The sequence below is a fragment of the Zootoca vivipara genome, chromosome 6 (genome assembly GCF_965207765.1).
Source record: "Zootoca vivipara chromosome 6, rZooViv2.hap1.1, whole genome shotgun sequence".
NCBI lineage: Eukaryota > Metazoa > Chordata > Lepidosauria > Squamata > Lacertidae > Zootoca > Zootoca vivipara.
In genome coordinates, this window is record NC_142589.1 from 59,427,330 (window position 1) to 59,569,833 (window position 142,504).

Consider the following 142,504-nt stretch of genomic DNA (forward strand, 5'->3'; position numbering starts at 1 on the left):
TTGTTTGCCTCTCGCTCCTTCTGCACAGGCGGCAGCTTCCAGCCAGCTGGTGAGGATTTTTTCTCTGGCTTCTCCCTGCTCCTGCTGCCCCCCTGTGCTTGCCGCTCACTCTGCACAGCAGCGGCAAAGGCTTCTCTTCAGCTGGCATCTTGGGAACAGAGAGAGGCGGCAGAGGCCCCTATGCTGGCCCTGCAGTCCCCTTCAAGGTGCCAACCTGAGGCAGTTGCCTCAGGTTGCTTCACTGCAGGGCCAGCCCTGCTCAGCAGCTTTAATGAACTACGTTTCCCAGGATTCTTAGTGGGGAGCCATTACTTTTTAAAGTCATACGATGCTGTTTTAGATTTATAGTGCAGCTGAGGCCTCAGTCAATGGGTGGGCAAACTAAGGCCCTGTGTGTGTGTGTGTGTGTGTGTGGATCTGGCCCAATCGCCTTCTAAATCCGGCCCGCGGACAGTCCGGGAATAAGCAAGTTTTTACATGAGTAGAATGTGTCCTTTTATTTAAAATTCATCTCTGGGTTATTTGTGGGGCCTGCCCGGTGTTTTTACATGAGTAGAATGTGTGCATTTAAAATGCATCTCTGGGTTGCTTGTGGGGCATAGGAATTTGTTCACCCCCCCCAAAAATAATAGTCCAGCCCCCCCACAAGGTCTGAGGAACAGTGGACTATATAGGATTATAGCATCTAGATCAGGGGTCAGCAAACTTTTCCCGCAGGGGGCCGGTCCACTGTCCCTCAGACCTTGTGGGGGGCCGGGCTATATTTTGGAAAAAAATATGAACGAATTCCTATGCCCCACAAATAACCCAGAGATGCATTTTTAATAAAAGGACACATTCAACTCATGTAAAAACACCAGGCAGGCCCCACAAATAACCCAGAGATGCATTCTAAATAAAAGGACACATTCTACTCCTGTAAAAACATGCTGATTCCCGGACTGTCTGCGGGCTGGATTGAGAAGGCGATTGGGCCGCATCTGGCCCCCGGGCTTTAGTTGGGGGAACGCTGACTAGATCAAGGGAAGTAATAGTACCACTGTATTCTGCTCTGGTCAGACCTCACCTGGAGTATTGTGTCCAGTTCTGGGCACCACAGTTCAAGAAGGATACTGACAAGCTGAAACGTGTCCAGAAGAGGGCAACCAAAATGGTCAAAGGCTTGGAAACAATGCCTTATGAGGAACAGCTTAGGGAGCTGGGTATGTTTAGCCTGGAGAATAGAAGATTAAGGGGTGATATGATAGCCATGTTCAAATATATAAAAGGATGTCATATAGAGGAGGGAGAAAGGTTGTTTTCTGCTGCTCCAGAGAAGCAGACACGGAGCAATGGATTCAAACTACAAGAAAGAAGATTCCACCTAAACATTAGGAAGAACTTCCTGACAGTAAGAGCTGTTCGGCAGTGGCATTTGCTACCAAGGAGTGTGGTGGAGTCTCCTTCTTTGGAGGTCTTTAAGCAGAAGCTTGACAGGCATATGTCAAGAATGCTTTGATGGTTTTTACTGCTTGGCAGGGGGTTGGACTGGATGGCCCTTGTGGTTTCTTCCAACTCTATGATTCTATGATTCTAAGACAGCTACTTTGAGATCTTGTATAGAATGTCCTGGGAGATCGAAGTGTTCTCCTACTGGTTTCTCATTCTTGTGATTTCTGATGTCAGATTTATGGCCATTTATCCTTTGGCGTAGGGTTTGGCCTGTTTGTCAAAGAAAGTGGAAGCAAAGAAGCGAGAGGAAGAGCGGAAGAAAGTTTTGAGGGAAGATAGAGGCAGGCTAGTAGGATGAATAGAAAGACAGTGACACCTACTGGACAAAGCTGGAAACATTTTTTAAATATTTATTTTCTGTTGCATGAGATTTTTCAACTGTTCTTATACTGTATGTTCTTTCAATGCTGATTTCATATCTGAAGTCGGTTTTCTTCTGTAAGATCTAGTTTTTTTGCAATTAATGTTTTTCACTTTTCACCATAAGATTAAAATTACTTCGACTTCCTAAGCATCTAGGTATGCTTGCCTAAAGAAGAATGCTTTTAGCAGGTGCCCCAAAAGAGTCTAGCAAAGGCACGTGCTTTATTGCAATATGCGGGGAGTTCCAAAGTGCAGGTGCTGTCACAGTAAACAATGCAGTACAGATATTATGTGGGTTATTAGTTATTAGTTACAGACTAATCTGTAGTTGGAAAATTTCAGGAGATGAATGGAACTATGTATGGGAGGAATGAAATGATAAAACTGAGTCTTGATGAGGCTTCATTACTTGTATCAGAAAGGATTCAAAATTCTTCAGACAAATCCTGGGAATGTTGATTCCAAAAAATTCTGCTGGAAAATGGTTATGTCCATGTGGAGATGGCAGCATTGAATCAGTATTTCATGTGCTTCTAGCTTGCACTCTTTGTAAAAATTTGAGGAGTGAGGTTATTACCCCTCTATTGTGCCCTTTCTTCTAGCAGATCAAGATAAGCAGGTGACAGCAAAAACCACTAAAATTTTAGGAGAGGCAATTAGAATAAGATCTATTATTTGATTATCGATGTAAAACTCCAGGATTTATTTTGCATAGTTAAGTTTTTACCGCTATCTTCAGTACATTTTATTTTATTGCTATGGCTAGTAGCTGATGTTCTTCTTCTTCTTCTTCTTCTTCTTCTTCTTCTTCTTCTTCTTCTTCTTCTTCTTCTTCTTCTTCTTCTTCTTCTTCTTCTTCTTCTTCTTCTTCTTCTTCTGTACTTGTATGAGAAAGGATTCAAAATTCTTCAGGCAAATCCTGGGACTGTGAAAGAGGGAAAAGGCGGTAGTGAAGAGGGGTGTGTGTGCTGTGGTTCTGGAAGAAAACTAAAGCCCAGGCAACACCAAGTAAAAATAATCCATTCTGCATCTGCAGTCAGGGCAGGTGTTGTAAAAGATCATTAAAACATTTTTGGGGTTGGGTGAGGCTTTGTCACCCAAAAGTGGTGACATTTTGGTGAGTGATATTTTTCATCATTAACTTTCAGGAGGCGTTTTAAAATATTCCTGCCTAGCCATACATTTGATGACTGAAAAATACTGCTCCTGGTAACCTTGACATTACTAGCTTTCAGAGCATGTGACTGTTTTATTTTATTTTATTAAGTTTTTGGGTGTTTATGATGTTTTCATGTTATTTATAACTGTGTTATGGACAAAAGGTCCAATTCTGGGGTGACCTGAGCCATTTATCACACAAGAACTGAAAAGGAAGAGATTGATTCAGATAGCAGGAAGAAAGTATGGGGAAATTGGGTTCTAAATCCTGTACACCATTTATGGCATGCTCACACAATATTATATGTAAAAAAATTCCTTCCAGCAGCACCTTAAAGACCAACTAAGTTTTTATTTTGGTATGAGCTTTTGTGTGCATGCACACTTCTTCAGATACCTGAAGAAGTATCTGAAGAAGGTATCAGAAGAAGTGTGCATGCACACGAAAGCTCATACCAAAATAAAAACTTAGTTGGTCTTTAAGGTGCTGCTGGAAGGATTTTTTTCATTTTGTTTCGACTATGTCAGACCAACACGGCTACCTACCTGTAATATTATATGTAGTAATACTTACTATGATTCTATTGGCTATCAGCATTGGCATAAGCAATCCCAAACTACTTCTTTTTTTGTCTTATTTTGCGCAGCCAGCAGTGTACTCAGAAGTAAAAAAAAGTGGATTTGTTGCACTAGGGGAAGATAGTTGTTTAAATGCATAGACCTTAGGTTCCAGTTTGTGTTGGAATCACTCACATAAAATACTGACCACCTGGAAGAACCCTAAGTCTCCTATTTGTCATTCCCAGTGGTGTTCAAATTTTGTCTGGTGTTTCCATTTAACATTGTTGCTTTTAAGTAGCACATACCCCAAGTTCAAAAGTTCTCCAAACAGTTTGTGGTAAGTGCTGAAAGACCGCCCTTGAATGCTTAACAGGCAGGCCTGTCCCATGCTTGTTCCCAGTATAGTCTGCTCAATGTTCCAAATAACTATTGTGATTAATAGTCATCAACAGCCCTTGGTGTCATAGAACAAGGGAGAGCTGGAAGGGACCCTGAGGATCATCTAGCTCAACCCCTGCAATGCAGGAATATGCAACTGTCCCATATCTGCCATCCATCTGATCCCATGTCCCATCAAAGCTACCGACCATCACAACTTTGCAAAGGAGTGTTTTCCTCTATTGGTTCTGAGTCTACTGCGAATTCAGAGCTCTGTTACTGGGGGGCCTCAGTACAGGTCTGGACTCCAATCAGAATGGGATTCTCAACTAAGAACCTCATAATTGTGTAAAGAGGGGAAATTGAGTTTTCCCCAGAGGCAGCACAACACAAGTCAAAAGCCTAAGGAAAACATGGATCTTTTCCTCATGGGACAGCAAGTATTTTACATGTGTGTTGTGTGATGCCACCAATCAGCTTTCTTGCTAACACACTTCTTGTTGTTTAATTCTCAAAGCTTTATTGGTTGTTGCACATTTTGGCAAGTAGGAATAATGTAGCATTGATTAAAATCACATTTTGCTTAAGGTAAGTCAAGTGAGTTATGCTGTTGACGGCAAAGCATAATCTTCCAAGTACTGCTTTTCCAAGTAGATATTGCCTCTGTGTATGTGTGTTTTCTTCTTAAAGGACGATGGCAGACAGCAGTGCTCCACCAGCTGTCACTGCAGCTGTGGTAGAAGCAGACAGTCCAGCAGCACCTAGAAGATGATTAAGGCACACAGTTATTGTGATGAAGATCTCAAGATTGGCTCTGCCAATCATGTGGTTCTTGTGCTGAGAGCAGCAGACATACCGACTGACTGAAGCGCGGCAACAATGCTCCCAGCTGCTACTCCTCCACCACTGGCGATGGCCGCTGCTGACATCATTTTTGCAGCCACAGTGCCAGCTACAATCCCAGCTCCAGTGAAGCCTGCTGCTCCCAATGCAACAGGGACTCCAATCGTGGTCACTGCTGCAAGAACACAGAATTAGGTATAGGTTACTCGATAGAAGCCTTAAATCTAAATTGGCTAGACCACAGTGCTTAACTGTATTTGCTGTGGGTCCTAGGACTCTTAATTTCTGACTCTAATTTCAAAAGCTAAGGCGGCTGAACAGACTCTTGGGCTGGGGTATTTAGAGCAGTGGTTTCCAAATGGGGTGGTGGGGTGGTGGTCTGTGGCACCCCCCTGAGAGAACTCACTTATCTTGCTAATTGGGGAGTAAAAGGCCTCTGTGGATCATTGAGCCTCCATGCACTCTCAGGGGAAGTTGCTGGATGGCAAGAGAGTAGGGATTGGGGGGAAAACTCTGACATCATTTTACGGCTTTTGCAATTGGTACAAGGAGAGAGTGAGAATGCGAGTTCATGGAGCCCTGCTAGGATGTGAGGGGAAGCACCTCCTGGTTGCTTATCATCTAAAACAGGCTTCCTCAAACTCGGCCCTCCAGATGTTTTGAGAGTACATTTCCCATCATCCCTGACCACTGGTCCTGTCAGCTAGGGATCATGGGAGTTGTAGGCCAAAAGCATCTGGAGGGCCGAGTTTGAGAAAGCGTGATCTAAAACAATTAAACTAGGAGCGCCTAATTCAGACGACTTGGTGTGTAAACCTCTCCACCTATCGTCATCGTCAATCCATCTTTTACCCTAAGGTCCCAAAGCAGGTTACAACAATTAAAACACAACATTTAAAGGCAATAGAAAACAATTTAATGCCATAAGAATAAGGTGGATTCTAAAAATATGCCCAATCAAGCAAATGCATAATTTTGCGTCCAGACCTCATTGATTTTGGGAGGGGGAGGCAACCAGGCGCCTAGAAACGTGGGCTTGGGGAGAATTTGATTCAAGTCCCTTTTTCGCTTTAAGAATTCAGAGTAGCCCTAGACCAGTCACTGTTTCTGAGACCAGTGGAGTGAGGGGGGAAACAAACCTTTTCACCAGCACTAGCATCTGCTCACAACAACTTGCCATAACTTAAGCTGTGTTTCTGACAGTCGTGGCAGTTTGTTTCTCTCCTTCATTCACCCACCCCTGCCATCCTTCCTGCTTTGGCTATCCCTGCTACCAGTGCATTTTTTCTTGAAAAAAGTGTGGGGGAACTGACTACGATATATAGATATTTGCTTAATGCGGAAAGGGCACCCAAATTTTGTTAAATTCAATGCTATTGGCTATCCCTTCAGTTATTCTGTTTTGATATGCCAGGTGTTCTGTCAAAGCCATTTCACAGATCTCATCAAGGCAGATTTTAATTGTGAACTCCACCATTTCCAATGACTGGCAAGCTTCATTCACGCTGCTGCAAGCAAGATAATCACCAAAACCTGCCCAACTGCAAATCCATATTACTAAAGACTTACCAAAGGTGGCCACACCCCCCAAAACTGCAGTTACTGAAAGAGAAACTTGTTTTAATAAGTCATAATGGATCTCAAGTACATATAAAATGCAAAAAAGCATCAGGTGAGCTACAACTATGATGGGCATATTTGTCAGTTTCAGTTCCTTTCTGTTCCTCGCGTTTTATAATCTCAGGTTCAGTTCTCCACATTTCCATTTCAGCTTGATTTAAAAGCAAATACAAACAAATTCTCATGAAAATTTATCAACATTTTAATGCTAATTTCTCGTAATATATACATTTGTATGCAATATTCCCTAGTGCACACTTTTTTTTGCAAAGCAATTTCTCTAAAACAATACATTTTTAAAAATGTTATTTTTACTAATTTTTCCACATTTTTAAGGACAGTGCGTCCCTTTTTGTACACATTGCTTGGCTGAAGAACTGCATTGCAAAATTCTGAGAAGTGCGTATTTCAAAGGGTTGTTGTTTTGGTTCTTGTACTGCTTCTGAAAGTGCAAATTAGGGAGGTTCACCTTTAAATTTGAACGGAAATGAGTTTCTCCTCCATCCCTACCTATGACAGAGGGAAGTGGAAGCTTTCAATTGGCACTGTGCCCAGAAATGAACTGTTATCCAGTGCAAATCTTTTAATGCTGGGCAAGATGTATTTCAAACTGGCAATTTCCAACGTAATGGCACAGGGGGATTTTCTTAAGCAGCTTCAGTTTCCATGCTGTTTTCCAAAGCTGCCCAAGTTGTGGCCTGTTACATTAATCTAAGATGTTACAAGAGCATGTAACTGCCCATGCAGAGCTGGAAGAAAAGTATTTCAGATTTGTTCAATTCTTTCATCCAGTCTTGGTCACTATGTATACAGTTGTACAATATTTTGAAATACTTGCATTCATACCGACAAGAGACCTCCAGTTTCAGGAACAGGGAAGATCTAATTGAAGTGTGGGGCAACACACAGATTTAACCAAGTACTGCCTACTAGTGTGCATGAACATTAAGGTAGATTTTGGCAACATAAAATTAAAAGCACTCCTATGTGGATGAAGGCACACAAATACATGCACAGAAACAGTGATCTGTGTACTGGGATGTGGGTGGCGCTGTGTTCTAAATCTCTGAGCTTCTTGGGCTTGCCGGTGGTTCAAATCCTTTGAGGGGATGAGCTCCTGTTGCTCTGTCCCAGCTTCTGCCAATCTAGCAGTTCAAAAGCACACCAGTGCAAGTAGATTAATAGATACCACTGCGGCGGGAAGGTAAACAGTGTTTCCGTGCACTCTCGTTTCCGTCACAGTGTTTCGTTGTGCCAGAAGTGGTTTAGTCATGCTGGCCACATGATCCGGAAAGCTGTCTGTGGAGAAATGTCAGCTACCTTGGCCTGAAAGCGAGATGAGTGCTGCAACCCCATAGTCACCTTTGATTGGACTTAAACATCCAGGGGTCCTTTACCCTTTTACCTTACCTGTGTACACATTAATGCCATAGTGTCAACAGATCCTAACAGTGAAGAATGCTACCAATTTTAATCTGCGCTGAGTGGGGGTGGAGGTGAGGAGAGTTTGTGTCACTGACTGAGAGTTTGAGACAACTGCTTTGGACTATAAGGTTACAGTTACCCAATCCCCAAGAAAGTAAACAGGCTCTCTTACCTGGGTCAATCATGCTGACTTCTTGAAGACCTGAATAGAGGTGCCATAAACTCTTGTTAGGATAATGCAGTGTACAATTGTGTAAAATAAAAAAATTCCTTCAGTAGCACCTTAAAGACCAACTAAGTTTTTATTTTGGTATGAGCTTTCGTGTGCATGCACACTTCTTCAGATACACTGGAAACAGAAGTGTCAGACCCTTATATATATATACAGAGGGTGGTGGGGGTAGGTGGGAATGGGTGATGGGCTGATGGGAGTGGTAAACCTGTGGATGGCTGTTAACGGCTGCTGATGTGCATGCACACGAAAGCTCATACCAAAATAAAAACTTAGTTGGTCTTTAAGGTGCTACTGAAGGATTTTTTTTATTTTGCTTCGACTCAGACCAACACGGCTACCTACCTGTAACTGTACAATTGTGTGTTAAACTATGGAACCTTATCCCACAGGAGGCAGTGACGGCCACCAATTTTGGGTGGCTTTAAAAGAGGACTGGACAAATTCATGGAGGACATGGCAATCAGTGGCTACAAGCCATGATGGCTGTGCTCTGCTTCCAGTTCAGAGGCCACAATGCTTCTGAATGCCAGTTGCTGGAAACCACTGGAGTTGCGATTGAGGGTTTTCCAGATGCATCTGGATTGTGAAAACAGGATTCTAGACTACCGGTAGATGGACCATTGGCTTGATCCAGCAAGATCTTATGTTCTTAACTAACAACCACTCAGACTCCCACTGTGTCCAGAACCCACTCCCACATTATGCCACCACACTGTTAAAATGATTTGCTTAAAACAATTCCCGGGGGCGGGGGGCGAGGCGGACTGCTGTGTTAACTCTGTGTTGCAGCAAAAGCAACCAAGAGTCTCATGGTAACATAATGACTAGCAAATTATATCCTGTAGAAATTGCAGTTCTTCGTGAAGTCCAGAAATAAAAGGTAAATTGCAAGAACTCGGGCCAAGAGGAAGATGAATTTCAAGTAAATCTTCAAAAGGTTTTATTTATGTAATGCTGAATTCAAATGGGAATCAATTCCAGTCAGGGTGGATAAAAATCAATGCTTTAAAAAATAATAATAATAAAAATCGGATTTTTTAAATTTAAATTGGATTTTTAAAAATAAAATGCTTTTTTAGGAAAATATATTACCATCCAAAGGTTGTTCCATCATGAAATAAAGATTAGTTTTTTTAATTATGTAGAATAAGGTTGTATATGTTTAATTTTTTTGGTAAATAAATTCCATTAATCCATTCACAATGTCATGCTCTTCCAGAGGTTTTTGTAAGATTATTGGGCAGTTTCTCTGCCTACAAGATATTATCAAAGATGCTTGGTTTACTTTTGCAGTTCTCAAAACTGAATTTGACTCAGCAGAGATCACATGCCTCTTCTTCACAGCAAAAATGTTATAACATGAACAGAGTTGAGAAAAAGACCTTAATCCTATTGTTCTACAAACCTATGAATACAGAATCAACCCCCTCAGTGCTAAGTTTCAAGAAGTTCAGTGAATAGAATAGAAACAATATTTTTCTGATTGTTTGGAGTGGACAGTATTTAAGTTTTTCATGTGTAGGCTGGGCTGACAGTCTAAGTTTCTTAAAATATATATATTTTGTTTTTGTTTAGCCAAATTAGTTAACAAACATGGATGTTTGTTTAAGCAAATAACATATGCTGTAATGTTATGGTTTCAGTTGAATAAATCTATTTAAATTGTTATTATTAAGGTAATGATTATTTTTCTCCTGATTAACCTATTAAACTGGGGATAAAAAAACTAATATGAAAAGTTGTTATTCTAAAAATCTTCATCTACTAGCATATTAAAGTTATACCAGCAAGAATTAGTCTTTATGTAGAAAATTATGATTTAAAACAAGCCTTACTGACTAGTGATTTAAATCGTGATTTAAATCGTGATTTAAATAAGTTTGATTTAAATCAAATCCACCCTGATTCCAGTATAATAGGCAAATAAAAATAAATTCCAGTGAAAAAATCCCAGGACAAGGCCCTGTTTCGACAATTCTTCATCAGCTGGAATGTTGAAAAATTGAACATTAGAAATAAATCTTAGAGTAATTATCCTTATAACAAAAATATGTTCGGATTTCTAAACACAAAGTTTGTAAAAGAAAGAGATAACTATGTTTAAATGAACATTGAAGGTATATCAAAGAATAACTATCCTTACACCAAAATTACATTCTGTTTTCTAAATACAGAGTTAAATCGCTTATAATAGACAGAGGTAGCTTGTCTATGTTTTAAATGATAAAACATCTTAAAGTAATTGTCCTTACATAAAAAATACATGTTTTCTAAATACAAAGTTCTATCGCTTATAATAGACAGAGGTAGCTTACCAATGTTTTAATGGTCAGAGTGTACCAAGTATGTTTGCCTTGCTAGCTCAGACTGTTTGCAGGATTTAAATAAAACAGAAGGTGTGGTTTGCTGCAAAGTTAAAGGAACAGTGTTACATCTAAGAATACTGTTGTTGTTTAGTCGTTTAGTCGTGTCCGACTCTTCGTGACCCCATGGACCATAGCACGCCAGGCACTCCTGTCTTGCACTGCCTCCCGCAGTTTGGTCAAACTCATGTTCGTAGCTTCGAGAACACTGTCCAACCATCTCGTCCTCTGTCGTCCCCTTCTCCTAGTGCCCTCAATCTTTCCCAACATCAGGGTCTTTTCCAAGGATTCTTCTCTTCTCATGAGGTGGCCAAAGTATTGGAGCCTCAGCTTCACGACTAAGAATACTAGAATGTGCTAAGATATTTTAAAGGCACAGGAACATGGATGAACTCAATGTGGTATCAAGATCCAAAGATAATTATAAAAATGCTGTAAAGTCAAGACTGTTGTTCAAGCCCCATGGATGTAATGCGTTAAAGAGATGAATAAATTTGGATTCTTGTTGAAGAAGGAGTCTGTCGTTATTCTTGCGGTGAAAGCGGGTTATGTTGCTATTTGATGAGAAGCAAACTTGACATGACAAATTTGTGGTTGTATCCAACTGAGTTTTATGTGGAGTAAAGCCACATTCTGAGCTTAATAGGCCTAGAGCAGGGGTCCCCAGACTTACCGGCGTTTGGGCCGGTTCCCACATTTCTTCCACATTTGAAGTGGCCACAGGGAAGATCTTCTCTTATTGTGGTTTTCGGAAGTATATCTGATTTTACCAAAAAATCTTTGAAGGATTGTGTTTTTCTAAGTCCGAAACAACCAGGAATATTGGAGAGTAAATGCCAGTGTTTGTAAACAATGGCTTTAATAATAGATGTACGAGATGTATATTGTAAAGTGGAAGTGATGCGAGTATTATTCATCTTGTCCAGGTGTGATTTAAATAGATCTTGTCTATTTATCTTTTCCATTCTCCTTAGCGCTTCACTTAGTGTTCTGCGAGTATCCGCGTTGGACAAGGGAAGCAGTCATCTTCCTAGCAGAGATGTTGAAATCCTGGTGTAATGAAGAGTTTCTCTTTAATCATAAATATTGGTCAAAAGGAAGATTTCTAAGTAAATGAGGCAGATGGAATGAAAGTGCATCTGGCAGCGGCGGAGTTCTTGCAATTTACTGTTTATTTCTAGCAAATTATATCCAGCATAAGCTTCCATGAGCTAAAAAAGGACTCTGGTTCATGGGTGTAGCCAAGGGGAGGCGGGGGGGGAAGCAGCTCCCCCCCCTAGATCAAGTTGTTGTTGTTTAGTCCGACTCTTTGTGACCCCATGGACCAGAGCACACCAGGCACTCCTGTCTTCCACTGCCTCCTGCAGTTTGGTCAAACTCATGTTCGTAGCTTCGAGAACACTGTCCAACCATCTCGTCCCCTTCTCCTAGTGCCCTCAATCTTTCCCAACATCAGGGTCTTTTCCAGGGAAGTAAAACAATATAAATACTTAACTAACTGACCAGTCATGTTGGTTCTGCCCCACTAACCAAATCCTGTGTGTGTGTGTGTCCCACAACAAAGATCCTGGCTACGCCCATGTGCTGGTTGACAGTATTACACCACTTTAAATGGTCATCATGGCTTCCCTCAAAGAATACTGGGAACTATAGTTTGTTGAGGGTGCTGAGAGTTGTTAGGAGATCCCTGTTCCTGTTTGAGAGCAACAAGTATCAAAGTGGTTTAACAATCAGTCCCTAAATAGTTACAGTGACAATTATCATCCTCTGCTGGTTTCTGTTTCGGGAAGTTTTTACTGTGTGGCATTTTATTGTTTTTATATTTTGCTGGAAGCGGCCCAGAGTGGCTGGGTATTTATGCCCAGAAGAGCAGGGTATTATTATTATTATTTCCCTTTACACAATTACCAACTGCCTGGGCTTTTTTTTGCATTTTGTTTCCCTCCTGACCTCTCCATTGTTGGGAGATTCATTCCCCGTCTGCAGTCATAGGTTTATTGTATATCATATGACTGTGTGTGTTTTCATTCCACAGAGCGGAAGTGATGAAGACAGGATGTTTGTCTTACGTGTTCCTGAAGTGGGACTGTTGTTTCCTTTGTTCTTTCTCTGTTGTTTCCTTTGTTTCTTTCTTTGTGATGCCAGAGAGAGGGAGCCATAATGTCGAGTTCCCAGTTTGTTTATGTGTAAATAAAGCAGTTAAGCCTTATTTACCCTCTGCTTCCCAAGCATTCGGGTACATCATGGGTAGGCAAACAAAGGCCCAGGGGCCGGATCTGGCCCAAGCATCTTCTAAATCCGGCCCACGGACGGTCCAGGAATCAGTGTGTTTTTACATGGGTAGAATGTGTGCTTTTATTTAAAATGCATCTCTGGGTTATTTGTGGGGCATAGGAATTTGCTCAACCCCCCCCCCCCCTCTATAGTCCAACTCCCCACAAGGTCTGAGGGACAGTAGACTGCCCCCCTGCTGAAAGAGTTTGCTGACCTCTGGTGTACATCACTTGGCCAATTTAGGATAATTCTTTGCATCTGATAAAGTGGTTTAGCAACCAATCCCTCTTCTCAGGGAACTCATGCAGATAAACAAAGTGCTGGGAAGAGGGTTCCTCACTCTGTCATCTGCCTGGCGGGAAAATTTTCAGAGATATAATAATTTCAGCAGGCCAGGCTGCTGCTAAAAGGCATAGAAGAGCCAGTAAGAAAGGCATTGGTGGAAAAAGTTAGTTGGGGGTGGGGGGGGGTAGCCACATTTTTTGCTGCATATGAAGCCTCCAGAGGGGGTGTCATTTTTACTTTATTTTAATAATAATTTTTATTAATTTTCAATTATAATCCAACAATAGCCTCATTATAACAATACCAAATTATAATACAATATCAATCATTAATATGTAGCTACATATTGGAAAAAAACAACAAGAGGCCCCGAGTATTAAGGAGTGGCAGGATAAATTATTTAGTTATTGAGGTATGTTCAGATTAACGGAATTAATTAGAGGAAGTAGCAATCAGAAATTTTGCCAAAGTTGGGAAAAATTTGGTGATTATATGAAAAAACAATGCCCCACATTAAAGTCTTGGCTCTATTTCTAATACCCCGGATTGATAAAATAAATATTAAAATAAAGATGATCTATAAATCTATAATGCCTAAATTATAGTAAGGCAAAGCAGTAATGGAAGGATCTAATTTATTAGCCTGAGAGGACAATAAGTGGAAGTTGGAGATGAGGGAAGATTGATTGAATGTAGGTTTATTTGCATAGTTCTTGATTTATCTGTGTTTTTCTGTTAGAATAATAGGTTATTTAGGATAGGTTTGTTTTTAAAAATTGTTTTGTTGGCTTGTATTTTTTCTGATTTGTTTTTAGTTATGTGTGTTTTGGTTTTCATTTGTATGTTTTGATAAAAATTTCAATAAAGATTATTAAAAATAAATAATAATAATAATAATAATAATAATAATAATATCAATCATTAAGATACCAAATTATATAATTTAGATAAGGTGGGCCCCCACGTGCTATAATTGATGAATTGATGATTTTCTTTATTTTTGTGTTCCAAAATCTTATTGATTTCAATTACATTCCAGTCATATGATATAAGTTACCTTGGATATTCTGTTGTGTAAATTATGCTGGGGGGATTTTTTTTTTAAAGCAAAACTTTGTATTCAAATAATATTTTGTCTACTTGTTACGAACAAATGTGTTGAGATGTGTTTGTGTACGCAAATGCCTATGGTGTGTGTGTGTCTTTGACCTCGGTGCAAGAAAGCATAGTTTCACCCCCGAATACTGCACTGTGCTTTTAATATAACTAAATGTAAATTTAAAATGTGCAAACTTGTATGATTAAAAATCCATAGTACCATGAAAACAACCAACAGCCACCAGGTTATACTAAGGAGAAGTAAAGTGTGAGTGTCTGGAGGCGGTTGGAGGATGGATGGCGGCGAACAGATTGAGGTTGAATCCTGACAAGACAGAAGTATTGTTTCTGGGGGACAGGAGGTGGGCCGGTGTGGAGGACTCCCTGGTCCTGAATGGGGTAACTGTGCCCCTGAAGGACCAGGTGCACAGCCCGGGAGTCATTTTGGACTCACAGCTGTCCATGGAGGCGCAAGTTAATTCTGTATCCAGGGTAGCTGTCTACCAGCTCCATCTGGTACGCAGGCTGAGACCATACCTCCCCGCAGACTGTCTCGCCAGAGTGGTGCATGCTCTTAATTATCTCTCGCTTGGATTACTGCAATGCGCTCTACGTGGGGCATTTGAAGGTGACCCGGAAACTACAATTAATCCAGAATGCAGCAACTAGACTGGTGACTGGGAGCGGCCGCCGAGACCACATAACACCGGTCTTGAAAGACCTACATTGGCTCTCAGTACGTTTCTGAACACAATTCAAAGTGTTGGTGCTGACCTTTAAAGCCCTAAATGGCCTCGGTCCAGTATACCTGAAGGGGAGTCTCCACCCCTATCATTCTGCCCGGATACTGAGGTCCAGTGCTGAGGGCCTTCTGGCGGTTCCCTCACTACGAGAAGCCAAGTTACAGGGAACCAGCAGAGGGCCTTCTCGGTAGTGGTACCCACCCTGTGGAACGCCCTACCACCAGATGTCAAAGAGAAAAACAGCTACCAGACTTTTAGATAACAGTGTTACATCTAAGAATACTAGAAGGCAGCCCAGTTTAGGGAAGCTTTTAATGTTTAATAGACTATTGCATTTTAATGTTCTGCTGGAAGCCACCCAGAGTGGCTGGGGAAACTCAGCCAGATGGGCGGGGTTTAAATAATAAATTTATTATTATTATTATTATTATTATTATTATTATTATTATTATTATTAATGTCCTCACAGCCAAAGAGTTAATTTTTAAAATTTCCTACCTAACATTTCCATATTACTTTAATCCAGAAATTTAACAAGCAGCTGCCAATTACCGTATATGAGGAGTCGGCTTGTTTCAATCTATCCTATATATGTTGTATTAAGTTAACAAATTGCTAACAATATGAACAATTGTACTGTATTAAGTTACCTCTCACCAGATTTTCTTTTCTTAAATGAAGGTATTGTTGCTTTTATTGTTGCTTATTTTGGGTAACCCTGCGAGAAGTTCCTACTCACCCACTCCTCTTCTTGTGTATCTGCAGCCACTGCCCCCTCTTGTTTATATCCTTCTCTGTAGTGAGAAGAATAATGCGAGATGAGCGCCGCGGGCGCAACCCCAGAGTCGGTCACGACTGGACCTAATGGTCAGGGGTCCCTCCTTTTATAGTGAGGAGAGGCTACTGATTGACAGGATGCTCCACCAATGTAAACAGAATCTGGACTCTAGTTCCATGCTGCAGCCCTGCCTCAGTTACTAAGTAACGTCCAGGGACCAACCCACAAATCTTTAGGTTTCTGTTTCCCAGTCCTCTGAGGAGAACGAGAGAAATGAAAGTGATACACAAATATTTGAAACAAACAAACAAACAAAAAACCTTTCCAGGAGCACCTTAGAGACCAACTAAGTTTGTCATTGGTATGAGTTTTCGTGTGTATGCACACTTCTTCAGATACACTGAAACACATTATAAGTGTAGTTTTCTCTGCCATTTGCGGAGTTGGGTTGGGGGAATCCAGATTGGGAGGGTTTGGAATAGGTAGGTTAGTTTTGGGAGGGTGATCATTTTGATCATGGCTATTTTGTCTGAGAAAGTGAAGTTTATGTTGTTCCATCTCTTTAGGTCTTTGTTAATTTGTCACCACAGGGGCTTGTAGTTATGGAGGTATAATTTATTGAGCTTTCTGGTTATTTGAACCCCCTAGGTATCTGAAATTGGTGTGGCAAAGTTTTATCTTGGTGGTGTTAATGAGTTCCTTCTGGGTGTGAGGAACGGTGTTGAAGCACATAGCTTCCAACTGCAAAATTTACCTGTAGGTCCGATACGTTGTAAATGTGTTGAGTTCTCTGATTAGGGATGTTACTGTGCTTATGGGGTCTGGTGTTGCGACCATTAGGTCGTCTGCAAAGAGCCCCAATTTATAGGTTCTGCCTTTTATTTGCACTCCCTTGATGTCTGTGGCTGCTCGGATTTGGATTGCTAAAGGTTCCAGGGCCAGGATGAATAAGAGATGTTGGAGACACTGGGTGTCCTGAGATAAATCCTGTAAGGCCAATATGGGGTTGTCTCCGTATCAATGGTTGGTTGAGTTTCTGAGGTTGTTCCATACCTCTTCTTTCTTTTTGTAGCGTGTGAAGCACACAATGATGTCTCTTGGGGGGGCACTGGGTTTCGGCATAGGTTTTAGGGCTCTGTGAGCCCTCCCCAGGTCATCTACCTCAAGTGTCAAGTTTGGGGTTGTATTTTTCAGCCAGCGTACAATTAGATCCGCTGGGCTTTACTCCTCCACTTTTTCAGGAAAGTTGCGGAAGTGGATGTTGCAGCATCTACTACAGTCTTCGAGGTCCACCTGTTTGATTTTAATGACTGTTTCTATTATTTCCAGGTAGCTTTCCAGTTCAGCCAATTTATTATTCACATGTGTGTTTTCTTCTCGGTACTTCTCTATTATTCTTTCTTGTATTTGGTTCTTGTTTTCTAGAGTTAGGTCACTGAATGCCTTCAGTAGTTTTAGTTACAGGTAGGGAGCCGTGTTGGTCTAACGTAGTTGAAACAAATTAAATAGTATCTGAAGAAGTGTGCATGCACATGAAAGCTCATACCAATGACAAACTGAGTTGGTATCTAAGGTGCTACTGGAAGGAATTTTTTTATTTTGCCCCACCCCTCCTGCCTCTACCGACACCAGCACTGATGCCAGAGGGAAACCGGGGGCGCCCGTAGGGGCAGAGGAAGCCACTCTGGCACCCAGGGCGGCACCGGGGGTGTGCACCTGGGGGCAGGGCATCACCCCGCAGCACGCATGACCAGACATGTGCAGAAGCGATTTCCAGTGCCCCAGACATTGGCAGCACGGCACCGCAAATTGCTTCTGCACATGCCCGGACATGCACAGAAGTGATTTTCAGCGCCCAGACATGGACACAGGCAGCGTGGCACTGGAAATTGCTTCTGTGCATGCACAGATGGGATTTTCAGCACCACTCAGCGAGTCCCCACACCGCGCTGCACCGGTTTAGTGCAGTGTGGCGCGGGGACTTGCTGAGCGGGTGGCTCAGTGATCGGGCAGCTCATGGGCTGCGCCGTTTATCCGGCCCATGGGCCAGAGGTTGCCGACATATGGCTTACCTGCTGGGCGTGCTTTGCTTATTCCTGCGCCTGGGGAAGATTTTATCAAGATTTGTCTGGCAGGGGAGAAAACCTAGAATAAAACATAAGATTTTGGTAGATAAGAAAGAAAGAGGTGGATTCGCCCTGCCAGACTTGAGACTTTATTACGAAGCGTCCTGTATCTGTTGGATAAAAGAATGGATAACTCTAGAGAATACGGACTTGTTAGATTTGGAAGGTTTTAACAATAGATTTGGATGGCATGCATATTTATGTTATGACAAAAAGAAATCACATACCGGGTTTACGAATCATGTGATAAGAAGATCTCTGTACGAGGTGTGGGAAAGAAATAAAAGGCTGTTAGAGACTAAAACACCCTGGTGGGTCTCACCAGCAGAGGTATTAACAGTTAAGAAAGTAAATATGGAAAAGAGGCGGGCCACGTATGAGGAAATCTTGACGAAAACTGAAAAAGGATGGAGTTTAAAACCTTTTGAGGACATTAAAGGAGTGTTAACAGGATGGATAGAATACCATCAAATAAATGATGTGCTTAAAGAAGATAGAAAAATAGGTTTTGAGGATAAAAGATCCAAATTTCAAATAGAAGTGCTAGAAGGCAAAACAAAGCTTTTGACAAAGATGTATGATCTGTTGTTGGAGTGGTATACAAAAGATGAGTTGACAAAAGAAGTGATGATTAAATGGGCAAAAGATTTGGGGCATAATATTGAATATGATGCGTGGTTGAAACTATGGAATCAAACTTTAAGATTTACAGCATGTACTGCCTTGAAAGAAAATGTATATAAGATGATGTACAGATGGTATTTAACTCCAGTTAAGTTAGCTAAAATGTATAGAATGAGTGATAAAAGTTGCTGGAAATGTAAAGAGAAAGATGGTGAATTTTATCATATGTGGTGGACATGCGAAAAAGTTAAAAGATTTTGGGAAAGTTTATATAATGAATTGAAAAAGATGTTTAGATATACCTTCCCAAAAAAACCAGAAGCATTTTTGTTAGGAATAATAGGAGGAGAGATTAGAAAAGAAGATCAAACACTGTTTATGTATGCAACAACCGCGGCTAGGACTTTGTTAGCCCAAAAATGGAAACTACAGGAATTACCTACAATTGTGGAGTGGCAGATAAAAATGATGGACTATGCTGAACTTGCTAGATTGACATGCAAGATTCGTGACCAGGGGGAGACAAGGTTTCAAAAGGACTGGAGTAAATATGTGGACTATATGGAGAAAAACTGTAGATCATTAAAAACTCTCGCAGGATTAAAATAAACCTTACGAATTGACCAATATGTTAAAAAAGGAACTGCAAAAAAGGGAATTAACAAGAAAACCGCATGAAGGGAGGGGGGGAAGTCATAGCTCGGCGGAGCAAGGTAAAAGATGTGAATATAAGATTTTGTATAAAAGATTGGTTTTGTTAATTTGTTGAATTTGGAAAATCGGAATAAAATGTATTTAAAAAAAAAAAAAAATATTCCTGCGCCTGGGGGCCGAGGAGTCTTTGCCCCCCACCCCATAAAATGTTGATGGGCATTGCCATTCAAATTGTTGCAAGGCAAATCTGCTATCTCACTTGTACTATTAATTACTCATGAGTCGGGTTGAAGAAAGAATTCAGAAAGTTAATTTACTGCAGTAAAGTGTTACAGTGGGATAACTTCACAAAGGCTGGAACCCCGCCCAGTGGTCTGTGCAGTGGTATTTATAAAATTTCAAACAAAGCATTTCAATTTCCATCAATCATATACATAGAATAGAATAGAATAGAATAAATCTTTATTGTCATTGTCCCCTTGCAGGAACAACAAAATTTCTCGGTTGCTGTATCAACCTCATTTAAGTTGGTAGACCAATCATAGGCATAAAAGTATTTCTCATTACCTCATTTTGTACTTGCGCAAAAGCCTTGGCTATTTTTGCTGATTAAGCTCTGATTCCCCCTGCGTTCTGCTATGACCTTGCATGAATACATTGTGTTAGTGTGCATGTTGGCAACCTGTGTTACGTGTAGCCATTTGCATCATGTAGCAACTTATGTTCCAGTTTTGTGCTGTATCTTTGTGATTTACATATTATAACTGTAATTCTGCCCCAATTTTTTTGAGGGGGCGGCAACTTGCAAAACCAGCAGTTTCTTAAAGCGACAGGCTACCATAAATTTTCTATTAGCAGCACACTCAAGGATTTACAGGGGTACACATTCACATTTATGGTGGCCCTTTGGCCACTCCCACAAAATGGCATGCATACATTGTGTCATGTGATCAATTATGTGAGGTCAGGCTCCCCCCCCCAATATTTTGTTCAAGTTGGCACCCCTGAATTCAAGTTGGTTCCTTTTTCCCATTGATGGGACATGCCCACACCTTTTTGTGTTCTGGTCTCTTTTTCTACTGTTTTAGATGTGGCAGCCACTTTGCCTTAGCCCACGCTCCCCACAGCAGCCATTTCATGTGACGTCACACATGCCCTGAACCACCGATGTCAATACCAGCATGTGTCTATGCTGGAGTGAGCATTGTTATCCTATTCTAGTCACTCTTAGAGAGCTATTACGCGAATGTACCAAGCATAGCTGCCAAGTTTTCGCTTTTCTCGCGAGGAAGCCTATTCAGCATAAGGGAAAATCCCTGTAAAAAAGGGATAACTTGGCAGCTATGGTACCAAGGCCCTCTAGCTGAGGATTTATAGTAACAGTGTTCCTAGATCTTCTTTCATCTCAGCTGCTGCAGGTCTATAATTAATTGGCACAGCTTTATCGGCAGCTATAGGGGCACTATTGGGAATCTTATATTAGGGCTTTGCATGAAAGAGGCAAAAGGCAGGAGATGATGTCCTTTGCAAGAGAAGAGGCACTTGATGCTTAACAATGCATCGTTGCTATTTGATGAGAAGCAAACTTGACATGACAAATTTGTGGTTGTATCCAACTGAGTTTTATGTGGAGTAAAGCCATTGAAATGAATGGGTCTAAGTTAGTCACGCCCATTAATTTCAGTGGATCTACACTGAGTAGGACTAGCGTTGGCAGCAAGCCATGGTCATTCCATTCCATTTGGTGACACTGGAGTTCTTTTCGTCCCAAAGCTTTTCTTGGAATCTTTTCAAAACTAAAATCCTCTCAATTTCAGCAACGTCCCTTTACATTTCCTTTAGCATTGCTAAACTTAAGAAGAACCTTACTGCTGAAACACACCAATGGCCCATCTAGTCCAGCGTCCTGTTCCCTTTACCCTCCATAAATGAAAGGAAACATTATCAGTGATGGACAGTGCACTTTATTCCCCAAATATAAAAAGTCTGCTACAAAACTGGGTTGCCTTCTGCATCTTTAAACCTTCCGGCTTCGTCTGGTGAATGTTGCTGAGCCAGATGTGATGGTCTGTGGGAGATAAATTGGAAAAGGTTTCTCTAAATTGCCCTGTAACTAGCCAATGTAAAACTTACAGTACCTAAGCAACGCTTAGGTAGACCAGAACGTGTTCCAAAGCACTGCAGATAACCAGATAATTGAGGCAATCGTTGAAGCCAGGAGACCAATTAAAAGTAGATCCCTTGGTAAATTAATTGATGCTTACAATCTAACTTCAAAAACATTCCAATGAAACTATTCTGTTTTGAGTGAGTTGTTCGAGCCATGGCTATTGTTGGAGCATATGCCTGCTGAGATCCAGTTTGCTGTAGTCTTGGGCTGGGGATAGGGTGGTGATGTTCAAAATGCTCTTGGTTGTATTATCAACTACACCTGCTTCAATTATTGCTTCCACATTTGCAATAGTTAAAGGAGCAGGTGCCCTTGGAGCATGTGCAGAGTGCCTTTCTCTATATGGCCTGTGGTTTTTTTTTGCAGAACCATGTGGCATGATGCAAAATGTCAAAATAAAAGTGAGCAAAATGCTTGCATTTTTGACCAATACTTCCCACATATCTGGGATTGGGAGAACAGGAGCTTGCAAAGGCAGAGGACACAGACATTCTCCCAGCCCCTATTTTGGAGAAAGTGACCCTTCTGCAACTGTTCATCTTAAAATATCAGCATTTACTCACCTCCACCATTTCATTGCCTACTACTTGGTGCTCATGGATGAATTTATCTGATTTGGCTATTAGTTTCCCATTTTCCAGGATTACTGTGCACTGTTTAAAAAAGAAGAAGAAAAACCATTACAGTGGTGCCTCGTTAGACAAAATTAATTCGTTCCAGGACTCAATTCGTCCTACGAAAATTTCGTCTAGCGAGGCACTGTTTCCCATAGGAATGCATTAAAAGTCAATTAATGCGTTCCTATGGGCTCCGGGGGAACTGGTGGTGGCGGCGACGCTTGCTCTCTTGGCTCGGGGAAGGCAGGCAGGCGCTTCCCCGAGCCAAGAGAGCAAGCGCTGCTGCTGCCAACGACAGAGCCGGATCAGACGAAGCTTCAGAAGCTTCGTCGGATCCGGCTCTGTCGGGCAGGGTGGGGGAAAGGCGAAGGAACGATCCTGCGCCTTTTCCCCATTGCCGTCAAGCCAGTGCCAGAGCCGAAGTGCGGCGCTGCGGCCGGGGGCTTTTCGCAGTTTGCCTCCCCCTTGGCTCGGGGAAGGCAAATGGCGAAAAGCCCCCGCAGCGCTGCACTTTGGCTCCGGGGGGCGCTCTGTTGGGCGGTGGGGTGGGGAGTGGAGGATCCTTCGCTTTCCCACACACACACTGCCTTTCCCCCACCGCCACCAAGCCACATGCCGGCTTTTCGCGGCGAGAAGCAGTGGCGGGGGAAGACCTTTTCCCCCCGCCGCCTCCCGCCTGCCTCCCCCGACATGGAGCGCAACTTTGGAGACGTCCGAAGTTGCGCTCCGTACCGGGGGAACACCTTCTCCCCCCGCCGCCTCCCGCCTGCCTCCCCCGACACGGAGCGCAACTTCGGAGACGTCCGAAGTTGCGCTCTGTGTTGGTGGTGCGGGGCGAGAGGCCCGACCGCTTGCCTTCACCGAGAAGGCGCCCGGCTTTCTCAGGGAACGCAAGCGGGCGGGCAAGGTGTTCCCCGCTTGCGTTCCCTGAGAAGGCGCCCTGCTTTCTCAGCGAAGGCAAGCGGGCGGACACCTAGTTCCTCCTCCCCCGCTAGTTCCTCTTTGTGTTCCGCTGGTCTCTGCTGGGGCAGAGACCAGCGGAACACAAAGGGGAACCAGCTGCAGCGGGGAAAGAAGGCAAAGGGGAAGATCAGCTAAGAGGCGCTGACAGCTCTCAGCTTATCTTCCTTTGCCTTCTTCCCTTGCTACAGCTGGTTCCCCTTTCTTTCGCTAGATGAATGCCCTGATTTTCTGATCGGAGGTTTTTATGGCCACGCTCGCAAGACCATAAATTGGAACAAACAGCAATCCGAGGAAAACCTGATGGCCATTTATTCCAATTCAGTGCTAAACCACAGGTTTCCCTGGGGGAAAGCAGCAGAGCAAACAGAAGAAGTGTGGATGACAACAGCAGCCAGGTGAGGCAGCTGCACCAGGTAGCAGCTGCATCGTATGCCTCTGAGGATGGCAGAGTAAAAACAGCTAGGGCAGATTTGAGTCAGGAGGCACAGTCCTATGGGATTTTCTTTTGCTCAAGCCCTAGTGAAATGAGCAGCAACTGCAGCTTAGTGTCGCAGGAGATTGTGAACCCTGTTAGATTCATGCAGTGTGAGGAGCGGTCGGTTTTCTACATTATGCACCAAAATATCTTGGACTGGTCCTTTTCTGTACATTGCAAACAAGACGGTTTTAAATAAGTGTGGTTATAATGCCTTTCTAGCAAAGAGCTTTGGGAACTGTAGTTCTGGCAAGACACCTGGGAATCTTCACCAGCTACAGTTTTCCAGCAGCTCTTACATTGGAGCCAACTCTGCTCTAGTCTGTGATGCAGATGTGCCTGAGCAATCGATCGGCAGCGTCAAGAGCCACCTGCTAATGCTGTTAACTCTCAAAGCCATTAGTTACCTTCACTTTCTTGCCATCCATAGTGGTCATTTCTGCTTCTTTCCCCAGAGTAAATGAATTTGTGACGGATTTGTTGGGGGTTTTGGATGTGATGACAAAGCTGTTCCCGGTTTGCTGGATTTCAGTGATGGGCTTAATGTCTTTAGCCACTTTGATGATATCGTCTGACAAAGCTGGGGAGGTGGAGAGAGACAGAGAGAGAGAGAGATGTGGTGTTCATAAATGGAGAACATGAAAGATCCTGACTGGATCAGATCAAAGAACTACTTATTGGAGCACCCTACTTCCCCCTTCCCCCAAGATACCTCTGGGGACGCCTTCAAGTAGGAGCACAGTCTCCCCCCACTATTGCTCTCTTGCAACCATTGTTCACAGGCAATGGAAGTTCGATTTTGCTATCATTACTTCTATTTCCCAGGCTTATAACCGATCCTTTATGTAGCCAAAACAGTACCACCTCAACATGACTGGGAGATATATCTACAGGCTTGTGGGGGACTCCAAATTAAAGCATGCTCATTTGGACCCCAAACTGAGCATGCTCATTGACTGCAGAATGACTGTATGAAGGGGGAGAGGAGAAGCCAGAGGGAAGGTGGGGTTGGAATCCTGAACAGCAGCCCTAGAAAGGGCAACATTTGGTTGCAGGTGCCAACTGTGAATGGCTAATAGTCATTGCTAAGCCTCTCTTCCTCCATGTATGTGTCTCACTTGTTTTTAGAAACACAGGAAGCTGCCTTGTACTCAGTCAGACCCACTGATTCATCTACTCCATAACAACTAGCAGCAGCTCTCCAAGGTTTCAGGCAGGGGACTGTCTTCCAGCCCTCCCTGGAGACCCTGGAGATTGAACCAGTATCTTCTGCATCCATATCAGATGCTCTGCCATTGAGCTATGGCCCTTCCTTTTAGATTTAATACCTTCTTAAGCAGTGACCACCACCCCATTCTATGGTGGGGAATCCTATGCATGCTTTCTGTCTGAAGGATTGCTTCCTCTTGCCTGGAAACAAGGAGCATTATATTCTCAGTAAAAGAGCAATTCTGAAGTTGAAAAGGTTTCAGGAAGATGTCTAAATTGGGGTGATTGTGAATGTATGGCTGGGTGAGGAATGATGTAGCATTGGAAGGGACCACCAGGGTCATCTAGTCCTACTCCCAGCAATGCAGGAATATTTTGCCTAGCATGGGGCTTGAACCCATGACCCTGAGATTATGTGTCTTAATTGCCAACTGAGCTATCCTTGGCCTCCAAAACTGGAGGGAAACAATCACAGAATTGTAGCAAAGAAGGGCTTTCTAATTGCAGCGAAAGATTGATTCTGTAGCAGAAGATGCTGCTCACCTTGATCTAGCAAAAGAGGTCTGCATGGTTCCTACCCCTGCCCTTTGCTTCTCTGCCCAGAAGACTTTACAAATTCTGTTAGTCCTCAAAGCAGAGAGAGCAGGTCTCCCATGAGACCCCTGATTATACTCCAGCGAACTTGTCTCTTCCAGAAAAAGCAAGGAGCTGCTTACCAATAGCTTTCAGGAACTCTTCATATTTCTCTTGGCTGTAGACCTGCCACGTGCCATTGAATGCCATTTTGGAAACCAGGAATGACGAATTGACAGGCTACTGGTGCAGGGCAAAAGCAGTTGGTGTCCCCAACTTACCTGGGTGCCATTTATAAAGATGTGAATCCTGCATCCTCTCCAGATTCAAGCTGCAAATGATTATACTAGGAACTATCAATAATTAATCCTAAATTTTGGCTTTGTGGAAATAACCTTCCGGTCATTGCGTTAGTGCAAGCCTTGACTGATTCCTCACAGGAACAGGCATTGGCAAATCACACATTATTTCAAGATCCAGGGTTTATGTAACAATGAAGGCAGGAAGCCTCAATGTATTTAGGGTGGGTGAATCCAATGCAAAGGTGGTTGAACCTGTCAATTTCAGTTTCTCACTTTCCTACACTTAAATTCATTTACTACATTTCCACATCACTTGGTGATATATATATATATATATATATATATATATATATATATATATATATATTAAAAAGTCCTCATGAAAATGCAATTTTCAATAATTAGGCATTTTTTTGTGTATACTTCACCCTGGTATATCATATATCTCCTTCACCCTCAGTTCAGATTTTTACCACAGAACATTAGGGATGGATAATTTTGATTTTAGTTTCTCATTTTCCCAGTTTAAAGTTAAGACCTGCAGTTTGCATTTTTTAAAGTCCTTATGAAAATTTGCCAACATTTTGGTGCACATTTCTCCTAATACACACACTTCTGTATGCAATTTTGACTAATATGCACATTTTTGCAAGCAATTTCTCTCAATATATTTTGTGTTATTTTCATTCATGTGTGCATTTTTATGCATGCTTCCCCTAATATAAGCATTTCTGAACAAATTTATTTGGTTGGAGAACCACTTGCAAAATCTGGAAAATGTGAATTTTGAAAGATACTTGGAAGTATCTTAGACAACGGCTGCCAGTCAGTGTAGACAATACTGAAGTAGATGGACCAATGGCCTGACTTGGTGTAAGGCAGCTTCCTTTGTTCCTAGCATAGGCTAAAAAGCAAAAGCAAAAACAACAAACTACCTTCCATCTTCCGCCTTGTGAAAGTTTTGATTCCTGATTGCCTAGAATCACCTCAGGCAGCCAGGTGAATGAATGTATATTGAAAATGTGGCTTATCAGGAGTGAGGATAGAATGCTTGATGATCGGTCCTTCAGAGCTGAGATTGCTAGGAAATCAAGTGGATCACATAGGACACTAGCATGGTGTCAACCTTCTATTGTACATCTTGGGCAAATTCAGAAGGTCACAGTCCGTTTATGATAGTCACAGCCATACCCCAGTTACAGACAGCCACACCCTCTTATAATATTAGATTATACAATAATAATAATTAGGGGTTAATTGCAACAATCAATGCAGATCTCCCTGTGTTGCTTTTCAGTGAGAGCTATTATTTTATGTGCGTACGTAGGCAAATGATTTGGAGTGCTCCAATACCTTCCTTTGCAGTGACTCAAGTTGTGTTTTCCTTGAAGTTCCGTTGTGCATAACAGAACTTGCACACCATTCTCTTGAAAACGGAGGCACCTATGCATTTTCAGTGTTCCTAAATGCTTAGTTTTGGAGCATTGGGGTTCTTCCCATGTGCCTTCTCCAGGGTGACCCTAGGAGCCAATCGTCAGTGGCCAACTCCCCTCCTTTCACTCCGATTGGCTCCAATCAGCACAAATAGTAAGAAGACTTCTTCTCAGTGGCTACGAAGCTCCCCTTTCATGCTGATTGGATGGCTCTAGGATGCTGGAGACAGGGACCCTGCTGCAGAAATAGTAATGGGTCTTTGACCCCCCCCCAGGCCTCCAGGCCTCTACACCTTTTGGGCACAGGGCCAAAGAACAGAGATGAATAATCACTCCAGGACAATGGCTTGTTAACTTTGGCAGGCTTTACACTGCAGTGTAACCTTAAGGTATATGCCATGAGATTGCTTAATTGAAGTAGTATTTGTGTGCTACCAGGTCTGACCTACCTAGATCACCATTTCTAGTCCTGCATACTACACAATGCACTCCTACCCCTTCTGATAGCAGAATGGAAGAATAATACTTCCCCTCTTTTTTTTTCGTATGCAACTTGTTTTCCACCCCTTCATCTTAATACCCCTGCACCATACTTTGAGAAACATGAGTCCTGGTTTGGAGCAGCTTTGCGCTTGCAAAGTACTGTTGAATTGATTTGCTCCTGGTGGTGAAAGGCTTGGTGACTCCAGGCTCTCACTAAAAACTCCTTGTTAGCAACAGCACCAGGGGCTACTGGTCTGTTTCCAGGCATAAATCAGTGCTGGTTTTGACCTGCTAAACCTTATATGACTTTGGTCCAGGCACTTTTGGTGAGGTCACAAGAGAGGGATTTATCGGTGGCTGCTCCCAGATGGTAGAACTCCCTTCCATGGGAGGCTAGGCTGGTCCCCTCTCTGCTCTCCTCTCGTCAGCAGACAGAGAGCTTTTTGTTCAGACAGGCCTTTGGCTGTTACGGCAGTCTTCTGAGGGTGGGTCACAATTAGTGATCCTGCAGAGGTAGGACATAAAAGTCTTACCAGCAGGGTCCTGGAGCAACTGGCAGATGTACAGGGAAGGGCTGTAGCTCAGTGGTAGAACATTGACCTTGCATGTAGAAAGTTCCATCTTCAATCCTGGACATCTCCATGTAGGTCTGGGAAAGACTGCTGGCTGAAACCCCAGACCAAAAGGCTGACTAAGTTTAAGGCAGCTTCATATATTTGTATGTTCCTTCTTTTATAGCCTAGGTATTTATTGAGTAGAGGCCCCACCAACTAAATGCTGTATCTGGTCAGTTGATGGGCTGATGCCTTCTGTGGCCATTGGCTTCTGCTAGGCCCTGGGGTTTCAAGCTGTGGGAATATCTCCTCAAGGCTCTCCTCAGCATCCAAGGAATCTGTTCTGGGGAGATGTGGACTCTGGTACACAGAGCCCTACATGGGATGGACCAGGGAGTAGAGCCCTCTTCTCCTCAGAGAATCTCCAAGGGTTCCTAGACTAGGACCAATAGCAACTGAATCATGCAGACCATGCATAGGAACACATTTTCAGAGCTAGCTTTGAAGCAGAAAAACATACGTATGTATGAGATGGAGATTAGGGCTCTCTCAGACAGGCTGGCCATGTCTTACTTTACAGAGGAAAGTCTGAATGGCTGTCTGGTTCCAGCCTAGTTTAAAAAGAAATGACCTAGGAAGAGAGAGCAGGAGGGGCCTTGAAGAAGCTGCCCACCAACACTTAGCACCTTGACAGCAGACCTGGAGAGAGTAGGTACACAGGTCAGTTGAGCAGTCTTTCCCACAGCAGTGAGAAGTATTGCATTTCTATTTAAATCATTGTAATTATTTCTGAATTTGCATCTTTACATACCGTATAAGTTAGCATATGCCAATTTCTTCTTCTTCTTCTTCTTCTTCTTCTTCTTCTTCTTCTTCTTCTTCTTCTTCTTCTTCTTCTTCTTCTTCTTTACTTTCTTTTCTTTTTGTTTTTTTAAATAAATCTTTATTGAACAGATTAAACATATTTCACAAAAATATACAACAACATACCATCTCACAATCCATATCTCGTCCTATATAACAAAAAGATTAAAAAAGAATACAAAATTTTTTAAAAAGACCCAAAGTAGACTTCAAATGTTCTAAAAAAAGAGGCTAAATTACACTTGTTATATTTTACACAGTGTCATATTGTTACATTTACAGGTAGGTAGCCGTGTTGGTCTGAGTCGAAGCAAAATAAAAAAATTCCTTCAGTAGCACCTTAAAGACCAACTAAGTTTATATTTTGGTATGAGCTTTCGTGTGCATGCACACTTCTTCAGAAATAATTGTTATATTATTTTCATAAAGCTTTTTGAAAAAGAAAAAAGAAAAGAAAAAAGAAAAATTTAATAGAAACATTAAATTTACATATATTATTTGTACATTGCAAGACTCATTCAAGATCTGCCAGGAGGTTTTTGCTATCACAGTAATTTTTCAGACAATCCTTAAATATAATCCATTCTTGATTTATTTTTTGCATCGAATACCCTCTTACCCTCCCTGTCATTTTTGTCATTTGCAGATATTCTAATAGTTTAACTTGCCATTCTGTTTTTGTAGGTGTAGTTTCATTTTTCCAGTACGTTGCATAAAATTCTGGCAGTGGATGTTGCATACATAAAGAGAGGCATTACTTCCTTTTTTATTTCAGTTGACATTATCCCTAATAAGGCGGCTTCTGGTTGTTTTGTGAATAGGATCTTTAACATCTTTTTTAGTTTGTTATATAGAACGTCCCAAAACTTCCTAATTTTTCCACATTCCCATCACATAAAGGTAAAGGTAAAGGGACCCCTGACCTTTAGGTCCAGTCGTGACCGACCATGGGCTTGCAGCGCTCATCTCGCATTATTGGCCAAGGGAGCCGGCGTACAGCTTCCGGGTCATGTGGCCAGCATGACAAAGCCGCTTCTGGCGAACCACAGCAGCACACGGAAACACCATTTACCTTCCCGCCAGAGTGGTACCTATTTATCTACTTGCACTTTGACATGCTTTCAAACTGCTAGGTTGGCAGGAGGTGGGACTGAGCAATGGGAGCTCACCCCGTGGTGGGAATTTGAACTGCCGACCTTCTGATCGGGAAGCCCTAGGCTTTGTGGTTTAACCCACAGTGCCACCCGCGTTCCACCACATAGCATATGCCAATTTCTTCAAATCTGCCTCCTCTTTTGGGTTATGCAGTTCCTCTTCTCTTGCTCCCTAACGGTATCAGAATTGTCCTTTTGTGCCTGAAGGCGTTTAGTTCATGACAGGACACATTCAGCTGGAACCCTGGAAAAGTTCATTATCTCTTAAGCAATCCCGCTCAGCTCTGCCAATTACCTCTTTTGACTTCTGCTGACCCTGGGGAGCTAAATTTTAAGCTGCTGTGTCAAAGGGACTGTGGCATTAGCTAACCAGCCCTAGCCACTAGAGAGGGTGAGGACATGACAAATGGCCACAAATGCTTTTATGAGCATTTATAACACAAAATAGTGTGGTAGATTTTGGCCACGTCTTCAAATTATATTTAAGGATAATGACTTTCTCCAAAGAACCCTAGGAACTGTAGTTTATCCTCCTAAAGTTACAATTCCCAACACCGTTAACAAACTATAATTCCCACATGCTTTAAATGTATCACGTGAATGTGACCAAACTATGGTCCAACGGGCCACTGTTAGAGAAAAAGTATAGAAACGAAAGAATTAAAGGAAGTTGAAAACCAGTAGAAGCTAGTAGAAGGAAGTACAGCCATATATGGAGATAACGGCCCCTTTGCTTTCCTTTGCTTGTACATGTACAAATGCTTGTGTTTCTTTCATATTTGGTGTGCCAGCCTCTCAACTACTTGCTGGTTGAGGTTGCCGCACTGGCCTTGCAACGCTTAAATAAACACCCTTCATGACTGACAATTGATGTCTGGATTTTATTGGCCATCTAGGCTGAACTCATAGGGTCTTGGGTATTGAACCCCAATATTTCCCCAACACCACCAGCGGTCTGTGTGCTTCTTTCAAGTGGTCTGAAGTGTGTCTGCATTAAATATTCACCTATATTTGGCCCACGGGGGGGCGGGGGGGGAGTTGGGCAACCCCTGTTAGCCCTTTTCATAACAAAGGAAGACAGACCTTCAAACGTCTTTAGATCTAGGTAGCACACAGGCGAGCAGACATGAATTCAGGTTTTTGGCTTCTAGTTTATTAATGCATGCTTCATCATCAAGCATCATCATTTTCTCTAGTCTTGTCACATTTATCTGTTTTCTTTAACATGAATATTAAAAGCATAGCATGAACCACAAAACAGCTCACTACAGAGTCTTAGAATCATAGAATCATAGAATCATAGAGTTGGAAGAGACCACAAGGGCCATCCAGTCCAACCCCCTGCCAAGCAGGAAACACCATCAAAGCATTCCTGACAGATGGCTGTCAAGCCTCTGCTTAAAGACCTCCAAAGAAGGAGACTCCACCACACTCCTTGGCAGCAAATTCCACTGCCGAACAGCTCTTACTGTCAGGAAGTTCTTCCTAATGTTTAGGTGGAATTTTCTTTCTTGTAGTTTGAATCCGTTGCTCCGTGTCCGCTTCTCTGGAGCAGCAGAAAACAACCGTTCTCCCTCCTCTATATGACATCCTTTTATATATTTGAACATGGTTATCATATCACCCCTTAACCTTCTCTTCTCCAGGCTAAACATACCCAGCTCCCTAAGCCGTTCCTCATAAGGCATCGTTTCCAGGCCTTTGACCATTTTGGTTGCCCTCTTCTGGACACGTTCCAGCTTATCAGTATCCTTCTTGAACTGTGGTGCCCAGAACTGGACACAATACTCCAGGTGAGGTCTGACCAGAGCAGAATACAGTGGTACTATTACTTCCCTTGATCTAGATGCTATACTCCTATTGATGCAGCCCAGAATTGCATTGGCTTTTTTAGCTGCTGCATCACACTGCTGACTCATGTCAAGTTTGTGGTCAACCAAAACTCCTAGATCCTTTTCACATGTACTGCTCTCAAGCCAGGTGTCTCCCATCCTGTATTTGTGCCTTTCATTTTGTCTGCCCAAGTGTAGTACTTTACATTTCTCCTTGTTAAAATTCATCTTGTTTGCTTTGGCCCAGTTGTCAAATCTGTTAAGGTCATTCTGAAGTGTGATCCTGTCCTCTGGGGTGTTAGCCACCCCTCCCAATTTGGTGTCATCTGCAAACTTGCTCAGGTGTCTTGTTATTGTCTTGATCAATAACACCTAGGAATAAATGCATCAGAAGTCCACTCCAGCCTTCTTTCTGAAAAAGTGTCACCTGGACTCTACATCCAGAATAGAGCCACTGCTATTAGCATCAGCAGGAAGGTCTCTGACTTCGGACATATCCAACTATTCAGTTAAAGCATACTTAAATCAAAGCACATGACTTCACCCAATGAATCCTGGAAGTATACCCCTCAAAGAGCTACAATTCCCAGCACTCTAAACTATAGTTCGCAGGATTATTATTTTTGGGGGGTGGGGGTGGGGAACCATGTGCTTTAAATGAATGTTGTGGATGTGACCCTAGTATGTAGTGCTGTAGACTGAGACCTCAACCATCAAACTCACTAGATGACCCTGAGCCACACGCCAACTCTGCCACTAGCCTACCTTTCAGGGTTGTTACTGTGAGAATAGAATTAGGGGGACGGGAATAATGTATACTGCCCTGAGCTCCTTATAAGGTGGGATGATCATGATCATAATAATAATAATAATAATTCAGGTAATAATAATAATGCTGTTGCTGCTATAGACGTTTGATTTCAGGTTTGTTTTTTGTGAAAAACAAATCCAGCACCTCTTCTGTACTCTAGTTCAGGCCATATTTGTCCTGTAAAGAGATACAGCTTTAGGCCTGTCACTCTTTCCAAGCACCCACTTTCCCCATTCTCTAAAGTACACTTTCTTTTCTCTCTGCCTGCCAGGGCTGAGTCATGCATGCTTGCTCGTCACTGGGCAACCACAATATAATGTTATAATTTGTGAATGAGCCACTGTAGACCTAACATCACTCTTAGACCTGGCTGACATACCATCCAAGTCCGAAAACTTTCCAATAGAGCTTGATTGACAAGTCCTTTTTTGATATGGTGAACCCAGATTTTTAAAATTGTGATTTCATAATGGGCAGGGTATAAATAATAACATGATGATGATGATGATGATGATGATGACGATACTATCGGGGATGTCATATTTGCACCTACAAAACTTGGGGTGGTCACACTACTTCATTTCCAATCAGTTCACATCCTGTGACTTCTTGCTGAAATTCCTTGTCTTTTCATGCTACAAATGTTCTGGATTTGTCTTTCTCTCTGTGTGTCCCACTTTTGTTCTGCTGCAGCCTTTCCAGACATCAATAACGAGGTAGCATTGGGGAAGCATCAGAGAACTAATGAGAAGAATAAAACTACCACTAAAACATAATTATTGCCATAGCACCCACAATAAAGCACCAGTCTGGAGGGGCCCTTAGCTTGCAGTCAACATTTTCTGAGTGGGATTTTCATGCACAGTACTGTTCCTATGGATGCTCTGATGCAAGTCCCCGTAGCTGTGTTCTGAAATACTTTCAAAAAGTGGGCTACCAAGGGATGTGGTGGTGGTTGGCACTTTCACAAGCTCAGAGCACTAGGACAAAATCAACTAAAAAGAGTCAGAAATTGTATGCTACAGAATACCAGCTACTGGATGTGTGTGTTTAGGTGGAAGCACAATGTGGGGAGAGCTATTACCATCCTGCCCTGCTTCTGTCTGGAAAGATGCTTGACTAAAGATGGACCCTCATGTCCATTCATTGCAGCAATTGTCCTTCAGAGGGGCTCAGTAGAATGGGGAAGTCCATTGCACATTCCTTTTACTTGTGTAGTTCCTGGGTGCCCACAAGAAAACCAGGCTTATTTTCCAGCCTCCTACCTTGACTGCCAAGTGTTGCCTCCAGCCTCTAGCCATTTCATTGGAACTGTCCTTTGGCACCAGCTGTTCTAGGTTTATGAAGGAGGCAGTGCAAACTGTGCATGCCCACTAGTTAGGATAGATTTAAAAAACAGCAGGGTGGATCCAGATTAAGGTTGACACCCCAAACAAATTTACTGGGTGAACATATGAGGAATTTTGCTGGCTGAATTCAAGTTTTATTTATTTCAATGCAAGTTAAGTCATGACTTCCCCAATCCATTGATTTCCATGGGACCTACATTCACTTAGCTTACCTTGGATCCAACCCAATGACACTGTACATCACAGATTCCATTTACCATGTAAAAACAGATGGGTCTCCACTGGTTTTTGATTCTCCCTAGGTATTTATTTCCTTCCCATGTATCTATCTAAGTGTGCATGCATGCTGTGTTAGGAAATACTGTCAGGATATTAATCAACACAAGAGTAGGGGCTGGGGAATTATTTCTCTCTAGTGTTTAATTTCTAAAAGGAGAGGAGTTGCAGCTTCAGGCAGTCATAAGAACACAAGAAAAACCCTGCTGGATCAGGCCGCTAAAGGCCCTTCTAGCTGAGCCTCCTTTTCTCACAGTGGTGAACCAGATGCCTATGAAAAGCTCAAAAGAGGAACTGAGTGCAACAGAGCTCTCACCCTTTGTGATTCCCAGCAGCTGCTATCCTGAGCCATACTGCCTCCGACAGTGGAGGTAGAACATAGCCAGCATAGCTGGTAGTCTGTCCTGGAAGCACCAATCCAGGTATACTGGTGGCAGTTATTTGGCAGTGAGAGAAATGCTTTGCAAATGGGGAAGGAAAATAAATCTCTTCTATCTGATTATTTTATGTGAGCTCTGGAGTTGAAACAAGGCACTGGGCTAAGGCATAGCTCAGATCAAGGGCCGCTCATCTCTTAGCTCCTTAGGCTCTTCTCCATGCTTGTACACACTGACAGTAACCCTGCCAGTTTCAGAGCCCCACTTGTTCTTGACAAAGATGCTGAATTTCCCAGAGTCCTCGCTGCTGACATTCTCAATGGTGATGGTGATAACGGTCCCTTTCACGTCCATCTTGTACCGATCTTTAAATGTAATGACCTGCTCGTTTTTGTACCAAGTGATCTCCGGATAAGGATCTCCAGATATGATGCATGTCAAGCAGAGAGTCTGTTTAACAAACAAACAAACAAACAAACAAACAAACAAACAAACAAACAAACATAGCATTAGCGATAGAAATTCAGGCTTTACAAAAGAAAAGCAATACAGATAAGAAAGGTCTCTGAGTGGGAGAGTATATTTAATTTATGACCTTATAAAATGGATGCAGCACCAATTCAGTTGTTATGTGTAAGCCTTAGTGAGCATTAGGTTTACATACTCCACCTCTGTTGCATGCAGAGGAGGTTATTTTAAGCTTCCAGACTCAGTTGGTAACAAACCATAGTTTACCATTTTCTCTGAATATGGGAAACTGCGGTTTGCTACTAATCACAATCAGGAGCTTTAAATGCGCCCTCCCCTTGTGTGTCTTTTCCCTGCCTCATACATACACAGAGAAATGTAAATATGAGAAAAAGATTTAGACCATGGTCCTGTTAATGAATTAGGGTGTGGAAAGGGGACATTATTGTATCCATGGTGTTATAAATTGTAAGGGCTCTCAAACAGTTTAGGGCACCCAGAGGAAGAAGTTGTTCCCCTACTATTAGGGCTAGAGTTAACCTGTCCATAACATTAGAATTACCTTGTTCTCCATTATGGTGGCAACATCTGGAAGGCCCCGAACAACTTTTGCTCGGCCTGGCAAAAGATCAAATATCATTATTATTTATCAGCGAAGGGCCATGAACACTGTCAATACATTTATTTTAAGACACACATAATTGATATAATAATAATAATAATAATAATAATAATAATAATAATAATAATAATAATAATTTATTATTTATACCCCTCCCATCTGGCTAGGTTTCCCCAGCCACTCTGGGTGGATTCCAACAGAAAAATAAAACACAGTAATCTATTAAACATTAAAAGCCTCCCTGAGCAGGGCTGCCTTCAGATGTCTTCTAAAAATCTGGTAGTCGTTTTCCTCTTTGACATCTTTTGGGAGGGCGTACCACAGGGCAGGCACCACCACCGAGAAGGCCCTCTGCCTAGTTCCCTGCAACTTGGCTTCTCGCAACGAGGGAACCGCCAGAAGGCCCTCGGTGCTGGACCTCAGTATGAAAATTGTTGCATAGTATTTAGGCAGGCCTGGCTCTAGGTGTAGTCCCGGTGGCGTGGGGCGGCGGGCCAGTAGGCGGGGCGTTGCAAGGGCGGGGGCGCCGGAGCGATCTCCGTGCCTCAGCGCCAGGGCGCCCGACCTGCTTGAGACGGCCCTGTATTTAGGATTCAAATACACAGCACATTGTATAGAGGGGCTTGAAGTGCGACAAAGTAAGGGGCCATAAGCACGTAGCTTGCCACAAGTGGGAATTGTAGTCCGAAACATCTGGAGGGCCGAAGTTTGGGGATGCCTGAGCTAAGCTCACAGGACCAGATAAGAAGATAAGAAGGGAGAAGGGAGTATGGCAGTTTGGATTTCTGGAATGTATGTGCTTAAGTTTTGGGTTTCTGTAGTTAAGTTTCGAATTCCTATGTAAGTTGTAAGTTTCGGATTCCTGGAAATCATGTGATTTCGGGGAAATCACGTGCCTAGGCTAAATACGGTAGCAGTAAGTTTTGGATTCCTGGAAATCATGTGATTTCGGGGAAATCACGTGCCTAGGCTAAATACGGTAGCAGTAAGTTTTGGATTCCTGGAAATCGTATGTTTTCGGGGAGATCAGGTGATGCTTGTTTGTAACTGTGTATAAAAGGATCGTGCACCCACCAGTGGGTGTGCAGGTTGCGAGCTTATTGCACTGCACCTTTGCTTAGCATATGCTGAACCAATAAATCCTGTTGTATCCTGCCTGGCATGTTGCCTCTTTGTGTTGGTTCCATTGCTCCTATCATCACCTCACCTTTTCCCACCAAAAGAGGAATGTCTACTAAGCTTATATATTAATAATGTTATGACTGCTGCTTGATTGTTCCTTGGTTAGGCTACTGACTGTTTGACCAGGACAATCAGCTGATGCTTCACAGCTGAGAGCTAAGGCCAGAAAATGACCTTGTGATAGCTGGGAATCTCTCTTGATAGCTTTTAGAATGCAATGCACATCAAAGCTTGGAGAAGGTGATACTCCTCCAGCTGCAAAGAGGGGGCAGATAGACAGCAAAAAAGCAGCTTGCAGTTTGAACTTAAGAGAGGTTTCCACCTGGAGTTAACTGAAATGGGAGGAGCAGCCTTTATGGCAGGGGTGGGGTTGATGCTGCTGCAGACGATCATCCCTTTGGACCTGCTGAAAGAGTGTCTGCTTGCTTCTTATATGCAACTTGTATATTTGCGAGGATAGCTCATATTAGAAAGATTGTGTCCAGTTCTGGGTGGCACAATTTAAGAAGGATGTTGACAAGCTGGAAGGTGGGCGGGGGAGGGTGACCCAGATGACCAAGGGTGTGGGAACCCTGGCAGGGGAGGTCAAGGGCAGGGGGTGGCAGGCACAGTCCGTCAGGGGAGGCGCATCAATTGCCTGTGCTCTGCCTAGGACAGCAATTGCATCTGTCTTCATGGGATGGAGGGAGGAGGCAGAAGCTCAGCCACAGCACATCCTGCTCTCTGGGGATCTGTGTGTGTGAGGCAGACCTGTTGGGGAGCGGGGGCTTCATCAAGAGGGTCCAGACACAAGCAGGAGCAGGGTAACCCCCCCCCTCACAACTTGGCAGGGGGTTTGACTGGATGGCCCTTGTGGTCTCTTCCAACTCTATGATTCTATGACATCTTTAACTCTCCAATACTTTTGGATCCATAGGAAACTCAACCCACTGGTACTGCCCCTAGACCCCCCTCTCCACGACCAAGGGAAATGGAAGTGTGTCACCAGTGGGGTCGCAAGAGGGCTGGGGGGTGGTGCTCCCTGGGTGCCATGTCTGGTGTATGTGTGACAAGAAGGCACCCCACGGGGTGCTCGCCCTGCGCCCCCGGGTGCGACGGCACGAGCAGCCGTCTCGCCACCGCAGCCACATGTGGAGGATCCTCTGTTCACAGCTGCAGCTGCGAGCAGAGGATTCCACCGCTGTCCATATGGTGTTTGAGCGGTGCTGGCGGCAAACCGTTACGTACAATGCATGCATGGTTTTGCACGCATGCACTGTACGTAGCAACGCTGCACATGCATTGTACATAGCAGTTTGCCGCCGGCGCCACTCGAGCGCTGTACGGGTGGCGGTGGGATCCCTCCATTGCCACTGCAGCTGTGAGCAGAGGATCCCGCCACCATCCGTACGGTGCTTAGGCGGTGCCAGCGGCAAACCACTACGTACAATGCATGCATGGTGTTGCATGCATGCACTGTACGTAGCGACGCTGCACATGTGCCCTACATAGCAACACCACGCATGCATTGTATGTAGCGATGCCACACGTGTGCAGATGGCGGTTTGCCCCGCCCGGGTGTCGGTTAGCTTTCGTTCGCCCCTGTGTGTCACAGTACAATATACAATACAAACAAGTGCCTTGTGAGGAGTAACAAGTAACCAAAGGGTTAACTGTGTACTGTGTAGCACCTGACCACTGAGGAAGATATCATGTTACAGAATGTACAGAATGTACTGGAAGTGTTTCTGTGTGTAACAGTTGGTTTCATTTTTGCCTGGGAGACGGTCGCAAGATGTCTGCGAGCTCACCAGGTCGTTTGCTGTTTTCTCTCTAAAATAAACTTCAGTAGTTATTAGAACACCTTGGACTCTGTGTGTTCTTAAGAGGCTTTTTATCCAACGGCTATACAAGTTTCCGCTGTGTGTGAGAAGAAGAAGACTCTGCTGTTTGTTTTCATTGCCAGCCCGGGTCTACGGAGCAGAGGCGCTAGAGAAAGCGTGCCGGGCGGTAATTAGTGGCTCCTAATTGAGTCATAAATAACTCAAAGGAGTCCTATACTCGTCACATGCCTTTGATGCATTTTGGTTCAGTCAACAAAGATTGCACTTTTGTATACTCACGCTCTTCCACAACAGCTGCTTCCCTAAAATGAAAAATGATATTATGAAATCAGCATAGGGTTCTTCTTATTAAATGAGTATCTAATACTCATAAAGAGATTTCCTTCCTGAATCTCTGCTTTCCCCTATTCCAAGCAGCCGACCCATTTAAGCTGCATAATAACCCCGTGATGTAGGTTGGAAGGAGGGGCAGATGAATGTGCCAATTTCAGTTTCTCTCGGTTTCTCATCCCCCCCCCCAGTGTTAAACTCGGTTCTCCACATTTACACACCAAGTTGCAATTTTTAAAAGTCCAAATATATACAATTCCGAATGCAATGTTGCCTAATATGTACATTTTTGCAAAGCAATTTTTCCTTAATGTAATGCAATTTTGCATATCCCCCCACTATATTCCTATTGAGTGCACAGTTTATTGCAATATATGCATTTTCGTACCCCTTACTTGGCTGGAGAACTGCACTGAAAATTTGAAAAAGTGCAAATTTGGAAAATGGCTTATGTTTTGGTTTTCATACGTATGGGTTTCAGAAAGTGCGAATTAGGCAGACTTTAAATGTGACCTGAATGGAATTTCTCTCCCTCCCAGTGACTCTAGCTGGGAGAGTGTGTGTGTGACATCCAAGGCCCATCCAGTTGGCTTCATGGCTGATCAGGCATTTGAACCCAGGTCTAAGTTCAATGCTCTAGCCACTACACCATGTACTGGCTTATTACATAAGATTAGAAAGTTCCACCAAAAATATCCAAAGCCTCCCCATCCTTAATTAAAATTAAAACACTAACAAAGACACCACTACCCCAACTGTAGGGCAAATAAAAACCCCTCACATCGCACAAGTAATATGGCTACTCTCCTAGCTGGCATTTCAAACTTGCATGTCTACCCCACCCCACTTTCTGGTTTTTTGTTTTGATTTTTGAAAACAAAGCTTGCCACCAGTGCTTTTTGGACAAGATCTAGTTTGGCAGCTGTTAGAAGAACAAATTACACCACCCTTTGTTTAATGGTAGTGCAGACCACTTTGCTCCAAAGGGCAGGTGGCTCTTGAAAAAAATGTGGCTGCAAAGGATCACTAAGAGGGTGAGCAGGCTGGTGTGGATGCCATACTAACTGCTTCCTATCTCAGGATGCACATTTTGTCATGAAGTACACAGTTAGGGCATCAGCTTCACACCCAGATGATTGGAGCATGCTCAGAAAGGAAGCAAAACCTTTCTCTGCATTGAGTCTTGGTTAAGTAATAAGTAGAGATTTTCTGTTGAAAAGGAAAGAGTTTGGAGCAAAAACTTACTTGAGCCTTTGATGTTCAGCCAGCGCATCATCGAAAGCTGTAAAAAGAGAGAGGTTTTGACTGAATGAATCATGTTTTTCTTTACTGTTGAAATATGAAAAAAATACCAGGTTCTTGCCCTCTATTTGTCTCCTACGCATAGATTTGCCATTCATCTCCAGTGAAGTGCCCAAACTCTTTCCCCCTTCTTTATATATATATATTTACTAAGCTTTAAGGCAAATACAAAAGCAGCCAATGAAAAGGAAAGATTGTCAGCGGTAAAATGTTTTCTATTATCCCAAAATCCTATGCTCATAAATCTGGATGGAAAATGCGCAGTTGCCCTCTCTACCACAGTGAATTAGTCTCCATTAGTGAAAACAGAGCCTTGTTCATTGGGAGAGGAGAAGGGAAGGTACTTCTAGAAACTGGAGGGGAAAATGTAGAGCTTAAATGACAGGGAATTCTAAATTTCCAGCAACACCTCAGGAAGGAATGATAAGTAGGAACCAAAGTATTATTGGAGTAAGTACATGGAGGGAAACAGTTCGGTGGAACACCAACAAGTAACTAAAACTTACAGCATAAGCCTATGAATGCCATTTAACTCAGCAGGACTTACTCCCAGTGCATACAGGATTGCAGATGCAGGGTTGTAGTAGCCATTTTGAATTTGGTTGTTGTAAGAGTTGCAGTCTATTAAGTAAACTTTGTTCCTTAGCTCAGTCTCCTGCCACTCAGTGACATCACATTGCTCTTTTGCAATAGCAAAAATTACATATCCCTCAAAATCAAATATCAGTAGAAAAATCTATAAATATTTGAAATTCAGAAAGTCAAATCTGACATCAGAAATGTTGTTGAATCTGTGGGAAATTGTCTTCCAACTCTAATCCTGCAGGAAGGAGTGTTAAACGAGAGTCTCCTCTAAGATGGAGCTAAGTGAGCTAAGGCAGGAACTTAGCAAAGTCACAGAATGTTAATTTTCTAGGACAGGGAGACTCATCTTTGTGGGGTGAGGAAGCAGGACTTTAGTCAGCAGGTCTTCCTTAGCTTCAAATGGCTGGAAATGCAATGGCAGGGGTCATTCAGTTTGCAATGTAAGGGTTAAGTTTGCCAGTGTTAGAGAGAGGAAAACCAAAGGCCAGGCGGAGTGCTGTGTGTTGAGATGGAGGCAAAGATGACCCTTGGGGTACCTTCCGACTCTACAATTCTATGATTCTTTTTTTTAAAAAAAAAGCTGTTGGCTTGCTGCTTACCTTTGCCAGACAGGTCAGTCGACAGCTTGCGTGATTTTTCTCCATCAAACAACTCCAAAGTATATTTGCCTTTGTCCGACTCCTTGGGATCCAGGATGTGGAGCCAAACCTGCTCCATGGTTGTTCCTGTTTTCCGTCGGTCTCCTCCTTCCACGCGCTTGTCGCTGAATAAACAGGATAACATTGGATTACCATGATGTAAAAAAACACCTCTATTTAACTATGTCAGAGCAATGGTTCTGGGGCCAGATGTCTTAGTGCTGGTGCCAACCAGCCTCTTCTCTGGGGAATGTGATTGATGGATTACTGCCACAGTTAAGAAGCTAGGGGTTAAGTTATGGAAAAAATCTAAAATTGGGGCGTATGGCCTTTTGCTGCACTCAGAGGTTCCAATGTTCCTTTGTTCCTCCCTCCCTCCCTCCCTGATTCAAAAATAGGGGGTTGACCTTTGTTTCACTCCTCCTGAAGCAGACTAGTCCACTCCATCAGTTTCATAGACAAAGAACTACCAGTACAAATGCTGAACCAAACCCCATGCCTTGGAGTTAAGGCAGAAGAGAGCAGCAATTCCCCCTCTCATTTTACCAAAACATTTGTCCCACATTTTCAGGTGTGGAGGCAATGACTTCTGACAAGTTGTGTAAAGGTTTCCCCCCCTCCATCTTTAAAATAAAGCTCAATTGCTGAGAAGAGGTTAGAGAAGTGGTGGCATGCAGGCAAAAGGCTCGTGCATATATTGACTTAAGAAACCAAGATACGATTGCGCAAACCATGTGGGCATGCCATTTTTGAACACTTCCCCACCCCATGAGTACACATACCTCTTAGGCTAATAACTTCCAAAAATGCTAGATTTGAATGTGAAATACCGGTATTAGTTTTGAATGTAATTTTGTTTTGAGAATCCTTTGCAAGCTCCTCAGCAACGCTTGGAGCTACAAAGTGGAGGTATAAACATTCTAATTCAATTAAGCAGTAATAAATAAACACGTACTTGTGGTCCCAGGTTGCTTTCATGGCATCTGTGTAGTATTTCACCTCGCTGTAGATCTTAATGCCTTCTACAGTAGGCTGGACTTTCAAAGGCGATGCAGAAAGAACTAAATAGAGAATTGTGGGGAGGGAGGGGTTGTGGGGATGGAAATGCAGTTGAGAAAGATGATCAGGCCTCCTATTTTTTGCTTTTCTTTTAACCCACATTTGTTTATTTTCTTTCTGCCTTTCTTCCATGAAGATAGCAATGGCAGGTATGTATACATGTCATTCCCAGAGGTCACTGACCCAGGCACTGACCAAACCCAGACCTGTTTAGCTTCAGCAAGGCGGCAGCCTTGTATCTATTGTACATCTTTAATGTAATGTTATTGATACCACAAGGATGTGGGTTTAGAAGTAAACCACTTACCGCTGATCCTGGCAAGTTCCTTGAGGATGTCATCAAACGCTGTAAAACACATTTTTAAAAATCCTTTTAAGTAGATAAAAACAAACAAGCAATACATAGAAAACATATTAGAATGGCAATATTTTCAAACTATGTTCTGGATAACCGTGGGATTATTTGGAAGAGAATTAGGGGTTATTCAATTAGAATTTCACTTAGATCTCGCCCTTCCTCCAAGGAGCTCAGAAGAATGTGCACCAATCTTCTTCAGCCTGGTACCCTCCTGATGTTTGGGTCTACAGTTGCCATCATCCCCAGCCAGCACATCTGTTGGCAAAGTGCTGGCCACACAAGCCTTTCTTCCTCTTATCCACACAACAAATCCCGCTTAGGTAGATTAGGCCAAGAGAAAATGAGAGGTCAAAGTCACCCAGGGAGATTTATGCTGAGTGGGAATTTGAACCCTACCTGGTACCTCCCAAATGTTTGGGGCTACTTATAAATAAAACAAATCTTTTTAAAAACGCTATTACTTCCCAACACCAATATTATTATTATTATTATTATTATTATTATTATTATTATTATTATTATTATTATTATTATTATTTCCAGGGCATGTGGATGAAAAAACCCATATTTGTACTTCTTGTATAATTTTCATTTTCATTTGGTTCTGCTGCTTTTGTTTTTTTGTTCTTGTTATTGAAGTGCATACTCTTGTTTAAATAAATGAAAAGATTTTTTAAAAAAACACCAGACTGTGTTGCTTGATACACTCTGGATTTGTGTTGATAAAGGGCAGGTTATAAATATTTTTTAATGAACAGACAGCAATATATCTCCTGCTCAATGAATAAAGAGAAACATACCTTCTTTAAAGAGATCAAGCTGAGTTGTATCTTCCCCTCGGTCATCAGAAACCACAGCTTTGTATATTCCCTTATCCGCTTTGGTAATCTAGCAAAATACAGACAAACATACAGATACAGTATACAGGCATATATTTATCTATCAAGAAATGAAAAAAGCATTGAGCATCATTGATGTGTAGGGTGATCAGATGCAACGAAGGTCCACATTCCTCTGCACCATGATTACCTGGGCAGTCTTTCATCCCCCCCCTCCCCATTTTAGCATGTAGTGTCTATAAATCCATTTTAATTCCACCCTATACATTACTGACCCAATTGGCTATTGTACACCCTTTACCTTCTTAATCCGCAGAACTCCAGCACCTGTCTTTGGGTCATACTGACCATCTGAACGTGGTTTGTTATCAAAGAACCATTTGAAGGTGCTCTCCTTCTTCATGTTTGCTGCCTGTTGAAAGGAAATGGGTAGGAGAGTGGAGGCTTACTTGAAATCTGGTTAGAGGAAGCAATGTAGAAACTCTTCCTTTCCACTGCTATAGCATCCCCATGGGCAGCCCTGCCAGGGAATCCCATTTCTGGCACAATTAATGTCACAAATTGTTTAACTCTCAGCAGTAGTAGCGTGGAAGGAGAGTGCAAGGGAGCACAGCTCAAGGATATTTTACAGGGCCTGAGCAATGACAATACCTGCTGGGAGTATAAGGGAATTGACAAATTCTACTTGCTCCGTCTGGGACAGAGAAGCATAGACGAAGTCAGAGAAAAAATAATTAAATAGAGGCTAGGTACTGCTTTGCTTTTATTGGATGGGATGACTGCTTCATGCTAGTGTTTTAAATGGTAACTTATTGCAGCTTCCTTGCAAGATTGATTGCATTTCTGTTGTTGCATTTCAGTTGGCTAACGATCTTTTGTTAAAGCTCAGCGTCTTATACAATATGACGACGCTATGCAGTCAGAAGAGAGTACCAATGAATTCAATGAAACTGACTTTCTGTAAGTTTACTCCCAGCAGGATTACAGTCCTTCTGGTCCTAATAAATTGAGTATCGTGGTATGTACTGCTGCTCTTTGATGAGTGTGTATAATATAGAGTGGATCAATAACAGCTGATTGCATTGTTGGACTCTCCTTGAGTTCACAGTTACAAAGACTAATGATCTATTGCATTAAAAAAATCTACCACTATACCACTGACCCACTAGCCTCTGGTAAAATGGGAACAAGGCTGAGATTGTGGGGATAGTTTTATTTTGTTAACTGAGACCAGGAGACAGAACATTTTGCATCTTTGTTATGCCAAAACAATAGGCTTCAATCCCAACCCCACTTACCTGGGAGTAAGCCCCATTGAATTCAATAGGACCAGGCATAGATAGGATTGCACTCTTAACTGCCTATTAATTGTGGATATTGTTTCTCCACTTTTCTTTTCAATAATAATAATAATAATAATAATAATAATAATAATAATAATAATGCCAGTCTCCGGGGTTGTGCTAATTACCTTGCAGGTCAACAGGACTTCACAGTCTTCAGTGACCTTCCACTGTAGCTGTTCAATAAAATGTGGACCTGTTAAATGGAAAGAAACAATCTAGGTCAGGCATCCCCACACTGTGGCCCTCCAGATGTTTTGGCCTACAACTCCCTTGATCCCTAGCTAATAGGACCAGTAGTCAGGGATGACGGAAATTGTAGTCCAAAACATCTGGAGGGTCGAAGTTTGGGGATGCCTGATCTAGGTCACCTGCTGTGCTCAGAGTCATTGTAGATTTGAAGAAGGGGTTGGTTTCTAGGCATAAAGGTAAAGGGAACCCTGACCTTTAAGTCCAGTCGTGGACAACTCTGGAGTTGTGGCACTCATCTCGCTTTACTGGCTGAGGGAGCCAGCGTTTGTCCGCAGACAGCTTCTGGGTCATGTGGCCAGCATGACTAAGCCGCTTCTGGCGAACGATGGAAACACCGCTTACCTTCCTGCCAGAGCGGTACCTATTTATCTACTTGCACTTTGATGTGCTTTCGAACTGCTTGGTTGGCAGGAGCTGGGACCAAACAACAGGAGCTCACCCCGTCGCAGGGAATTGAACCGCTGACCTTCTGATCAGCAAGCCCTAGGCTCAGTGGTTTAACCCACAGCGCCACCTGCATCCCATAGCTATGCTAGGCATAGCTAAGCATAATTTTCTTTTAAAAAACAATCAAGGGAATTTTGGCCAGGCAGAACTAGGCAGGTGAAGAGATGGGTGGAATTTTGAGCACTATCACTTTGGGAACAGGATTGATTCCTTCTTCTTTTGCTTGTTGAAATGAGGCATTTTCCAATTTTAAACAATTTTAAATGGAAAATATCAGAAATCAAAGACCCTGGTTTTGAAAAATTCTTAGATGAGAACAAATCAGGCATCCAAGTGGGGAGGTGCATCCGCTGGCCCCAAACTGGCTCAATGTCCCTACAGCAGAAGCCATTGGCGATTCATTGTTCCCCTTCACCATCCACACCACTGTACAAGTCTGTGTCCAGCTTTGGGACTGTCTCTAAAGTACAACACACTACTCAAAACTCTTGCTGACTTTTCAGCTCCTCTACCTGTAACCTTGACCTACTTTGCCCCATGTCAACAAATGCCATTTGGTATCACAGCTTTGCTCCCCCACCTCCCCATCGCAGGTGCATTTTTTGGGTAACCTCTTTTGCCGCAAATGCAGCTTCTCAAGCCAGGCATATAGCCACTGACTGCAAGGATATCTTACCATGCTTTCTCTTCCATTCTCTCTTCTTGGCATCAGCCTCTGCTTTAAGTTTATCAAAATCTGGAAGAATAAATACACCATCGGATCAGCGTGTGATGGCAAGCCAAGATTATTGATTCATGAAGGATAGTGTTGAATGTTTAACACTGTGCTAAGACGAGTAACTTCCCCAGATGTGTTGATTTACTAGGTTTTCCAGTAGCCATTCATGCCATTCCAGGGCATGAATACAGAGCGAAGGTGGGAGACTGACTGTGAGACAAGAGAAGGCAATGACACTTGCCCATGGGTGGTAGGGATGGAAGAATCTTTCCATTTCAGTTTGTCTCAATTTCTAATTTTTCCGGTCTTAAGTGTGATTCACCACATCTCCATAACTTTGTGATTTTTTTAAAAACCAAACTATTTAAGAGCTGTTCTCTAAACACTGCATCAAGTTCAGACACTTCCTAAACATTTAAAAGCAGCCTTCCCTAACCTGGTGTCCTCCAACTGTTTTGAACCACAGTTCTAATCAGTCTCACCGACTTCTGGCTTGGGCTGGCTGGGGCTGATGGGAAGGGATCAGGTTGGGGAAGGCTGCCTAAAAGTTACACTGGACCCACAGCCACAAGAGACATTTGCAGCTGCCTCCTTTTGCTTCCTGACCCTACACATACCGTCCCCGACCAGAGCCAAAGTAAACTGGTTTTCAGCTTTGCCGTCTTTCAGCTTGGCAGTGTATGTCCCCTTGTCGTCCTCAGAGAAGTCTTGGATGATCAGTTCCACAAGGCCTTTTGCTTTGTCAAAATTGATCTTATGCGTCTAAATGTAAACAACGGCAACAGCAACACAAGCAAAAATAAGTTGTTAGCAAAGGAGAACATGGCTAGTGAGGAACTGAACAATGCATTTTAAAATCACAGCTAAAGACAAACACGAGAATAAGAAGGAACCATTTATTTATATCGGCTCACGACTTCAAAATTGAAAAATGGGGTTTGTAGCATCCAGAAAGCAAGAAGGGAGCAAGCAGGAAGGGATTCTTAGGAGCAGAATTGCCCCAAGACATTTTGCGGCCTGAGAAGTACAAGATGGCGCCCTCTCCATTTTTCATACAGAAGGTGGCTGGACTGCTAGCATCTTCCACTGGAACCACCTCTTCCATTGCATCTGAGGGAAACTCATCAGCAGATGAGCGGGTGGGTGGGTATTTCTGCTGAATTGTCTGCAGACACCAATTCCCCACAAGGAAATGCCTTACACAGCAAAACTGAGCAGGATTTAACAGCCCTCTCAGCTAATAAGCTGGGGTATGTGTGTTAAATTATGGTTTATTGGATGCTTGCCCCAGTTTCTTGATGCACACCCAACACAGACCTGAACCTCACTCCTCTGCCCATCAGCTGACATCACCAAGTGACATCAGTTGAGTGACAGGTTTGGGGGAAATGGCATCATGGGCCAAACTGAAGCCCAGATTGGCCTGCAGGGCAGCGGTTCCTCACCCTTGTCGTAAAGCAAATGACGGGAAACTCACTGGAGTGCTTGAAAGCTCCTTTCCGTTGAAAATCAAGTGCAGCTCTGCCTCTGGGGAGAGCTTCTCAACCTCCAGCCACAGCCGCACCTCCCCTTTCTCCAGGACATCGATGTTCCATCCGGATATCAGGTCAATTACTGAAAGGAATAGAAGAAGATGTGCCAGGTTATTGGAATCCGAGGATGAAGAGTGAAGCTCAACTTGAACTAGCAACATTTGATGGATTATGGCTTATTGCTGAACTCCTTGGGAGGCTTGCAAAATGTAATAAAAAAACCCCATAATTATTTGGTCTGATTTTCCTTTAACACTATGCCAATCCATGGCAAAACCAATGCCCATGGGTGTGAATACTCATAGTAAAACACTTTTGACTTAGCATTGTGTTCATCTCCTCCAGACAAACCATGAGTAGTAAGTCAAGAACAAACCTTGGTTACAGCTTGTGGTTTGGAGCAAAACCAACTGTGATTCTGGGTTTGGTCACAATGCTAAACTAAACCATGGCTTGGTTCCAGATAGGGCGGAAGAGGAGGAAAGTGGCCACAAAGTACATGCCTGTATGCATTCACCCTTAGCCCTGGCCTGGCTTGGATTTCTGTGCAAACTGGGCCTACACAACACACCTAAAACAAGCTTGCCTGGTTGCTGAAGGCTGATATAAAATATACAAAGAGAAAATATACACAAATATACACAAAAACCACTAGGAGTTATTTATTATTATCTATTTTAAATTTTAATTCGTTCTGGAGGTCCGCTCTTAACCTGAAACCGTTCTTAACCTGAAGTACCGCTTTAGCTAATGGGGCCTCCCCCTGCCGCTGCACCACCAGCGTACGATTTCTGTTCTCATCCTGAGGTAAAGTTCTTAACCCGAGGTACTACTTCTGGGTTAGTGTAGTCTGTAACCCAAAGTGTTTGTAACCCGAGGTGTTTCTAACCCAAGGTACCACCGTATTTTTACCCTTGTGTTTATTAATCCCCTTGGTCACTGTTTGTAGCTTCAAAGTCACATATCATTTTTTAAAAACAACAACTTACAGGGGTTGCGGATCTCCTGGCTGATCTTCCGCAGCTTGTCCAGTTCTGAAAAAAATGCAATGAACAGAACTAGGCCTTAGACTTAAGAAAAGGAGCCATGCACATCCCAACCCTTTCCCCATTGGGTGCTGGTGCTTTGGTTCACTTGCCAAATTTCTACTGCACTGAATAAATGAGTGGTAGAACTTTTGAGACAGCTTTGGGAGGGAGCCGATTCAGTAACTAATAGAAAACACTCAAGGGTGGCACACAGCAATGGGTGGTCTAGGACAGTGGTCCTCAACCTTGGGCCTCCAGATGATTTTGGCATACAACTCCCATGATCCCTAGCTAGCAGGACCAATGGTCAGGGATCATGGGAATTGTAGTCTCAAAACATCTGGAGGCCCAAGGTTGAGGACCACTGGTCTAGGAGATGGCCCTGGCCAGGCCAGGCCAGAGTCCCCAAGGGATAGGCACATAGCTGTCAAGTTCCCCTTTTCTCGTGAGGAAGCCTATTCAGCATAAGGGAATTTCCCTTAAAAAAAGGGAGAACTTAACAGCTATGGATAGGCAAACAGGAGAGCCTCATTCAGATCATGCGCTAATGGTTCTGTCCACCTAGTCTGGGGTGCTTGAGTGCAATGCTCCCACAATGACATTGGTTCCCTCTGATTGCATTGCCTTAGACTGTGTAACCTGGAACCCACCAAGTCACGTAAAGTTTGCCTGCCACATACAGTGGCCTGTTGGGTGTCAGGAGGCAAAGGACCGCCCCCCTTTTGTGGGCTGCCTTTCATGGCTGCTTAGCTTAGTTTGGGTTGGTGGGTCATAAGTTGTGCAAGGTTCCTCTTAGAGGATGATGTGAATGAAACCAAAGTAACCATGCGGTGGAGACTTGATTGGATTTTGCCTGAGGAGACATCTTTGTGGAGGTAGAGGATGTAAGAAGGCAGCAATTTCTCTTCTGACCTATATTCCTCTCAATCAGCGCTGTTTCTCTTTTGCTGCAGCTGAGTTTCCGTCAGATACTACAGTATTTGTCTCACTGTCCGGTATATAACATATGTTACATAACTAGTTAAGTTACTTATATACTTTATCTTCATTCCAGTGTTTAAAAACCCCTCATGGCATACTGCTTGAGGACTTAAAAGAACAACGTTGTGAATGAATACTGGTTGTATTCACTTGACTGATTCCATTTGTGACCATAGAAGAGCACATGCTATTTCTGTTCCCTTTTCCATTTTTGTCAGAATTCTCCAACATTCCAAGGTGCAGGAAGAAAACATTCACCAATCTACACTGAGACCTCTTGTCCTTGTGAAAAAGGAAAGTCTTGCAGAACAGAACCTGCGCACCCCAAACCCTTTCAGGCACATTTGAGGACGGAGCACAGAGGACGCACAATTTCAAACCTAGCAACTTGGGAGGAACGTATATATGAGCCTCCAATCATGCAGAATTAGCTAGATTCTTTTTTTTTAAAACTCTGTAAGGATTGATTATTTACCTTCCTGGGTTAAAAGATGACTGGCAGAGATGTCTTCATCAGTGTCTGTTACTTCTACCGAGTATGTCCCCAGATCTCTTTCAGTGGCATATTTCAAAATGAGTTTAGATCTTAAAAGAAAAGAAAATGCAAACACACAAATTAAGGCATATTTATGTAGCTGTAGTTGTTCTCAGCGCCCTGTACTTTGGGTGGCTTTTAATGGCACAAAAGCACACCTAATTAAAAACTGGCAACACTGCAAGCTTACTTATCATCTTTGTTTGCAACCTCGACCCTGTCAGGGTTTGGAGACCCTTCGTAATCCTTAGACCAGATCAACTCTGAGGTGTCAACCATTTCTGGAGCCTCAAAGGCCATATAGATGAATCCTTCTTCATCCACCCCAACTTCAATTTCTTTTGTGCCTGCAAATTAAAAGAAAAATAATAATTTAATTTTTCAACACATCAACTTTTCCAATCACAACTTTTATCACCTTTTCGCCTTGCCTAATGCCATTACATAAGAATATAAGAGGAGCCTGCTGGATCAGGTCAATGGCCCATCTACTGTAGTTCAACATCCTGTTCCTCCACTGGCCAACCAGATGCCTAAGGGAAGCCGGCAAGATGGACAGGAGCGATGCTCAACTGCGATTCCTAGCAACTGGCATTCAGAGGCATACTGCCTTTGACACTGGAGGAATAGCACCGCCATCATGGCTAGTAGCCACTGGCAAACTTGTCTTCCATGAATTCGTCCAGTCCTCTTTTAAAGCCATCCAAGTTGCTGGCCATCACTGCCTCCTTTGGGAGCAAGTTCCAATAGTTTGACTATGTGCTGCATGAAGAAATACTTTATTTGCCTTCCAACATTTAGCTTCACTGGATGTCCATGCGTTCTAGTGCTGTGTGGGAGAAAAACCTTTATCTGTCCACTTTCTGCATAAAGTTCTACCATGTCACCACTTACTCAGCTGTTCTCTAAACAAAAAGGTCCCAAAAACTGCAGCCTTGCCTCGTAAGGGAGTCATTCCATCCCTTTGATCATTTGGTTGCTCTTCCTTTTTCCAACTCTACAATATCCTTTTTGAGGTGAGGCGACCAGAAGGGTACACAGTATACCAAATGCTGTCACACTCTACATTTGTATAATGGCATTAAGATTTCCAATGAAAGGTCTACCTTCCCTGGCCTGGGACCCTCCTGAGGTTTTGGACTACAGTTCCCATCATCCCCAGCCTACTGACTTAATCTTTCTCCAAGGGAATGCAGACTTTTGTGAAGAAATGTGGAAATAATAAAAAATGTTGAGAGAGGAAAGGGAGAGTAAGTGGAGGGCAGAGGCAGAAGCTTTGTACCTGGTTTGGTTTTTACTACCACAGGATCTGATGGCAAGGATGGTGGGCCAACTCCTGCCTTATTCAGGGCCCGCACTCGAAAAATATAGCACTTTCCTGTCTCCAGATCAGAAAGCTATCAAGAAAAATATAAGAAAAAGAGCAGGTAACAATCAGAGGTAACATGTCAGAGGTGCAACAACTCCAGTACTTGCTTTCATTTCCCCTCCCTGTTCTTTTTTCCTTTGGTAACAGAGGTAACATGTCAGAGGAGGGCATAGAGGTGTGTGTGTGTGTGTGTGTGTGTGTGTGTGTGTGTGTGCGCGCACACACACACACACACACACACACACAGGCAGAGAGTGTTTTCCTCCTAAAATAGGAAGAGATATTTCTCTTCTCTTATCTCTATGCTGCTCTGGCGTGGAAAAACAGTAGTTTCCCTCCACCGGCTCAGCACTGCCATGAGGTAGAAAAACCAGGAGAAAAAGGCCTTCTCCCTTTAGCACAGCACCACTGGAATAAGTTTTTAGAGTGTGTTTCTGAAATCTCTAAGAGTTATTGTAATGGGGCCATCAGAACCGGCCCAGCCATTAGGCAGGGTGAGGCCACTGCCTCAGGCAGCAGAAGCCCGAGGCAGCACCTCCATGGGTGCCCTGCCACCTCCGCCAGTGGCAGATAAGCGCCGCCACCATTGTCATTGATTTCAGACAAGATGGTATCCAGTTTGGGTGAGATCTCACCTGAAATCGTGTGAGAACTTGCAGAACGCACAATATCTCACACAATTTCGGGTTGATATCTCGCCCAAATTTGGTGCAAACTGCCAGCGGTGGATGCAGCAGGCCGTGCGGTAGAGGCCAAGTGGGTGGTGTAAGTTGTGGCAACAGCAGCAGGTGTGGTGGTGGCAGGAGTGGCGGCAGTGGCAGGACAGCACTTCCTGTTTCACCTCAAGTGGTCAGGAAGAAGAGATCTTTTTTTACAAGGTAAGAAGAGAGCTTTACTCTCTGGTTCCCAATTTTGGCAAGAGGGCTGGTGGTACACTAGAACAGACTTAATGGGCTGGATTCAACCTGCAGGCTCCAGTGGACCTTGGCGTCAGAGGCACAATGGCAGCTGTAATGCAAATGTAAAAGGCACAGGAAATACAAGAAAAAGACCTTCATGTGTGTGCTGGATATTGGCTGCTTGTTCAGTTGTTCCCACGTGTCTGATCCCTCCTCACAGGCATCCACGTAATAGCCAGTGACAGGGCCTGCTCCAGTGTACACAGGCGGCTCCCAGTGAAGCATCAGAGATGTGTCTCTCACTTCCATACATCTGACATCATAGGGAGGTCCTGTTTCAAGGGCAGATGAAATTTCAAAGCATGTGCAAATGAGAAGGTGGGAAAACAAGGACTCGGGGCATACATGCCCCTTAATTTCATAGAATCATAGAACCATAGAATTGTAAAGTTGAATCCATGGACATACACCCTCCCCCACCTGCCAGGAGGGGGCAGAGTTAGACCACTGTTCCATCTGCTTGGGACTCATCTGCTGTGTGTTTGGTTCCTGAACAACCTCACAATTGCCCTAAAGCCCAGAAGGGCATTCTTCTCCCGCTGTTTTAAATTCCAAGGTGAGACTGGGCAAGATGCTTTTACCTGATGGTACAGCTTTGGGACTCTTAATTGGTGTGAAGCTGGTTTGAGGCATAACCGTTCAGATAGGAGTTGTAGCAAAGTACTGTACAGGGTGTGTACGTATTTGGGATCACATTGTGAGACCACAGATTTTAAAACTCAGCACTGGAAATGCAGAGAGTGCACAGTAAATGGGTGTGTGAACATAGCAATCAGTCCAAGCCTCAAGGCCTGGCATTGACTTTTACCTGGCTCTGGCATTGTCCACTCCTCACACTTGAATATGTCACTGGGTTCTGACACCTTCCCAACACCAACCACGTTCATTGCATAACCACGGAACTCATAGAAGTGCCCTTCATCCAGGCTGGTGACCTATAGAATCGAAAGAGAGTGAAACTCTTGCTTAAAAGGGATAGTAATTTATTTACTTATTTCTTCAGGGGCAAACTATGGCACAAACACCGATACCGTGTAAACACGCTGAGCGATTGGCTTAATGTTGATCTCATGCCAGTCAATCTGTGACACATCGTGTTGATCCAGGAAATAGCCCAGGATTGTTGTGCCACCTTTGCGTTTGGGAGGCTTCCAAGCAATGGTCATGTTGTCTTTCCCGCAACTCAGCAAGGCAAAGGCCCGTGGGGCTGATGGACAAGCTATGCAGGAAATAAAGTAAAAGAGAACAAAGGTTTAGAATCTGATCAGCATGCAGCTTCTTTCTCAAGTTGTGGTTGTTTCAGGGGATAATGTGTACACCATAACTAAGAGAAATTTGATTTGGTTTCCCTGTTAAGAAGAAAGGACCTAGTTCATGCTTCTCAAACCAATTCATGAACTAAAACACAACTATCCTTCAAAATATGCACTTCCCCTAATTTTGCAAAGCAGTTCTCCAACCAAACAATATGCACAAAGATGGCTGAAACGTGAAATATCAGGCTGAGATGTGCATAAAAACACATATATTAGTGAAAATAACACACACATACAAGCATTGTATTAGGGGAAACTGCTTGCAAAAGATGTTTATATTAGTCAAAGCTGCATACAAAATAAATTCACACTAAATGCCAATGAATTTTCAGAGGAATTTTCTTTTCTTTTCTTTCTTTCTTTCTTTTTTAAAATGCAAGTTCCTGCAGAAATGCGGAGAACTGAGTTTATATTAGGAAAAATGAGAAAACTAGAGGACAAAAGTGAATAGATCTGTCCACCCCAAACACAATACTTACAGATAGCCTGCCTCACAATGATGGCATCTGATTCAGGGGAGCTGTCACCCACGCCAGCTTCATTGACACATTTCACACAGAAGACGTACTCTTTGCCTGTTTTGAGCCCTGGAACAGTGAACCTGGTAAAGAAATGAAATCCGCCCTGCATGGTCATTTATTAGCACCTTACAAGTCACCCTCCAAACTCAGAATGTAAAAGTGCTTGCAGTGTTCAGCCTATTTATTTATTTACATTTGCAGACACAAACAATATTGAAAGCAGACCCACCATGAATACAAGTAGCCTTGATTACACAATAAAAAGGGTTCCTGGAGCAGCTCCTAGTGAATTCAAAATGACTAGCCGATTGGAGAAGTGTGGGCCCAAGCTAACAAAATGAAGTCAAATAGGGATAAATGTAAGGTTCTGCACTTAGGCAGGAAGAACCACCTGGCACAACTATAAGATGGGGGACTGGCTTACTAGTAGTACATGTGAAAATGATCTAGGGGTCAGCAGTGTAGCTATGGGGGCAGGGGCAGGGGTGCCACTTACCCAGGGGGCAGCATTTACCATGGGGCCTGCAGTGTGAGTGGGAGTGAGTGCAGTGTGAGTGGGAGTGATGTGGTGGCTCGAATGTCTGCAGGCACCACGTCGCCCTGCAGCTGAGGGGAAGGCGGTGGGTGGACTCCTGCAGTCACTGCACTGCTTTTACATGGAAGATGGAGCAAGCTTGTTTTCTCCTGCTCTGGAGGGTAGGACTTGAACTAAGGGCTTCAAGTTACAAGAAAGGAGATTCCAACTAAACACCAGAAAAAAACTTTCTGACTGCAAGAGCTGTTTGGCAGTGGAATGGACTCCCTCGGGAGGTTGTGGACTCTCCATCTTTGGAGGTTTTAAAGCAGAGGTTGGATGGCCATCTGTCATGGATGCTTTAGCTGAGTTTCCTACATTGCAGGGGGTTGGACTAGATGACCCTTCCAACTCTACAACTCCATGATTCTAGGATTCCATGAATCACAGGGTCTTGAACATCTCCTATTGAACATACAGTAGTGAAACTTACTTCTGAGTAGGCATGCACAGGATTGCCCTGTACATTAGTTACTGTTAGATCCCATTGAGATAAATGGGACTTCCAAATACGTCATCATTCACCTTTCATTATTGATTTCAGTGGGACCTCAGTTTAGCTAACTTACCTGCCTGTATCCAACCAAGTAACGTCATAAAATAGTACAAACAAATGGAATTTCCCTCTCCCTTGTTTCAAATCTCAGAGCTGGGTGATAGGATTCAGCCCATGCCCTTACCTCAAAGAAGGTCAGAGAGGAGATGCAGAGAGGAACAGCAAATTGCTTCGCCAACTTACTCATTACATGTGACGGGTTTATTGTTGACCGTTTGCCATTCATCTGTCCCAACCTCCCGGCAATATATATAATAGCCAAGTGGTTCTTGGCCCTCCTTTGGCTTGCTCCACTTCACGATAACAGAAGTGTTTGTGTCTCTGAAGGTCAGCACCTGGGATGGAGGTGGGAGGGGAGCTGAAGAAGAAAAAAGAAGAGGGATGGAACCACCAAAGAACAGCAGCTATTGGGAGCCTATTATAGCTCCTTCCAGGTTCAAGTTGGGTGTTATTGCTATCAACCACGGGTAGGGGTGGGGAAGAAATTGGGTTTGGTTCACATTTTAATGCAAGCCCACCTAATTTGCGTTTCCCGAAGCAAACTGATATACAACTAACCTTTGAAATTCACCCTTCTCCAAATTATGCAGTGAAGTTCTCCAACCAACGTGTGCAAGGAAGTGTATATTAGAGGAAAGTGTTGTAAAGATGCATATACTAGTGAAAATAATATACCAAAATGTTTTCTGTTGGGGGAAATTGCTTGTAAAATGTGTGCAAGCAAAACTGCATACAAGGTACATCAGGAGAAATGTATGCTGAAATGATTCCATTAATAAAAAGATTACCTATTTTTTCTCCAGAAGAGATAGGCTCACTGGGCAAGGAAGGCTCGCTCACTCCATACTTGTTCACAGACCGCACTCGGAAGCAATAGGACTTCCCTTTGTCCATATCAAAGACAGTGAATGTTGTGGAATTCACTGGGGTGTCCAAATTAGCCATCTGCCAGCTGTCGCTGCCTGCTATCGACTGAGAAGATAGGAAGGGTGATTTATCAGTGGCTAATTGCTATAAACTAGAGACAGTAGCACTACAAGGATAAAGGATTATTGTTAATGTTGTTTATTTGATTTATATATGACTCTTCCTCCCGAATGAGCCCAGGGCAGCAGACACCATAATGATAAAACATTTGAAACATTCTAAAAACAGCTAAAAACATTGACTCAACCAGTGACCTCGGGGTTGCCAGGAACTGTGCATTTCTGCCATCCGCTGCCTGGGCAAGCAGGAAGGTTTTCAGATTTCTCCTGAAAGTCAATAGTGAGTGTCACAGTGGCCGGAGTGGGCTACTTCAGAGTAACGACGCTACGCAGCTCTGCATTTTATTCTTTTATTGGTGCTGCGTATTTACAGTGCTGAAGTCATTGCTATTTACACGGAGTGATGTGGTCAGTCGGTTTCAGAACCTCCGAATGGCTTTTGGCGCGTCTTTCTCCAACACAAAAGCTTTGGCAGACCCATCCTCTTTCCCCTCCTCTTTCTGCGTAATTCCGGAGTTGGGGGGATGGGTCTCCCCCCCTTATTCGCCCCTTCCTGTCCCACCTGGGACCCTGGCTCCTCTACCTTGCCTGAGCCTCGGCCCCGACTTCCTGCTTCCCCACTGGCATCGGAACTCTCTCTGCTTTCCCCTGTGCTCGGGGATGGGCTTGAACTCAGGAGGGGAGGGACTTCGCGATATCCCCTGTCCCTCACATCCACCCCCCTCCCAAGCTCTCCTTCACCCCTCCCCAGGTCCCCCCCAGGTGTCGGTGACGACTGGAAGCCTAAGAACTCAGTACCTTCCGAGCCCGTTGGTGTGAACACCTCCCCCCAGTCCTGCGAGCCCCCCCCTTCCGCCTGGGAGGACGGGAATCCCAAAAAGTCCGTGGCGTCAGAGCTGGTAGGGGTAAAAATGTTCTGCCAATCTGCTCCTTCCTCTGACTGGGTGGATCTCGGTGACACCCATACCTCGTTCTCTGGTTCCTCAAACTCCGCTTCCCAGCGCCATGGTGAACTGCTCTCCCGTGCTTCCTCCCCCTCCCCCTCCCTTTCCATGTGCCAGGGCTTGGGTCTATGGGGAAAGAGGGCGTGAAATTCTTCTACCAGGAATTCCTCCTGTATCTGAGTGGCTGGGACCCATTCATTCTGCGACGGTGGAGCATCCTCCCATGCCATGAGGTACTCCAGGCCCCCCACCCCCCACCTTGAGTCCAGGATGGCCGTGGCCTCATTGAGTTGCTCCCTGCCTTCCCTCTCCCCCCCTCCCTCAGGGGTTTGTTCGCTGCCTCGGAGCCTGCTACTTTCCCTGTACGGCGACAGCAGCGATCTATGAAACACTGGGTGCACCCTCATGTCCTCTGGCAGTGCCAGCCTGTATGCCACCGGGTTGACCTGTTGCGTGACCGTGAAGGGGCCCAACCTTCTGGGCGCCAGCTTTTTGCACCTCCCTCTGATGGGAAGGCCCTCCGAGGACAACCAAACTTTGTCCCCCACCCTAATGACCTCCCCCGGTCGCCTGTGGCGATCTGCCCCCTTCTTGTACGCTTCCTTGGCTCTCTCCAAGTGTTCTCTGAGCTGCTGGTGCACCGTCTCCAGTTCCTCTGCCCAATCCTCAGCCTGTGGGCCCTCCTCCTCCTCCTCCCCCTCCCTCTCTGGGAAAGATCTGAGGTCGCGCCCGTAATTGGCCTTAAAGGGCGACACCCCTGTGGAGACGTGCACTGCATTGTTGTAGGCAAATTCTGCCAGTGGCAGGCGATCCACCCAGTCCGTTTGCCGTTGGCTGACGTAGCATCTCAGGTACTGCTGCAGAATGGCGTTGACCCTCTCCGCCTGTCCATTGGTCTGCGGGTGTCTGGCCGTCGACAAGCTGACCTCCACCTGCAGGAGGTTCATGAGCCGCCGCCAGAACCTGGAAACAAATTGGCGGCCACGATCCGAAATAACCCTTAAAGGTAATCCATGCAGTCGGAATACGTGGTCAACAAACAGTTTGGCTGTCTCTTCTGCAGAGACCGCCCTGGCACACGGTATAAAGTGGCACATTTTGGACATGAGGTCCACCACCACCAACACTGCGGTCTTGCCCCTGGAAGAAGGCAGATCTGTGATGAAGTCCATGGACACCACTTCCCACGGCCTGTGTGGTGTGGCTAAGGGCTCCAGCAATCCTGCTGGCGGTGCTCTGACCACCTTTGCCCGCTGGCAGGTGTCACAGCCCCGTACATAGTCTCGAACATCTTCCCGCACCCCTGGCCACCAGAAGTGTCGCATGACTAGGTGAGCGGTTTTGTCCCTCCCAAAATGACCCGCCGTTGGGTTGTCGTGCATCTGCTTGAGGACCGTACGTCTAAGCTGGGTGGTGGGCAGGTACAGTGCACCCTTGTAGAAAAGCAGCCCCCTGCGTGCTGCAAAGTCTTTTGCCTGCTCCCCCCCCCTCTCAGTTCTCTGAAGATGCGGTTGGCAAATTCATCCGCTGCCGTCAGTGCTGTGAGTTCTGCCTCGCTCACCACTGCTGCTCCGCAGGACCATGCTGACGGGGGGAAAATGTGCCTGGGTGCCGGTGGCGCCTCCTCCTCCATGTACTCCGGTTTGCGGGAGAGGGCATCCGCCCTGACGTTTTGCTCCCCCGGTATGTAGTGGATGGAGAAGTTGAAGTTCGCGAAGAACTCTGCCCACCGTATCTGCCGCTGGTTGAGCACCCTGGCAGTTCTCCAGAACTCCAGGTTTTTGTGGTCCGTGCACACCTGGATGGGGTGCTTGGCGCCCACCAGGAAGTGTCTCCAGTGCTGGAACGCAGCGTGGATCGCAAGAAGTTCCCGATCAAACACCGTGTAGTTTCGCTCTGGCTGGGTCAACTTCCTGGAGAAGAAGGCACAGGGTCTCCACTCTCTGTTGGCGTCCAGTTGCAACAAAATGGCGCCCACAGCTTTATCAGAAGCATCTGTCTCCACGCGTAGGGGCGCGTCCTGAACCACGTGGAACAGGTTCTGGTCTGAGGCGAACACCCTCTTGAGGCTTTCGAACGCTGCTTGCGCCTCTGGTGTCCACCTGAACTTCTGCTTGCCTCTCAGGCAGTCAGTGATGGGAGCCGTAACGCGAGAGAAGTTCTTGATGAACTTCCTGTAGAAGTTGGCGAAGCCTAGTGGGCATCTTTGCGCGTCCTGGGGCTGTGCCAGTCCAGGATGGCCTGCACCTTGTCCTTGTCCATCGCCAGCCCCTTGTCTGACAGCTTGTAGCCCAGGAAGTCCACCTCCTTGGTGTGAAACTTGCACTTCTCCAGCTTCACATACAGGTGGTTCTCCTTCAGGCGCTGCAACACCTCCCTGACATCTTTCACATGCTGCACTGGGTCATCGGAATAGATAAGGATGTCATCCAGGAAGACCAAGCATTTCCTGAAGAGGAGGGACCCCAGGACGTGGTGCATGAAGGCCTGGAAGCATGCTGAGCCCCCTTGCAACCCGAAGGGCATCACCAGATATTCAAAAGAGCCCAGAGGCGTGAACATCGTGGTTTTCCATTCATCGCCTTCCCGGATCCTGATCAAGTTGTACGCCCCCCTCAGGTCTAGCTTGGTGAAAATCTTGCCCCTGCGTGCCGCTGTCAGGAGATCATCCACCCTGGGCATGGGGAACGCCACTGGCTCTGTCACTGAATTCAGCCGTCTAAAATCCACCACAAGACGGCGCTGTTGCGTGTCTTTCTTGTCCACCCAGAAGACCGGGCTGCCCCCTGCTGCCTTGCTTTCTCTGATGAACCCCCGCTTGAGGTTCTTGTCGATGAAAGCGCGCAGATCCTCCAGTTCCTGGTCTGACATGGCGTACAGCTTGGCTGGGGGTATAGTTGCCCCTGGCACCAGGTTGATCTGGCAGTCAAAAGGCCTGTGCGGGGGTAGGTGGTCGGACTCCGCTTCGCTGAAGACCTCCTGCAGGTCCCAGTACGGCTTGGGTATCGCCTCACCCCCTTTGACGTGCATGGTGGCCACCGTGGCTATTGGAGGCCCCTCCCCTGGTTGGTGCTGCATGCAATGTTCCAGACAAAAGTCCGACCCAAACGTGATGCATCTCTGGTGCCAACTGATGGAGGGGTCGTGGCGCGCCAGCCAGCTCATGCCCAAGACGATGGGGGGGTCTGAGATGGTGGTGACGTTGAATGTCAGTGTCTCTGAGTGCCTTCCCACCGTCATTCTCATGGGGGGGGGGTTTGATGAGTGATGGCCCCTCCCAGCAGCTCTCTGCCGTCAATGGTTGCCACGTGCAGAGGAAAATCCAGCTGCAGAAGCTGGATCTGGTGCTCTTCTGCAAAGTTTCTCGAGAAGAAGTTCGCTGACGCCCCACTGTCAATTAGGGCGAGGACCGTCAGGGGATAGCCATTTGGGAGCGTGAGCGTCACTTCTAGAACCACTCCTGCTCTGGGAGGGGTGGGCTGGCTCTGCTTCTCTCTGTGCGGGTGGGTGGGCTGGGGCTGTTGTCTGCTGACTGTGCCTGGCTGCTGCCCCTTGTCTCCTGCAGCCAGGCTTTCCCGTTTCCCTGCTGTGGTACTGCGTCAGTGGGGGAGGGCACAACCGTTCCCGCCTTTCCTTGCCACTCCCTGCGATGTGGGCAGTCTCTGACGAGATGCTGGGGGGAGTTGCAGAGAAAGCAATTCCCACCCCTTCCCTCCTTGCGTCTTGGCGCCGCTGGGGTTTGAAAAGCCCCCCCGCGCGCGCTATCAATCTGCATGGGTTCCTGGTCCTGGCTGGCCCCAGGCGTGGCTTGAAAGGGTTGTTGGGGGAGTGGCTTCTCCTGCGACCGTGGGAACCAAGCCCGCTTTGCGCGCGTTGCTTGCTTGTCGCTCCACCGGGATTCCTGTCTCACCCCCACCGCCAGAGCCGCTTTGCTCAGCTGATCCATATTACTGGGCTTTGGACCTCTCGAGAGCTCATCCTTCACCTCCTCATGCAACCCCAAGTAGAACGCCGCTTGCATTGGGGGTGACTCTAGTTCCCACCCCAATCTGTGCACCAGCATGGTGAATTTCGCCCAATACGCGCGAACTGTCATATTTCCTTGGCGTAAATTATGAAGTTCCTCCTTAGTCTGGTCCATATGACTATCGGACGAATACATCGTTTTCAAACCTTCTAGAAAAAGTTTGACATTCTTCATGCAAGGATTCTTTGTTGCGATTAACGGTCTTAGCCACTCCCTGGCTGCCCCGGTAAGGTGCTCCACAATAAACGCTACCCGGTGCTCATCATCAGGGAACTCATCGTGGTGCAGCTCAAGAGCATACACAATCTCAGTCTCAAAGCCCTGATATTCCCTCGGGTCTCCATTGAACTTGCTTACTAGGGTCCCGGCTCTCCTTCCTGGCAGCACTTGGACTTGGGGTGCCCCTCCCGCCTTGTTTTTCTCTGCATCCAGCTTGTTTTGGAGGTCTACCGCCACCGCCCTTAATTCCTGCTCTCTTTCCTGTAGCGCTCTCACCTGTTCCGCAAGTTGTAGCCGGTCGTCCTGGACCTTCTTAGTCTCTTCTTTAGCTGCCTTCAATTCCCCCTGCGCCTGCAGCGACAGCTGCTGCAGTTCTTGCTGGGCTTGCTCCGCGATCTGCCGCCATCTCTCCGCCTCTGACACGCTCATCCCGGCAACTCCAAAGTAGCCCAAAAAAGGATTCGGAGGTTGCTGTCACAGTGGCCGGAGTGGGCTACTTCAGAGTAACGACGCTACGCAGCTCTGCATTTTATTCTTTTATTGGTGCTGCGTATTTACAGTGCTGAAGTCATTGCTATTTACACGGAGTGATGTGGTCAGTCGGTTTCAGAACCTCCGAATGGCTTTTGGCGCGTCTTTCTCCAACACAAAAGCTTTGGCAGACCCATCCTCTTTCCCCTCCTCTTTCTGCGTAATTCCGGAGTTGGGGGGGATGGGTCTCCCCCCCTTATTCGCCCCTTCCTGTCCCACCTGGGACCCTGGCTCCTCTACCTTGCCTGAGCCTCGGCCCCGACTTCCTGCTTCCCCACTGGCATCGGAACTCTCTCTGCTTTCCCCTGTGCTCGGGGATGGGCTTGAACTCAGGAGGGGAGGGACTTCGCGATATCCCCTGTCCCTCACAGTGAGGGAGGCCATTCTGCAAATGGGGAGCCACCACTGAAAAGGACCCATCAGGGAGATACAGAATTACACAACTTTTAGAAGACATCTGAAGGCAGCCCTCTAATGCTTGATGTTTTTATTATGTTTTCAGATATGCTGTAAGTGACCCAGAGTGGCTGGGGAAACCCAGCCAGATGGGCGGGGCGTTATTATTATTATTATTATTATTATTATTATTATTATTAAATGTCAACAGGGCAGCCTCCAGTAGTGGGACCACTAACAAAGCCTCTCCTGCTGATCGTAGGTGGCTGATACTGGGGAAGGTGCTCTTTTAGGTACTTGGGTCCCAATACATTTAGGGGTTTATGTGCTAGTACTAATACCTTTTGTTTGACCGAGTAGCTCACTGGCAGCCAATGCAGTGCTTTTGGACCAGGGACCAGTGACCAGTGGCAGAGCTTCATGCTCCCGCACCGGGGACGGAGAGTAGGTGGGGGCGGGGCTGGTGCGCGTCCCGGGGGTGGGGCGCGCCACCCTGAGGGGCGTGGTGCGTGTTCTGGGGCGGGGCAGCCAGTGTGGAGAGGGAGGCAGCCACGATGGCACCCTACCGGGATCGCGCTGCCGGGGCGGCAGGCTCCCATGGCCCCCCTCTTCCTACGCCCCTGCCAGTGACACATGGTACCTTCAGGCTGCCCCATTCAACCTCCTACCAACTGCCTTCTTTGCTAGCTGCAGCCTTCAGAGTGTCTTCAAGGGCAGCCACACACAGAGAGCATTGCAAATAGCCTGGATGGGAGGCAACTAACAGGAATGTAGGATGGCACTGACTTCAGTTCTGTCCCGTATTTGCCAGATGCAACACCGTTTCCATTCTGCTGCAGTTCAGTCTCCAACAAAAATGACATATTGCTGTCCACTGTGGTGAAATGTTATTCAATTAATTAATTAATTAATTAATCATTTTGCCATTATATTATTGCACATCATTCACATACAGTGCAAAGGAAATGCAATAATCCTTGTGGGTGGGTGGGTGGACAGGGGAGTCATAAATAATGTATTGTTAGGTATTTTTTGAGGCTGGAAAATGCAAGAGCAGTGCTACTTATTGCATTCGTTCCAGACATGGGATGAATTAGGGAACATCGGCAATTTCTACTCCCATTTCCAATGGACTTCTCCAGCATCCTTAGCAACTAACAGATGATGCTTCTTGTATGTTCTCTGTGCCCTTTCCTTACCTTTTCAACATAGTAACTCAGTGGCTCTTTGCCTCTAGGGTCTGGTTCATCCCAAGAGAGGACCACATACTCTTCCCTGGTCTCACTGGCATGAACGTTGGTGGGTGGCAAAGGGACTTTGATCTTGGCTGTGGGAGAAAAACAACAAGCCAACGTTTCAGCAATTTAATTTGGAATAGAAAAGGGTTTGCTAGGAAGACCAATTAACAGCCAGATGGATAAAAGCTGCCAGATGGAGCAGCCCCCAAAATAGCTGATGAGAAGTACAAATAGAAATTCATGTTTGAAGCCAAATTTATCAAATTTGCACTTCTGAAACATTACGAGAACTGAAACACAGCCAGATTTTTTTATTTAAAAAAAACCACTTATCTGAACTTTGCAATGGAATTCTCCAACCAAATATTTGCAAAATGCATATATTGGGGGGAAGTGTGTAAAAGAATTGGTGAAAATGCATTATATGAGAAGTTGCTTGCAAAAGTGTGCACATCAGTCAAAACTGCAGATAGGAGAAATTTAAAACTAAAATCCTGGAGATTTTTCAGGAAAACCTGCAAATTTTTTTTTTAAAAAAACAATAACTCCTGGCAATTGCTGCAGAAACTTATGGAACTGAATTGAAGAAAAATGAGAGAGTTGCAGAAATGAAATCAACAGATCCTTCCACCCCTAGCCACCACTGATCAGGCCCCATGGATATAATTTTCATTCTGCTCCAACACCCAATATTTTTCAAAGGAGACAGCAGCAATGGTACCTCAACTTTGCTGCCAGCATTGCTGCTAGACATGGAAGGGATAGGGCAGTGGTTAAAGTCCAATCGCTGCATCCAAGGCCAGCCCAGGAGGTTTTACCTCTCAAGGCAAAACAGAAAATGCCACCTCCCAGTAGAACCTCCTCCTCCTTCTCTGCAGCCACCATCTCCTTCTCTGCGCCCCTCCTCAGGCACCTGGAGGTGGCCCAGGGCAGCCCCAGTGTGCTGAATTTGGTGAGGGAGTAAAAGAAGGCAGTGGTGGTAGGTGGTGGAGGTGGCAGGAGACAGTGAGCGGCCCACTTCTTAAAGCCTGAATCTCCTGCCTGAGGCAGCTGTCTCACTGCTCCTCATGCATGGGCCGGCCCTAAGTGCATTCACGCAGCCCCCTCACCCCCCTCCAGCACCATCCAGTTAAGCAACAGTGATGGTGGTGTTGGGAGGGCAGCTCTGCAGTGTCACCCGACCACACACCCCACTTCTAGGAACTAGGGCTCCTCAGGTATTTAAAGTACAAAGAAATCAAGGGAAGTAAATGTTTTTCGGAGAACCTTTAGCAGAAATGCCCATTCAGAGCCACTTCCATTTTGAGCAATATATAGTTATTTAGGCATTTCTAGTCTGCTAAACTCCTAAGTGATTATTAGTTATATAAAGAATTTCTCAGGCACAACACTAATCATTGGTGGGGAAAAGGACAAAGGTCACATGTGAACTTACGTTCCAGTTCATCTTTGGAAACTGTGATTGTCCTCATTCCATCATCATAAGGGATATCTAGACAGGGAGCAGAGAGAGAAAGAGAAAGAGATGGGGACAAGTGGGGAAATCATGAAAAGAATTACAAATTGAGTTTGGGGGCGGGGAATGGTCAGGATGCTACCTGGCTTGACTAGGGGCTGTGGCTGGGACCTGAAGTTGAGAGAAGTCCTCCCCTTTCCTTACTGTCACCATTTTGAACTACAGGGGACTCTTGTATGCAAAGTGTTGCAGTTGCTAGTCTTTTTGTTCTTCTTGTTTTAGGCTGGGCCAGAATAATCAGCCTAGATTTTTTTCCTAGTCACTTTTGGGGTATGGCAATAATCTTAGGGAGTTGTTTAAAATGTGTTAATTTTTGTCAGGGGGGCTTACAAATAAGACGAGGTGGAAAATAAGTAGAAGAGGATTTTGCCTGCCCTCTCTGTTTCATAAACAAGAGAAAAATAAAACTATGTTGCTGAGCTGCTTTCAAAGCAGACCAGTGACATTCCCATATGTCTTCCAGAATGGATCACTGGGAATGATGCTCTGTTGTGACATAGTGCCATTGCCTGGGGCATTCTTGGGGGGGAAGATGACTACCCCCACCAGCCACTTTTGATAGGACATGTGACATTACTCTGAGTGGTCCCGCACAGATCTATTGCTCTTGTAGTCTGCTGACACAGGGTAATTGTTCTGTGTTTCCAACATTAATATTGTTTTATTTGGGATTACTGGTGGATTTTATGATCTTGGAGGCTGCCTTGGATGTTACGAAAATAGCAATTGTCTTGGAGCAACTAAGTACTTAGGACTCTTTTGCTGTCATTTGGGTCTATCATTGTCACTGGGTCGCTGGCCTTCGATGGGTTACTGATGCCTGCACGGTTGACGGCCTTCACTCGGAACTGGTATGTCTTCCCTTCAGTGAGACCTAAAACAGGAGATCTGCAGGCTTTCACGAGTTTTTCGTTGCATAATACCCATTCGTCTGTGCCTGCTTCACACCTGGAAAAAGAAGGACCTTACAGTTTAGGTGCAACATGGTCTGGGAAAGAAAGAGATCTTTGCAAGATCTGTAGCTTCTGAGGACAGACCTTTCAATGTAATAGCCGATGACAGGACTTCCACCATTATCACTGGGAGTAATCCAGGAAAGTATGAGACTGTTTCTATTCACATCATGGCATTGCACGCTAAGGGGTGACCCAGGAGCTCCAGCAGTTTCAGCTTCAGCATCTAAAGATAAGGAAAAGCCATGCTTAGATGGTTTCCTGTAGGTCTCGTTGGCCCACAAGCTGGAATGGCTCCCAGGTTTTATCTTCTGGCCCTTGAAAGCACGGTCATGTTTTAGAGAAGGCACTGTACAAAATTCATCTACAGCAGGTATGTGGAACTGAATCCGACCAGTGAGCTGGATCCTTATTTCCTCCCACTCACCCACAGGCCCAGCTTGAAAAGTAGGCGGGACCATTCACTCGATCTCACAATGACAACCGGTGACTCGTTTTTGCACAACGCTCTGTAAACCCTGTCAATTAGTTGGTTGTCGGGATTTGCATAGCGCTGTGCATGGAAGCCCTGGCAATCAGCTGATCAGGAGGGCTCTCAAAGCACTATGCACAGAGTTTTGGAAGCCCTGACAATCAGCTGATTGTTGGCACTCACTAAGGACGATGCAAGGAGCTGTGAAGGTGCCACTGATCAGCTGATGGCTGGCACTTGCGAACCCTCTTTCAGCCCAGATGCATCTTTACCTGCCCTGCACTTGGCATCCTAAATGACACCAGGTGTAGGGCTGGTGCATGTGGCTTTGCCCAAACAGCCTCATGGGCGAAATGGGAAGACCTGGTGGACCTAAGCCTGTAGGCAAGAGGTTCCTCACCACTGACCTGTGGTTTTGCTTTCGCTTTTTCCCTAAAGACTGTAAGGCTCTAAGCAGGACCTATGTTCTTTTTAATTCCATACAGACCATTGACATTTTAGGGCCTTTGTAAATTACAATTATACAACAATGCCGTCACCAAACAGCAGCAAACAAGTGCACCTACCCCTAACAAACACATAAGCTCTTTGCTCGTTGTACCCAAGGTGTGTCGGTATGCGGATGCTGTAAAACCCTTCATCTTCTTTGTAAGCACAAGAGACTGTCAGGGAAGCCTCCTGGGCCTCACACTTTATTTGCCGGCGATCAGAATCTCTCAGCAACTCACCTGAGTGCAAGAGAAAGATGGTAACTGAAGACTTACCTAGTTGGTGGCTTCCTAGCAGAGCTAACACGTAGCAAAATTTCAGAATGTGAAATAATTCCAGCCTATTTGGGAATGTTAATGGAAAATTAAATGCAGAGGGTATTCTTGCATAAACTCTCAATCTTGGATAATTTTCTTAAGAATTTTGTCCCCAAATTAATTTAATCCCTTCTTCTAGCATTAATTTGGGAGAAGCCAAGTGCTTTTCCTCCCTTGCCCCCAAGAGAAATCTTCCTGTAATTAGTACCAGGTATGTAGCATCAGGAGCCATGTGGCCCCCCCAAAGTTCCCTGTAAAGGAATGTGGCCCTCAGGCTGAAAAAGGTACTCCAATCCAGGTCTGAAGTGTTGGCTGTATTGGGGCCCCACTCCAGACAACAAAATGTCTTGGGCCAGTATTTTCTTAATACTTGTCAAATGGCAATAGTCGTGGATGGTGTTGTTGTTTTTTTGGGGTGGTGGTGGGTTTTACAAATACAGACCATCTCTGAACCAGCGGATGTCTCGTTGGTATTCCTGCAAGTCTGATGTAAAAGTGCAGCGAAGTGTAAATGGCTCCTTCTCTCTAGAAAAGACAGGTCTCAAAGTGCTAGCAAAGTCAGCTTCCAGGTCCCTGAGTGACTCTAAAAAGAGAAGATGAGGTTGGGTAATAGGATCTGGCCTTGGCAGATGTAAGGAGATAGCAATTTCCATCCAGTGCATCTGGCTGTTAACCAAAAGGTTGGCGGTTTGAGCCCACCCAGGGACAGCTGTAGGCATCATTCCTGCATTGCAGGGGGTTGGATTAGATCAGGCATCGGCAACCTCTGGCCCATGGAGGCCGTTTATCCGGCCCATGGGCTGCCGGTGAACCGAGCCGCCCGCTCGGCAAGCCCCCCCCGCACTGCGGTAAACCGGCGTGGCGCGGGGACTTGCCAAGTGGCGCCGAAAATCGCGTCTATGCAGCCGCAGAAGCGATTTCTGGCGCTGCGGACATTTTGGAAATGGGCAGCCAGCACCGGAAATCGCTTCTGCGCAGCCGCGACATGTGCAGAAGCCATTTCCAGTGTTTGGGACATGGGCAGCGCAGCACCAGAAATCCCTTCTGCTCCTGTGCGGCCCATCTCCGGCCCACGGATGATAGTCTGTGGGAATCCTCCAGCCCACGGGCAGAAAACGTTGCCGACGCCTGGATCAGATGATCCTTGGTGTCCCTTCCAACTCTACAATTCTATGATTCGATGATCTGTTCATCACAATCAGTGCTATTTCCATTCAGCTACAGTTCAGCTTCTGCTAAAACCTAACTTTGGTCATCCCGCTATCTCCTATGGCCAAAACTAAGGTGATTAATGATGCAATTAATTAATTTAAATGCATTTGAGAGGAAGGGAAATGTAAAACACATGGAGAAAACAACTAATTATTTACATAGTGTTTGCAGATCAAAAAACCCAACCATTTCCATTCCTGACTTCTAATGAACATGTGAATTGTAACACTTTCTGCTCTGGTTTTCCATTTCTGTTGGAAATCTCTGACATCTGCTGCTTTCAGTTGCCACAAACAGCCAAGCTCACAAGCAGAAGACAGTGCATGGAGCTATTCTCTGCTCTTTGCATCCAGTTTAAGGAAAGTGTGGAACTGCTGTGATTGACTCATTCATTATTTTTATTGGGCATCCATAAAAAACCCTCCTCCAATCACAGCTATGCTTTTTTAAAAACCCACTTTAGGGTTCCTCCAGACAACTTGTTTATTGAGCACTTATCCTGATTTGCTTGCAAAAACACTTACTTGGAGGTTATACAGTGCGCAGTCTTTATTGAACATTCATTCTGGTATGTTTGCAGGGAGGTTATGTAGCTTCTGGCATTCATCCTGATTTGCTTGCACCTACCCTCCTTGTTCCATTCGGAACAAGTACAAAGAGGTTCTCTCCGTGGGCAAATGTGTTGTGCCACAAATCCTGTGGCAGCCATTTTGCGACTGGTGCTCACAACACACTCTCAAAAATCCCAAAGGCGCCCACAGGCCCTAAAAGGTTGGCAACTCCTGGAGTAAGGCTTATTTGGAACAGGATCCTTTCTCTCTCTCTCCACAGAATAGACATAGACCTGCTTCCCAGTCACCATTTAGACATCCTTCCAGTGGCATAGCAAGCCCTGCCAGCGCCTGGGGCGGACCAAAGATGTTGAGCTTTTTTGGGGAAACCGAAGTTGTTGAGCCCCCTGAGGAACCACAGTGGCACCCGCAAACTCCCCTGACGCACAGCAGCCAACATAAAACACTGCAGACCTCCACCCCTGGCTACCTGCGCTACTGCTTTCTCCCCAGCATTCCCACCTCATCATCTGGGCAACAAAATGGCCCCAAACTGTACTATGACGTCACATGCCAGGCTAAACCAATAAAGGGAAAACCACAAAATAACTACAGTTTTGTACTTACTTTTATATATCTCTGAGTCAAATCCAGACTCCTTTCCATAATATTCTACAAAAAAAGAAAAAGTGAGATAGGCATTATATATACTTACAGCTGGGATGAACAATCTGTGGCCCTTCAGAAGTTGTTGGTCATCCTTAGTGAGCACAACCAACAGTAAGGGATGACTGGAGTTGGAATCCAGCAACAACTGGAGGGCCATTGGTTCCCAGTTCCTGGTTTATAGAATTGTATTTCAGTTCTCAGAGTCTAAATGCTAATGCCCAGGAGCTGATCAGCAGATCCTTCAAAGTAGTGTTCACGTTCCCCATTCTCCCAAGGTCATAGCTCAGTAGTTTTGCATGCAAAAGGGCTGGGTTCAATTCTCTGGTTTCTCCAGGTAGGGCTGGGAAAGACCAGTCTCTGTCTGAAACCTTGGAGAGCTGCAGCAACAATCCTGAGCTAGATGGATCCATAGGCTGACTTGGAATAAGGCAGCTTCCTATGCTAGAAGAATTCCAGAAGCAGTTCTGGTGGGTTTCCTTTGGGTGAGAGGGTGCTAAAGCCTTGGAGGATTCTGCATTGTTTGGTTTATTTTGAAGTATACAGGCAGAGCGTAAGTGAAGGCAGACACTCTTGGAAGGTAGCAGGCCTGCTAACTCACATTAGATATCTAGAGCAACTTTCCCCTTCAATTTCGTTGTTCCCACAAGGGGACAATGACAATAAAGATATATTCTATTCTATTCTATTCTATTCTATTCTATTCTGTTCTGTTCTATTCAAATTCTTTGGACTACAACTCCCATCAGCTCCAGATAGCATGGGCAATGCCCAGGGATCATGGGAGCTGTAGTCCAGAACATCTGGACAGCACCAGAAGGCTGCCCTAGAAAGAGGCCCTATGTATCCACAATGTGCTTAGAGGTAACTCACAGATCTTACTGTCTCGGCCTCATAGCTGCAGAGGAAAATCTCCTCTATACCACCATAGGAAAATCCCAGTGGGTTACAGGGATCCATAATGGAAGAGATGGGGCCTGAACCAAAATAAACATGGGAAACAATCTGGTAAACATTGTGGATGATGAAATTATACGTTGCTTCTGCTACAATGGGTCGTTGCTATAACAGCAGATTAAGGTAATTTTGCATCACATGGTAATGCAAAGGTAATTTTTCATTTTTACTGCAAGGAACTTCTTCAGGCTCCTGAACAAATATTTTGTTTTATAATTATGATGATGGTTTATTAATTTATATACTGCTTACTTGCCAAGGTGGCTTCTAAGTCGGAGAATTTAGAACAAAAATTAAATTATCAATGAAACAAGGTCAAAATAAAAATTTCTCTGAAACACAAACATCAGCAAAACTTTTAAAAACAAATATGCATAACTCAATTATATTGCCTAGGTAAAAAAGGTAAAGGTACCCCTGACTGTTAGGTCCAGCTGCGAACGACTCTGGGTTTGCATTATGTACAAACACCAACCATTTTGCAATGAGGAAGCTGCAAGTAAGATTCCTGAGAGAGTCCTAAAGCATTTTAGAGAGAAAAGAAAATCACTTCCCCTTGCCCCCGTCCACTTACTCCTGACGAGCACTGTGGCAAATGAGTAGGCTTCGCCATAAGCATTTTTCACTTCTACACTGTATTCGGCAGAATCGTCCAAGGAGCACCTGAAAGAAAGAGCGGAAGCTAAAAGCACCTGGCCCTGAGGGGCCCCCAAGAGGCCACAACAGCAATGAGTGCCAGACCAGAGTCCAAGGGCAGGAATGGGGCGCCTTTTTCAGCCAGAGGGCTGCAATCTCTTGAGGGGAACTTTCTGTGACCCACATCCAAGTGGTGGGTGGGGCCAGAGGCAAAGGTGGGCGGAGCAATTGACGTGATTCTAGCTGCACAAAAGTGAAAAGTACACCTATACACATACACACACCTTCATCCTTCAACCAGGAAATAAGAGACATCATTGTACTTCAAGGACCCATTCCAGCTAGGCAAAAGCACTTGTGTAGGATGAAGAGGAGGGTCAGGGAGGGGGTGGGATTGGGGCTTGGGGCATGGCCTAGGGAGAGTCTCAAGGGATAATAGACAAAGAGGCTGGGAGGGTCGCAGTCTCTTGAAAGTGTTGGGGTGCCACACAGCTTTCAGTCCGGAAGCCCCGATTCCTAATATACAAGTGTGTGCTTATTTTTAATACCTGTGGTTGGACTATTAAGACATTCTGCAGAGAGCTCGGAGGAGAAATGGCACCTGATGTTTCAATAAAGATAAATCACAATCTGGCTTTTCCTTGCTTTCATGCCAATCCGTTACCTGCTGATGTCCAAAGTCAGCATTCCAAACTCATTCTTCATCGTATATTTCCCCGCTGGAGCCAGACGAGGGTCAATCCGAACTCCATTTTTATACCTAGTCAGGTGCAAATAAACACATACATGAAAAGAAGCAGCAAGGCCAGATTGCAGGAAAGGATGTGTGAATCTGTAAATTTTGGTTATCTAAGTTTCTCGTTTTGCCAATCTTAAATTCAGTGCTCCATGTTTCCCCAACAATTTGTGATTTTCTAAGAAACGGAAAGAAGTCCTCATGATAATTTGACAGCATTTTAGTGCCAATTTCCTCTAAGAAACATATTTCTGTATGCAGTTTTTTTAAATAAACATTTTTTGCAAGCCATCTCTCCTAATATAATGCACTTTGTGTTATTTTCAATAATAAATGCATTTGTATCCACACTTTAACCAAGTAGATACATCTTCATACACTTTACTTGGCTGGAGAACTTCATTTCAATTTTCAGAGAAGTGTGAATGTCAAAAGGATGGCTGTGTTTCCCTTTGATATTGCTTCAAAAGGGGGGGGGGGAGTTAGCAGGGTCACCTTTCAACGCAGTCTGAATCAAATTTCCCACCCGCAGCCCTAATTGCAGGGGGTTCTTGAAACTGAATTCTTCCATCACTGCCCACTCACCAAGTCACCTCTGGCAGAGGAGAGGCCAGAACTGTACATTCCAGTTTGACGCTCATTCTTTCCCAGACTGCGTGAGCCCGGAGAGGGATCCAGAACATGGGTGGTCGGCAAGAAAGCAGCTCCATGACCTCCTTTTCTAACTTTGCCTTTGCTTCAGCCTAGGACAAGGACCACAAACAGCTTAAAAACCTTTTATCTTAGTGTTCTATAAATACACTTGCAGGAATGGAGCAGGCAACTCTTAACACCCTTCTGTTTTCTGCTACAGAATGATCAGGCAGGCTCTTTCTGGAACATTGGAAGCTGCCTTATATGGAGTCAGACTATTAGACCACCTAGCTCAGTATTGTGTACACTGACTGGCAGCAGCTCTCAAAGGTTTCAGACAGAGAGTCAAGCCTGTGAAGGCGCAGTATCTCATAGAACAGCTCTCCCAGGAAGCTTAAGTTTGCCTCCAGACTGTCAGCCTTTCGTGGGAGGCATTCGGGAGCATACTGTAAATTTTAAGTTTGTGTAGGTAAGATGGGTTTAAATGTTCTGCCGCCTTGGTGCACTAAATCCAAATATATATACCTTTGTAGCTAGGAAAGTGTCGGGAAAATCCATTGAAAAGTGTGGGATATGAACAAAGGATTTACAGGAAGATGTTTGACATGCAGCTTACCTGTCACAGTATTTCTATTTAAATCATATAAATTAGCATCTATACTTACAAATCCGTATATGTAAATACGTGTCCTCCTGGGTTGGATCCAACTAACTTTTACTCAGAGTTGACCTATTGAAATTAATGGTCATTGCTAATTTGGGTCCATTAATTTCAGTGGATCTACTCCAAGTAAATGTTAGTGGAGAGCAACCCCCTCCTTTTTGGAGATGTATAAGTGGCCACTGTATGGAAGTAGCATGTCCACAATTTTGGAAATCCAACACGTTTCTTTATCTTATAACGTACTGTTTCACAGAGGTACAATGGTTGGAATGGTTTAACAGTAAATTCATCTTCTCTGGTGGCTCTGTGTGGGGTAATGGTGGTCCCCTAACAACTCTCAGCACCCTTAAACTACAGTTCCCAATATTCTTTGGGGAAAGCCATGATTGTTTAAAGTCAGATGAAACTGCTATAAATGTATAGTGCATATGGGGCTTGTCAGGGAACATGGTATGGGAATTGTAGTATGGACAACTCTGAATCCTTGGTTGAAGCAATGTAAGCTGGGAGAGACAGTAAGGCAGTCTGTGTCTTTAACAACCCTGGCCGTGTCTCTCTCTGCACCCCAGTTAGCTGTTTGCAAAGGAATGTGTTAATTGCCTTTGGCGGAAGAAGACCCAGGTGATATCTATTTCCTTGTGGCATGTGAAGGGAGGGTGGATGAAAGGCCAATTAGAGAATCCCTTCCACCTGAGGTCGACTCGCCCTCTATTGAATTGAGAAGGAATGAGGGAAATGTCTTTACCACCTGCCAATATACAATTAGGGAATAAAGTTAAGACAGTTGAGAATAAATGGGTTCTATCTAAGGCAATTGGTAAAAGTTACTTGATGCGATGTTCTCATTGGTGGGATCACGCAACCCCACCTGGTACCTTTCGGGGATAAAGATGGAAGCCTAAGGTTAGAGCTTCACACTTTGCTATCTTGCAATTCTGCCAGAGCTTCTGCCAGTATGAAGCTGTAAGAGGGGAAGGGGGGCCCATGGGCTCTGCCTTCTGACTGCTTTGCAAAAATATGATCTATACTGCCATGTACGTATGTATTCTTAGTTAGAGCAACTTGTATGCTTAGTTTTATTATTTTCTATATCTGTAACCTTATAAGAAATGTGCACCGCTATTTTAAGTTGTATGTTTTACACCTTTTAAATAAATCCTTGAAAAGGAATATTGTTTGGATCTGGAGTGCTTGTCCAGGGTGGGGCAACTAGTCCAGTACCTTAACCAATTAGTCACATACTGAATGTTAGGCTGCACCAGTGAGTGTGCCTGGGTTTGAGTAAAGAAACCAAACCAGTTGGATTTCTGCCTGCTTCATGAGGAGTAGCCAGTGGCTTGCACCCTAGTAACAAGGTGGAGAGCTATCCCTTTTAGACTCTCTGGCCAGGTGTGAGCAAGAAAGGGTGGTGGTAGCGAACTACCGGTACTGAGATTGTTTTGACTACTCTTCACAAGAGACATGCAGAGTTGTGTGTTTCCCACCATCTGCCCAAGTCAGGAGATAGGCTGGGAGGAGCAAAGTAGTAGCCGCCGTTTATTACAGGGCTGAAGGGGCTTCAAGACTCGGAACTAACCAGGAGATGTCGAAGAACACTGAGATTCTTTACTGGCTTGGTTATTTTACCCGCTGGTTGTTAACCCACTTGCTATAACAACAGAGTATCTACATGCAACAGTCAGACTCTCTTTTTGCAAACTATGCAGCTCTGTCCCTCCTCTTATCCCATCTAACACATACATAACTTTAATCTGTTGCTCTGGCAGAAATCACTGCCAGAAGTATCCACATGTGCGCAGAGCCAGACATTCCTCCTCCACAAAGCTGCAGCCTTGAGGCTATTCTTGGTGGTGCAATTTGCAAGCTTCCAGACTGGCCCCAAGCTGGTGGATGGATGTGAGTTGCAATGCTACATGGCAGTTTCACTGAAAGTTTGTATCTGCCCAATGAACTTTGCCTCTGCTGATGCTGCTGACTCCGACTCTCAAACAACTCCCTTGAAGCAAGCTGAACAGGCGCCTGGGGTCGGGGTCGGCCATCCACAGGACAAGGCCAGCTGGGGCAGGATGCTTGGCGGGGCCTCCGAGGAGTCTGCCTGCCTCCTGCCACTCAGCCGCCCTACAGCTGAGGGGGAAGCAGTGGGCGGACTGTTTGGGGCAGTGCGGAGCCTGCAGGTGCCCAAGCCATCATGTCACTTCTAGGAGAGACGTGTTGCTCGGGCGCATTGCAGGCCCCACGGTGAGTGCCGCCCGACATTTTGTCGCCCCCTCAGTGGTGACACCTGGGGCGGCCCGCCCCTGCCGCACCCCTTCCTCCGCCCCTGCCGTGAAGCTTCTCCTCCCCTTACCTTCCTCCGCAGGGCTTTCTTGTCAGCTCTCACACGCAAGGCCCGGCAGTTCCAAATGACCGTTTTCTCCAGTTTCTCCATTTCGTTCCCAAAACGAACTCTCTTCTGTCCTCTTTTCTCTAGCTCCAAAACAGTAGCCTTCTGCCTCATTTTCGTTTCCCTGGGGACAAAGCATAAAATATATAGCACCCAGATTTCCATGTCCTCTTGCAGGGTTCGGGTTTTGCCCAAGCTAGCAATATCTATCCTTTTGCATTCTCTCTGTCTCTACAATCAGAGGCAATAATGCTTCCAAATACCAGTTGCTGGAAGCCACAGGAGCGGAGATGGTTCTTGTCCTCATGTTCTGCTTGCCAGTTTACCAGAAGCATTTGGTTAGCTGCTGTGAGAACAGGAGGCTTGACTAAATGGGCCATTGGCCTGATCCAGTAGGCTCTTATGTTCTTAACCTATGAGAAGGGCTCTAGATGGCGGGCAGCCAGTATGGTGCCCTCCAGATACTTTTGGACTCTCAATGCACATTAGGCGGCTAACAGATTGAGATTGAATCCTGACAAGACAGAAGTACTGTTTGTGGGGGACAGGAGGCGGGCAGGACTCCCTGGTCCTAAACGGGGTAACTGTACCCCTGAAAGACCAGGTGCACAGCCTGGGAGTCATTTTGGACTCTCAGCTGTCCATGGAGGCGCAGGTTAATTCTGTGTCCAGAGCAGCTGTCTATCAGCTCCATCTGGTACGCAGGCTGAGACCCTACCTGCCTGCGGACTGTCTCACCAGAGTAGTGCATGCTCTAGTTATCTCCCGCTTGTATTACTGCAATGCGCTCTATGTGGGGCTACCTTTGAAGGTGACCCGGAAACTACAACTAATCCAGAATGCGGCAGCTAGACTGGTGACTGGGAGCAGCCGTCGAGACCACATAACACCGTTTCTAAGAGACCTACATTGGCTCCCAGTACGTTTCCGAGCACAATTCAAAGTGTTGGTGCTGACCTTTAAAGCCCTAAACGGCCTCGGTCCAGTATACCTGAAGGAGCATCTCCACCCCCATCGTTCTGCCCGGACACTGAGGTCCAGCGCCGAGGGCCTTCTGGCGGTTCCCTCACTGCGAGAAGCAAAGCTACAGGGAACCAGGCAGAGGACCTTCTCGGTAGTGGCACCCGCCCTGTGGAACACCCTCCCATCAGAGGTCAGAGAGATAAACAACTACCTGACATTTAGAAAATACCTAAAGGCAGTCCTGTTTAGGGAAGTTTTTAATCTGTGATATTTGATGTATTTTAATGTTTGTTGGAAGCCGCCCAGAGTGGCAGGGGAAGCCCAGCCAGATGGGCGGGTATAAATAATATATTATTATTATTATTATTATTATTATTATTATTGACAGCATAGCCAATAACTAGGGAGTTTTGGAGCTGAACAACATCTGGAGGGCATCACATGACTATCTTCTTATGCACATAGGTCTGGCTCCAGAAAATTAACATGTCCAAAGGTTTGCTGGTGGTATCAGTTCACATTCACACAGCAGACAGACTTTATGAAAAAGTTTGCTCTAGTAAGCCACTGGACCTACCATGATTCTTCCGATGTCAATGCAAGTGCGGATGCTATGGACCAATCCAAACGTGTGAAGCCCTCTTCTTCTTCACTGTTGCCCCAAGGTTAAGAAAGCCGATAGAAATGAAAGATTTCATGAATACCAAAGAAAGTACTACAAGGTCCAGCGAGGGAGATATACAGTATAACGGGACAAGTTCAAAAACAAAATGTTTCACATGGACTAGAGGTACCCAAAAAACCCCAGCCTGTTTCTAAATACAACACTATACTCAAATACAGCACTATACTCAGTTAGGGATGAGTGAATCATGTCAATTTCAGGTTCTCTCAGTTTCCCATTTGTCCAATTTTAAATCCAGAATCCTGGCATTACAAATTGCAACTCTGCTCATATGATATGCTGAATATCCAAACTTTAGTGACATTCTCACGGGAATGCTAGCAATCCCTAATTAATTTTGTGAATCTTCCAAAGCTTCACTCTTGGTTTTCGTGAATTCACAAAATTTATCACAAACAGTTTACATTATCTAAAATTGTGGCATTCACTGTTAGCACGTGCGCGCACGCGCACACACACACACACAATGAAAAAACACTCTTCGGAGCACTGGGTTTTGTGATTTCATTCATCCCTTGGCTAACCTGGTCCTGAACTTTGCCTTCCTTGTTCTAGAGCTCATTTGTAGATTTCTGTGGCTCTCCTCCTTTTGCTCCTCTTCCCTGTGGTGGGAAAAGCTTCGGATTTCCATTATGGACACTTCTGGGGGGGGGGGGGGGAAATTTCCTGTCAGAAACAGTAAAATCAAACGTTCATGAAAATAACAGACAAAAATGCACCTTATTTAAATATTAGGCAAAATTGCATTGAGACATTTGTATGTATGGAAAAATTCAGACTAAAATGCTGGTGTATTTTTATGAGAACATTAGAAAATAAAATGGAAAATGATGTGGAAAATGTGAAGCACTTGCTTAGAAAAAAATGAGAAACCGAGAGAACTGAAAATTGACGAATTCATCTCTGTTGAAGAAGACATACACTAATTCATTCATTCATTCAGTTAATTAGTTATTTGCTTTATCTTGCCCAGGATAACCCAAAGCAATTTACAACCAAACAGACAATAAGCCCCACCTAGATATGCTAAAACCAAGATAAATTATTCAGGTGAATTATCTCAGAAATCACTCAAAATACTTGTTAGACAACACAGTCTCCAAATCTGCAAAAATGAAACTCCCATTTAACTCACTGGATTTAAATAGGTTTTTTTGTGTGTTTGGCATGATGGTTTTATTGTGTGTCTCAAGTTCTGTTTGGAAGATGCATTTTCTGTTTTAATTAGAACATCTGAGGCTAATACTTTTAATAAATTGTTTACGCTTGAATGCAAGTAACGGGTTTTAAAATAGCCCATGTGTTAAACTGTTGCAGTGAACACAAAACACTCAGACTTAACTGTGCATGTGTTCCCATCACTCTTGCATAAACAGAGCTCAGGCAAGAGGAAGTATCAGAACTGCAGCAAGTGGAAAGGCAATTGTCTTAAATTCGGGATGAAAATAACACTTAGCAGCTGTGAAATGGATATAAATAAATTAGTATTCTTTAGTATTACATTATAGACTTTATTTAGATTTCATTAAGATATTATTTAGACTTTACATTATAAAAAATGAGGTTATTGCTTCTTTAGCCCAGAATCCCAGGTGTGTAACCTGATATCTGTAACACCTAGCACTGGGGCCACCAACCCAGTGCCCTTGAAGGGTTATATTGGAGCTGCTGGGCAAGTTCCCCAGACTCTGAGCTTTCATTTTTTTAAAAAAGACATCAGTCTCTAGCCCTCCTAGAAATAAAGTTATGGGGTAAAATGTGCAGGTATCTTCAAAATAACTTCTGCGAAAAGGGAGTGCAATGTGGGGACACACACACACACACACACCTACCTGTTGTTATTATATAGCAATAGCAAAAGTGTATGCATTAACTGTTAAACCACCCTGAGAATTATAGCTTTGTGAGGAGACCAGGGGTCGTCTCATAAATCTTGCCATGCTTAATCCCAGAGTCACCTGTGAGAACAGGATGCTAGACTAGGTAGGCCATTGGACTGATCCACTTAGGTGCTGTTTGCGTTCTTATGTTAATAAACTATAGTGGCCAGAATTCTTTGGGGGAAATCACAAAGGTTTAAAGTGATATGATGCAGCTTTAAATATATAGTACTAAGGAGCTATTGCGGGCTCCACAAAATTCATGTTCACTAAAGAAAGAATGTTGCCGCCCACGAAACAGGCAATCACCTATATACCCACCAAAACAAAACACAGACCAAAGAAGCAGGCAAAAGACACCCGCCTCCCCGCCCCATATCAGGCACTTCCCTAAACAGCCACCAGTAAAGAGTCAACAATTTTAAAAACTGGAAGGGGAGAGGCTGTTGCCAGGCACCAAGTGGGAGGGCATTCGATGATGCCATTTCTGGGACTCCAGCAATATACTCATGAGCAAGTCCTCTTGACGTACTCAAAAACAAATGCCTTCATCTTGAAGGATTTGCTGTACTCTGGTATACATTGCTAGATGATTTAACAAGAACAAGAAGTTCAGAAGCTGAGAACATGCAGTATGCTCCACTGATTTGTAACAAGAGTCACCCCGTAAATACCTACCTCCCTACCTACATGCATGCATACATACAGGAGAGGCTAATTCTGTGTGGAGAGGGATGACGAGGGTCTGACAATTTTTGTTTCTTCCCCCTCCTCCCAGTCTTAAGTTCAGTCCTTCACGTTTCTTCAACAGTATGCAATCTTTCTTTTAGAAGTCACCATGAAAAGTCATCAGCATTTTAGTGCAAATTTCTCCTAATATTAAAATTTGCCTAATATATATATACATTTTTGCAAAGCATTTCCCCACTAACGGAACCTTTTATGCATCATATTTTCACCAATTTATGCATTTCTGTCAGGGCCTGCCCAGCCATTAGGACGGGCGAGGCCACCATCTCAAGCAATGGAAACCCCCAAGGTGGCAGCGGCAGTGGCAGTGTGGCACTTTCCAATTGGCCACAAGCAGTGCAATGGGATGTGCTGCTCCTGATTTCTATGCACACCTTACCCAAGTACTTACATTTTTGTACACATCACTTGGTTGGAGAACTGCACTGGAAAATTTGGAGAAGGAATGGCTGTGTTTTATTTCCCCTATTATTTCAGAAAGGGCATATTCATTAAGTTTTCTTTTAAATGCCTCCCTTGTCTGTATTGGCACACAATGCTAAGCCAAATCATGGCTTAGCGCATACTATGCAATTGTCCCATTTTAAGCAGGACATCCTGGATTAACAGAAGCCTTCCTGACTTCTGATACCAATCTTGGATGTCCCATTTGGGACAAAAAGACGTGTAGTTTTTGGTTCCGCGCTGTGGTGCGAGTCAGTTGGCTCACATCAGAGTGCAGCACCAAAAAAACAGAGCTGAAATATATTCTCTTACTTTTGCCTCCATTAGATTTTTTTTAAAGCCCCCTACACCTTCTTTAGCACCACAACTCTCCTTTTGCGTCGCCAATGGCAGAAGCTGGTGCTCAGTCAGAGCAAACTCCTCTTTTCATTGGCTAGCAGTACAGTAGGTGGGTGTTGCTGACCTTAGCTGTGGCCACTTGAAACATTGCTGTTGCCGTTGAGTTAGAGGCATTAAAGACGAAACAGTGTGGTGCAGCAACTCTGAAGGTGCTTACATGCTGTGGACCATTGTTCATACATTGTACTGTCATACTGACAAATAAAGGAGAACACTGGGTCCTGGCTGAGGTTTTGGAGCAATGAGAGGTGGGCGGGTGATGGGGGGGGGAGAGAAGCAGCATGAAGATCGGGCAGGTGGGGGCCAGGAAGAGTGCAAAGATCAGGTGGGAGAAGGAGCATGGAGATTGGACGGATGGGGAGGAGCAGGAAGATTGGGTGGGAGGAAAGGTAGGGCATATGTCTCGCTTTGCCCTCCTGAAATGTTGGAGGGTATGAGAGCAAGCAAACAGATGTGCAGACCCTGAAGTGGAAATTGTAGCTGCTTCGCTCCTCCTCCAGTCATTCCTTTTCGATAAATACTTTGGCTATACACTCAAATTGGGGGTTTGCTATCCTTGGAGGCAAGTGAGGAGAGACAAGGTGGGGAAGTTAATAAATTTAGTGGGTTTTGAGATGGAAGCACCAATGGAAACACTCTTTGTCCATGACACTTGTTGCAGCCTCTGGGAAGCCGCAGAGGTGGTTCAGCCATTTTGGGCAGCCATGGTTTAGTATCTTGCGACTGAGTAGTCTTGGGGTGCGATTCAATGCCCTGCTAATATGGTCTTTCCATCAGCTCAAGCACTTCTCCTCCCCACGTACTGTTTTGGTGGTTCTTACCACCCAGAGCAGATTTGGGGTGGGGGAAGCAGAGCGGGAGGAGAGCCCCATTCTTCTAGCAGGGGTCCTTGTCCTAGCTTTTGTTAGTGCACCACGTTGGCTGAATCTGGTGCTGAATCTGGTGCACAATTGTCCCCATTGCTCCTGCCCTCTCTTGCCAATCAAGACATCCAGTTCCATAGTGTGCCCTTTCATCTGATCAGCAAATTAGAGTTGGCACATGCGCTGCAAACTGGGATTGTAAAACTAGGATTGGTGATGCTGCCCTATGATCCACAACACTCCGTTGCTTCACAGGGTGGTTTCGGTGTAAGATGTGTGAAGTATGACAGAAATGATAAATCACAATAATCAAAGAGATCTGAGCTAAATAAAAGAGCAGAGCATTCTTTTTAGTTCAAAAATGGAGGAACCACATTTCCCTTCCATGCTAAATTAAACTTATATTAAATTTAAAACGGAGCAGAAGAATTCTTGTGAAACAAGATATAAGAATAGCAGCAACAATGAAAATCAGCTAGTCTTTCATACGACAAGAATCACAAGCAATCTTTAAAGCAAGATACAAGTTTGGGGCAGCCAGCAGGAATCACATACCTTCCCTGAAGTGGGGGGAATCTTCTAAATCTTGACTTTGCTATCCCAGTGTAGAGAAAAATCAGAGAGCAGGTTGGCAAGGGTCCTAGTCTTGAAGAAGAGAGATAAAGGACAAAGGAAGGATGCCTTCCCCCGCTTGATGGCATTAAGAATGACTGTCCTGGGAAGAATGTGTCCAAGGGTAAACTGCCCACCCTTGCAGCCTTAAATATAGCATTATCTCATGTCATTTCAATGACAATGGAGAGAACTATCTAGGATTTATGATCCTCAAACAGCTCTCTGCACGGGTAAAGCAAGATCACTTTTCTAGGTCAGAAGTATTCATGGCCATTGTCAAAGCAGAACAAGGAAGAAAAGCTGCAGGCTGATTTTCCAGGCCCAGAATTTACGGATTTCTTCTGTTTGGGCTCCCAGAAAGACTTATTTGCACAAATTTTAGCCAATGAACAAATCTGTGGATTCGTGCTCTGTGTGTTAGAGGCGAATCAAGGCGGGGGGGGGAGAGAGCAGGGCTCCTCCAGATTACCTGTTTATTGAACATTCATCCTGATTGCTTGCACAATGCTTATGTGCAAAGCAGGGTTTTATTGACCGTTGGACACAGTATGCCTCTGAATACCAGGTGCTGGGGAGAATGTTCTTGTGCTTGAATCCTACTTGCAGGCTTCCCGCAGGCACCTGGCTGATCACTGTGAGCAGGGCCAGGCCAGGACATTTTTCTGCCTCCTTCTCCCCCTTGGCTGCAGTTGATAACTGTGGACACACCCACGATGGGGGCATGGTGTTCACGGGGTGAACTTGTGGCAGGAAGAGTGGCCATGGTGTTCGCGGGGCATGCCTGTGGCAGAGGAGGCAGTGGGGGGAGGGCACCAGCCACAGTGGAAGCTGGAACAAGGGTGTGGCATTGGCAGCGAGTGGCATGCTCCTTGGGCTCAGATCTGTTGCCTGAAGTGACTACTACATATCGCCTCATGGGATGGCTTGCCCTGACTCTGAGAACAGGGCATTTATTTTTAAATGTTTTAAACGGTTTTCATTGATAATTTCAATGTTTTACTACAATCAGGTGGCATATACGTTTTGTTAAATAAATAAATAAATTGTGCTGGACCTCCTTCTATCTGGGGGGAGTCAGGAGTTGTCCTTCTTTAAATACCTGAATGAATGGACCTGCCCTGGAAGGTTGTGGACTCATTAGAGGTTTTTTTTAAAGAGGAGTCTGGATTGCCAACCATGAGGTTGGACTGGCTGCCCTTCCAGGATCTTTTTCAACTGTATGATTACTGTATATGATTCTAAGAGAAGGGCTGATGGGAGTTGTAGTCCATAACATCTTTGGGGGGGGGCAAAGACTCCTTATCACTACTCTAAGCCTTCCATGACACGGTATCAGCTGTTGCGTTTCAAGGCCCGCAAATTTATAAGAAAACAAAGAAAAAAGGACAGCCACGCCTGAACCAGAAGCCTTCGCCTTTCGTAATTCTGGAGGGTGGCCTGGGTTGAAACAAACAAACAAACAAACAAACAAACAGTTTGCTGGAGTCCCTGATAATACCTAATTCAAAGGTGGGCCCACAGGTGAACTTTCCATTTTGTATCACTCCTTCAAATGGAAGGCCTCCCCCCCCCCAGTGGCCTTCCATTGGTGGTTCTGTGCGTGAGGTTTCCTTTTTAAAAAGTGAGAAGGAACAGGCTCCGCCGTGGCATTTAATCACTGGCTGAGTGGCATCACCTGGCATGCTGCTGACATGGGATCCCCCGGGCTATTGCTCAGAAAAGCATCCCGCATCAAGAGCTTGGAACGCGGCCCCTGGCAGGGCAGCCTGCACCCTTTAAAGCCCCGTCCTTCCATGGAAAGCAACAGGTGGCCGGCTGGGCTGTCAGCAACATCTGCAGCTGCTTGCCCAGGGTCAGGGAAGGAGGAAATGGACTGATGATGATCCCACTAAACGTTTCCCCAAGCTTCAGACAGCGGAGCATGCCCCTTCCTTTAGGGTCGCAACCACTCAGCCTATCTCTTGACAAGGGATGTGTGGATTTCAGTTTCTCCCACTTATTCATTTTTCCAGGCCGGTTCTCTACATTTTCGCATGTTTGTGGTTTTTGTTTTAAAGAGTCCTCGTGGAAATTCATCAACCTTTTTGCGCAAATTTATTCAAATAAGCACATTTTTGTGTGTAGCTTTGACCAGTGCTTACATTTGTGCAAGCAATTTCCCCCTATGTAATGTGTTTTGGTATGTTACTTTCACTGATATATGCATTTATATGCCCATTGGGGCTGAGCCATACCCATATATCTAAAGTGCACTTAGAACACTTTTAAAGCACACGACTCGAAAGAAAGATTTGTGGGGAAGCTATGTGCATTAAATGTGCTGGAAATATAAGTTGCGGCTGTGACCTGCTGCTATTTACTAGATATCTATGTAGCAAAGATTATATATTTTCATATACAGTACTGTTTTAGGTCATAAGTTGCCAACAGAGGCCTTCTCTGCAGGATCCTGTTCCCCACCCTCCCTAGCTGAAATTAGGCTTGGAAGAAGTCTTCTACTTTGGTTAAGGCTTGTTTCAAATATAATTGCAGCTTGTGTTCCTCCACTTTGCAAACATACCCATGGGCCCCAAACATTTGGCATCCCCTGCTTTAAGGCATATGTTAGTTTTTTCACTTGGTGCAATATCTGACTCATACTTAATGGGGCATGTTTTATAACCTCTAGGACGGTTCCTATCTTTGTATCTCGTAGATGCTAAAGCATGCTCCAGCAAGCTGAGAAGGCCTTCCCGCCTACTGAAGAGACTTTTTCAGCCACTTCCAGAATGTTCATTTTCATAGCTCTCCCTAACTCACGGGGAAACTGTACATAAATATTGATTTATTCTATGTTTATTGTTAATTTTGGACCCCTCCTTTCAACCAAAGAGTGTTCAAGGCAGCTACCAACAGTAAGATAAGGGAAATGCAAAACAATAATGAAAAAGGAACAAAAATGGCAGATGAAACATGTGGCTAAAATCAATAAAAACAGCAGCCAGATGAACTAATTACAACATACCAGCCACAGACAAATCAACTTATCAGGGCAAAGTTCTGTCTGAATAAAAACCCATTTGCCTGATGCCAGAAGGTCACCATATGGACTTCCTAGCAAAGAGTTCCAGTTCTCTTGAACAGGAGTGGATGAACTTGGCTATTTCGGTTTCTCATTTGTCCAATTTTAGTTCAGTTACTCACATTTTTCACTTGAGAGTGTGTTGTTGTGGTTGTTGTTGTTTTTTAGTCCTCCTGAAAATTCACCTGCATTTTAGTGCAAATTCCCCCTAATATAATGCATTTTTCTATGTCATTTCTATGGGTTTATATGCATATTTTACCCTAGTAAAAATTCCTACAAATTACTTGGCTGGAGAACAGCACTGAAAACGAAGGGGAGCACAAGCAGCGAAGAGCTTATTGGGCGCTGCAGGAGGTGTCACAACTATAACATCCCATGGAAGGTGAGAGGGTGGGGGAGGGAGCGCCGTGTTTTGGTGTCTCACAAGGCTTCAGTGAAATTTTACAGTCTGCCACTGCTGCAAAATTTCAAAGGATGTTGGCATTTTTCTTCCTATGCAGTGGTGCCTCAGGTTACAAACACCTCGGGTTATAAACACTTCAGGTTACAGACTCCACTAACCCAGAAGTAGTACCCCAGGTTAAGAACTTTACCTCAGGATGAGAACAGAAATTGTGTGCCAGCGGTGCGGCAGCAGCAGGAGGCCCCATTAGCTAACGTGGTATCTCAGGTTAAGAACGGTTTCAGGTTAAGAACGAACCTCTGGAACGAATTAAGTGTGTAACCAGAGGTACCATGCAAATTGGGATTAAGATTTAAATGTGAATGGTAGCAATTCTCTCCCCCTGCCGCTACTTTTGAGTTCCCGCCAAATATGCTTTAGATGTTGACAGGATAAGGGTGTTGCGAAGGTTGCATGCTACCCCACCCCCAATCTCTGCTGAGCAGCAACAAGATTCCAGGGGGTTCCAGGTGCTCACCCGGGGTTGTGTTTTGTTGGGGAAATCAAAGGATGGTGAAACAGAAAGGCAGTTTTACCACTTTATTCTATACAGTGGAACCTTGAGTTTTTGAACGTAATCCGTTCCGGAAGACCGTTCGACTTCTGAAACATTCGAAAACCGAAAACTGAAAGCAGAAGCCTCAATACAATAGGGAAACTCAAGACGGAAGCCGCATGGCATGTTCAGCTTTCGAAAAATCATTCAAAAATCAAAGCAGTTACTTCTGGGTTTTCGGCATTCGGAAGCCGAAACATTCGTCAATGGAGACATTCGAAAAACTGAGGTTCCACTGTACCAGTGCCAGATTTAGAGCTGTGCGGCCAGTTCCCCTGCAGAGGGCGCCAAGCCGAGGGGGTTCAAAATAATAATAGTAATAATAATAATATTTTTAAACCTATACAGTATTTATATGGATATCTCCTGAGAAGATTCATTAAAAAGCAACTGTACTGAAAGGAATTATTGTGAAAATAATGAATATTGGGGTGGGGTGGGGATTTTGTCCTTGCTCAGGGCACCATACCACCAAAGCCAGCCACTGCCTACACCCTACATGGCTTGAGGTTGAAGTGAGGATGGAAGAACTCTCTTGCATTGCTTTGTCTGTTTGCTAGTTAAAACAAAAGTGGAGTGGTGTGCTTTGTGTGTGTGTGTGTGCACATTTTATTCTCCCTTGGAAACATGAGAGGTAAAAGGGAAGGGAAGATTTAGGCAAACTCTGAAGCCTACATCCAAATCCTCTCCCTGTTTCTGAAATGGGGGCATTTGGAGCCCTAGTGACATTGCAGCTCTGACGACAGATGCTTGAGAATACTCCCACAATGACAAAGAGGATCTTCCTCTCTGACATCAGAGCAGTGTCAGAAAAGTAGATCCATTCCATCCCATGACAATGTTGATGCATTTTATTTACTTATTATTTCTTTATTTCATAAAATTGTAAAAATAAAATTCTCACAGTGGTTTACAAAAGATAGAACAATAAGATCAAGAAATATTTACAACCCCATTTTAAAACATACAAAAGTTAAAATACTAAAGTAGCTTAAAATTACCTTGTGCTACATCTATTGTTAGCAATACTTGGAGTAGAACCATTAAAATTAATGGACATGGCTAATTTAGGTTGAGAGATTTAAATGGGCCTGCCCTGAGTAGAACTTTGTTGGTATTAAAGGGTTAAGTTATACTAGTCGCTCTAAACACTGAGCAGCTGAACCTAATTAAGCATCCGGGAATGTAAGACAGCCTGTATAAATAGTCAGTTCCTTGATGTGTTCTCTCTCTTAGGAGCGTTTTTTCTCTCAGTAGTGTTATCTCTTAGTTTTGGTTGCTGTGTGTAGGAGTGATGCCTGAAGTTTGTACACTGAGGCACAGTTTTGTTTAAGTTTTTACTTGGCCAGAGATGAAGAATGTCTGCCTTATCTCCTGGCTACGTTTTGTAAATAAAGCCTTTTGAGTTTGCAACATGCTCCAGAGTTCCTGAATTAACTCTTGCTGACTCACCTTACTCTTTGCCGCTGTGCTACAAAGCTCTGCTGAAAGGGAAGATTTACGTCTGGAAGCGTGACTGGACCGGTAAATTTCTTTACTTAAACACAAGCTAATTAAAGCTTATGGACAGGTTATGGTCAGTGCGTGAAAAGAGATAAGGTTTGAAGTCCAGAGTGATTTATGAAAGGACTGGAGCGAAGCCAAGAAGAGGCTGCCAGCAAAGGGGAAAGCAAAAGAAAGCAGCTTGAGTCCTGCAATGTGCTGAAAGTTTTAAAGAGGCACTGCGCAGTTTTGAACTCGCTGGAAGAGGCCTGCAGGAGCCACCTCATTAGCTGGGAAGCAAGCAAGCAGTCTACAAGTGTGTGAGTATTTTTTCCTAAACCCCAGGGAGGATGGCACAGCCCCAGGAAAGTTTTATAGTCCCCTTTGCAAGGCTGAATGGGAAAAATTGGCAGGACTGGAAGGCCAGGGTGAGGGTCTGGCTGCAAGCTAAAGAGTTATGGGACTGTACACAGGCATCTCCTGTGGAGGCTGCAGAAGACGCTTCAGCAGCAGACAGGGCGATAGCTGCAGCTGCAAAGAGACGTGATCGTAAAGCTCAAGGTCTTTTAACGTTAGCAGTGGGCGAGGAACAAATGCCTTATGTAGCTGAGTTACAATCTACGCATGAGGTCTGGACGACCCTGGAGCGGTTAAATTCCAGAAACACTGCTGGGGCCAAGATCCATGCCACGAGGACTCTGTTTGAGTTACGTCTGCAGCCGGGAGCATGTGTGAAAGAGCACATTGCCAAGGTGGTCTCTGTCTTTAACCAATTAAGACAGCTGAACATTCCTTTTACACAGGAGCAGCAGTCATATATTTTGTTGTCCTCTCTTGATAAAAGTTACCAGACTCTTGCTCTGACTCTGGAATGCATGAAAGCCAGTGACTTAACGCTGGACTATATTTCATCTAGACTTGCAGATGAACAGGATAAGAGACAAAGAGAAAAAGGCTTGTCGGAAAGGGGAGGCTGTGCTATGCCCAGGAGTGGGGGTGCAGAGCCTGAGAACACAGTGAATGCCTTTGCAGTTAGACGCTGCTACCACTGTGGTTCTCCCTCCCACTTAATTAGGAATTGTCCACGTGATGCAGGCCAGGACAACTTCAAAGCCATTGCCCCAAGTTACCAGATAAGGAGTTCCAGAGGACGGCAGAGACGAGGAGGAGGGCGTGGCCAAGCCCACAGCTCACAGCACATGGCTTCAGCTATGGCTTTAAGGGGAGCTAGTGACTGCAAGAGTGATCAACGGTGGATTATTGACAGTGGTGCATCCCATCACCTGGTGGCGCCATCTAGTGTTCGTTTGAAAAATTGCAGGCAACTTCAAACTCCAAAAATTGTCAAGATGGCTGATTCATCCACACGTTCTCTAGGATCCGTAGGCACAGTGTTCCTGAGCTGTTTGAACACAGAAATTGATGCCTATGTGCTAGAGGGGATGAAAGGGTGTATTTTGTCTGTATCAACACTTGACAGAGATGGGTTTAAAACTGTGTTTGAAAGTGGGTTTTGCACTATTTCCAAGGATGGTGTGTCTCTTTTACAGGTGGAGTGCAAGAATGGACTATACAGCTTTGAGACTAATTCTGATGCAGTTGAACAGGTCCAAGCTGGCTGTATAAACTCTCCCACTCATGATTATTGCGTTCATTTTTGGCATAGGCGTCTCGGACACATTAACTTCCAATACGTTAAGAGACAGCCTGAATTATCTGAAGGGTGTAAGCTAAACAAATGTACAAAGTTTTTGGATTGCACTGCTTGTAAAAGTTCAAAAATTCACAGGTGCAGCTATCCCAGGTCAGATAGGAAATCTGACAAAGCGTTTCAGCTTGTGCATATGGACTTATGTGGTCCGATGCCTACCGCTAGCTTCGGAGGTTCGAGGTTTGCGCTTTGTCTCTCAGATGACAAGACAAAGGTCACATGGTGTTTTCCAATTAAGACAAAAGGGGATGCTGCTGAAACAGTTAAAAATTGGGTTCAAGCAGTAGAACTTGAATTTGGTACTAGAGTCCTTGCTTTTCAGTCGGACCGCGGTACGGAATTCACCGGGTCTGTGCTGCAAAATTTCTTTAAGAAAAAGGGAATTAAGCATCGTCTGTCCACCCCTTACTCACCCCAAGAAGGGGGCGTAGCCGAACGCAAAAACAGAGTTTTGCAAGAGTTGGCAAACTCTATGCTGTACGATGCGCAGCTACCTCAGAGTTATTGGGCGGAAGCTTGGACGACGGCCACTCATGTTTTGAACCGCGTTTATAATTCTGTTATAGACACCACGCCATATTTTGCTTTATATGGCAAGAAACCCAAAGTGAATTACTTTAGGGTGTTTGGATCTCCAGCCTATGTTCTCATTCCAAAAGCGTTAAGGAGAAAGGGAGGTCCAAGAGCAAAGAAACTCATTTTCTGTGGGTACGAACCGTGCTCTAAAGCTTGGAGGTTCGTGAATCCAGATGGGGATACTACCAAAGTGGTCATCAGCAGGAGCGCTGAATTTTGTGAGCAGTCCGGTTGGACTCGCTTGCATGGTAACCCCGATATTTTGAGGGATGATTTAGGAATTCACACTGGAGAGGAAAATCCAGAGGTTGGTGAACCAGAACAAGATGATGGTGCACAGGGTTCAGATGTAGACTCTGACCATGCACAAGGAACATCTCCTAAGGCAGAGAAGCCTGAGTCTAGGAGTGCTCCGACATCGCCCACAGGTAGACCTAGCAGGCAGAAAAAGCGCAGCAGGTCGCCAACAACGCCAAGCCCAAGGGAATTATCTAAACGAAGGTCTTTATCCCTAGAGGCGCATCCAGATTTAAAGTCTGAGAAAGGTTCTGACAGCCAACAGTCAGAGGGGGAACAAGAGGTGGAATTGCGTAGGTCCAAACGCACCACAAAGGGCAAACCACCAGAGAGGTTTAAAGTGACAAGTGTATATGTGAATTTAGCCCAATGTGAGCCAGAAAGCTACACAGAGGTACAACAGCTTTCATGCTCAGAAGCTGCAAAGTGGCAGGAAGCGATGGAGAAAGAGATGGCTTCAATGAAGTCTCTCGGTGTGTTTACATCCACTGAACTTCTAAAAGGCCAACAAGCAGTGGGATGTCGATGGGTATATCGTTTAAAGCCCACAACCACTGGTGAGCTGCAATACAAAGCCCGACTAGTTGCCAAAGGGTTTTCGCAGCGCAAAGGCATACACTATTCCCAAATCTATGCCCCTACTGCGAGGTCAGAGACATTAAGAATGCTTTTAACTTCTTCAGCTAAGAAGGGAAACAAGCTATTTCATTTTGATGTCAATGTGGCTTATTTGAATGCAGATTTACAGGAGGAAGTGTATATGATGCCACCGCCAGGTTTTGAGGGAGACAAGCCAAACCAGGTCTGGCGTCTACACAAATCCATCTATGGGCTGAAACAATCTGCCCGCAACTGGAATGTCTGTTTATCTGATGCTCTAGAGAGCATGGGGTTCAAGAAGAGCATGGCAGACGCATGTCTGTACTTAAAAAGTGCTGGTTGTGAGCAAGAAGCGGTTCTGATATTTGTTGATGATCTATTGTACTGTGGAAAGGATGATAAATGTGCACAAAAGTTTGCCACAACACTTGGGAAAAGGTTTAAGCTAAAATCTCTAGGCACTGTATCCGTGTATCTAGGAGTTAAAATACAGCAAGATGAAAAAGGAAGTTATTGGCTCAGCCAAGAGGCTAAAATCCAACAATTACTAGAAAGATTTAAAATGGATAAATGTGCTGGTGTAAAAACCCCAATGGAACTAAGTTATGTAAAAGATGCTCAAGCCGAGCAACAAGCAGAGTTCAGTAACCCCGAGGTTTACCAGTCAGCAATAGGCAGTCTACTCCACATTGCACAGTGGACTCGGCCTGACATTACGTACGCTGTGAATATGTTATGTAGACAAGCTGAAAAACCATCCATTCAAGGAGTAAAAAGAGTGTTGCGATATCTCCAAACTACCAAAAGTCTTTGCCTAAAACTGTCAGCAGAGGGCAGCACAGAACTTGAATGCTGGGCTGATAGCAGTTGGGCAGATGCTGGACAAGATAGAAAATCAGTTTCAGGAATGGCTATAAAATTTGGAGATGCATTAATTGGTTGGAGATCGCGAAAGCAATCACTCTTAGCTTTAAGTTCCACTGAATCGGAATTCACTGCAGTGTCTGATGTTTGCAGAGAACTTGAGTTCTATAAACAACTGGTTCAGGAATTGTTTGGGGAATGTCCTCTACCCATCAGAATATGGGAAGATAATCAACCTTGCATTAGATTAGCTGAATCAGGACAATTCAAGGCACATACGAAACATCTTGACATCCGTTATCAAAACGTTTATCAAAGTGTAAAACAAGGTTTGGTAAAGCTACAGTACTGCCCGAGTAAAGATAATCTCGCAGATGGTTTTACAAAAGCATTAAGTTTGCAATCACATCAAGATTTCTGTTCAGGTCTGAATTTGAATTAAGTTTGTTACAGCTCAGTGTCACGAGCGAGAGGGGGTGTTGGTATTAAAGGGTTAAGTTATACTAGTCGCTCTAAACACTGAGCAGCTGAACCTAATTAAGCATCCGGGAATGTAAGACAGCCTGTATAAATAGTCAGTTCCTTGATGTGTTCTCTCTCTTAGGAGCGTTTTTTCTCTCAGTAGTGTTATCTCTTAGTTTTGGTTGCTGTGTGTAGGAGTGATGCCTGAAGTTTGTACACTGAGGCACAGTTTTGTTTAAGTTTTTACTTGGCCAGAGATGAAGAATGTCTGCCTTATCTCCTGGCTACGTTTTGTAAATAAAGCCTTTTGAGTTTGCAACATGCTCCAGAGTTCCTGAATTAACTCTTGCTGACTCACCTTACTCTTTGCCGCTGTGCTACAAAGCTCTGCTGAAAGGGAAGATTTACGTCTGGAAGCGTGACTGGACCGGTAAATTTCTTTACTTAAACACAAGCTAATTAAAGCTTATGGACAAACTTAGTTGGCTGTAATTCTGAAATATACTCAGAGTCCTGTAGTGACTCTTTATTGCAGTTTGTAAAACAGTGATAGAAATGCCCCCCCCAAAAAAAAAACCTCAGGCTTTTATATACATTATTTACACAATGAGTCCCGTCTGATTGGCTGATTCTGCTTCCCTCCTGGAGCCTGATTGGTCTTTTCCTGCAGGCCAATCAGTTGTTGCATTCAAGGATCCTACTTGCCTATTGTTCTAGGATCCAAGCTTAGTACATAACAAATTCTTCCTTCCTTTAAGAGCTCTTTCAATGTTTTTATACTTGTTCCAGAAAATTAATCATCTGAGTGTATACACCCTTCCATGGAATTATGGAATCATTGCCTCAGGCAATTTATTAATAACACTTTCCTTACATTACATTGTGTTTGGACCTGGTTGTTTGGTTCAGTGCATTTTGCAGGATCAAGTTAGCTGTGAAGTTTGGAACACAGACAACTCCTCAAAGGGTATAGGCTATTTTGAACTATAAATACAATTCTTAGCTCTCTGTAGACTGAAAATAAGTCAGGCTAATAATAAAAATATTTATTAGTGAAGTACAAAGATAGTACATACTTCTCCCGCGCCCCCCGTGTAATACAGAACTGGGGAGGCGTCACCAATGTCTCTGCTCCTTCTGTTCCTGTCCCTTTAACTCAGGAGCGAAACAGACACCAGTCAGAAAATGGCTGCCGTGGGTATGTGACACGCCACAAAATGGCTGCCACCTAAAAGAGCAGAAAAAGAGATGGGTCCACAAAATGTTGGAGGCATTAGTCTCTTGCTTGCACTTTGGATTTGTTTGGTGGAACTCTACTGAGACCTTTCATGGGCACCATAGGAGGAACTCGCGGCCACCCTGGTGCCCATGGGTGCCACACTGGTGTTTCCTGCTCAACAGCAGCAGCTTCTTCTGCTGACATGAGCAGTCGGTCGTTCTTATCGCCATGCCATGTAAAGTGTCGCCTCCCGACTTGCAGGCAAAACTGCAATTAAAACAAAGGCAGGCTAATCTGTGTGTTTCCTCCCACGCCCCACTCAAGTTGGAGGTATCTGCCACAAGATAGGACCAGCACTGTCAGGATTCCTTGTGCAAGCTAACCAGCTATGTGTGAGGGACAGAATCACCTGGGAATAACCATGCCAACAGTACCCACCCAGTTGGCAGGGTACCTATCAATCACATTTAGTTTTCCTTTAATGGGCTGAAGTGTGGTTCACCCAGAGGATTCAGGAACAGCTGGGAAAAGACATTTCCTTTCAACTCTATTTTGGAGGGAGACATTTCCACGTCCCTTGTGTTACCGCCTCCCCTCGCTCCATTCCTCAGTTGCTGGATGTGTTAACCACTATTGAGCGTCTGCATTTTCCTCAGGTGCTTGATCCCACTGCACCTTCAGCTCCAAGTCTCTGAACATGCTTGTGAAGAGCCCATTGCTGTGGGCAGAGTCTAAAGTATCTGGGCTTGTACCAAGAGACCCAGGCTTGTTTTCCAACCCATTGCTCACTTGAGTTATGCAGTCCGATACAGGGAACCCCAAAGGCTGATGCTGGGGATTCGTCCAGGCTGGCAAATCCCAGGCCACCCACTGCCCAGGGTTCTGATCTTGAATGAGGCTGCTGCAGGTGCGATGTGAAAACAAGGATGGTGGCATGCTTGACAGAAGATTGCCATCTGAGATGGCATTTTGGTTGAATTCCACCGCAGACAGTTGCAGTTCTGCAGGCTGCTTTCTGTAGCTCCCTGTCTCTTCGCCTGTTGTGGCAGGTACTCTCTCTTCCAGAAGGGGTGGAAGCAGCTGTGGCATATCTTGCATGTCTTCCTGAAGCAGCAGACATTGAATTCGCTCTGCATCTCCCAACACAGGCATGGGCATCTGTGGGGGCTTGTTTCCCCACAATTCTCTTTTGATCTGTTCTGGCATCTGTGCTTTATAACGCTCGCTGCTCAAGGAGCCCTCAGCTAAAGAACCGAGCTTCCTTGCTTGATTTGCTGAAGAATTTGCTTTGGTGGAGCTGGTGCCTTCAAAACACACTCCATATGTTAAAGGTGAAGGACCTTGTGTGCATGGTGGGTTCTTGGCCATTTGTGGCGTATAACCTACAGGCCGAGCAATGGTCTGGAACAGTGGTGCATTGGCCTGTTTCTGGTAAGCTGTTTCTGGCAGGCTGAATACTCCCTGGTCCTCCAGTGCCCCCAGTTGGGTGATCTGTGTTGGGTCTTTCTCTATAGTAAGTTGGACAGGCTTGCACGAATCATAGGGGTTCAGAATTTGTTCTACCCTCAGCACGAGAGGTTGGGAGCGTAAAATATCCTTGAAATCCTATAAGGGAAAAGATTAAATTTAGTTGCCAGAAATAAGCATAGGCATAAATGTAGGCAGCTAGAGAGATAAAGAAGCAGAGTGGCGGAGAGACCGAGTGGTGAAGCAGGAAGTCCCCAGCATTAAGCAATCAAGTTCACTCTCTGCCGTGGGGCCAGCAGGGAACACAGGAAGTTGCCAAGTCAGACCATTGGTTCATCTAGGTCAGTATTGACTACAGCAGGGATAAGGGGAACCTCTATCAGCCTGAGGACCACATTCTGTTCTGGGCAGAAATTCTGTTCAGGGTGAGAATCAACTTTGCCCTCAGGGAACCTTCCATGAATTTAGGGGAGGGGAGAGAGAGTGTTCTTATCCCCTTTCATAATGGGCTTCTATTTTATCCAAAGCCCACTGCAAAATGATCCTGTCTCTCCTCCTGAGTTCTCTGTGTAAGCCAAAGAGCTTGAGGGGTTTAGAGAAATTAATGGCAACCACAAAAATTACAGATGGCTACTAAGCCAAGCCAAAATATGAGAACTCCTGGTTAGTAAACACCAAGAACTGCCATGTTTTGTTCACAAGAGTAACCATTCCACCAAGTCTCTCTCTCTTGCAAAGAAATTCCTAAAAGAGAAATCAAACTACACTCATACCTTGGGTTACAGACGCTTCAGGTTGTGCATTTTCAGGTTGCGCACCGTGCCGAACCCAGAAGTACCGGAACGGGTTACATCTGGATTTCAGCGCTTGCACATGCACAGAAGCGCTAAATCACACTTTGTGCATTTGCAGAAGCGCCGAATCGCGACCCACACCTGTGCAGACGTGGCGCTGCAGGTTGCGAATGCTGCGGGTTGCGAACGTGCCTCCCACACGGATCACGTTCGCAACTCGAGCGTGTATTAGGAACCCGGGCAGTGCAGCAATTTCTCCAGCATTCCTGGGTGGGGGCTACAGCCTTCTCCTTGCCCTTCAGGCGCTACTCTTTTATGTATGAACAATGCCCAGCAATTAAAAGCCCAGGGGCTCATTAATAAAAAATCCAACAACCTTCCATAAGGGTGTGTGTGGGTGTGTTACAGTACATACCAAAGACGTGGGTTGCTGTGCGGTGTGCTGTTTAATATACTTGTAAATGAAGTAATATATTGTTCCAAAGATCAATACTGCCGCAATCAGAGCTACTGCGAACAAATAGAACAAATATGCAAACCAGGTGGTGTCTGGAGAGAGAAAACAAACCGTTAAAGATAGCAAGACCAGGAGAGTTGAGAGGGCAGGAACAGATGGCATACATGAGCTTTCGTGTGCATGCACACTTCTTGTGCATGCACACGAAAGCTCACACCTATGACAAACTTAGTTGGTCTCTAAGGTGCTACTGGAAGGATTTTTTTTTTTTTACTGCATCAGACCAACACGGCTACCTACCAGTAACATCGTCTAGTCATTCTGGCTCAAGAGTTCATAGAACTGGTCTGAGCTTTTATAAAGGATCATCATCTTTCCAGCCGAAGTAAAGGGAAGTGATGAATGTCCATAGGGACAAAGGAAGCTGCCTTAGTAAGAACATTGGTCCATCTATCTTAGAATTGTCTACACTGGCTGGTAGCGCCTCTCCAGAGCTTCGGACTGGGGTCTTTCACAGCCTTACTAGGAGATGCTGGGGGTGAAACATGAGACCTTCTGCATTCAAAGAAGGTGCTCTACCACTGAGCTATGTGGCCCTTTACTTTTTGAACCAGCAAAATGCCCTTACTTTGGAGAGCAGAAAGAAAGGCCATGAATGGCAAAGGTACCCAGAGGGAGGGCAGTGTACCTCTGTACACACTCAAAGAACCTGGAGCACCAGGGGCAGGAATGGAGGGGGAGCAGTTTTATAGTCGTGTCCACAAGGGTAACACTTTCCCACAGGAATGAAGGATAACTCTTTATTTATATGAGGGCAGGTAACAGGTCTCAACATTTGTGAGACGGAACCTGCTCCCTGCTCCTGGTGTCCCCAGTATGTTGTGGTGGAACAAGGGTTGTCTCCTGCAGGATTTCAGCCCGGTGTAATTTAATCACCCTGCTGTGAACCACGCCTCTTGGTTAATGCCTCTTGGTTAGCCCTTGCGACATCCCCAACCCATTCCAAATCCCTCAAGCAGTGTTTCATTGTTTGCAAAATATTTGTGGCTTTCTTGTTGTTATGATAAGGGCTTGACTCACACCCATGGAAAGGTATATGTACCTGTGTAAAATAAATAAATACACTGAGATGGGGGGGAAAGACAAAGAGCCCCATAGACTCATTTGTGGCAGGCAAGACTGGGGATTGGTACATTCATTTGTGAGGGAAGTTGTACCACTAGGTTCACAATGGGAAAATTGCCTGTGGTGACTGCTTCGTGTCTAATGTTTTAAGTATCTAAGATCTGGCAGCATTTCATAACAATGTCTCACCTGATAATGTTTTTGCCCAAAAAACATAAGGCTTGCTGGTTTTGTCTGAATATCTTATGTGTATTGTTCCATTGTATTCGGTGTTGGGATACAAGTCAGAGATTTCAAATTCATTGTTGTTGTTAACTTTGACCCACTAGAGAGAGAGAGAGATTTTATTTTAAGGAGGGAAAGTGGTACTTTATGTTATCTACTTTCAAAGCTCGACCAAGAGCCAAACTGTATGTTATGCTTAATGTGCAGTATATAGTTGCGTCTTCTGTTTTCCCATAATTAACGAGAGTTGCAGTGGGCCCTGATTGGTACCCAACTATGACATACCAGATCAGAACCCTACATGGCTACAATCCCCTGATTTCCACTCCTGGTGGCAGCTGGGGATAAACCTGCCCTCTCCAGACCATCAGGGATCCTTGCACCTCTGATTCACTCGGGAAAAACAGAAGATGTAGCTGCATGCTGTGAACTAGCATAACATGAAACTTAGTCCTGACACTTCATAAAACAAGGGTGTTTCCACGTGAATATGTATAGCAACACACACACACACACAGAGCTAAAGACTGAAGCTGAAACTTTTGATTACCCTCAGTTTCTCATTTCTCCAATCTGAAGTTCAGTTCTCCATGTTTCCACATGTTTGCAATTCTTAAAAAAATGCCCTTGTGAAAATTCATGAATGTTTTAGTACAAATTACTCCTAATCCACACATTTTTATGCGTTTTGCCTAATCCACACATTTTGGCAAAACAATTTCCCCTTTCAACGGTTGTTCCCCCTCCATTTAGAACGCTGTCTAGCTCCGCCTCCCAGGGAACACCTGCCTATCATGGGAGTGAATCATCATCAGGCACTATTCCGCCACAGAGGGAACCCTACACAAATCCAGAGTGGAGTCCCTAAGACAGTCGGATGGTGCCTTGTACACCTCCTTCCAGCAACTCCTGCAGACGAGCTGGTGCCAGACATATTGCTCTGCTTTCCTTTGGACCACATCAGTAATGCAGAGAGAGGGGTCTTGTCATCTGGGCCCACTGTCCAGGCTTGTACCTTGGGGAGGTCACTTCAGTGTTGCTAATGCAGCAGATTGACTTCACCCCCAGAAGTGCATTCCATTGTCTCTTGAGACTGACAACAATGGTCAAAAAGAAATAAGAATTGGGTTCCTTCCCCCAAGTGATGCGGGTGGTGCTGTGGGTTAAACCACAGAGCCTAGGCCTTGCCGATCAGAAGGTCGGCAGATCAAATCCCTGCGACGGGGTTCGGTGGTTCGAATCCTCGCAATGGGGTGAGCTCCCGTTGCTCAGTCCCAGCTCCTGCCAACCTAGTGTTGGGGGGCGTGCATTACATCATCATGTGGAGTCTCCCCCCCCCCGAATTAATTCAATTCAACTTTTCTCTATTGCTGCGTGGTGAAGTTTCCTTCAGCCTGGGAGTCCCATTCTGGGCTGCTACAATAGCAGTTCGAAAGCATGTCAAAGCGGGAAGGTAAACGGCGTTTCCGTGTGCTGCTCTGGTTTGCCAGAAGTGGCTTTGTCATGCTGGCCACATGACCTGGAAGCTGTACGCCGGGTCCCTCGGCCAATAACACGAGATGAGCACTGCAACCCCAGAGCCGGTCACGACTGGACCTAGTGGTCAGAGGTCCTTTCTCCAAAGTTACCATTTTCTCTCATACACCTGTTCCCCCCCCCACTTACCTCCTTCTTTGTCTTTTGGCAATGTATCGTTAATTCGTATTCAACTGTCATTCCAATTTGACTGAAAATGTCTACGACAGTGAGGGTCTGATTATCCTTGTCTCTCAGAGGGGTAGCAGGAGGTTGTACATAGAACTTTATCGAATTAACACTGGGTGTGTATTTCACATCAGGACTCCCAATAATGGCTTGGAGAGAGCGAGAGAGCAAGAGAGCAAGAGTGAGAAAACAAAAGGGATTTGTTTTAAGTTTAGTGATAGTAGTTTTGAGAACTGGATAACTGAGGCATTTTTTAAAAAATGGCTCAGTTTCTTTAATACTGACTTCTCATGGTTAGCACCCTTGGCCCTCTCATGATGTCTACACCATGTATTTAAAACATTCATACGTATATACATAATTTTATTTGTATCCCACCTTTCCACAGTTCAAACCATGATCAAGGCGGCTCACAACATGAAAAATACATAATTACAGCACAACAAAAGCAGCCATAAAGAAAACATCAAAAAATACACAACCAAATTGAAAAAAATGCACACAAATCATAGTAAGATCTAAAATAAAGTTAAGATAAAATAAATTAAAAATTAATATCAAGAACAGCAACAACACCCCCCCAAACAATTCCCCAACCCAAGAGTACCATTTAAATACTCATGGCTTCTCCCCAAGAATCCTGGGGTGTGCAGTTTGCTAAAGGTGTTGGGAATTGGCCCAGCACCATTAACAAACTATAGTTGTCAGATTCTTTGGGGAAAGCAATGAGTGTCAGAACAGTGTGAAGAGGACCAAAACACAGGAGTGGATAACCTTTGGCCCTCCAGTTGTTGCTGAACTACAATTCCCATCAGTCCCGGCAAGCACGGCCAATGGCCACAGGTGATGAGAACTGTAGTTCAGCAACATCCACACAACCTGCAATAGCTGCACCTGCTGAATGAGGCAGCTTTCTTAAAGAAGCATGAGGCCTGTCTTTGGGGAACATGTTTACCTTACTCCTGCAGCTTTCCACTACTGTATGGAAGGGAGAATTTCAACAAACGCATCTTACCCCATCATAGTGCCATAGTGGCGAGACATCCTACAACTGTTGGAGTTTATTTTCTTGTTTACTTTTTAACAATGTGTCCCACTTTCCCACTAAAGTAGAACTCAAGGCAACTCAAGAAGAGGGTGTGTGGCTTGGAAAGAATTTTGAGGGACAGGTGCTTTGGTAGCATAGCTGCCAAGTTTTCCCTTTTCTCGCGAGGAAGCCTATTCAGCATAAGGGAATTTCCCTTAAAAAAGGGAGAACTTGGCAGCTATGTTTGGTAGACATTTGACTGCTGGGCCAGAAGTTCCCCACCCTGGTTTACAATATTAGCCACTTACTGTTTTCCCGGGGATAGAATCTTGAAGACTCGACCCATTTGGAGACGCAACAGTTCGGGACAGTGGCTCTCACTCTGGCATAGTAGCACTCGGTGAAGTTTTCCGTTTCAAGCGTGAGATTGCAGGAGCGCCGTGTGATGTTTTGGCACTCACTCTTGTTCTGCCATGCATCCCCGTACCTATGAACAAAGGTAGCTGAGTCAGTCCAAAAGCCCATTTAGCTCAGTATTATCCAAGCTGACTGGCAATAGCTCTCCAAGATTTCAGGCTAGTGTTTTTCCCAGCCTCACCTGGAGATGCCACCCGGAGATTGAACCTGGGACCTTCTGCATGCAAAGCAGATGCTCTATCTCTGAGTTACACCGCTTCCCCCACAATCACTGCTCCCCATCTGCTTTAGGCAATGTGTGGGTGGAGAACAGCAGGCAGCGGCAAAGACAGCACACGTCACTGTTAAACCACAGGGAAGGTAATTGAGGTCTGAGATAGACATCAGTGAAAAAGAGACACGTGCCTGGATCTGCCATGGAGCAGTGTGTTGCAAGCTGCGATGCTACCAGACACTTGGCTGGCTGTGCTATTGTTGCCAGGATTCCAGCTTAAACAAATAAGATGAGAAGGTTTTGGAGCAGTTGGGCCTATTTGGAAGTGAGCTCTCTGCATTCAGCCCAGCATTCACTCCAGGGTTGAGTTCAGGAACCTATTTGGTTCGGCAAGCAGCAGAACTGAGCACTGCACAGCACCAATTGGCCAGCGCCTTTAACATTACCAAGGCAGCTCCCACCTCCAATCTCTATGACAATTTTGCTTTTTAAAAAGCTTCCTTTTTAAACAATGCTAAGGTGGCATGTGACAGATACTTTAGGGGTCAAACAAGTTGCCACCTGGGACACAGTGGAATTAGTGCAGATCACATCACACAATGTGGGTTACTAAGGTCAGAAGGCAGGTTTCACCCTCAGCCCAATGGTGTCCTTAAGAAAACTCAAAGAGCAGAGGGTGTCATGTTACACTGAATCAGACCTTGGGTCCATCTAGTTCAGTATCGTCTACACTCACTGGCATCAGCTCTCCTGGATTTCAGACCAAGGTCTCTCTAGGCGCAGTCTGGAGATGTCAGGGATTGTACCTGTTTCTGCATACATTGAGCCACTGCCTTACTTTCAGACGGCTGGTTGCCATCCATTGCTGCCCTGGGCTCCTTTGGGAGGAAGCGTTGGCTATAAACTGAATAAAGGTAAAGGGACCCCTGACCATTAGGTCCAGTCGTGACCGACTCTGGGGTTGCGCGCTCATCTCGCATTATTGGCCGAGGGAGCCGGCGTATAGCTTCCAGGTCATGTGGCCAGCATGACAAAGCCGCTTCTGGCAAACCAGAGCAGCACATGGAAACGCCGTTTACCTTCCCGCTGTAGCGGTTCCTATTTATCTACTTGCATTTTGACGTGCTTTCGAACTGCTAGGTTGGCAGGAGCTGGGACCAAGCAACGGGAGCTCACCCCGTCACAGGGATTCCAACCGCCGACCTTCTGATCAGCAAGCCCTAGGCTCAGTGGTTTTACCACAGCACCACCTGGGTCCCATAAACTGAATAAATAATGACAATAACATGAGGAAGAAGAGCATACTTCCCCACCACTCTGGTAGCTGGTGGCCTTTGTCAATAGGAATCTCATGGATGGGGTGCAATGCAAGATGTTTGTTTCATCATCCTTGGCACAGGAGGAGTGGCTCCTCTCATATGCCTCCCTTGAATGAGGCATGCAAAATATGTAGAACGGGGGAGGCTCTCTCTTGGGGTGCCAGCTTGTCACCATTTTAGTTATGCTGCTATCTAATTTCCGAGCTGCAGAGTCCCAGGCTGGGTTGCAGCAGCACAAAAACAAAACAAAACCCAATGACATTAAAACCGGTTAAAAGAATTTACATCGAAGATAATGCCAGAAAAGTATAGGGGGGAAATAGAAAGGGAAATTGAGTAGGTCCTAAAATATATAGGTCAGAAGGCTAGGATAGAGTGGTTTGTCTTCAGTGCACAGTGAAAACAATGCTGTGATGGCACCAGATGCATTTCTTTACCGTCGCAGCAAGCACAAGGCCTGGGCAAAGGGGTGGGTGTTTCACTAAGGCAGAGGTAGCCAACAGGTTCTTTGGATTACAACTCCCATTATACCTGGCTATTAGGCATGCTGGCTGCAACATCTGGAGGGCACCATGTTGCCATGTAGTAGACCTTGCCCGCCATATTTTACCTGATGGTAGGGATGGATGGATGGAACTCAGTTTCTAATTTTCCCAGTCTTTGATTCAGTTCTCTGCATCGCTTCAGCGATTTACAATTTTTCACCATGAAAAGTTGTCAGGATTTTAGTGCAATTTTCTCCCAATGAACACGTTTGTGTGCGGTTTTGATTAATGGACCCATTTCTGTGAGCAATTCCCCCCCCAATATAACACACATTTATATGTTCTTTTCATGAATATATGTGTTTTTATGCACACTTTCCCCTAACATAATGCATTTTTGCGAAACATTGTTGCAAATTTGGGAGAGATGCGGATTTCAGTGGATGGGTTTTGGTTCTCATATTATTTTCTGAAAGTGAAAATTGGGTAGTTTCCCTTTAAAATGAGAAGTGAATCAAATTCCTCCTCCTCCCAACTTTCTAAAAGCCCCTGCGAGCAAAACAAAGCTGCAGTTAAGAGGAGACCAGGTGTCTTTATAGGTCGGAGATTGACCGTAACCTCCTCCCAACTTTCCAAAAGCCTTTGTGAGCAAACAAGGTTTCAGGTGAGGAGTTTTTTTTTAAAAGTCACCACCTTACAGTGCAATCTTAATCATGTCTGCTTACAATTAAGTCCTACTGGGTTCAGTGTTTACTTCCGTGTAATTAGGATTTGGATTGCAGCTTTAGCAAAGCAGCAACAGCAGGATTAGAGGAATAACCCTCCTCCTCCTCCAGACTTTCTGGCGGCAATCTCATAGGTTTACAGAACAGAAAGATGACAAGACTTAACTGTCTGCTACCAACTTTGCGAAAGTGTTTGTGGGTAAATATGCTTGTGGAAGAGGAGGGCAAGTTTTTAAAGAGATGGTGTCACTTACTGCGAAAGCCATAAATATGTTTTCATCATTGCCAAACTCTTCATCAGTCATGCATTCATTATGTTTTGGTGGGTGCTCCCTAAAAGGGTGTGTGTGTGTGTGTAGCTCTCAAGCTATCTGGTGCCCTTCAAATCAAATCCAGGTATCTCTTTTCCTCCCTCTTTTGCATCTTGAAAGCAGGCAGTGGTGTAATTTATCTGCATGTCCCACCCAGCTTAATTGCTGCAATGAATATTCAATTTAGATATTAAGGTTTAATGAGAATTTCATAGCCCATCCTTGGCTTGCATCCAAAGGGTTATGTTTACTGGAAAGATCAAAGGAGAAAAGTTTCCGGGTGCCAAGTTCTTCAGCTTGTGCAACAGAGGAAGATCTAAAGTACGGTGCACTTCAGGGGAGACATCAGCTATCTCAGCAATGTGATGGAAGCAAACTGGGTGAAAGCTGTCATCAAGAGGATTTGTTTACACGCCACCCCTACCCCAGTCATCAGAGTTAGACATGTATTTGCTCATTTTACATTTCTTGGAAAACATTCAGGTTGTGCAACAGCATGAAGTCCACTGTAACATGGGCCTGCATGATGAAAAGAGGGCTCTTTTTTATCTGTTCTGCCAGAATAGGAATAATTCTTGCATATTTTATGCATTATTATAATATGTGTTTTATGCACATATATGTATACTCCAAGTTTCCTAAAGTTATCAGCAGATAAACAGATACCTACAGCAATGTGTATAAAAGGATACTTTGCATTAATACTTATACAGTTATGTTGCAGAAATATAGTACGGAATATATATATTGCAGAAATATAGTGTAGAATTAGTTGGGTTTTAACAAACCAACAAAACGGATAATGCCCAAGTGCTCTATGCAAGAGCACTTGACTGGGGCTGAATCTACACACAGGGGGAAATGCTATAAATAAGCCATGAATTCAATCGTTATAACGAAAGAAAAAACTCTATGTAAAATCGCATAGACAAAGTTTTTTGCTCTACAGCACCATCTGGTGTTGCATGTTTATAACACATTTAAAACACTGTTTGTTTGTTCTCTAATGTAGCTGAGTCCTTTGTAAGAACCCTCAAATACTTTGCATAAATCCACGGAAAACAGATGGGTGAATGTGTGTACTTCCGTGTTTGTTTACACGCATGCATGCTGAGCAAGGAGAAGCAAGCAAGCCTTGAAAGCGGCATCAGTTCCTCCCACAGCTACAGTGGCATTGCAGCTCCTCAAGGCTGCCTCTCATTTGCCAGTTGCATTCCAAATGGTAAAACTATTTCTGCACCCTGCCACGTAGGCGTGACCTGAATTCCTTGCACTGGGAGTATTCACATTGCAATACTGGTACAAGGCAAGCAGTGTGGTACAGTGGTTGGAGTGCTGGAGACAGGGGTCCAAACCCATACTCAGTTATCAAGCTTTCTGTGTGATCTTGGGCAAATTACAGCCTTTCAGCCTAACGTGCCTATTTTGCAGATAAAATGGATAGGAGGATCAATTTATACCACATTGAGCTCCTTATAAATGTAATAATTGGGACTGTCAGCGCCCATTAGTGAGAACCTAAAGCTACACAACAGCCTCAAAATATGGCCATATCCGGAGCCGCCTCAACCATTAGGCAGGATAAGTTAATAATAATAATAATAATAATAATAATAATAATAATAATAATAATAATAATTTATTATTTGTACCCTGCCCATCTGGCTGAGTCTCCACAGCCACTCTGGGTGGCTCCCAATTGAATATTAAAACAATACAGCATTAAATATTAAAAACTTCCCTAAAAAGGACTGCCTTCAGATGTCTTTTAAAAATAGGATGGTGTTCCACAGGGTAGTGCCACTACCAAGAAGGCCCTCTGTCTGGTTCTCTGTAACCTCACCTCTCACAATGAAGAAACCGCCAGAAGGCCCTCGGCGCTGGATCTCAGTGCCTGGGCTGAACGATGGGGGTGGAGACGCTTATCATTTCAGATGGTAGATACTGGGGGCGGGCCAACAATGGCAGTCCCCTTCTAAGCCCGCCCCCCAACTGTCCCCTTCTCTTACAGGACAGAGCTGTGTTTGTCCATATGTACTTGCTGCCATCAAATGTGGCATAGGACACTGTCCCATTGACAGTACTGAAAAGTCCAATTGGCTTCTGTTTCTAGAATGGGGAGGACACATCATCTTGCCCATTGCCTCAGGCAGCAAAATGTCTGTTTCTTCCCTGGACCTGACACATGCTGTTCCCACAGCAAAGTATTTTTCTCCCTATCTGAGATATCTGGGGGTTCAAAGAATAACAGTCAACAGTCACACCAAATAAGGAGAAGGAATAGTCCTCTTACTTCTTATACTGCACATCGTACACAGTGCCTGGAAGTGGCTCCCCCCAGCTCTTCCAAGTGAAGATATTTTCAAAGTTTGTGGACGAAAAGATTGGTTGTTGAATGAGTGGTGGTCTCTCTGCTAGCAAATTCCCTACAATGAAGAAAAAAATGATTATTAGAGGTTAACAGAAAGTGCAGTCTCTGTACTTGGGCTGTGTATATCTTACCAACTTAAAAGGAAGCTAGGGCCATCCTTTTTCTCAATTCGGACTAAAGGTGGTTGCTGGTGGCGGGGGGACAATGGCACATTGAAACAAGGGATGGACGGATCCATCCATTTTGGCTCTCTCAGTTTCTCATTTCTCAAAATTTAAATACAGTTCACTACATTTTTTCAACAACTGGTGGATTTTTTTGGGGGTCAAAAATCCGCATGAAAATTCTCCAGCCTGTTTGTGTGTAATTCTGCAAATAAATATATTTTTGCATGCAGTTTTGACTAACGGACACATTTCTGCAAGCAATTCCTCACAATATAATGCATCTAGTATATTATTTTAACTAATATATTGATTTTTTGGGCAAAGTTTCCCTTAATATATGCATTTTTATAAACCATCTGTGGTTGGAGAACTGTATTGCAAAATTCTGATATTTGCGAATTTCCATGAACTACCCTGTTTTAGTTCTCATATTGTTTTAGGGAAATGCGAAATTGATAGAATCAGCTCTTAATGTGAACTGAATCAAATTTATCCCCCATCTCTATTTTTCCCCCATACAGTATTTCATAAGAAATGACAGGGTAGATATGGATAATGATAACATTTATTACCCACCTTAATGTTTGTGGCTAATGTCATGTGTGCACCGCTTCCCAAACCAGCAGTGGGAGCACAGAACGAATGCAGAATGTGAACCCAAACGAAATTCCCCTCATACCAAAGTTTGAGAACCCCTGTTTTAGAGAATTTTATTTGCTGCTTTTTGTTGCAATGTTGCTCTACATTACTCTGGGATTCTGTAGGTGGAAGGGTGGTGTAGAAATGCAATAAAACTCAGGCTGGTGGGGACTCCATACCTCTTTACCTGGCCCTAAGGTGGGCCACCCACCCTCCCAGGCCCCCACTTTGCCCCCTCCTTGAGGGTTTTTGCCTCACTGGAAAGTTTCCTTGGACTCTGATAATGTTTCTTGCCTGTGTAGGTGGAGGACAGAGAGAGAGATGTGCATAGAAACTAGCTTGCTGTACAAAGGTAACATTTACACTCATTGCTTTGCTCACTTTTTGCCTCTAGCCCCACCCACCACTTGCACATTGCCCTTCAAAAGGCTGCCTTGGGCTGAAATGGGCTCTCCGCCCCACAAACAAACAAACAAACAACAGTTTCGGGTGGAGAGTCAGCTATTGCCTTAAACCTGTCAAGCATTCTCAGCTGAGCGGTGTTTTGGCAACAGTGATCAGGAAATACAGCATTGTTTAAAAGTTTTACAGTTGCTTTTTAGAATTGTAGAAGTAAAAAACATGCAGCTGGGATTTCCCCCACCTCACTACCCTCGCCTCATGGCAGCGATGCAAACTGCCATGTTGGGTGTTGACTATAGGAGGAGGGGAGTAGCAAGGGGTGCGTTGGGGGCGGTCTGCCCCAGGTGCCACCCTGGAGGGGGGGTGACACTCAGCACCCCCCCGCGACTCCCAAGCTGAGCCCCGCCACCCAGTAAAAAGCCTTGCTTGGCATGGCAGCGGCTGGCTTGCTCACTCACCTGCTTGGCCGGCATGCGCTTTGCTTCTTCCTTCCTGCTGGGCGGTCCATACGGTGTGCCGCTTGCGCGGCAGCCTATACAGCCGTGTGCGAGCAGTAGTTATAAGGCCAGTGCGCGCCAGCGGCACCGTGTGCAGAGTGCACACTCATGGATACCGCACATGCATAGTCTGTACGGGGTGCCGCTTGTGCAGCGGCCTATACAGCTACCATGCGCGAGCAGCAGCCCGTAAGGCCGCTGTGCATGAGTGGCAGCCTGTGAGGTGCAGTCCTATACGGCCCCCATGTGCGAGCGGCAGCCCGTAAGGCTGCCGCATGCCAGCAGTGGCCCATACTGACTGCACATGTGCGGCACCCCATACGGAATGTGCACGTGTGGGATGCCACACATGCGCAGTCCTTACGGGGTGCTGCACAGGCGCCGCACCGGGTACCATCTGGACTTGCTATGCCACTGTGTAGGAGTCAACTCCTAGGGGTCTGGGGACCCCAAAGTTGACAGGCATTGCCATTCTAATGCTGTGTGCGTACCGTGTCTTGTGATTGATTATGTGGGGCAGGGCTTACCCCCAATATTTTGTTCAAGTTGGTATCCCTGATGCTGGCTCCAGGTTTCGCAGTTCCCATGGGCAAAAGGACCTCCTCGGAGCCCACTCTCTCAATGAGTCCAGCTTCTATTCCCGGGATTCTTGGTTGTGTGTGTGCTTTAAAAGTGTGTTGTGTACACTGTCAGAGTCCCACAAGCAGCAAATTGCATTAAGGATGAGAATTAGAGTCTAGCCCACATCCCTCCCTATTCAAAGGGCAAAACCACCCATGGAGGGTAAAGGAAAAACAACTATTCGCAACTCCCAGCTTGGACTCTCCTGCTTTGACCTAAGACATTCTTTGATTTCATTTCAGCTTTCTGTTTTGCTCCCCACCCTCCCCAGCCCCAGATAGGTTGGGGACCACTTATCTATTGAGAGGAAGACTTTCCCCTTTAGGACTGAAATCCTAGGCTTAGTACATACCATACCGTCAAACCCTTATACAGTTAAGATTAGTCAGATTTTTTTTAAAATTTCCATAATACAATAAAATTAGGACTAGAAAAGAAGAGAAAAGGACGAGAGAGAGAGAGAGAGAGAGAGAGAGAGAGAGAGAGAGAGAGAAATAAGATAAACAACACAAAACAAAAACATTAGCAAAAGCAAACCCCTATACATTTAAAGCACATCCCCCCCTAAAGAATTATGGGCATTGTAGTTTGTAAAGGGTTGCTGTGAATGGCAGCTCTGAGGGTATTAAGGATTTAGGGGAATTGTAACACTGTGAAGGTGTAAACTACAGTACCAGGGTTGTTGGAGGGAAAGAATGTGTTTTGAAGGTTTAGACATGTGTAGGCAGCCCTAGCCAGAGGCAGATAGAGGGGAGTGTGACTTGCTTGGTCGCAGAGCCTCGAGAGCGCAGCAGGGGATGCTGCAACTATGCTGTAGAATGGAAGGCAAGAGGTAGGGGGTGCTTAATTTTGGCACCACACAAGGCATTGCTGAATTTTGAGACCCCCGGTCTGCCACTGGCCCCAGTTGCCATAGATGAATGCTGTTGCTACCTGCTTGACTGTTGGAACAACCGAAGCTATGGGAACAATGCCACTCCAGGGCGTAAGCTCGTAACAAAGCTAATGGGAGCAAGAACCAACCATGGAGATCACGTTTGCCCGCTTGGTAAACTCTCGCTACAGCTTAAAGAGATTCAGAGATCATGAAGAGAGGCTTTAATAAAGAGGAGTCAAAGGTTGGTTACTCACCCACTAGGGAGCACAGAGCCCAGAAGACGAGAAGTTCCTTCATTAATAGCACGGCACAAATAGTCGTGGTATGGGGCTAGCTGTCCTCAACACTGGCTGAATAAATTTGGGAAGGCTCCAAATTCTGGGAGCTGGGCTGGTGAAGAGGCTGAAGAGATAATACAGTAACTCTGTTCCCACTGCAACACATCAAGCGATCTTCATTGGAGACTTCTTCCTTGCTTACGTGCCAGAGAGGCATCCAACATTCTGAAGCCAAGCCAAGCATATTTCTTGATAAGCGACTTCCTGCTGACATTCCTCGCGAGAATTCAGGAACTGGTTTTTCTGGTCTAGTGGCCTTTTCCTTTTCCACTTACTATTACCTCAACCGGCAGAAACGGCTCCGCACCTCAGCCTGTGGCTACGGAACTTCTGCAATTCTTGTCGCGCAAGCTGCTGTCGCACTGGTGAAAATAAAAAAAACCCTTTTGAAAAGCCAGCACAAGGGAAGACAGTGTCAAGATGGCATTTTGAAACAGCCTTTTACTTTGGTTTGCTTTTTAAAAAAGCAACAGTCATGCATTCCTAAGCCTGAGGTGAGCTGAGTTATAAAGTAAAATAAATAATAATCTCTATATATAAAAATGTAAAGGGTCCAGGTTTGTGTTTTATGACCTTTCTCCAAAACCACTTGACCGATTTACTTCGAATTTGGACACAACGTTCCACTCCAATACCCGAGTGTCTCCATAAACTTAAAACACACAAAGGTGGCACCTGTCACAGGTAAAAACATGAATTTGTGGGGAAGAAATGGCTCCCTCCAGTGGACGCCAAAGGAACAGACGCCATTTGTGTACTGGCGCCTCACACACCCCTCCCCCTCCTCCTACCTCACCAGGCCAGTCCAGAGCCAGGCCGGGCCCACCACCACCACTTCCGCCCCCCCCCCACTTGCAGAGCTAGGCCTGGCCCCGATCCAAACCCCTTCTCAACAAGAGCGAAACTACAGACTGACCTGAGTGGAGGTGGGGGCTCCCCTGGGTGGGGGGTGGGTGGGGGGAGGACAGGGTCGGGACGGGTCATGGGTCAGGACAGGGTGGGGTGGGGGGAGTCACAGGGATTAGCCACAGCAACGCGTGGCTGGGTACAGCTAGTATTAAATAAAATGTGAGTTCTTGTTTGAAAGCTACATCCTCTGAATACTTAACATTATCTTAAAACAACTTGCATCTGGTCCACACCATACATTTGAAGCACTTCCAAGACACACTTAGAGCACATGACTTCCCAGAGAATCCTGGGAACTGTAGTTTGCTCCTCGCAGAGCTACAATTCCCAAGGATATTTTTTTTGGGGGGGGAGTCATGCACTTTATATGTGCATTGGATATTATTTAAAAGGTGGGGTGTGTCTCTAGACTTTGTTCCCTCCAGATATTGTTGGGCTACAATGGGGTGGAGAAGTGAATGCAGGCAGCAGGCTGAATCTTGGCCTCTCCAATGACCATGGGCCATATTGGCAGGTGGGTGGGGCCACCCCCTGTCAATTAACTGATGCCACCGTATCAGGTGAAGCATTTTCCTTTGCCTTTATCATTTGACTTCAGGCAAAGGAATAGAGCTTTGCTTATCAGCAGTGCCTGCAAACCCTTCTTTGGGCAGGGAGCGGTGGCTGTACCTGCCTTGCACCTGATGACATCAGGTGTAGGGCAGGTGGACATGACTCTGGGAAAACAGCCTCAAATTAGGTCTGTGGGGGTCAGAGGTTCCTCACCACTGGGCTACAACTCCCACCATCCCTGATCATTGATGCTGATGCTTGTGGAGGCTGATGGGAGTCTAGCAATATCTGTAGGGCCACACGTTCCCCATCCCAGTTCTGGAGGGCGCCTTGCCTTCTGCATGGCAAAGAAGAGCAAATGGAAAAGGGCTCAGTTTGGTTTGGATGCAAAAAAGGTTGTTAAGTGGTTTGCAGGGAGAGGGGAGGTTGCTTAGAGGGACAGAACTGACATTGCCGTGAATCTGTCACAAAGTGGGATTTAGATGGGCTCACAGTGATTGAAGTGCAAGTGAGAACCCCTGTTTTATGGCAAATGGGATTTCAAGGAAGGGCCATAGCCCAGTGGTAGAGCATCTGCTTTGCACAGTGAAGGTGTGATTCAGCTGACCTTAGTCTTCTCCACTATTTCTGTTTATAGTAATTGTTTCTGATTTGCATCTATGCATATAAATTACCATGTACAATTTTCGTGCAAATCTGTGTCCTCTTTTGCCTTTGTTTCCTCGGTGCATTTTCTTGTTTTTGCCCCCAAACAGACCCTGCACCAGGGGTAGGGAACCTCCAGTCTGAAGGTCTGATCAGGCCCACCAAACTTCCAGATCTGGCCATCTTATCCACACCACACCCACTTGCCCGACAACTGATGACATATCTGACTTCTGGTGTGATGCAGGTAAAGACCTGGTTCAGCCAAAAGGGGATTGCAGGCACTACTGATCAGCTGATTGGTGGTGCCAACAAAGACCCGAGTAAAGCACTCCAGAAGACCCCACTAAGTGCCGATTGTCAGGTCAAGTGGAGCACTTTCCAACAGGCTTCACAAGACTGGAGAGTCAGCTGACAGTTATGTCTTGCAAAACCCCTTGCACAGAGCTCTGCAAGACCCGAGAGTCAGCTAGCACTGGGGTTGATGGGAATTGTAGTTCCAAACATCTAGAGGTTACTAGCTTGCTGAAGGCAACTCTACAGACATTACAGTGGTGAGTAACCTGCTTGTCTGCGTGTGATATACGTATATATAGAGAGGTTATCACTCATTTGTACTTCCTAGAGCAAAGAGCAGCCACATCCACCTCCTTGACAAATGAAGCTAACCAACAGGTCTGTTACTTAATATATACAGCTGCTCATCATCAATGGCCTCTTTTTGGACTTGTCATTAGAAGGCAGTCACTGTGTCAACAGCTCAAAGGTGTACCTGCCCTTCAACTCACTTGGAATAATTTTGCCAGCACTTAGAAAATTTCAGAGGGCACGGTCAGTTCACAAACCCTTTCCGCTTTCAGGTTCTACACGCGTGAGAATGTGGTGGAAACTTATTTTACACTTCTGCTTTGTCTGAACACTATCATTATGCGGCTTATGGGCTCATTTCCCCTTTCTCGCACTTTGGCCCGGCAAACAGCTAACCTTTTTCTAAGGCCCAGAGAATAAGGAACTATGGCAGCCACAGAATTGGATAGCAATTCTCCTTTTCTGTCTGATTTCAGATGATTTCAGATGGGAATATTGAGAAAGTGGTGTGGCCAAAATGGCTGCCTGGCCGGTGGGGAGGGAGAGGACATGGCCCAGCACTGCAGAGCTAAAGCGAAAAATGTATTTGTTTCCTCCATCCCCTAGACAGACTCGTAGAAAGGCAGCCATCAAGTTTTTGTTGCAGTTGCACAAGTAAGAGCATAATAAGAGCCATACTGCTGGATCAATGGCCCAACTAGTCCAGCACCCTGTTCACATAGTGGCCTAGCACAGACATTGTTGCAAACCAGTTCCCTGATCTAATGCATATTTGTATGTTAATGGATTTTTATGCACTCATTACCTATTACAACTTGTGCAACTGGAAAATATAAGGAAGCTCCAATATGCAAATCAGATTCCTTTTCTCACAGGGATGCATCTTAAGTCCTCTTAGAATGCTGATTCAATACCAGTCTCCACTAGTAGGTTGCGGCAGATTACATTTGTCTGAAACAGTGGTTCCCAAAGTGGACGTTACTGCCCCCTGGGGGATGGTGGGATTACCAAGAGGGCACTAAGAGGCAAGAGGGTGGCAGGGGGTGCTGGAGGGGCACACCAGCCTCTGAAAAGCATGCGCCAGAGGTTCAAGTTCATCAGTTTTGTTGAATCAATTGAACTAAATGGTTTTAACTGGGTTTTGAATAAATGTGCAATTAATTGTTACTGTTCTGGATTTTATTGTGTTATTTATCTTCCTTAGGGGGTTGTCACTCCTGCATTCCACAGAAACATGTTCGAGTACCTCCCCTTTTGACCGATTGAAAAACACACAAAAAGTTTTGATTTTTTTCCCCTGTAAAAGTTTATTTGTAGCCCATTTATGGCTATAAAAACATACATTATTTAGCAATGTAAATAACAATACAATTCAACATTATACACATACAGTGACACACTTCCCATTTTACTGATAAGGTTGCCGTTGTTATTATTATTTATTGAATACGGCCCTATACCTGGAGGTCTCAGTTTCCAGGTATGCAACCACTTCTCCCACCCGATGAAATCAAGTGAGAAGAGCATGCAAGGTTACACTTCAAATGTGTGCATGTGTCAAACTCTGTCACAGTAAAACTTCCTTTAGAAAATACTGTTTGAATTACCCAAAGTGTTACCAAGGGTGGGTGCAGATGGTGGTTTCTAGCACACTTGGCTTGGCAATGCAAGGATAAAAGGGAAGGTGGGAAGCAGCTTTGGACGAGGTAGGTATGTTTTCTCTGGAGGAATCATAGAATCATTTCAAAGAACTAGCTGATGTCCTTGAACATGTCTCGAAAAGTGGGAGGCACAACACAGTTATGGAAACGTCTCTGGCTTAACGGATCTTAATCTGGGGCTCAAGGAGTGCGGTGACACTCGTTTTTCCTAACCCTTATCTGAGCACGTGAGCCCCAACACTGTATAAACATGTCAAAACAACTGCACATCAGAAGCGAAAAGGCTGTAACAAGGCACGAGGAAAGGAAGGAACAGGGAAGGCAGCAGAAGGCTGTATTGCTTTTATTATAATACTGTGAAAACCCAAATAAAACTTTCTATCTGTCCAAAGTGGGATGAACACCAGGAAGACTCCAGATCAAACCTGCCCATTTGAGGGCTGCTATCTTAACCTTCATTTGCCAACCTCCTGTCTCCCTCCGCCTCCTTTTAAAGAGCTGGGGCTTCCGGGAGAAAGACACAAGGTAAACGAGCCTTCCCTCCAGGTACTGTGCCTGCCACACATTATCCTCATCCCAATAGCTAACCTGCTTCAGGTAATGTGGAAGAGGCTAGGAGACGAGGTTGTCAGAGAGAACAATGGCTGGATTTGTTGGTTTGGACAGTCATACCTTCAGAGCAAAGCTTCTTGGCAAAGCTAGCTGCCTGTCTCAAGGCAAGGTTCACAAGATTCAGCAGCCTGTAGGGCTGGCTGTCATCACCAGAGTGAGACAGTGCATGGTAAACGCTGCACAAGAGTCTTTGCCAACCTGTTGCCTTGCAAATGTTTTGGTTCACAACTGCCAGTGGCCCCGCTAACACAACCCTGCCTGGGGCTGATGGGAATAGTAGCCTAAATGGGAACTGTCCAAAATATCTGGGGCACCGGATTGATAAATATATGAGGTATGTACGTATATCTAACAATATATTAACAATATAAATTAACAAACGCATTTAGAACACTTACAACAGCTTGGGACTTCAGAAGGCCTCTTGTGCTCAGCAGAGAGGATTTTTTTAGTTCCAACAATGGAAGTTAGATGTAGATCTATTTATTGAATTGCCACCCTGTGCCACCCTGTGCCCATGACATACTTCTGCTTCCAAGTGAGCATACATAGGATTGCACTGTAAATTGAGATATTTCTTCTCATGGCTTTCTTTGTGACTGCTGAGCTGGCCCCTGGAGCCAATGTAGAAGTTTTTGCTACAGCATGGGGCTAAAACTCTGAAGCGGGAGGCACCTTTCTCTTCCCACATCTTGTTCATTAGGGGATGGGGACGAGGATTAAAGAAAACAGCATGAGCTTGGACTGAATTGGATTCTGTATAATGGTTAACTTCCCTATTGTAGAATTCAGATCTTTCAGTGCAAAGTTCACCACCCTGGTACTGGTGAAATGGCTATGATCCTAAGATTCTATGGCTAGGGAAATCCATTTCAGGGCATCCAAATCAGGTTCTTGCAATATAATGTGTGTGCCTCGGCCGATACCCATGGAATTTGGGTTCTGGGATACGGCCTGATTCCAAGTCTCTGTTTTCTCCAAGCAGCCCAGGTTCTAAGGCTCCCCTACAAGGCACCCCCAGAAGAGGTATTTCATCCACAAGACTTCCACAACCACTGCAGTCCTTTTCAGAACCTCTTTTATCTACAAACTGCTCCTCAAAATGGAGCCCACAGGAGTCCTGGTTGCCTAGCATCCCAAAGAGAGGTATCTTCAAGTCCTCCAGGCTTGTACAGTTTTCTTCAGAATGACTTCTCACAGGCATGAATTGCTTCCCAGTGGGAAGGTTAATGCCACGACCTTCTATCAATACTGACGAGAAGTCTATATCCTCATCCCATTCCTTTCCTCTAGCAGTTGGAAAGCCAACTGGAAACTCAAGGGATTCCTCCACAGAGGAACTCTCAGAACTTGAGGTCCCCTCGTTCTCTTGGAACCCAGAAGAAGACTCCCCTGTCACCCACTCTGTTGAAACAGGGACCCCTGGCACCATTAAATCTGGCAAACCTGACTGAGAACTTCCATAGCCGGAAGATGGCAGAGGTGCTTCCAGGCACATGCTGGCCATTTGGCAGTTCACGCTTTTCTTCTGGAATCGAAGCACTTCCATGTAGGCTATGGGGCTTCCGCTATCGTCATCCTCATCTTCCTCATCTTCCTCATTTTCTTCTGACAGGACAGAAGGACTCAGTGTTGAGTGTATCTGGGGGCCAGTCCTATTCCTCCTTCCTGATTCCACAAGTGCTCCTGTACACGTGAAGGAATCCAACTTGATTGATTCCCTTTCGCCAATCAACAGCAACTTTGTTGGGCCTTTGGAAAAATCCTAATTAGGGAGATAGAATGTGGTTGACCATTTTAGAGGCATATGGCTAGATATTTTAAATTCTGGCTATAACATTTATTTATTTCCTTAGTTACTTATACACTCCTTGACTGCAAAAAAAACCCTCTAGCAGTTAACAGGAAGAATTTAAATTATCAGTAAAAACAGTTAAACAGAATTAAAAACCTTTAAAAAATAATTAAAATGAACAGCAAAATAGATTAAAATATGTCAGCATTTCATCTCGAAGTCACCATGACATAGTATTTTAAACTAGGACTGATTATGCGAATGGTCAATAGTTAAGGAGGTTTTCGGGATGGGGGAGAAATTAGGTTCTGTTCACATTTTAATGCAAGCCTACCTGGTTTGCACTTCCTAAAACAATATGCAAATAAAATTTAAATTCATACTTCTCTGCATTTTGAAATGCCATTCTCCGACCCAAAAAAGTAATGTGTTGGGGGGGAGTGTGAGTAAAATGGCAAATATTAGTGAAAGTAACAAACAAAACTTCTTTATACAATATGGAAAATTGCTGTCAAAAATGTGTGTGTTAAGGCAGCATTGCATTGAAAAAGGCATATGCTAGAAGAAATGCACACTAAAATGCAGAAGAATTTTCATAACGCCTTTCCCCCCCATAATGCCTATTATTGATTTCTTGGTTTACAAAAGTATGTGCAATGTCCCCTTTTTCAAGTTGCGTTTTCTATAGATCAGTTTCATTTGTTGTGAGACATTAGTGTTGCACTAGGAAGAAAAGGGGGGAAGAGGTGGACGGGGGGAGTGGTGAGTGGGGTGGGGTCGGGTGGCAATGCTTCTGTTCTACTTAGTGTATGTGTGGGGTCATAACACCTCTTTTTTTTTAATGCAAACTGATGTAGAAATGTGGCAAGCTGAACTTAAGGTTGAAAAAACGAGAACCGGAGAGAAAGTAAAATCGACAGATTCACCCATCCCTAAGAAACGGTGCGATCAATTGCAAAGCAGAGCAGAAATTCGTGCTTGCAAATATTTAAAATGCAGCAAAATTTCCAGCTCTACTATCCTTGCATCCCTTCCTGTCTACTGAGCGCCATAGGCAGTAGCAACACTGTGTCACATAGAGCAAAAGTGTGTCTGGCTTAGTACAGCGGTACCTTGGTTCTCAAACTTAATCCGTTCCGGAAGTCCGTTCCAAAACCAAAGCGTTCCAAAACCAAGGCTCGCTTTCCCATAGAAAATAATGCAAAATGGATCAATCTGTTCCAGACTTTTAAAAACAACCCCTAAAGCAGCAATTCAACATGAATTTTACTATCTAATGAGACCATTGGTCCATAAAATGAAAGCAATAAACAATGTACAGTACTGCAGTCACACAATCAGTCAGTCAGTCAGTCACAAAAACAAACAAAAAAGCCGCAAAAACAAAAACGCAAAATAAATAGCAAAAATGGACATACCTCAGCGTAACACTCAAAATGGAAGTGTGGCACTCAAATCGGAAATGCAACACTCAAAACGGAGCACGTTAGGCTTCCGAAAAAAGTTTGCAAACCAGAACACTTAATTCTGGGTTTGCAGCGTTTGGGTTCCAAGTTGTTCAAGTACCAAGGCATTTGATAACCAAGGTACCACTGTATAAAGCAGCATTATCTGTTCCGTATACAAGGTGTTTCAGACCTTTGTTTCAAATGCAGAAGTTCAGTCAGGTTCAAGTCTCTGGCAAGGGGAAAGTACCTTGCCATTTGACAAAAACCACAGAACAGGGAAGTAATCTACCTTCCTCCTCCTCCTCCTCCCGTTCTTCAACATCTACACAAAACCCCCAACTGAGGTCATCCAGGATTTTGGAGCGCGGTATGAGCAAAATGTGGGTGGTACACAGCTCTGCTTCTCTTTTACATCTGCGGGTGTGGCAGTGGATGTGCAAGATGGATGTGTTGTCTTGCTAAATGTTTGGATGAGAGCCAATCAATGGAAGCTTAATCCTGACAAGGCCGAGGCACTGTTGGTGTGGGGGGCCCTAGATCAAATGGATGGGATGCAGCCTGCTTTGAGTGGAGTTATGTAGCTTGGGGGTACTTCTGGATCCATTACAGTTGCTTGAGACTCAATTGGCCTTGGTGACATGTAGCACCTTCCATCAGCTTCAACTGATGGCCTAGTTGCACCCCTATCTGGACGGGGGCAGCCTAGCTTCTGTTGTCTACAATCTGGTCATCTCTAGGTTGGGTTACTTCAATGCGTTATTTGTAGGGCTGCCTCCACAGATGGGAAACTGCAGCTGGTGCAGAATTCAGAGTCCAGATAGTGAATCAATTCTGGTATGTCTGTAGTCACTACCACTTAAGTCTCTAAGCTCAATTCAAAGTGCTAGATTTGACCTATAAAGCCTTATGCCGCTCAGGACCCCAATATCTCAAGGACTGCCCTCTCCCCACGTGAACCAATCCAGAACCTGACAGTCATCATCAATGGTAGGTCCAGAGGGTAGCAGTATAGGAACGGGCCTTTTCCATGGTGGCTCCCCACTTCTGGAATGCTTGGTGCCATCTTTATCCATTTTTAAGCGCCAGGCAAAAACGTCCCCTTTCCCCGTGGCTTTTGAAGGGTTTCAGGTATTTGTGCCCTTTTAGTGGGGTGGGATCTGGAAGACTTTTTTTTAAAAAAAAAATTACATAGCTCTGCTTTTAGATTTTTATCAGCAGTTTGTTATACTTGGGTTTAGTGTTTCGTTTTTGTAATTTGCTTTGCATCAATTTTGTGGGGAAAGTGATCATCATCATCATCATCATCATCATCTTCCCATACCAAAGCTTGAGGCATCTTGATTTGATTATTCATGCTTCTTTTCCAGCAGAAGACAACAAAGGCACCAGCAGGGAGCATGAGTAGCAATGGAACAGCAACAAAGGCCCAGTTTTCTGCTGCAGAAGAAAGCAAACAAACGAAGCAGTTAATACTGTATTTGGGGTATGTTGTTCCCCTTTCTCCACTTCAATCTGTTTTATTGTTCCGTTCTTCCTGGTCTCTTAATTTAAAGTGGTGTGTTGTTGTTTTTTAGCACAGACAGAATGAAATTTTCACTGTGATAAAAAAAGAAGAAGCTTACTTGGCACATAGTGTCTCTGGATATATTCTTGGAATGTGGGGCTCCTCAATATGAGGCCACAGGGATCTGTTCCCATCTACATAAAGAGGCAAAGCTATCTACAGTATTTTAGCTGTGTGATCACAATGCAGCTTCAAACATCCATTTGCACCCATCTAAACTGCATGTGCGCAAGCCTGTCCTGCACATGCTGGATCAGGGCACGTATACAAAACGGACAGTAAAGTCTTTGTACAGGCGCCCGTTTCCTCCTTCCTTGTACCTTTTTCATGCAAGAGAGTGCAAACTGGTTTCGAGTAGTTGCTCCATTTTTCACTCACGAAGGCACGGGCACGGAAGCAATATCTGCCACTGCTCCAGTGTGTCGTGTCGAAGCCCAGAACATTCTTCTTCGTCTCAGTGAAGTTCCTCTGGCAGATAAGAAAAGCAAAGGGGGTTGAAATCACCAGTGTCAGGGACCGTGCTGAGGAGGGCTGCACTGAGGAGGAATGGTGGGAGCCTTCCCCTCCCCCTGCTCCTGATCAGGATCCTGAATCTTCCCAGGAGCAGGAGGACAGCATCGATTTGGAACAGTAGTTTGCAGAGGAGCATAGCTCAGAAGGCAGAAGCTAGGAAGTACTGGAAGGGGAACAGCTAGGGGGAGAAGCACTGGGAAAGAAAGAGTTAACAGACTCACGTGCTGGAAATCCTTCATCTGCTCAGCCCAAGGTCAAGAAGAGCAGATAAGGTGGCAGCACAGAAAGCATAGTGGTTGCAAACTCAGGTTGCAAGACACAGTAGTGACTGGCTGACTAGGGAGGAAGTCAGTGGAACCCTTAATTGGGAGCACCTTCATTCCGAGGTATGTATTCTTTGTTCTCTCACAGTGATCATTAAAGTTTCTAACTGGTAAAAGACTCCTTTGTCTTTGTTCTGCTTATCTACTGCCAAGGGGGGGAAGGAAGCTGATTCCCTGAACAAACAGGGATATCAGCAAACATAAACTTTGGCTGAGACTAGGGTTGGAGAGGGGAGATGCTCAATTTTTATTTTACATTTTAGAAACGTGCATTTCATTGGGAAACCGGGGACAAATTCACACTTTTTATACATATAAAAAAAACCTGAAACACAGTGAGCATTTGAAAATTTGAGCTTTCCAAATTTCACCATGCACTTCTCCAGCCAAATGATGTGTACAAAAATGCATACATTGTGGAAGTTGAAAATAACAAACAAAAATGCATTATAAGAGGGGAAATGGGGTTGCAAAAAAGTGTAAAATAGTCAAAGCGGCATGAAAAATGTGGTTAACATGAGAAATGTGCCCTAAAATACTGACAAATTCTCACGAGAATTTAAAAACAATGGGGGGATAAATTGCTTCAGAAATGCAGAGAACTGAACTTAAGGTTGGGGAAATGAGCAACTGAGTGAAACCGAAATGGACAGATTTCCCCATTTCTTGTCCACCAAGAGCCATTATTACCATGCTTCAAGAACGATTTCAAGCCAGGGTCAAAAAGCAGCTGGGGTGCAAGGCAGGGCCAGTGAGGGGGTGTGGCCAAGGGCCAGACAGAGAGGCTTGGAGGGCCACATTCAGCCCCGAGGCCTGAGGATCCCCGCCCCTAGTTTAAAGTATACACCAGCACTCCCTGCTGCAGCTGCACTTTGAAGAGGTCCACTGTACCACACACAGGAGGCTTTTCAATGGAAGGAAGGGTGGGATACAAGTTTAATAAGCACTCCCTAAGCAAGCCCTGAAATGAGGAAGAATTGTCAAATGACAATGACTTTCAAGAAGGAAGTCTGCAGATGATTTTGAAGTTGCATATTCACCGCCTACTTACTGGTTTCCCTGCTCCATCGATGCCATACTCCAAGTCATAGGTCAGGTCTTGAAATGTGGCCTTTGCACAGGATGGGTAGGAGAAAGCAATGCTCACATCAAGAGCATTTTCAGTCTTTTTCAGTTGCAGAATTGGGGGAGCAAGTTCCACTGGAAATGATGGGACAGGTGTTAGGGCAATATTGAGAGAGTAAATACCCCCTACCCCCAAATGCTTGGTTTTTGCCAATTTCCCCCCAAACTGGAATTAAGATTGCCAGAAGAAATATCAACAACCTCAGATATGCAGATGACACAACCTTGATGGCAGAAAGTGAGGAGGAATTAAAGAACCTTTTAATGAGGGTGAAAGAGGAGAGCACAAAATATGGTCTGAATCTCCACATCAAAAAAACCAAGATCATGGCCACTGGTCCCATCACCTCCTGGGGAAGAAATGGAGGCAGTGAGAGATTTTACTTTCTTGGGTTCCATTATCACTGCAGATGGTGACAGCTGAAGAATTGATGCTTTTGAATTATGTTGGGAGGAGACTCCCATGGACTGCAAGAAGTTCAAACATAAACATTCTGAATGAAATCAGCCCTGAGTGTGCACTGGAAGGACAGATCCTGAAGCTGAGGCTCCAATACTTAGGCCACATCATGAGAAGAGAAGACTCCCTGGAAAAGACCCTGATGCTTGGAAAAATTGAGGGCACAAGGAGAAGGGGACGACAAGGTTGGACAGTGTTCTTGAAGCTACTAACATGAGTTTGACCAAACTGTGGGAGGCAGTGGAAGACAGGAGTGCCTGGCGTGCTCTGGTCCATGGGGTCACAAAGAGTCAGGCACGACTAAACGATTAAACAACAACAACAGCAGCACTCTTGAGCTATAGAGTAACAAAACTCTGGGACCCAGAACATTTGTGGTATAAAAAGTTACAGGAAGCTACAGGGCATGTGCTGACTGGAAATGAAGGCAATATGCTTGCTCTGAAATTTACAGGTACAAGCAGTATTTGGAAGAGAGATTGCATATGGACACCTCAATGCCATCCTGAGCACAAATCATCCTGAGTGCACAATTTTAATAATATGTCTGGAAGTGCCCTAAATTCCTGCTCATTTTTGGGCCTGTCATCCTAGCTCATCCTGCATGAGAAAACTAGGTTCACACACAGTTCTGTCTTTCTGCTTAACTGCCAATGAGTGCCAGGTTGGGGAAGGTGAATCCCATCAGGTATTAGTGTTTTATCCCTATCTGCCAGGCTGTCTGGAGAGAAAGGAACCTCTGGCCTTGTAAGGAGTCCCCCTCCTCTCTTTCACTTGTTAGGTCTTCTGGGACAGAATTGTGAGCAGAACCTCCCATTTCACAAATTAACAACTGGCAGCATTAGTACAACTGCCCTCTGCACCTTGATCACAGAGCCCTGCCAGCCATACCATTAACAGTGTAGTCAATATTATTCAATTCCACCCATTTGGAAGATGCCATCCCAGTGCTATTCTTCAACTGAGCTTTCACTTGGACTGAGTATCTGTTGTCCAGTTCTGGAGACATGCAAGTTACATTGCAGACTGTTTCAGAGACGTCCCTACAGTGCAAGACGTCGTGCCATTGAAGTCCGTAAGGCTCCCTGCATGAGGAAGCCACAAAGGTGGAAGGTTGGTATTCAGATTCACATGAGGATGTGACGATTTCAATTCTGAAGAACGGTCAGCAGCCAATTGCAGCCAGGGGTGGGGATTAGATGGGGCTTTGCCAACACTCAGTCCCTAAAGGATCTTCTTTGTTTTTAAATGACAGGCTCAGACTTAGAAACAAAATATCCTAGAAAGTGTACCATTCTTTACAGAGGTATGGTTTAGAAGAGCTGTCATGAAACAAAAAAACACCTTGCCTGCATAGGATTTTTTTTTTACAGAATATAAATATGGTTTATATGGAATATAAACATACATAAACACACATATAGGCCACATTCACACTATACATTTAAAGGGCTATGTTGTCGTTTTAAACAGCCATGGCTTCCCCCAAAGAATTCTGGGAAGTGCAGTTTGTGAAGGTGCTGAGAGTTGTTAGGAGACCTCTGTTTCCCCTCACAGAACTACAGTTCCCAGAGTTCCCTGTGAAGAGGGATTGATTGTACCGAGAACTGTCGCTCTGTGAGGGGAATAGGGGCCCCCTAACCACTCTCAATACTATTAACCAACTACAGCTCCCATAATTCATTGAGGGAAGCCATGACCAGGGCCGGCTCAACATAGACCCCCGGTGGCGCAGTGCACCATGGCGGGGGGCTGGTAAGCTGGGCGGGCGGCTTTGCCGCGCGGAAACCAATTGCACCCTGCGAGGGCGGGGCGGGCGGCGGAGCGATCTCCGCCCCTCAGCACCAGGGCGCGCGATCTGCTCAAGACGGCCCTGGCCATGACCGTTTAAAGTGGTACAACAGTGCTTTAGATGTATGGTGTGAATGTGGCCATACTTGTTTCCTGTTTTGTTTAATGTGTGCATGTAACTATGCCCTTCACCCCAGAAATATATTGTCAAAAGATAAAAATGGAATGTCCAACCCAATAGCACTTTCAGTTTCCCAACCAGTCTGAGCCTGACCTATGGACTAGACTGTTCTGACCAGCGACTGATGTTACACAACGTATTCAGTCAAAGGCCACTTCAGGCCACAGTTATTTTTGAAGGTGGGATTCAATTGCAAACCAGCAAATACAAGTCATGCAATTAATGAGGATTTGGTGTTCTTGGATAACACACACACACACACACACACACACACACACAGAGAGAGAGAGAGAGAGAGAGAGAGAGACTTACTGCAGTAAGGAAAGTGATGAGGAAATGCTCTGGAAAGTGTGGGGTGAGAATTGCTTCATGTGACATTGGATAAGCTCCCTGTAATGAACGCTCAATAAATGGTGGACAGCACAGCACCTCTCTGTAAACTTTGTGCAAACAAATCAGGTGTGAATGCTCAATAAACAGGGCATCTGGGAGACTGTCCTCCCCACATTTTCTCTGAGAAGTGTGTGAACCTAGCTCATCCTGCACGAGAAAACTAGAAGAGGATTTTTAATTGGGAGACACAAACACACCCACTGCCTCCAATTTCTTATGGGCTAGTAACATCCCAGAAAAATCAAGTGGAAATTATAGTCCAACCTTTCCCAATCTGGTGTCCCCCAGATGTTTTGAACTACAACTCCCAGCAGCCACAGCAGCCAGCAAGTTGGTGGGAATTGTAGTCCAAAACATCTGGAGGGCTACCAAGCTGGGGGGAGGCTGTTTTAGGCATTGCTCTTTTCTTTGATGCTCACATCCATTGAACAGTGTAGGTTACTCCAGGAAGGTCACCGGAAGCTGGCAGCCATGTCAAGAACAGATGGAAATCCTGCGACACGAGCGTCAGATTTCGAGGAGGTGATAGTAGGAATTCTTGGCCTGTTGGAAAGGAAGACTTCCTTAAGTGCCCTAGGGTTCATTTCATCTTCACAAGGCTAGCCCAAGACTTTTTGGTGGCTCAGGCAGAAGATTCAAAGGACAACCACCCTACTATTATTTCAGATAAGGCAAAGACCACAGGAAACATCTGTGAGGAAACCTTGTAATCTGGATGAGAATCCCACCCGTTGGGCCTCATTTATTCATTACCTGAGTTGGTACTATTCTTATTACCGTAATATGAATTAGTTGCATTCTTGCACTCAAGTGCCTCAAAGCAAATCACACGGTTAAAAAAAGACAACACAACAAAAACATTAAAATCAGTTTTAAAACAGCAATAAACAAAAATTAAAACACTCCCCCAATAACCTATTTAAAAGGACCTTTCCTACCACCTCACTTAAATGCATTTCAAGCTCGGACAAAGGCTGGAACTGTGGAGTCTCTTTAGTACATCTGATATGGGCCTGCCTAATGGTTACCCCTCTCTGGTCCGAGGTCCTCACACATGTTAATCTAATTCTAGAGAAATATTTTACATTAGTGAATGTTGAACTGTATCTCGGTGTAACAGGACCTCACTGAGGGGCAGTGAAACTGGATTATGTGGGCGCTGACGCTGCAGTACAGTGGTACCTCTGGTTTCGAACTTAATTCGTTCCAGAGGTCCGTTCTTAACATGAAACTGTTCTTATCCTGAGGCGTGCTTTTGCTAATGGGGCTTCCCGCTGCCAGGGCAAAGTTTGCTACCAGGAGCATCTACTTCTGGGTTAGCGGAGCTCGTTACTTGAAGCATTTGTAAGGAGGGCAGTATGTAACCCGAGGTTCCACTGTATTGGGAAGAATGCCTCTTGCCCCCAATTGTACAGCCGTCAAACATTCTGTTATCATTGGCAGAGTACAAGCGGGCAACTTTTCACAGGCGGCGGCAGGATAAGAAGTTCTCTGACATTTGGCCTGTGTATAAAGGCTTATTTGCCTGAACTGGAGTTGAGCAACGGGCTACTTCATCTAAGGTGGTTTGTTGAATTTGGGGGCTAGAGCAATAACCCTTGGCTTTCTCTGCATATGCGTGTGGATAAATGGATGGTACACACGAGTGCCTGTCTTTTGATACTGAGGCAGTGACTCTCCTTCTCTGTTCCATAAATGTGTCGTTTTGGTACCGAATAAAAACTATAAGCAATAATTATTTTTATAGTGCTGCAGGGGAGTGAAAGGATGGTCGCGACAAAGACAACCGACCTGCGTAAACCTGTGTCTGCTCAGCACACTGAAGGTTGTTTCTGGCTGAGGCAATAAATCTATACTGTACAGTATTTGGGCTAAACCGCCTCAGACTGCAGGGTGGCAGAGAGGAGTCGAGTGTCCTGTGACTGAATACTCCTGCATAAAAATACAGTAAAAATAAAATCAGTTGGGGAAAGGTTGTAGCCCAGTGGTAGATCATCTACTTTGCAATCAGATGGTCCCTGGTTCATTTCCTGGCATCTCCAGGTAGAGTTGGGAGACAGACTCCCTGTCTGAAACCCTGGAGAGCGGCTGCCTGTCAGTGTGGACGATATGGAGCTAGGATTCAGGATAAGGCAACTTCCCCCATTCTCTGAGCCCTTTCACACAAATATGCCCTTTCGCACAATTTGTCCTCACAACAACTCTGTGAGGGAGAGGGATTGGCCCAAGGGCCGCTAAGGCTTTTTGTAAGGCTTTTCGTAAGGATGCCCAGGGAATGTGTCCTGGTTACATATGCATACATAGCAATAATAATAATAATAATAATAATAATAATAATATATTATTTATACCCTGCCCATCTGGCTGGGTTTCCCCAGCCACTCTGGGCGGCTTCCAACAGAAGAATAAAATAATCGATTAAAGATTAAAAGCCTCTCTAAACAGGGCTGCCTTCAGATGTCTTCTAAAAATCTGGTAGCTGTTTTTCTCTTTGACATCTGATGGGAGGGCGTTCCACAGGGTGGGCACCACTACTGAGAAGGCCCTCTGCCTGGTTCCCTGTAACTTGGCTTCTCGCAACAAGGGAACCGCCAGAAGGCCCTCGGCACTGGACCTCAGTGTCCGGGCAGAATGATGGGGGTGGAGACGCTCCTTCAGGTATACTGGACCGAGGCCATTTAGGGCTTTAAAGGTCAGCACCTTAGATAATGATCCCAAGCTATGAACTCCTGCAATACAACAATTTTGCCTTTTAAAAGGGGAAATGTGATTGCAGCTGCAATTATCACAAACGGGAGCACTATTGACTCCCATTATGCAACTGCAAATAAAACGTTTTTAAGTGTGCTTTAAGTGCAATGTACAATGTGACAGTAGACAGCGATGGTGAGCCCTATGGAAAATTCAAAGTATGCTTAAAAACACTTTTTTTCTATAAAAGCATTTTCAGAACGGTTTTTATATGTGTGTAGATTCCACCTATTGTACTACGTCAATATCCATCTTTGGTCAGGTGTTTGTCTGCTCCACATTGATGCTGCTGAGCAATTTGGATAAGGAAGTGGGGGAGAATACAAACCTATTCGCAAAACAATATTTTACTAAACTTCCCTATAGGGCAAATATATGTAATTGGAAAACGCCCAAACCACCCAGCAGGAAATGATAGTCTAGTATTAAAAAAAGGGAAGTGAAGATTATGCAAAAATGATCAGATCAAAAGAGAGACGGTGAAGGTTAGAACCAATCTTGCACAGCTGCCTGGCATTATCCCATTTCATACGTTGAAACACCCAGTTGATAAGTCAGGTTATAACTTTAGGGTCATATATGGAATTCTGTGACTGAAACACTACAAGGCTTCTTTTGGAACGAGTGCCTCTTTACCTGTTAGGGAAAGTCCATAGGTGCCTGTAAGTTTCCCCTAATGGGGTGTATAGCAGCCAAAGTTAGTACAGTATGTCCCATTTCAGTGCACCACACCCACCAAAGCATCCCTTCCCTAGGTTACGTAGTGACACAAAGCAGCAACGGTGACAGCAGGTACCGACAAGATCTTGCAATCACCAAATGCTGTGGCATTTGTTAAAGGAGCTGAGAGTTGTTGGGTGACCCCTATTTTCTTCAGAGAGCTACAATTCCTACAGTTCCCCGGGAAGAAGGATTGGTTGTTAGCCACCCTGGAAGTTGTCTGAATAGGCCAACATGGTGAATAGGGGCAGCCAATGTGTTGCCCTCCATTTGTTGCTTGGAATACAACTCCCATCACCCCAGGTCACAGGCCATGCTGGCAGGGGCTGATGGTAGTTGGAGTCCAACAACATTTAGAGGTCACCCCATTTGAATAGGCCCCTGAGGAGGGTTTCTTCCACTGTGCAGAAGCTCAAAACGTTCAACACTGCATATGGCAGCGTTGATAACCCTCCTGCCCTCCTGATGCTTTCGACTGAAACTCCCACCAGCCCTAGCCAGCGTGTGAGAAAAAGGAAATCGTTTTACATCCCATTTTCAGCCAGACATTCATTCCCACATCTCCTTTCGCCCTGCTGCCTTTTCCGATCTGAGGGTTCTCCTTCCACACTGATAGACCGACAACCTTGCTCCTTGCCCTAAATCGTCGCTCCCCGTCAAATCTGGCCAGCAGCAGAGAGACATGGACAAAGGAAACCCAACAGCAGGCTCTCCTTTTTTAGACTTTGCACCCTTTGCAGGATAACCCAGCAAAACGTATGAGTAGAAACGAAAAAGCCAGAGGGAATTTGGGCTTACCGACTGTCCCTGAAACCTGTCCGAAGGACACCACAAGACAACAGACTCTCAGAAGAGACATCTTGGAAAGCAGCACAGCAGCTCATGTCTGGGCCAGGAACGTCTGTTTCTTACTTTCACTTTGAGGTTTCCTGGCATGAAACAGCACCTGTGGCACACATGCCAAAGCACAGCAGCCCCCTAGAGGACAGGAAGCACATTTACTTGCTGAATTTCCTGGATGCACATAAAAAGGCACCTTTGGCTGTTGTACTTAAGAGCCGCCTGCTGCACTATCCATCCTAGAAGTGTCTCTCTATCCCAAGCCCTGCAGGCTTATTCACTTGCTGCTGTTAGTATTGTTGCTCATGACATTTATATCCTGCCCTTCCTCCAAAGGATCCCAGGGCAGCAAACACATCACAACTAAAACTGCAACTCAGACTTCTAAAAACAGTTTAGAACTCCTAAAAGCAATCAGGATCCCCAAGGATGTGCTGTACGCAGCGCCGGATTTACGTATAAGCTAAATAAGCTATATTTAGCTCTCTTGGGGGGCCCAAAAAATTTAAAGGAAAAAAAACCTGGGTGTACATTCCCAAAATATGGTAAAAATAAAAATAAAACCTATATAAGGCAACAGTGTTTTGTGTTGTGCAGGCTCCTATGATGTAAGTAATGGGCCCCGCCCGCTGGCCTGCTCCCTAAAATATCACTGGTTTGCTCATTTCTATATCAATTACTTTGATAAAATACATATTTTGTGATGTGCAAATGGTTTTAGATACCTATTAGGTCCATAAAATTGTGGACGTGGGTGGCACTGTGGGTTAAACCACAGAGCCTAGGGCTTGCCGATCAGAAGGTCGGCGGTTCGAATCCCTGCGACGGGGTGAGCTCCCGTTGTTCGGTCCCAGTTCTTGCCAACCTAGCAGTTCGAAAGCACGTCAAAGTGCAAGTAGATAAATAGGTACCGCTCCAGCGGGAAGGTAAACCGTGCTTCCGTGTTTCTGCTCTGGTTCGCCAGAAGCGGCTTTGTCATGCTGGCCACATGACCTGGAAGCTGTACGCCAGCTCCCTCAGCCAATAAAGCAAGATGAGCGCCGCAACCCCAGAGTCGTCCACGACTAGACCTAATGGTCAGGGGTCCCTTTACCTTTACCCTTAGGTCCATAAATTACCATATAGCGCAGGCATCCCCAAACTGCGGCCCTCCAGATGTTTTGGCCTACAACTCCCATTATCCCTAGCTAACACGTCCAGTGGTCGGGGAAGATGGGAATTGTAGTCCAAAACATCTGGAGGGCCGAAGTTTGGGGATGCCTGATATAGCATATATTCAACACAAAAAAACAGCGACAATTTGTTGTTGACAAAGGTCAGCTGGACATATAAAGGGCCCCATTACCTTTAGTAGCTTAAGGTGTCATTAAACCTAAATCCAGCCCTGGCTGTACGGGGAGCTGGCTTCCGGCACCAGACCAACTCTGCGTTACAAAGATGTCTGCAAACGTGATATGAAGGCTGGCAACATCAACCCTGCCATGTGGGAATCTCTTGCAGACAACTGCAGTGCCTGGAGACAGGCAGTTGAGTCGTGTATCCGTAACAGTGGTCAGAGGATAAATGACCACTGGGGAGGAGCACAGAGAGAAGAAATGCCATGGTGCATCTGCAGGAGCGCAGACGCCTTCATCTGCCCCAGCTGCAACAAAGCATGTCTCTCCTGCATTGGTCTCTACAGCCACAGCAGGTGCTGCAACTGTCCAACAGCTTGACCCAAAGGCACACTCCTCCATTGCATCCCGAGACAGGTGGATGCCAACAACTCTCAAAACTAGTAATTCAAGGTGGCCAGAGATAGATCTTTCTGCCATCAAATGCCTGGGTAAATTTCTTTCACAATCTCATCAACATCTTGAATACTGTACACCCCCAAACTCGGCCCTCCAGATGTTTTGGGACTACAACACCCACCATCCCTATCTAACAGGACCAGTGATCAGGGGTGGTGGGAATTGTAGTCCCAAAACTTCTGGAGGGTCAAGTTTGGGGATGCCTGCTGTACACTGTATCTCAACAATTGCTCTCTTTAGTGCTCTGCCTCCTTGTGGTGGAATGTGTGAATTTCCTCAAACATTCCCTTTGGCTACTAGCCAGAGACAGCTGCAAAGGACACAACCCACATAAAGCACTCTTATACCACTTTAGCAGTTATGGGCCCTAGAGGTGGGGGAGGAATTCTGTGCAGTTCTCATTTTAAAGGAGGATCCATCCAATCTGTAGTTTTCCAAAACAATATGTGAACCGAAATGCTGCTATCCTTCCAAATTCACACTTATCCAAATTTTGTGATGCTGTTCTCTACCCAATGTTTACAAAAATGCATATATTAGGGCAGGCATGTCCAACAGGTAGATTGTGATCTACTGGTAGATCACTGGACGTCTGCGGTAGATCACTGGTAGATCATTAGCTCCCCCCAAAGAAGCTGAACAACTGTGGCTCCCCTAAAAAAAGCACAACATATTACCTCCTCCCTAAAAAAGCTTTGACCTGAACCCCCCAAAAGGGGGTAGATCACTGCCATTTTTTAACTCTGTGAGTAAATTGCAGTCTCTTGGGAGTTGGCCACCCCTGTATTAGGGGATAGGGTACAGTGGGACCTCGACTTACGAAGATGATCCGTTCTGCGGCACTCTTCGTAAGTTGAGGTTTTCTGATGTCAAAGCGCTCGTTCTGCGCATGCGCGAAGCGCGATTTTGTACTTCTGTGCAGGCACAGAACATGCACGCAACGAAAAGACTTCCAGGGTTGTCGACTTCGTAAGTCGAAACCTTCGGAAGTAGAAGCATTCATATGTCGAGGTACCACTGTATATACAAATGAGTATTTTTTAATAAAAATATGTTATTTAACAAACTTTATATGCCCCTTGACTGTAACAAATCCTCTAAGCAGGTTTCAATAAATATTTAAACCCATGTGTGTTAAATTGCGATTGAAACGTATGATGCAGATGTGACCAAGAGAGAAATTCCAACCACAAACGCGCACACAATTTGTTTCAACTTGGATATGAACATATTATTTATTTACTGTACAAAAGTATTTGTCTAGAGCGCTGTCATATATTTTTTTTAATAAAAAAATCAAAGCGGTTTGCAGCAATAAAAACTTAAAACCACAAAATGGAGAGGAAAAAAGGGTGAGTTAAAAACCTATAGCAATGTGTTGCCCGCCCCCTTCTCAAATACTAGAAACCTCCCCAGGGTTATATATTCAAGCTGGGAGTGGCAGCCTTGAATCCCTGCCAGGTTTCATCCACCATTGCTTGAACATCTGGAATGAAGGTGCCACCAGAGTCCCCCCTCTGCACAAACAGTAGCAAGTGAAAATGAAACGAGGCCGCTTGGTTTGTCGACTTTGCACATTCCTTTATCAAACCAGACTGCAACACCCCCCAGGCTAGGAGGGCAGAGCCCGAATGACGTGGGGATTTGGGTGCCGCCTGCTTCGCTGAACAAGCACAGAGAAATGGGTGGCTGGGCCAAAGCAGTGGACTTTTAACCTTTCCTACTATTGAATGTGTACAAGTATATTTCGATCACACCTTGTGGAAAACAGACCAGATCAGGGTAGTCAGCGCAGTTGACACCAAGCACCACAGGGTTCATGGGACTAGGCAGGGGGTGATTAAAAACCCAGGGGTTGAAAGGGGGTTGAAAAGGGCCTAAGGGTGGAAAAGAAGATTGCATGGTATCGTGTGAAAAAAATAATTAGGTACTCTGAGCCTTAGAAATAAGGGACAGGGGCATGTACAGAGTACACCTCCCTTGCCAGGGAGGAGCTTCTGTGTGGTATTATTATTTTCACTGGATTTACATCCTTAGTTTTTACATGTTATTATTTCTAGTAATAGGGATTGATGATGAATAAATGTCAATTATATATGTTGCTCTTTCTTGACTATTTTATTTACATTCCTGAGAATTCGGGTTGGGATCAACGACGATTTTGTAAGCCAACGGCGGCCCGTCCTGTTTTTGCCACCTGAGGTGAAATGGGAATGAAATGGGAATATGCCCCCCCCATGCCTCCGCTGTGCTGTGCCCACCTACTTCCTCTGCTTCCAGAACTGCCCCCCCCCCCACTAAAATCAATGAGAGCCAGGGAATTCCCTAAGACGTTCCCACTTGCAAGAACACGGCCCTTTTGCTGGCAAGAGGGTGGCAGGAAAGATGGCGCAAGCTGGATGCCACCTCTTGCAGTTCTGCTACCTGCCTCATGGGTGGGCCAGCTCTGTTTTAAGCTGAGAAATCGGGGAATCCCTGAACTAGATGTGAATGAGATGCCTGTAGCTTTGTTCCTTTGTAATGCCACTGAGCTAAAACCTAGAAATTTAGTGCTGGAGTCCCTAAACATTTGGAGAAGGCTTTACCTTGCTGCTGTGTTTCAGATATCAAGTGCCATTTCCACAGAAACACCAGCTGGCTAGACAGGCACCTGGGCAGCTACAGACTCTTGTGGTGTGAGCCTGGTTTTCTCCTACCTGCCTCCTACTGAGCCAGACCGCTGGCTCGTCCTGCTCCATATTGTCTACACTGACTGGCAGCAGCTCTCCAGGGATTCAGACAGGGGTCATTCCCAGCCTTACCTGGGTGTCCCACTGGGAACTGAATCGGGGACCTTCTGCATGCGAAACTACAGACCCATCTCCATGCCCTCGTGTCATTTGGGCTCTGGCCTGGGATGGGTAATTTGGCGGTTCATCTTTCAACCTGTTAAAACAAACAAACAAACAAACAAACAAACAAACAAATTCGGATAAGTTTTGGAAAGAGCTGCAGCAGCTGTAGGGAGAGAAAGGTGTCTTAGCAACCTCAGAGGCAGCAGCCAATCATCATTGTACACAGCTAGTTTCTGTTGTTGCAAACCGCACCCAGCTTTTGACCCTGGAGAGAAATGCATGCTTGTCCTCACTGCAGGGAAGACACTTTCAAAGCAGGCTGCACACACACCATACATTTAATGCACGTTTAATGAAGCCTGTCAACGTCCCCCAGAGGATCCTGGGAATGTGGTTTCCCCCTCACAGAGCTGCAATTCGCAGAACACTACAGTGCTCAGAATATGTGTGTGTCTGCAGCCTCAGTCTGGTGGGAAAGAGTCATAGCTCGGTGGAAGAGCATCTTCTTTGCATGCTGAGGGTCCCAGGTTCAATCCCCAACATCTCCAATTAGAGCTGGGGGAGGGAATTTTGTGTGAAACCCTGGAGATCTGCTGCTCGGTAGACGAATGCTCCTATTGTTCTCCAATGACGTGGGGACCTTAATCATGTGTTTTGTTGGACAGCTCTCAAGGTCGAACCACTCAGCGACTCATTCAGAATGATAAACCGGGCCTATTTATTATGTGGGTGTGCCAGAGTCACAAATCCCTCAGTTCTAAAAACCAAACAAACCAGCCAAGACCTAAATTCAACCCGTCCAATATTTTTAAAGTCATTATTCAGTTGTTTGAACAATGCTTCATTCATTTGTTGGTTTTTAATTTATTGAATAATTTGAATCAGACAACCTTTAATCAGAATGCAATTAAGGGCGCTTCCGGGCCGTTGCTATTGTCGGATGAGATTCAGATTCAGCCACATCCCGTCAGATCCAGGTTGTGCAATCAAACTGATTTGGAGCTGTTCTGTAAATAAACCCACTTCCCTCAAAAGCAGACTTTTGTGGTTGTAATGAAAGTTACGGTATGGGGAAACACACTGGAAAGTGTAAGCTAGCAATTGCTTTGAGGCAATGCTGTCTAGTTTCCCCACGAGCAAATCAGAGTGAAGACTTACTAAATAGCCAACATCATCTCATCTCCCTAAAAAGAAATCCAGGTAAATGCTCAATAAACAGGCCAACCAGAAGCACTTTAAGAATAAGCATCAAAGATCTTGAATGGATTCACTAGTCACTGGGTAGCTGGATGGAACAGCACCTGGTTTTTTTTTCACTATATACCTCCATTGGTTAAATAAGGGATTTCCTTCCTTCCTTTCTCTTTGTTTAAAAAGTAAGTTTAAAAAACCAACAGAAGGATTCTGGAGTGTTACTGAAAGATGCAGAAATGGTTGATCTGTGTAGATGCTCCTTTAGTTTAATTGGAATAGGTCAGAGATTATGAAGCACAATTAAAGGATGTTAAAATGGTGTGTGTGAGAAAGAGAAAGAGAATTAATTTTTATCCACACTTTGGTACACACCTCCGAATTTGTTTGAAGGGCTGTTACCAAATATTTTAAATATTTGTTATACAGTATATTATACAGGGTGATTCTTTTAAAAGAGGCCCCGTGGAACATGTGTACTCTGTATCCACGGGGCCTCTTTTAAAGGACTCACCTTGTATATAAAATAAAAAAATTCATTCAGTAGCACCTTAAAGACCAACTAAGTTTTTATTTTGGTATGAGCTTTCGTGTGCATGCACACTTCTTCAGATACCTTAAAGACACCTGTCTTTAAGGTGCTACTGAAGGAATTTTTTTATTTTACTTCGACCCAGACCAACACGGCTACCTACCTGTCACCTTGTATATGTTATATACCGGTAGTACAGTATATGTTATATTCATTCATTCTCTCTCTCTAATTTGGCATTGCAGTGGAAAGCAATTTCCACTAGATGTCACTGCTTGCCACCCCAAATGCCATTTGGGAGCAAGACAAGAAAGTGAAAACTACTTCAGCCTTGAAACATCTTTTAGAAACTTGGAATGTGTGTAACCTTATTCTCTCCCAGGTCAGTCTCATAAGCAGTTTGGGTTTACATGTTATGGTACTCTTCACTGTTAATTCTCCCTATTTTATTTATTTATGTTGCCATATGGATTCTTGAAAAGCACCAAACATACCAGTTTTAGAGTTCTCATAGCATTCCAATACACTGTCTAAAGCAGGCATCCCCAAACTGCGGCCCTCCAGATGTTTTGGCCTACAATTCCCATGATCCCTAGCTAACAGGACCAGTGGTCAGGGATGATGGGAATTGTAGTCCAAAACATCTGGAGGGCCGAAGTTTGGGGATGCCTGGTCTAAAGGTATGTTCACAATAGTGGTTTAAAATGCACCAAAGTCATCCCCACTCACCCCGCTGCATTTCAAGCCACATTTCCATGGTCTTGTTCACATCAGTGAAGAGGCCAGAGATTATCTTTCCCTGTCCCTGAAACCGCCACCCCACAGGAATTCCTATTCATCTGTCCTCTACACATGTGTCCTGATTTGCACATGCACAAACAGCTGTCACAAATGAAATCTTGGAATTTTGTATATCGCAAATGTCCTGGGCTTGTGGGGTTCTTTTTGTCCTGCTTTTGTTGCACCATAGCCCCTCTGGATGACTGTGGTAGCATTGCAGAACATCGCAGAACCAACTGAAGGAGACTAAAGCCACCACTAATACAGTATTGGAGCATGTTGCTGAATACCCACAAAATAAAACATGTCTGGGGTAGTGGGGGGGGTCCCTCTCTTTATAAGTGCTTTTAATTTCCAAAGTGCTTTAAAATTGTATGGCTCTCATCCTCACAAAATCCCTGCAGCGTAGGTCATTATAATTCCCTTGTATCAATGGAGAAATGAAGCCAAGGCAGGCTGATGTGAACACAGTCCTCCTCTTTGGGTGAGGCATTTTCTTTTCTTTTTTCATGATGCAAAAGTGACTACCCGACTCCTAAATGTTTTAGCCAAAGGGTAGCCAACATCTCCTTCCAGATGTTGCTAACCTCCATGAGGGGAAAAAAGCTTTCTTGAAGGTTTTCCCCACCCGCTTCTGGTTTCTGTCTTTAGGGAATGATGAGGCCCACCCATTCCTTGTCTCTCCAGAACCCTGAAACAGAGAGGCTTAAAATTCCTCGGCATTCTGCAACTCCCATCAACCAACATGGCTAGTGGTCAAGATGGAAGGGAACTGTAGTTTAGAAACATCTGGAATGCACCAGGTAAGCAACTCTCCCTTGCTGATGCGTGAACATCAACTCTTGGGTTGTATTCTTATTCAGGCTTGAAGCAGAGTTTCTTTTTACAGAGAATCTTTATTGTTTACCTCCAAAAAATTACACTGGTCAAATAAAACAACATAATTCCTTCTCCTCTAGCCATCCGCCTCTGAGACTCAATTGCTGACTCATTTACAACTCTGTTCATTAACACACTGACTGACCTTTATTGACCTACATGCCCTGTTGCTGGGGAGATTTTTCTGTTGCCTAGCAACCTGTTCAAGACCAATTCTCAAGTTCTTTCTAGAATATTCCAACATCCTGACCTTAGCCTTTCTTTAAGGAAGTTACTGCAATGCCCAATACATTTTGGAATTTGGATGTCCATTTTAGTGCCTTTTTCCAGCTCTGCAATATTCTTTAAAAAAAAATAACAACAGAAAATAGTGTTCTCTGTCCCAAATTTGGGTTTCCTTGTCTCAAAACCTGGATTTCAGCAGTGCAGAAAATCAACTCTGTTGTATGTATAATTTTAGCAGAAAGGTTTACTTCAAAACAAAAACAAAAATAGAAGTTATGTCTCTACACCACCAGCATCACCCATTTGTGTTCACAGTAAGGCAGCGAGTGACAGACAGGACACATTGAAATAGAAACCCTGGCAAAAAAAACACCCAACAGCAACAGAAAAACCCCATTCAAACCCATTTTCTGATTTAATGGAGGCATTTTTGCTTATGAAAAATGTGTGGGATTATAGCCTGGTCTTGAAGGACCAAGGATGACATTCCTTCCAGAGCTGCCTCTCAAAGGTGCTTTAAATGCTAATTACCTGGAAACAAAAGCCAGGTCAAGCAGCCTAACATGGGAAGAGTCCACAGGCCATGCCAAATAATTAAAAAATAAAATCTCTTAGTGCTACGCCCACAGTAGCCGGGAAGCAATTTGAATGTGTTGTTTGATTTTATTTTATTTTTAAAAAAGAGAAGTATCTTTTTTATCAATTTCCATTCACAAAACAATTTCAAGCAATAAGAAAAAACAAAGTAACAAAATTTAAATGCACCCCTTAGAACGCTTTAATCTGAAGACTGATTGACATTAATGCAAATTAACTTGGGGGGATATTCCAATGCTTTTGTTTTCTATTTTGTTTTGGTGGGTGGTTTTTTAAACTTTTTTTATTTCAGGCGTTATATAAACTGGGTGGGCTAGAGCAGGAAGGGAGGGTCAGGTTCGTGGTTTTCCTGTTTTTATATATATTTTAAAGAGCAGAGCACAACTATCAACTAGATCCCTTCCTTCTTGTTTAATTAAGCACTTCATTTGGTTTTGAAGTTTGCAGTGTTGTTTAAATGCTTTGGGTTTGATCCAGTGAAAGATACTAGCTCCTAACAAGCTCTTAGGGATAGTTGCTCAAATTCAGTTTACCTCAACCTGATTTAAGGATACTGTATGGTGCAAGAGTTTGTGATGAAACAGATTAAACATTTTAAGTGCAGTGCGATGTTCCTGCCGCTGCAATCCAAGGTCACTTGAAAATGACCTTGAGCATTCCGCCTGAATTCTTTGCAGAGAGGTTAGATTACATCGTCTTGAGCCAATGTTATCCCACACTTTCCAATGCATTTTCCTTCTCACAAAAAAAAGTTTGATTTTTTTGTGGGGGGAGGGGATGTGGGTTTGTTGCGCAAAAGCTCCAAATCAACTTTAATTGTGCAACCTGAATTTGCAGATAGGTGACTGAATCCCATATGAAAATAGCAGGGTGTAAGCATCCATATATATATACTGTGTTTCTCCGGAAATAAGACACCATCTTATATTTATTTTTCCTCAAACCCCCCCTCAAAAAAAACCCACTGTGGCTTATTTTCAGGGGATGTCTTATTTTTTTTCCTCCTCCTCCTCCTCCTTCTCCTGCCGCAGCTGGCATTGCTGCTGCGCCTATCATTATATCTCATTATCGGGGTATGGCTTATATTCCTTGAATGCTTAAAAATCCTGCTAAGGCTTATTTTATGGCTACATCTTATTTTCGGAGAAACAGGGTAATACACATTATGCTGCAAACTTGGGGAAAGGCAGTTTATATGTTTTCAGTGAGGCTCAGTTTGGAGTGGGAGCAAGCCAGCTATAGTTGATGTCGAGTGTGTGGGCTAGCACCCATTACCTCACCGACACACCTCGTCTCCCTTTCTTCTCCAAACAGGGGTGCCAACTTGCCCCCCTCATTGAGTGGGTGTGGTCACGTGACACGTCATGTGACACCGCCTGGCATGCAAAGGGTGATCTTTGCTGGGCTGCAGCTGGGACGAGTGAAGCAAAGGTTGCCTGTGTTTGGTCCTGGCTCCCGGGCCGAGGCTGGGGCACATGAAGGGTGCCCAGCGGCAGCATGGGGTGCTGACCCTCTCAATATTGGGGGGCGCTGCCCCCTGCCCAAAAAAATTCAGGGAGTTGAAGGCCCCTCTGCCCTATATACCTGGCTCCGCTGGCTCCAAATATCAAGTTGCAATTTGCAACTTTAGAATATAAGTACATTTTATTTGTTGGAACACTGAAGGACGATTCCAAGTACACACAGAAATGCAGACACATCACTGCATTACCCCATCTGCATTATAAAGCAGTACCATATTACTTTTATCAGTTGTGACTCCTTCGCCCAAATAATTATAGAAACCTAGTTTGCTGGTTTCCGATAGGGCTTGCCGATCAGAAGGTCGGCGGTTCGAATCCCCGCAATGGGGTGAGCTCCTGTTGCTTGGTCCCTGCTCCTGCCCACCTAGCAGTTCGAAAGCATGTCAAAATGCAAGTAGATAAATAGGTACTGCTCTGGCAGGAAGGTAAGCGGCATTTCTGTGCACTGCTCTGGTTCGCCAGAAGCGGCTTAGTCATGCTGGCCACATGACCCGGAAGCTGTACGCCTGCTCCCTCGGCCAGTAAAGCGAGATGAGCACCGCAACCCCAGAGTCGTTCGCGGCTGGACCTAACAGTCAGGGGTCCCTTTACCTTTTAGTTTGCAATGGGTGCTGAGTGGCCCTTATTCCCTTCACGGAGCTACAATTCCCAGAATGGTTTGAACAGTTGACTGCTCTTCGCAGAGAATTCTGGGAATTGTAGAACTGAGAGGGGAACAAGTCCCCCTTAACAGCTCTCAACACCTTTAACACACAACACTTTCCAGGATGCTTTGGGGAGAGGGAAGCCATGACAGTCCAAAGTCGTAGGATACTGTTTTAAATGTTTAATGCAGATGGAGCTTAAAAAAGGGACAGCCTACTTGATGTCCAGCAAGCGAAGGAATACTGAGAACCAGCTCTTCTTCCTATGAGAAGCAATTTACAAAGTCAGTGTTCCCCCACCCCAGAATGCATGTCTCTCAAACAAATGGCAAAGGTGAGTTCGCATCATGTGTGAGGAATGTGCTGTGGCTGCTCTAAGCAGACAGTACATCGTCACCTACCTTCTTATATAGGGTGCTTTCGACACTAGGTGCCGATTGAATGTAGAATTACCACCCTTTGTTTACTCACTTTTTATGGAGCATCTACATGGCACTGGCATCAAATTGCTGTTCTCCTGTGTTTTCCCTCTGCTTCTTACAACTTCCTTCAAGCCTTGTGACAATTTGAAGAGCACCATTCCTGCCGGCGTAGATTTCTTTCTCGGAAGAGATTGCTCTTCCTTTTGAAAAGGAGACAAATTTTTGACGTGTGTGCACCAATGTGTCAGGCAGGTGAGCCAATTGTCATACTTTATTTGCTTTATTTGTTTGTTTGACAAGGGTTTACATCCCATCATCAGCACAGATACCAAGGCAGGGCAGAGCATAAAACAGAATAAACAATCAACATATCTAGACAAACAATAAAAGGATGGAAGAAACTAGAAGAGAAAAAAAAAGCAGAGACAGCTAAAAACAACACATCAGGGGAAAACAATCACCCTGTTAAGAACACTTAAAATTCCTACGCAAACAGGCAAGTTTTTAACTTGATGCTGAAACCATCACACACAGCTATGTCATAGGAACACAGGAAACTGCTTGTGGTGTGAGACAGGCCCTGCTTCTAGCTAACTCAGGGTATGTCTACACTGAGAATAGGGAACCTTTTTGGCCCAATGGACTAGATCTTTATCTCTCTCACCTCTGTGGGCTATATTTGGTAGGCGGACAAGACCACCCACCTGTCCATCATCTGATATCATAAAAATGCCAGGTAGTTGACACCTGTCAATGTTTGGACCATGGGGGTGGAAGAAGATAGTTTTCTGCAACATTCCCCAAAGGCTTGGCAAGCAGCAGGTTGTTGGGTTTTGCAAAAGTGTTGTGCGTAGGCTTTGCAAAACAGGTTGCTCAGTGCTTCAGTGATATCAGGGGTGATATTCAGGGGTACCTGAAGAAGTGTGCATGCACACGAAAGCCCATACCAATGACAAACTTAGTTGGTCTCTAAGGTGCTACTGGAAGGAAATTTTTTTTATTTTGTTTCAACTACGGCAGACCAACACAGCTACCTACCTGTAAGGGGTAAGGCAAGTGGATGTTCCTTCCTCAAAATGGCCTCATGGGCCAAATGGGGAGGACTTGTGGGCTAATTTTGGCCTCTGGACTGGAGGGTCTCCACCCTTGGTCTACACAGACGGGAAGTGGCTCTCCGCTGTTTTCAAGAAGGGGTCTCTCCCAGCCCTGTCTGGAGATGCCAGGGATTGATCCGGGGACCAACACTGAGCTACATCCCAATAGTGTGGGCAGAACATATAGAGACAGCCTCCACATGTTGTTGGACTACAACTCTCATCACCCCATACCATTGGCCACGCTCACTGGGACTGATAGGAGTTGGAGTCCAAACCATCTGAAGGGCACCAGGTTGGGGAAGAATGGTCTAGGTAGCTCTGGGCCAGGTGGATGGGGGACAGTAGCCACGGTTGAACAAACCCTTCCAGCTTAGTCAGCAGAAGATGACTATCTGCACTGGAAAAGGAAAAGAAAAAGCGATGAAATCTGTTCACAATTTTGCTTCCATGAAACAGGAAATCCACTACGGTGCATAGCTGGACCTATAGGTCTATAAAGCTCTCAACAGCTTGTGACCACTTGACTTGGTCTCCTTACCCCATAAAGTGCCCATTTTGTCACTTCAGTCTGAGGACCTGGCACTGCTGCATGTGCCACATAACATTTGCTCCCCTCATTGGTGGCAAATCCTTTTCATAGTGGGAACAACTATTACCTGGAGCCCCCCCCCCCCGCCAACCTAATAATATGAGGGAGGCGCCTTTGAGGTGTTATTTTTGATGTGTTTAAAAGATATT

General features: G+C 44.8%; 6 protein-coding genes across 10 annotated transcripts in view; all 6 read right to left on the minus strand.

The window, feature by feature from the left end:
- LOC132592311 (interferon alpha-inducible protein 27, mitochondrial) overlaps positions 1-267 on the minus strand; it is a 9,473-nt gene extending 9,206 nt beyond the window's left edge. Inside the window, exon 1 of one of the 2 annotated variants that reach the window (XM_060275809.2) lies at positions 1-267. This exon is cut by the window's left edge and continues 6 nt beyond it. The gene's annotated coding sequence lies outside the window, so the exon portion shown is untranslated. The other variant, XM_088672291.1, reaches the window with a different exon arrangement.
- A 4,178-nt stretch (positions 268-4,445) lies between these two features.
- LOC118087702 (interferon alpha-inducible protein 27-like protein 2A) lies at positions 4,446-15,678 on the minus strand. 4 transcript variants are annotated; one of them, XM_035120627.3, is made up of 6 exons: positions 15,577-15,678; positions 10,390-10,480; positions 8,012-8,041; positions 6,364-6,396; positions 4,808-4,969; positions 4,446-4,712 (listed from the first exon to the last, which is right to left on the minus strand). In XM_035120627.3, exons 3-6 carry the CDS (start codon positions 8,022-8,024, stop codon positions 4,636-4,638), a joined length of 285 nt encoding a protein of 94 aa, XP_034976518.1. In that variant the 5' UTR covers positions 8,025-8,041; positions 10,390-10,480; positions 15,577-15,678; the 3' UTR covers positions 4,446-4,635. The 4 variants fall into 4 exon arrangements, with proteins under 4 accessions (XP_034976518.1, XP_088528419.1, XP_088528420.1 ...); XM_088672293.1 differs by having other exon boundaries at positions 15,495-15,678; XM_088672294.1 differs by having other exon boundaries at positions 15,488-15,678.
- Positions 15,679-20,967: 5,289 nt separating this feature from the next.
- On the minus strand, positions 20,968-25,355 carry LOC118087862 (fatty acid-binding protein, liver). The gene is made up of 4 exons (XM_035120910.3): positions 25,170-25,355; positions 23,652-23,824; positions 21,753-21,842; positions 20,968-21,087 (listed from the first exon to the last, which is right to left on the minus strand). The coding sequence occupies exons 1-4, from the start codon at positions 25,234-25,236 to the stop codon at positions 21,037-21,039; spliced, it is 381 nt and encodes a 126-aa protein (XP_034976801.2). The 5' UTR covers positions 25,237-25,355; the 3' UTR covers positions 20,968-21,036.
- A 5,592-nt stretch (positions 25,356-30,947) lies between these two features.
- On the minus strand, positions 30,948-78,632 carry MYOM3 (myomesin 3). The gene is made up of 36 exons (XM_035120310.3): positions 78,497-78,632; positions 77,865-77,939; positions 76,289-76,448; positions 73,230-73,387; positions 72,573-72,668; positions 71,847-71,935; positions 70,277-70,321; positions 68,329-68,469; positions 67,647-67,808; positions 66,693-66,834; positions 66,404-66,603; positions 65,575-65,631; positions 64,101-64,228; positions 56,587-56,770; positions 55,982-56,156; positions 54,627-54,748; positions 53,863-54,050; positions 53,640-53,766; positions 52,925-53,103; positions 51,786-51,900; positions 50,694-50,850; positions 50,444-50,553; positions 48,949-48,993; positions 47,905-48,041; positions 47,045-47,189; positions 46,386-46,445; positions 45,139-45,206; positions 43,969-44,079; positions 43,629-43,716; positions 42,778-42,816; positions 42,367-42,472; positions 41,373-41,536; positions 40,132-40,168; positions 38,836-38,858; positions 35,492-35,547; positions 30,948-34,911 (listed from the first exon to the last, which is right to left on the minus strand). Exons 1-36 carry the CDS (start codon positions 78,601-78,603, stop codon positions 34,636-34,638), a joined length of 4,272 nt encoding a protein of 1,423 aa, XP_034976201.3. The 5' UTR covers positions 78,604-78,632; the 3' UTR covers positions 30,948-34,635.
- A 15,376-nt stretch (positions 78,633-94,008) lies between these two features.
- On the minus strand, positions 94,009-110,583 carry IL22RA1 (interleukin 22 receptor subunit alpha 1). Its single transcript, XM_035120142.3, has 7 exons — positions 110,295-110,583; positions 106,760-106,892; positions 101,304-101,482; positions 99,930-100,117; positions 98,229-98,364; positions 96,873-97,006; positions 94,009-95,801 (listed from the first exon to the last, which is right to left on the minus strand). Exons 1-7 carry the CDS (start codon positions 110,335-110,337, stop codon positions 94,827-94,829), a joined length of 1,788 nt encoding a protein of 595 aa, XP_034976033.3. The 5' UTR covers positions 110,338-110,583; the 3' UTR covers positions 94,009-94,826.
- A 3,777-nt stretch (positions 110,584-114,360) lies between these two features.
- IFNLR1 (interferon lambda receptor 1) lies at positions 114,361-129,354 on the minus strand. Its single transcript, XM_035120724.3, has 7 exons — positions 129,208-129,354; positions 125,358-125,481; positions 123,465-123,658; positions 122,040-122,188; positions 120,473-120,620; positions 119,910-120,025; positions 114,361-117,110 (listed from the first exon to the last, which is right to left on the minus strand). Exons 1-7 carry the CDS (start codon positions 129,266-129,268, stop codon positions 116,232-116,234), a joined length of 1,671 nt encoding a protein of 556 aa, XP_034976615.2. The 5' UTR covers positions 129,269-129,354; the 3' UTR covers positions 114,361-116,231.
- Positions 129,355-142,504: the final 13,150 nt, after the last annotated feature.

Coding starts and splice junctions, on each gene's coding strand:
- MYOM3 (XM_035120310.3), bottom strand. CDS start 78,603: ATGGAAATCCGAAGCTTTTCCCACCACAGGGAAGAGGAGCAAAAGGAG. Junction 53,104..53,639: donor GTGGACAATGCCAGAGCCAG/GTAAAAGTCAAT, acceptor CCCTTGAAACAG/GACCTCCCTATGATGTCAGA. Junction 50,554..50,693: donor GTTGCAAACAAAGATGATAA/GTAAGCTTGCAG, acceptor TTTTCTTTTAAG/ATCTAAACTCATTTTGAAAT.
- IFNLR1 (XM_035120724.3), bottom strand. CDS start 129,268: ATGTCTCTTCTGAGAGTCTGTTGTCTTGTGGTGTCCTTCGGACAGGTT. Junction 122,189..123,464: donor TATTGACTACACTGTTAATG/GTATGGCTGGCA, acceptor CATCATTTCCAG/TGGAACTTGCTCCCCCAATT. Junction 120,621..122,039: donor TCGATGGAGCAGGGAAACCA/GTAAGTAGGCGG, acceptor CTTATCTGCCAG/AGGAACTTCACTGAGACGAA.
- IL22RA1 (XM_035120142.3), bottom strand. CDS start 110,337: ATGAAGGAACTTCTCGTCTTCTGGGCTCTGTGCTCCCTAGTGG. Junction 106,893..110,294: donor GGCTCTGTGCTCCCTAGTGG/GTGAGTAACCAA, acceptor TCTTCATTGTAG/GGAATTTGCTAGCAGAGAGA. Junction 97,007..98,228: donor TTGGGCAAAAACATTATCAG/GTGAGACATTGT, acceptor TTCTCTCTCCAG/ACACCACCTGGTTTGCATAT.
- LOC118087862 (XM_035120910.3), bottom strand. CDS start 25,236: ATGGCATTCAATGGCACGTGGCAGGTCTACAGCCAAGAGAAATATGAA. Junction 21,843..23,651: donor TGGATGGCAAGAAAGTGAAG/GTAACTAATGGC, acceptor TTTTTTAAACAG/TGCACAGTAATCCTGGAAAA. Junction 21,088..21,752: donor TAGGCAATGAAATGGTGGAG/GTGAGTAAATGC, acceptor TATCTCCCACAG/ACCATCACATCTGGCTCAGC.
- LOC118087702 (XM_088672292.1), bottom strand. Junction 4,970..6,363: donor GGGGGGTGTGGCCACCTTTG/GTAAGTCTTTAG, acceptor GTGTTCTTGCAG/CAGTGACCACGATTGGAGTC. Junction 4,713..4,807: donor TGCCGCGCTTCAGTCAGTCG/GTATGTCTGCTG, acceptor ATCATCTTCTAG/GTGCTGCTGGACTGTCTGCT.